The 144179-nt window shown below is 38.3% G+C and overlaps 1 protein-coding gene across 1 annotated transcript; it reads right to left on the bottom strand.

Annotated features, from left to right (window-relative positions):
* Window positions 1-61026: 61026 nt before the first annotated feature.
* On the bottom strand, window positions 61027-128740 carry LOC149191497 (RNA-binding KH domain-containing protein RCF3-like). Its single transcript, XM_089406665.1, has 4 exons — window positions 128522-128740; window positions 106717-106937; window positions 69827-70359; window positions 61027-61580 (listed from the first exon to the last, which is right to left on the bottom strand). Exons 1-4 carry the CDS (start codon window positions 128738-128740, stop codon window positions 61054-61056), a joined length of 1500 nt encoding a protein of 499 aa, XP_089262791.1. The 3' UTR covers window positions 61027-61053.
* Window positions 128741-144179: the final 15439 nt, after the last annotated feature.

Here is a 144179-nt window from a genome sequence, read left to right as displayed (position 1 = left end):
AGCATAACTCCTTGATGATTGGAACATGTGCCAAGTTGGTACCACGATATTGCGGGCCTTTCGAGATACTTGAGAGGATTGGATCAATGTGCTACATAAGTGTATTGCCTCTAATAGTGAAAATCCATGATATTTTCCATGTTTCAATGCTTAAAAGATATGTAACAAATGTTCATCATGTTATTGATATGTCTATATTTCAGGTGGAGCCAGAAGGTGAATTCTAGCTAAAACCTCAGTGCATATTGCAATGGAAACAACTCATGCTCTGGAGCCAACTGATTGAGCAAGTTAAATTGCAGTTGAAGCACTTTGGGCCCGATGAAGCTACATGGGATGATGGGTGATGTATCCTTCATTATTTTCTTGTGGAGGAAAATGCATTTTTGGTATTTTTATTTATTTATTTATGGTTGCTATTGTAAATACCATAATGAGCTACGCTATAAAGCTCCAATAAGTGATATGGTTGTCAGGTTTTTTATGTTTGTCATGATGGTTTTGTTTTTTAGTAGGTTGTTCATTGTAAATACTACAATGAGTTGGGTTATAAAGCTCCATGGGAAGTATGTTTTGGTTTTCAGTAATTTTCTGATTGTAGGTGTCATAAAACATCGAGGACATTGTTCCCCTAAGGGGGAGGGGTCTATATCAATCTTGAGTTAAAATTTCATGTAATAAATTTAATAAAGGAAAAATAAGACCAAGGTCATGGGACACGTATTCTAAGATGAATGTTTGGAAAAACATCCTATTGAGAATCACTTGTGTATTGTGGATAAGGGGAAATTGGAAAAGGCAATGGCAAAGGCTCTGAATAGGAAAAAAGTCATTATTGGTATTTTATTTATGAAATAAAGGAAAATAGGAGAAAATAGAGATGAAATGTCACAGAATGCATGTGAGGAGAAAATTGAAGGAAAATGAAGAAATTAGAGGCATCAATAATAAAAAGGAATTAAAGGATTAATTCATAGCTTTTATCAGCCTTTTGTCAGTTTTTTTTTGGAATTAGTCTCATAGAGGAGAAGAGCACCAAGAGGAGAAGGAAAGTAAACAAGCAAAGGAAGGACAACGAAAGAACAAGGAAAGCATAGATCAAGCAAGGAAAGGTTGTATCAAGAAGCTTCAATGGGAATACGTGTAGGTTTGTTGGGTTTGGACAGTGATTTTAGCATTGCCTTTCCATTTTTTCATAACCATGGCGTGATGAAATTCTTTCTTGGTTGAGATTTCAATTGCCAAAAGGATTTGGATTCGGTAAGGTGGTCTTAGGAAGTCCCAAGGGTTGGAGTTGGAGATGGTTTTATCCAAGAATCCCTCAAAAGGTTGGTCGACATAGGAAAATTCCTTAAGGGATGGTGAAGGAATTCTGAGGCATCCAAGCTCGATTTGGTTTTGTGATCTCGGGACTAGTTTAGGTGAGATCATGGTATGGTGAGGGTGGAGGTGGTTTAACCTCTAGATTCCCTTGGTTGTTTATGGATTGGTTTATCCCATGAGATACCACATTCATGCTTGGAATATGGCACAGGGTATATTGGATAAAATAAAGATTTGGTTCAACCAATCTATGGTCAGATGGTACATGGAAGTCCCTGACTTGGTTGGATTTTGCATATGGTTAATAAGAGCTAATTTTGTTTTGTTTTTTTATGAGTAAATGTACTTCTTATTATGTGGATTTAATGGTTCTTCTATAATTGTTATCTATATGGTTATATGATGGTTATAAGCATGGTTATATGACAAATTTAAGTATGGCTCTTATCACTTTTTAATTAATGAATGTATGTTTAATGAATGCATGACATAATTGTTCTTATGACAACTATTGTAAGAAGGAATTGGTCCTTCTTGTTAAATCTTAGATAAGTTTAAAATTCCTATGTTCAAATTCATGACCTATAGGTTGAATTTTTACCATGTGTTTGGCAAAATTCCTATCCTGGTTGGGAGGGATTAGGTCAAGTCCTTACTCAAGTTCTTGGTTTAGAATATTTGTTTCTATGTTATTCATCCTTTTTGGAAGCTTCATTGTGTTCTAGGCAGAGGCTTAAGTCCCAACCCTTAAAGTGGCTCACAATTCATGGTTGTTGGCATAGAACTAACTCAAAAATACCATAGTCGTTGGGAAACAATCCTATGGGAGCGACTGGAGGAGTAAAATATCTTGGAGTCCTTGTTAAGGGAGATTTTGAGAATCCAGATCATTGAGAAAGAGAGTTATCTTAGGGGTTGGACACCTAAAGGGGTTGGGTAGCTCCTGGAGGTCCTAAAACATATGAGGGAAGTAAGTAATGTATTAAGTTTTCGAATCCATTTGCTTAAGGTCATGTAGGGGGTTGAGTCTTATCATAGTGACCCTCAACTCATGTTTATCCCATAAAAACTGATGAAAGTAGGTAAATGTCAGAGGAGGCCGTTACAAAGCTGCAGAACCATGGCTACTTGGGATGAAGAAGTTCTTCAAGCTACATGATTATTCAGAGAATATGAAGACCATGATTCTATTTTTTAGTCTTAATGGGAAATCAAACATTTGGTGGGAAGATCTAAAGCCTGTGAAAGGAATCAAGATAGAGGAGTTTAGTTGGCATGGATTCAAAATACTCTTCAGGAAGATGTACTCATCAAAGAGATACTATGACAGTAAGGCTAAGGATTTATATGAGATGAACATGGGATCTATGCCAGATGAAGAGTATATGACTAAGTTCTTGGAGTTGTTGAGGTATGTAACTTATCTTAAGGATGAGAATATGAAGGTTCAAATATTTGTTAGTGGATTTCCATTAGATTTTAAGGATAAGATTGAGTATGATGAGCCTCAAACATTGGAGGAAATAATTGGGAAGTTGAAACATTGTTATGAGTAGTCTAAGCATAATTCAGAGTCTAAGAAAGGTTGGAAAGGTAATGACAAGATGAAAGAGAAGTGGGAGAAGAAGCGAGGAAAATATCAAGATGTAGGTAATAAGGAGAATGCAATGCCATGTTAGAAATTCAATGTAGTTGATAGAGGGTAGGGATTTTCATCTAAGGAGAAGAACAAGGATGATGGTAGGAATCCTTTTTAGTGTTGGAATTGTGGCCAGGATCATTGCATGAGATATTTCCCACAAAATCAAGGTGGCATACCTCATACATACAGTCCCTAGGAGGTGCAAACAATTGGAAATTTTGGATAGAGCATTCCTTTGATTTATGCAACACATGATAACAGGCAGGCAAAGCATCAAACATCCAATATTGAGATGGAAGGTAAGATCTATGGTTGAATTGTTTCCATTTTGATTGATACTGGAACTAATTATAGTTATGTTAGTACTAACTTGGTGGATAAGTGTGGCTCGAATAAATAAGTGCATGTAAAATCTTAGTTGGTGCAATTGGATACATGTACTAAGAAGAAAGTTCATCATTGAGAGAGATCTTGTGCATTTGAGCTAAACAGTTGTCTACATAAACACATCTAAATGTACTTAAATTGAGATCATACAATATTTTTTGGGTATGGATTGGTTGTACATTCACATGACTAAAGTGGATTGCTATGATAAGGCTATGGAGTTCTTGGATAATGGTGGAGAGAGGAGAATCTTAAAAGGAAAGAATAAGCCTACATAAATGAAAATGGTTACATCTATGCAAGCAAAGAGTAGGTGTAGAAAAGGATGTTTATTATTTGCAATTCATATTTCTAGTGACAAAGGAAAGGATGTTGAGGATGATGAAGTTCCGAAGAGGTATCCAACCTTTTAAGGACGTGTTTCCTCCAGAGATTTTAGAGCTTCCCCTCACATAGGGAAGTGGACTTTTCTATTGAGTTGATGATAGGAGCAGCACCAACATCAAAGGAACCATACAAGATGAGTATTATAGTGTTGGTGGAATTGAAGTTGCAGCCAAAGAAAATTCTTGATAAGGGATACATAAGGCCAAGTGTGTCACCTTAGGGTGCACCAATATTTTTTGTAAAGGAGGACATTACTCTAAAGTTTTTCACTATTTACAGGAAGCTAAACAAGGTGATGATCAATAAGAGGTATGCATTTCATTAGATTAATGATTTGTTTGATTAGTTGAAGGGAGCAACAATTTTCTAAACTATTGATTTGATATTAGGATATCACTAGGTGCGCATCAAACTTATAAAGATATTTACAAGTCTGCATTCTGTTTTAGGTGTGGGCATTATGAGTTTGTAGTGATTCCTTTTGGTATTACTAATGCTCTAACTGCTTTCATGTGTTTCATGAAGTGTGTTGCATCCTTATTTAGAAAAGTTTGTGAGAATGTTTATTGATGATATATTGATATATTCAAAGAATGAGGAAGATCATGCAGAGCACCTAGTGATAGTATTAATATTTCTGAGAGAAAATTACTTGTATTCCAAGCTTAGAAAGTTTAGTTTCTTTTAGACTAAAATTCATTACTTGGGACATGTTATTTCTAACATTGGACCCACAAAAGATCAGAGTTATCATGGAATGGGCATCTCCTATGAATCTAGATGAGATCAAACGATTCATGGGACTAGCAACTTACTATAGGAGGTTTATCAGGAACTATTCATGGATTTCCTATCCTATTACATCTTTGCATGGAAAAGGGAAGAAGTTCGAATGGACTAAAGAGTGTGCAACTAGTTTCGAGTAGTTGAAGCATTTTCTTACAAATTCTCTAGCCTTGAGGATTACAAATCTAGACAAATATTTTAAGGTATATACAAATGCTTGCAAGAGAGGACTTGGTGGAGTTCTGATGCAGGAAGGATAGGTAGTATGCTATGAGTCAAGGAAGCTGAAAGAGCACCAGGAGGACTATGTGAATCACAATCTTGAGTTGGAAGCTATCATTCATGCATTGAATATGTGGAGACACTATCTTATTAACAGGAGATTTATTCTGATGAGTGACCATAGTGGGTTGAGGTACTTGTTTTATCAACCTAATATGAATGCTACACAACCAAGATGGTTAGATACTCTTGGTGAGCTTGATTTCCATATCAGGTACATCAAGGGAAAGGATAACATGGATGCAAATTCTCTTAAAAGAAGAGAGTAGGTGAATCACATCATAGAAGTGAGTTCCTATAGGACAAATTTCTAAGAGCAGATCTTGTAAGAAGGACAACATGATGACAAGTATCAACAATTGAGGTACAAGTTATAATAGTAGGGTGAAGTTGATAGGGATGAGGAATATAGTATCACAGTAGATGGCTTGGTCAGATTCAAGAACAAGATTTGTGTACCAGATGACAGTGAGATCAAGAAGCTTATCTTGAGGGTGTTTCATGTCAAGTCATATTCAAGTCACCTGGGATATCAGAGGACATTGATAACAGTTAAGAAATTCTATCATTGGTCAAACTTGAAGAAATATGTGAGGTATTTTGTTACGATATTTTTGGTTTGTTAGAAGTTAAAATATAAGTGTAAGCATCCGGGTGGTTTATTATAGCCGATTCTAATTCCAGAGTGGAATTGGGAGGTCATTTCCATGGATTTCATTACAGGTATGCTGAGGACATTGAGACAATGCGATTCCATCATGGTTCTGGTCGACAAGTTAAGTAAGGTAACTCACTTCATTGCAGTTAAGTCTACGAATTCAGCTAGCGAGGTAGATCAGATTTTCATTAGGGAGATAGTGAGGTTGCATGGTGTTCCTAATAAGATCATATCAGATAGAGATGCCAAGGTCACTTCATGGCTTTGGAAGGAGTTGTTTGTAGGTTTGGGGACAAATTGGGCTTTCACTATTATTTATCATCCATAGAAATATGGACAAACATAGAGCGTTAACATGATTCTTGAGGACACATTGAGGATGTCTATCATGCATCAGTAGCGAAAGTGGGAAGAGTATATTCCACTAGTATATTTTTCATATAATAACAGGTACTAGGAGTCCTTGAGGATGATCCATTTTAGGCACTCTATGGGTAGAGTTGTAATACTCTTATCAGCTAGAGTGATCCAGTGAAGATAGTGATGATTGGACTAGACATGTTGGCTGAGATGGAACATGAAACTCATGTTATCAAAAGGAATTCAAAGGTAACACATGATGGGAACAAGAGTTATGTAGATCAACACAAAGAATTCAAGGAGTTTTAGGTTGGGGAAAATATGTACTTGCATATCAAGCCCAAGAAGATCTCCTTGAGGTTTGGGTCATGTGCCAAGATTACACCTCAATATTGTGGGCCTTTTGAGATCCTTGAGAGGAATTTACTAGTGGCCTACTAACTTGCATTGCTGCCAAAAGTGAAAGTCCATAATGTTTTCCATGTTTCATTGCTTAACAGATATGTGTAGGATGTTGATCATGTGATTGATTGGTCTATATTGCAGGTCGAACTAGAGGGAGAATTCCAACTAAAACCATAATGCATATTGCAACAGAAAAAATCATTCTCCATAACAGAGAAATTGAGTAGGTTAAAGTGTAGTGGAATCACTTTGACCCTGATGAATCTACATGGGAGATGGCTGATCAAATGCAGGATTTATAACCATCATTATTTGTTGGTTCAAGCAATGATTTTTTAGTATATGTATATGGATGGTATTGTAGATGACTTAATTAGCTATGTTATAAAGGTCCAATAAGAGGTATCATTGTCATGTTTGTCTTGTTAGTCATGGTTTGCAGTAGTAGTCATTGTTAATACTGCATCGAGCTATGTTGTAAAGCTCCACGGGCAATATGTTTTGTTTTTAGCAATTTGCTGGTTATAGGTGTCACTGAACACTGAGGATGATGTTCCCCCAAGCGGGAGGGGTTTGTAACATCCCCTGGTTGATTTTCTATGTAAATAAAATAAGACCAAGGTAATGGGACACATATTCCAAGATGAATGTTGGAAAAAACATAATGATGGGTATCACTTGGGATTTATAAATGGCTATGGAAATTGGCAAAGGAAAAGTGGCAATAATTAGCATTTTATTTATGAAATAAAACAATCAAAGAAAAGGAAGGTGAAGAGGCACATACTTTTATGAGAGGTAAATTGAAGGAAAAATTAAGGAAAATGAAGAAAATATAGTCCTCAATGATAAAAATGTTTTTGAGGATCAGTTGTTATCCTTTTGATAGTTTTGGGTTGATCTCTCTTCCATTCTCTCATACTCTTGCGCACTTAGAGCATTCTTAAATCATTCTTGGAGCACTCTAGTATTCACTTGGATTTGGAGATAGAAGGTAAAGAAAAGTAGGAAAGTGCAAGGGAACATTTAGCTCAACAACTACAATTGGATTGATTTGTAGGTATTAGGTTGCATGTGTGATTTCCTTGCTGATTTATGGATGCATGGTATATGCATGTGATTTGTTGGTTATGTGTTTTCATTGGCATGTATATATTATTAGTTTGACTATAGTTTAAGCCTTACCTTGCCATTTCCTGGATAGTTATGGTGTTGTGGGTTTTCCAATTGATTAGTTTTATGATTGTTGCTCATGTTCCTTATGGTTGTGGGTTGGAAAAGAAACTCTAGATTCCCTCAAATAACTTGAGTTGGGTTATTAGTCCTAGAGCCTAGGTTGGGACAAAAACTATAGAGCCCTTGGGGGCTTGAGTTACTAGTCCCTTAAGCCAGGTTGGAAAAATTCTCTAGAGCCCTAGCAGGATGTGTGTTGAGTTATTAGTTATTGGAGCCTTGGACAACTTGGGTAGAGACTGATCTAGTTGATGTTAGGGATGTCTGGCTATAGAGGTGGAATAACGAAGGTTGAGGGTTGAGGTGGTTTGGGCTTTGGAAGCACTTGTTTGTTTTTTCTTGGTTTATTCCATGAGATCCCACATTCATGTTTGGAATATGGTGTGAGGGTGATTGGCTTAAAGAGATATTTGGTTCAACCCAAACTATGGTTAGGTTGTACATGGAAGTCCTTAACTTGGTTGGTATTTTAATATATTAATTATAGATATTCATATACTATGATTAATGTATACTAGTAGTAATTATATTGGGGATATTATGGCTGAGTTTCCATGGCTGGTTATATGATGTGTACCATCCATGGCTCTTGTCATGAATTATTTAGTTATTGATTGGTTAAAGACTGTATAGACTAATAAGTGTTGTTGCAACTATGTGGAGAGGGCATAAAGACTTCTTGAGTATTATTTAGTGAGGTTATTGAATTAATGAACATATACATATTTATAACCTACAGGTACTATGTACACAAAACGTTTGTATAAATGAGTAATTTGGACCTCCAACTTTCCAGGATCGTAACTTTGGCATACGATCTCCATTTGACTATTATAATACCTCAATTCAAAGATCTACATGAGGAGGATGAGCATGAAACTTTTGAAACACAGTTTTGAAATTTTTCAGTCTCTCCATTTTCCCTGAAAATTTTGTTTAGGCCCTCAAAATGACATCGAAAGTTTAGAACCCGATAAACTGCCAAAAATAGAAAGTTGTGTTAAATTTAAGGAACGAAACTGAAAAGAAATAATATTGGGTCAAGCTAGGATGATAATAGTGTGATCATGTGTTCCTGTGTGTTTGCATTTAGTTTTGGACATGTAGACCCCCATTTTCCATATGTGCATCTTGGAAAAGTCTTGCATAGTAACTCTTAGCTCATTTTTACCCTGGTAAGTACGTTAAAGTAGGTAAATGTGGAGTGGGGTGTTATAGAGTGGTGTCAAAACTTCCAGGTTTAGACACTTGGATTGGATGGGCTAGGTGTGATTGCTATGAATGCATGTTAGTTATCGATGTGTTTGTTATGCATGCATTGTGATGGGAACTGTTGTGGTCTTGTGTCGTCATGAAGTTGATGCTGAGATGTTTGATATGTTGAATTCATTATATATACATATGTTGTGCTAATCTATATTGATTGTGCATACAAGATAACCTCCGATGAACTTCACTAAGGTATGTGTGATCATGTTTATATTTCTTTATCTGACATGGTATGCTTGCAGGAAGAAGATCACATATGACAAGAAGAATGGTGGGCTACAATTCACATGACTCTCCTTATATATCAGATGAGAAACACAAATATGAGTACTCTCCTAATGTAGTAGACACCTTGAGAATTTAAAGGCATAGATCATAGTTTTTAAGGTAGATAATGAAAGGGTAATATAGTCACAGGAAAGACTTGCGAGAGCTCAAGAAGAGCAAGCAATGGTCAATATAGTGATCCTTTGGAGTTTATTAGATTTGCAGAGACAAGGACAGCCATGGATCAATTATGGACAGGAGGAAAGGACAGATGGGGCATATGGTAGTAGGTGTCATGGAGGGCACATGCTAGATGGGATGACACAGTCAAAGGTGGGAGATGGATGGATACACCTGATAGTAGAGGTAGTGGTTATGAATTCTATTCTAGTTAGGGATTAGAGAGACAACATGGTCATCACCATTATCATCCTTACAGGAGGAGTGAGAAGTAGTAATTTCTAAATGAGTTCAAGAAAGCCAAACCTCCCACCTTTGATGGAGAGCTAAAGAAATCAGCTAATGTAGAAGAATTCCTACTTGGGATGAAGAAGTTCTTTGAGCTGCGTGATTATTCAGAGAATACGAACGAAAAGATAGCTATTTTTAGTCTCAAGGGGAAAGCAAAAATTTATTGGGAAGGTGTGAAGCATGTTAGAGGCATCAATATAGAGGAGTTTAGTTGGCATGAATTCAAAAGACTCTTCAAGAAGAAGTACTTTTTAGAAAGATACTATGGCAACAAGGCTAAGGATTTCTATGAGTTTAAGATGGGATCTATGATAGATGAAGAGTATATGAATAAGTTCTTGGATTTGTTGAGGTATGTGCATTATCTCAAGGATGAGAATATGAAGGTTCAAAGATTTGTTAGTTGATTTACATTAGCTTTTAAGGATCAGATTAAGTATGATGAGCCTTAGACATTGGAGGAAGTAATTGGGAAGTTGAAACATTGTTCCGAGATATCTAAGAATAAGTCAGAGCCTATGCAGGCTTGGAAAGGTAATGAAAAGACTAAAGGGAAGTGAGATAAGAAGCGAGGAATACCTCAGTATGCAGGTAATAAGGAGAATGAAACACCATACAAGAAATTCAATGTAATTGATAGAGCATAGGTATTTCAGTTTGAGTAGATCGAAGACGATGTTAGGAAGCCTTTGTAGTGTTGGGCTTGTGGAAAGGATCATTGCAGGAGATATTATCCACAACATTAGGGTGGAAAATATTAGACCTATAGTGCTCAAGAGGTGCAGATAGTTGGAGATGTTGGACAAAGCATTCATAGGATTTATGTAGCACTTGATAACATGCAGGCAGACCATCATACAACCATTATTGAGATGGAAGGTAAGCTTTATGATCGATTTTTTTCCATTCTATTTGATTCTTGACCTAATTATAGTCATGTTAATCCTGAACTAGTGGATATGTGTGGCTTGAATAAAAAATTTCATGCAAAATCTTGGTTGGTGTAGTTGGCTACATGTACTAAGAAAAGAGTTCATCATTGGGTGAGATCTTGTGCATTTGAGCTAAATGGTATGCCTACATCAACACATCAAAATGTACATCTATTGGGATAATATAGTATGTTGTTAAGTAGGATTGATTGTACATTCACAGGACTAAAGTGGAATGATATGACAAGGCTATTGAGTGCTTAGATGATGACAGAGAGAGGAGAATCTTATAGAGAAAGAAGAAGCCTATATTAGTGAGAATGGTTGCAGCACTTTTAGGATGTGTTTCCTACAGAGATTTTAGGGTTTCCTCCACATAGTGAAGTGAAATTCTCTATTGAAGTGATGATGGGAGAAACACCAATGTTAAATTCACCGTACAAGATAAGAACCTGAGAGTTGATGGAATTGAAGTTGCAACTAAAAGAAATGATTAATATGGGATACATAAGCCCGAGTGTGCTACCTTGGGTGCACCAATATTGTTTGTAAATAAGAAGGATGATACTCTCAGGTTTTTCATTGACTATGGGCCGCTAGACAAGGTGACTATCAAGAAAAGGTATCAATTTCCTCAGATTGATGATTTGTTTGATCAGTTGAAGGGAGCAAAAATGTTATCAAAGATTGATTTGAGATTAGGATATGATCAAGTGTGTATCAAAGAATAAGTTACTTACAAGACCGCATTCCATACCAGGTATGCGTATTATGAGTTTATAGAGGTTCCTTTTGGTCCTACAATGCTCCAACTACTTTCATGTGTTTGGTGAATAACATGTTGTGTCCTTATCTTGACAAGTTTGTGATAGTGTTTATTGATGATATATTCATATATTATAAGAATAAGGAAGAGCATGAAAAGCACTTGACTACAATATTAAGATTTTTGAGAGAGCATTAGTTCTATGACAAGCTTAACAAGTACAGTTTCTTTCATACCAAAGTTCATTACTTGAGACATGTTGTTTCCAAGGAAGGTATAACAGTAGACTTGAAAAATATAAGAGTTATCATGGAGTGGGAAGCTCCTAGGAATGTGGATAAGGTCAGATCATTCATGGGACTAGAAGATTACTACATGCGGTTCGTCAGGAACTTCTCATGGATTTTCTATCATATCAAATATTCGCAGTGAAAAGGGAAGAATATGTAATGGGTTGAAGAGTGTGTAGCTAGTTTCGAGTAGTTGAAGCATTTTCTTACAAATGCTCCGGTCTTGAAGATTGAAGATCCATACAAATAGTTTGCGTTATGTACAAATGCCTCTAAGAGAGGACTTGGTGGAGTGTTGATGTAAGAAGGACATGTAGTATGTTATGAGTCAAGGAAGTTGAATGAGAATGAGTAGAACTATGTGACTCAATATCTTGAGTTGGCATCTATAATTCATGCATTGAAGATGTGGAGACACTATCTTCTTGGCAGGAGATTTATTCTGATGAGTGATCATAAAGGGCCAAGGTACTTGTTTGAACAACCTAATTTGAATACCAGACAAGCTAGATGATTAGCTATTCTTAGTGAGTTTGATTTTAAGATCATGTACATCAAGGGAAAGGAGAAAATGGTTTCATACGCTCTTAGTAGAAGAGTCAAGGTGGATTACAATGCAACAATGAAATTTTATGGGGTATATACTCCTATGAGTGGAGCATTCAGACATGAAAACATGATAACATGCATCAATAGTTGAGAAATAGGTTATAACAGCTGGGTGAAGGTGATAGGTGATGAGCCCCAGAAATGGGTAACTATATGGGCTCATTTTACCTCTTATTTCGATTTAATCCACCATTCTTAGTATTTTATTGCATTTTTTTGAATATATTTATGTCAATTGAGTGAATTGGGTTAGTCACTTTGCCATGTAGTCTAATAAGTGTTTATTGCAGATTTTTTGGACAATTTTGGACAAGGACAAGGAATTTATGACAAAATGGCAGCCAAAATCAAGGAAGCAGGGAAGAGGACTTGTCGGAGGGGTGTCTCCTTCATTAATGACCCATTCCTTGAATCTTGCATTAGCAGCTTGGAGTACAAAGGCCCACATTGATGATTCCAAGGGGCAGCCGAGCAAGTCAAGTAGGACTGTTGTTATCTTCAGTTCTAGGAAACCAAGTTCCTTAATTTTAGGAGGACTCTTGGGAGTCCAAATTTGTATAAATAAGAAGGCTTCGAGCCTCAGTAGGTTAGCCAATTCTTAGTATATTTTCATACTTTTGTGCAGCCTTGTACTCAACGCATTTTCGAGCTCTTTTTGAAGACAATTTATGTGATGTAACTGCAATTTTTTGATAAATGAAGATGAAACAGTTTTTGAGCCAACACTAAAATTTTCCAAAGGGTTGAAGCTCTTGGGTTAGGGCCCAGCCCAAGTTTCCCCTCACCTCCTTTTTGTATTTATATGTTTTTGCTTCCACTCATGAGATAATTTCTGTTGTTTAGGTTCATCTTGCTTTGTTAAATTAGGTTGCTTTTGATGGTTAGAATAGTTGTTTTTGTTTCAAGTTGTTTAAGTAAGTTGCTATAGTGACATAAAAAGATCCAAAAAGGCCAACAATAGGTCTTGATCTCCTTTCTCCCTTCTTGGGACCATGGTTTGAGGTCAGTGCACTACCGCTGCCACCAAAGACATAGTTGTTGCTCTTCCATGCAACTGCTAGTGTGATCCTTTGATTTGGAAAAGTTGATATTGGTCTAGATTTAATTGCTTAGATCATTCCATGTCATTTTACCATAATTTTCTTTCATGTTTTTCTGTTCATAAGGTATTGTTCAACATTTCTGGTTTTAGGTCAGAAATTAGGTTAAGATAGACAAAAATCTGTGTTTTAGTTCTTTCTTTGGTCAATTTTGGGAAGTAAATGTGCAGATCTCTTGTAGGAAATCCCAGCTCATCATTCCTCCATAAAATATCCAGCACCAGCTCACTCCTCCATGATTTCCCAACTCATTTGCAACATTTCGCCAATCTGCCCTAATTTCTACATTTTTCCATAAAGCTGCTTTCTTGCCCCTTGAACAAATAAAACCATCTCCTTCGTCCCTGATCTTCCTTAAAAAGTTATAGAGTCCCAAATACCTTCATCCAGCCATCATTTCCTCTCTCCCATCATTTTTCCACCTTCAAACCTCCAAAAACCACTTTCGGCATCCTCTTGTAGAACCTCCTGTAGATCCCCTCTAGTCTCCTGTAGAATTTCCTGTGAGTGATTTTTTGAAGTCTGATTGCAATGGAAGTCTTCATAAGGGTACTAGGGGCTTCTTAGGACCCCTCCACACCTTCCTAACCTTCTGCAAAAGCCCACTCCATCTTCCTTCGCCACCAAACCTCTGCACAAGTATAATAATTCCACATAAAAATGCTCAAAAGTACAAGAAGATTATTTCTTCTCATTTCTCTTCAGAAGTAGCTTGAATAAATAAAATTTACCTTTCTAGTAGTTGATGGCACCCATTTTAGTAGTTTCCATATCTTTTCTTTCAATAGTATGGTTAGTGAGTAAACTAGGGTTTACTAGGGTTTGTTAGGGTTTGCATTTCATTCCAGTTTTCCTTCTCTTTCTGCAAGTAGAATAGCCCCTATAGAGTTAGCTTTCTTTCATCATAGTAAAAGATTCTTCTGAGAACCCATAGAAGTTGGCTTGAGCTCCTAGCGAACTTGCACCAGCTAATCAAGTGACAGCCTGCAGTAAGAGTTAGTACTTGTGCATATAACACCATCGCTTTCAAGCTTGTTACGAACTACCTGGTTGATAAAAGTAAAGAAGGAAGCCCCAGGAGTTGTAGCATTATTGGTACAATATTGTAGCTCACCACTCTTTTTTACATTGTTGCCAGGGAAGCATCAAAGTATTTTGTGATTACTTCTTTTCTTCTATTTTCTACTGCAACATTCTGCTAAGTAGTTTATTTCAGCAAAAGTAGAGTAGTTGTTTTATTTCAATTCTGCAATTTCAATTCTACAAAAGTAGATTTGGCAATTCCTGCTTTCATTTCCATTCTGCAATTTCATTTTAGCAAGCGTAGATTGGGCATTTCCTATGTTCATTTCAATTCTGCAATTTCCATTCCAGCAAAGTAGATTAGTCATTTCTTGCTTTCATTTCAATTCTGCAATTTCCATTTCAGCAAGATTCATTTTAGTTAGTTGCAATTTGTTGTTCAATCCATTTCAGTTTTGTAGGTACAAGAAGAAAAAAAAGAAAAAAAAAATTCACCCAAAAAGAGATTTCCTTTCATGCCTCGTAGGAAAAGAGACAATTCAGGAAAATTCCTACCTAACACCCTCACCACATCATTAAGTCACCCTTCTCTCTTCTTTGGTGGCAGTGATCCAAAAGAACCTATAGGTGAACCTCTAGAGATATAAAATATCCTATAACAGAAGAAGAGCAAGAAACCATTCCTCCTGAGACCATGGCTGAAAACAAAAACGTTAGAGGAAATGGGGAAATAATAGAAAGTGCCTTTCCTATCCAAGAGACTAATGGGGACACAAAAATGAAAAACATAAGTCCTTTAGCCTTACCTCACTTCCATGGATTGACTATCAAAGACTCTAATACCTTCTTGTTTGAGTTTGTTGTTCTTTGTCAAACCTATGACTATGCAGAAGATGAGGAGAAGTTGAAACTGTTTCCCTCTACCCTCAAGGATGCAACATTGCACTGGTTCATGGGGTTACCTAGAAACAGTATCACAACTATGGCCCAGATGCAACGAGCCTTTAACAACAAATACCAGGACTACTGTAGGTCAAAGGATACCAAGGAAGAAATCTTCCGAATGACCATGGGAAATGATGAAGCTGTTAGCCTCTTATTGCAATAGGTTTTCATATTTCATGATTGACTTTTTACATGCCAAATATGTCATTCTTTCCATGCTGCAAAGGTTCCATATTTCCTAGAAAACTTAGGAAATTTAAAAAATGTAAAGAGGGTATGCCCTAAAAGAATAATCAAATGGTAAAAAGAATCAATTGGCCAAAGAGAAAAATAAATGAAATGAACCCCAAACAAAAGGCGAGGAAAGTGTGCTAGCTAAAATGCCACTACTATATTCCATTTTTGAAGAACTATTCCATTTATGAAGATTTTCACAATTAATGGAAGGCCAAACAGCTTAATCTTGGCTTCCCTAGGTTTAAATTTCTTATTGTAGAGATAGAGAATAAATATCTGTCCAAACTGTTTAATCTTGGCAGATCATTAGATAGGTAGAGAAACAAGGGTGCTCAACAGCTTAATCTGAGCCCTTGGAAGTAATAAGGGTAGATTTAGATAGGAGGATAGCCAAAAGAAAAGTTTAAAAGTTGGGTTTGCTAGTCTAAGTGTACCCAAACAAAAAGAAGAATAAATGTTAGGCTAAGTAGGCCGGGTAGGTAGTTTTGATGTGGCAGAATGATGAATTGTGATCCATTTCAAGTTTTCAAGTGTTGAATCTATTCTGATGACAAGTCTAAGGCAAAATCCATTCGGAGCAGCTCAAGCGAGGCATGTCTAATTTCCCCTTCATCCTTTACCCCAAATCATTCACTAACTTCCCCTAAAGAGGTCAAGATCTGCTTGACATTTCTTAATTTCATCATATTCCATAAATATTGCCTAAGTAAAGGTCTACTTTGCTTAAGAATGCTTATATTTCTTCTACAAGTCATATTTCCCCTTTAAAGCCTAAAGACTTCTATCCTTAGCGCTTTCCGATTGAAATTCATATTAATTTCTAACTTATTTATGTAAATCCCTATATATTTCCCCTTCCCCTACTAAAATATGATAAAAATTCCTCTATATACATATCCCCTCCCTCTGGTTGAAATATAACCATAAATATTGCTTGGGAATTACTAAGTTTGCTTGAAACTTAGTAGAATCCTCGTTTTCCTCTTTAACCATCTCCCTATGCATTCGGACCCCTTCCGATGCATTAACAACCCCTTCAAAAGCATCAAAGTCCACCTCGGATCTCATATTTTCCCTTGCGACTCCATATAAACCCTCTTTTTTGTTATCGGAACCCTTCCGATCATGCAAAAACCCCTCTGATGCCATTATTTCCTTCCTCTGATCGGAGAGGCCTTACTTCGATCGCAAGTGGACCGTTGCTGACTCATAAGGCATCCCTCCGATTGCATTCCGCCCCCTTCTGACGCGATATCACTGTCGGAGCTGGCAGTCACAAGTATTGGCCCATTTATATATTCCTCCGATCCATTTTCCTCGATGCGATATGCTGAGTGCACGCCAGCCGTCCGATCACCCCGCCCATCCAACGGCCCAGATCTTATCGCATTGCTCCCATTTCGGCGATCGCATATCCATAAAGCCCCGCCCCATGTCCCCACCGATAGTGAAATGCCGATTTAATCACAGTCACCCATTCAGGCTCTCAGATCAACGGTCCTCATTAAGTCGTGGCCCCATATATAGCTCCGACTGGCTGGAGCCGAAAAGTTATAAACAATAGTTTGAAGAGATTTCGGGTCCGTGAACCCATTTCATTGTAAATCTGCCTATCGCCGATCACTGATTGAGCACCAACCGTTGGATTTGCCTTTGCGCGATCCAACGGCCCAGATTAATTCTCCACTACAGTAATCGCTCCCGCCCTGTTTTTCAACAAATTTCACGTTTAAAGTGGTTTTTCGCTTTATATAGGGAAAAAGGCATTTCTTCATGGTTTTGTTTGGTGCTTGCGCGCGCTTCAGCTCCAAGGGAAGCTTGATCATTCTGCATCAATTTCGGATCGCTCCATCACAGATTGGCTCTAAACAATAGGGTCTTTGCCTCAGCAGGCTATCAATGTCCATTCCTCCACTTTTTTGAAATATTTGTTCAGTTTTGATAATGTTTTGATCGGCCAAGCGCTGAAATAGTTCTAAAGGCCACAGAAGGCACAACAGCAATCAAATCTTGCCATAAAGTGGCAGGCAAGGGCGATTTTGTAGCGGCAAAGTGTATCAGTGGAAAATATCAGTGGAAATCATAAAGCCACATCAAAGGAACATTAAAGAGCCCCAGCAAAGTCAAAGAGTATCAGTGATGGAATTTAAAGCCATTAAGGCTCACCAGATCAAAGTTAATGCGCTTAAGGCCACCTAAGGGTAGCGCAGCAAAAACCAAAGCACAGTTATGGCCAAATGAACAAAACAGAGCTCAAAGGACATCATATTAACTCATTGTTGAGGCAGCTGCCCCAGCGCAATAGTTAGATAGATCTTTTATGCATTTATTTCAGGATAAGTTAGATTAAAGGCACTTATTTCCTCAGATCTGTTTAAGATCTGCTGATTGTAGATATTTTGTGAATATTTTCTCTATATAAACCACCCTGTTCATTGTTTAAAGGGTTGGTTGGTTGATAACTCCTCTCCAGACTTGTGCTGTATTCTTTGAGAGCCTCTATAATCAAAGATCACTGGAATGCTTGGATGATGAATTGTCTGTTGTGTTTTAATGGCTGAAGAGTGAGCTACAGAATTCTAATGCTTCTACATGGCTCAATAGGTCGTTCTTGCCTCTGTTTTCATTTTATATGTGCTTATGCCACCATTGTGCCACCATCTAAATAGCAGGAAAGAAGAATAGCTTACACTTTACTTAACAGCACTCTATGATAAATTTCTGCTATTTCTACATGTTTTTCCTCAGAAACAGTTATGAATATGCATACTTAAATAATCATGTTTACGTTGTTTCTCTCATTTATGAACGATTGCTTAGGAACCCTTGACTGCTCCTAGATAAAGTTCATTTTCCCTCCTTCTGTTAGCTGATGAAAGATTCTTAGTTGCCTTTCATCTCTGACCTTCATTCCATCTTTATTCCAGCTTGATATTGTTCTATGTTTAGCTATCCTGCTCTGTATTCCTCTTGTGACCAAGAAAACGCACTAGCAACCCTTATCCTTGACTCCATGCCCAATGGTTTGAACTTCTCACACTTTACAGTCCAATTCCGTTTGAAGAGCATCATCCTTCCCACCAAAACTTAAACAAAACCCATGTACACCATAACTAGCCTAAAATCATATCAAAACAAAGCTAAGTTATAAAAGAGAGAGCCCTCTCTAATTGCAGGTAGGCTAGGACCTGCAATCCAAAGATTGGTTTGTGGTTACCTCGACCGTATCCCTTAAGGAGCCAAGGGACAACCTGAGTGATAACATCATTGGCGACTCCACTGGGGAATTATTCAGAAAATTCCAAAAAACAAGTTAGAAGCTGGCTCCCAAGAAGAAATCATGCTATACAAGGTCAAATCCAGACCCAAATCCCCCAACTATTTTTGAAAATCCCAATTTAATCCCAAAGTTTCTAAGGAAACAAGAGGGAAAACAGGATATTGCTGATTCGAGTCCTGAAGCAATTCCCCAAGGCTATGTTCTAACCCCTGTCAAAGTTTTATTTCGTTCAGCCCCCACCTCTCCTAGTTCATCATCCACCTCTCAAAGCACCTTTCCCACTCCTCCATTCTCTGCACATACTCCTCTTATCACCACTGTTGTTACTACTGTTCCAGTCATTCCATTTCTTCCTACTGTTCCACTTATACCTGTAAATATGGCTAATAGATGTGCACCTTTACAATTACCTGCAAATCCTGGGGCTATGCCTCAGGATTATCAAACCAAAATAACATATTTTGATGGTACTGGTTCTAACACTACCCTACAACATACCAAGAAAATGCAAGACTATTTTGAGAGTTACGAAATAGATGATGATCATGTAAGAATGAAGAATTTTGTCCAAAGTTTAACAGGTGATGTAAGGCCCTGGTTTAGAGCTCTCGCTGCAAATTCCATAGCTGATCCAGAGGCCCTTTACCAAACATTTCTCAACAGATGGGAGAAGAAGAGAGATCCACTGCACATTCTATCTGAGTACGACACTATCAAAAGAGGCCCTCAAGAAGCTGTCTTAGACTATTGTGTTAGGTTCAACAATGTTTACAATGCTATTCCACAAAACCTTAGACCTCCACCTGATCTAGCTTTATACAAATTCCCTGACAGATTTGATTCTGACATGGCATATCAATTGAGGGAAAGAGCCCCTCAAAGCTTAGCAGACATGCAGAATGTAGCTGTTAGTGTGGAGGCAAACCTAATTGCCAAGAGAAACAAAGCAAGAGCTAAGAGAAGAACTACTTTTAAATAAGAACCTTTAGCATTTGAGCAAAAGTTGGATGTAATCAACAATACCGTGCAGAGTATTGGAGATAGAATGGAAACTATTGAAAGAAAGACATCATGGGATGGACAACAAGCTAATACTATCAGAAACCCAAATCTTAGAAAAAACCAAAATCCAAACGTTGGAAGGGCTAGCCCTGACCACGATATAAGACCTCCTTTTCAAGATAACTATGCTGAGGCATCCACATCTGATGAACTAGCCGAGGATTCTCATATAAACTTGAAGGGTTTGAAAGATGAAAAACATGTTTTCCTAACCCAAGACGACCAAGATGACCATGATATAAATCAATTTCATACCAACTCTGGAGAGTCATTTGACTTCAAAGAAGGCTACGATTCAGCTGTCTACGAAGTCCATAAACAATACAAATTGAGAACAAGAATCATTGATGTGTCCTATCCCATCAAGCCAAAGGATGCCAAGCAGCCTAAGAAAGTAAAAGAGAAGGCCGCTATCACAGAACCTGCTGATAAAACAGTCTCTAATCCAAAAGAAGTAACTGTAGAGGATGTAACAGATGTACAGGTCTTTAAAAGCCAGCCTTTTGTATCCACATCCACAAAAGAAAATGCAAACAGCACTCCTCAAAGCCTTTCCAAAACAGAAATACTTCAAGATAACACTCAAGATCAAGACAAAATCACTGAAACTCCAATTGAAAAGGGAAAATCTGCCAGTCACAATACTAAAACCCAATCAGAAAAACCATTTGATTTAGAGGCAGAAATTGGTAAACTAAAGATATCTATTCCTCTATCTGAGCTTGCTAAACATGATGTATACAGACAGCAAATCAAGAGATCGCTGCAAATGCCAGGGAACAGGGATGATGTTAATGTCCTAGATGATCAACCTGAGCTACTTTTCGGTCCAGGAGTCGATGGAAAATCAGCAAATGGAGCTGTTTTACCCTTTTATGTCAGTTTTCACATACATGATAAAGTCTTGCACAATGCAATGTTTGATTCAGGTGCTTCACACAACCCCAAAGCTGTAATGGAGAAGCTAAACCTTGATGTTACTAGACCATACAAAGACCTGTTCTCATTTGATTCTAGCCAAGTCAAGTGTTTAGGCTTAATCAAAGATTTATGTGTGTCTTTAGTCCAATACCCAAACAAAACAATCCTAATGGACGTGGTGGTTGCTGACATTCCACCAAAGTATGGCATGCTCTTATCAAGGTCTTGGGGAGCAAAACTCCAAGGGTCTCTCCAATTAGACCTCTCTTATGCCACTATATCAATCTTTGGGCAACCAAAGAGACTATATCGGGAAACACTTATGAAATATGTGGTAAGTAGTGAGGAAAAGCCCCAAAACTTTCCAATTTACTCAATCCATTCTAATATGGATTCATTTATCTTGTTTAATGATGATATGTCTTCCCCCACTGATGATAAGCCTTTGGCTTTAGAACAAGAAATATGAATAAATGAGGGATCGGTTGCCCATACCCATGAAACTATTATAACCATTGATGCAACCAACACACAAGAAGAACTCCATGAAACAAAAAATTCAAAACTTCCCACTCCTAAAATGGTTGAAACTCTCAATACTAGTCAGGACTAGGAAATCCTATGGTATTTGGAGTTTGATGGTTCAGTAAATAAGCTAGGAGAAGGGGCAGGAGTGTGGATCCATAATACACAAAACAACCATGCAGAGGGTCATGCTTATAGATTAAATTTCAGATGTACCAACAATATGGCAGAGTATGAAGCCCTCCTTTTAGGCCTCAAGCTAATCAAATCTCTAGGAGCTGCAAAAGTTTCCATTCTAGGTGACTCCGATTTGATCATTCAACAGATGAAAGGCAACTTTATTACAAATGACAATAGGCTAAGAGCTTATAGGAAGGCAGCCACTGAAATACTCAATACCTTCACAGAATCCCAACTTGCCAAAATTCCAAGAAGCCATAATCTCCATGCGCATAGTCTAGCTACTTTTGCTAGCACTTGTAAGCTGCCTTTTGAGCCCAATCACCACTTTACAGCTGAGATAAAGCACAGGCCTGCTGTCCCTAACAATGTCAAAGACTGGCAAGTCTTTGAAAATGATGCACAGATCAATAATTTCCTCACTTTACAACAAGAATTTTCAAGCCTAAAGATTGATACAGATGCCATGGATGACCCACAACAGCAAATGAGCCAAAATGAGCAGACTATAATAGCTGAAGTAGCAAATCAAATGCTGAGCCCAACCATTTTTTATGACAAGAACATAGAAGAGCTGAAACAAATGAATTTGGATGAAATAGCTGAGGTAGAGACTTAAATTATTCAATTGAAAGACAATTTCCTACCCACAGGCTTGACTCCCTTAGAAGACATATTCGATTCAAATGACATTCCCAAAAAGCCAAAGATGCAACCCTTAAACGTTGCTATTGAATATTGCAATATTGGGACAGCTAAAAAGCCCAAAATGATAAAACTATCCAAGTCTTTGCCCCCTAATCAAAAGCCAAAGTATGTTGACTTGTTTAAAGAGTTCCAAGATGTATTTGCATGGATTTATGTGGACTTCAAGTCCTATGACACCTCTGTCATTCAACATAACATCCCTTTGAAACCAAATCAAAAGCCTTTCAAACAGAAATTAAGGAGAATCAATCTTTTGCTTCTTCCCTTGATTGAGAAAGAAGTGAAAAGAATGTTTGAAGCAGGTATCATTGCACCAATCAGATTTTCAGAATGGGTATCCAACTTAGTGCCCACAAGGAAGAAAACAAGTGAGATTAGATTGTGTGTTGACTTAAGAAATTTGAACCAAGCCTCTCTAAAAGACCACTACCCATTGCCAAAGATGGACCATATTTTACAAAGGGTTGTGGGGTCTTCAAGAATTTCTTTGCTTGATGGATTTTCAGGATTCAATCAAATATTAGTTCACCCGGATGATCAGGACAAGACAGCCTTTACAACACCATGGGGAACTTTTAAATATGTGAAAATGCCTTTCAGACTTAAGAATGCAGGTGCTACTTTTCAAAGAGCAATGGACATTGCCTTTGCCAAAGAGATCCATGATTTCTTAGTGGTCTACCTTGATGATCTTACCCCATTCTCCAAATCTGATCAAGAACATTTGAAACATCTGAGACAAGTATTCCTTACTTGTAGGAAGTATGGCATATCTTTAAACCCCAAGAAGTCTCTCTTCGGCCTAGAAGAAGGCAAATTGCTAGGCCATATCATTTCAAAAGATGGCATTAGAATCGATCCAGAAAGGATTCAAGCCATTCTCCAAGTCCCTTATCCAAGAAGCATCAAATAATTACAAGCCTTCCTAGGAAAAATCAATTTCCTAAGGAGATTTATCCCAAACTTGGCTGAGCTGATAAGACTGTTAAATAACATGCTAAAGAAAGATTCTAAATTTAAATGGTCTTTAGAAGCCAAGCAAGCCTTTGAGGGCATAAAAACAACATTAACCCAAGCACCAATCCTCACAAGCCCCAATTTTGACAAAGATTTCATTATTTTTTCCTTTGCTTCTCAACACACCATTGCTGTTGTCCTATTATAGAAAGATGACCAAGGAAATGAAAAGCCCATTGATTTCTTTAGCTGAGCCCTTAGATATGCCCCATTGAAATATCAAATCATCGAGAAACAAGCATATGCCCTTGTAAAAGCCATCAAATATTTCAGAGTTTACATTTTATATTCACATGTGATTGCTTATGTGCCAAATGTTGTTGTAAAAGACATATTAACTCAAGAAGGGATTGAAGGAAAAAGAGGTAAATGGATTGCCAATATCCTTAAATATGACATTGAGATAAAGCCCACTAAACTGATAAAGGGACAAGGTTTAGCCAAACTGATGTCCGAAACAAATTTCCAAGCCCTAGACATAAATGAACTGGACAACAACAGGAGCTGGCGACTCTACAGATCAGTCATGCTTTCTTGCAATCACCTTGGTATGCTGATATTTGTTTTATATTGTTAAACCTGTTTGCTCCCCCAGGGTTGTACAGAACCAAAAAGAGATTTTTAAAAAAGAAAGCTTCAAAGTTTTGTGTCTTAGATAGTGCCCTATTTTGGAAAAATCACGAAGGAATTTTGCTGAACTGTCTAACTTTAAACGAAGTTGACAATGTTATGAAATAATTTCATGCAGGGGACTGTGGAGGGCACTTATATTGGAAATCTACTGCTGATAAGATACTGAGGGCTGGTTACTATTGGCCCTCTTTGTTTGCCGATGTCAAGAAATTTGTTGTTTCAGGCCATAAGTGCCATAACTTGTCCTGATGATGAACCACACTTGTTGGTTCAAAACGCGTCGACAAATGAATTTCCATGTGATTTTCGCCGAAGAATCTCTCTCTAAAGCAAAAGAAAGCTGTTGCCCTTACCCCTTAAGCCCATTTCAACCGAGAAATCATTCCAGCAATGGGGTTTAGACTTCATTGGTGAGATCCACCCATCCTCTTCCAGCCAGCACAAGTGGATTTTAACTACTGCAGATTACTTTACCAAGTGGATTGAGGCCATCCCTTGTAGGCAATCCAATGACTCAACCATCATCCAGTTCCTTGAAACCAATATTTTGTCCAGATTTGGCTGTCCAGATAAGATCATTACAGACAACACTGCTGCCTTTAAATCCAAGAAAATGAGCAGTTTTTGCCACAAATACCACATTTCCTTAGGTCACTCCACAGCCTATTACCCTCAAGGTAATGGCCTAGCCGAGTGATCCAATAAAATCCTCATCAATATCATCAAGAAAGTCTTGGAGGAGAATAAAAAGAATTGGCACAAGAAGTTCACAAATGCATTATGGGCTGATAGATTGACAACTAAGAGATCCATTGGAGTAAGCCCATATGAGTTAGTTTATGGAATGGAGGCAAGATTCCCTTCATCTTTGGGAATCCCTGTTAACAAATTACTACAAGAGATTCAGGCCGAGCCCAATGATATCCAAAGAAGAATCAATCAAACCATCCATCTACAGCAGACAAGAGAGAAAGTGTATGACGGAGCTCAGATTTTACAAGAGAAGCTGAAGAAGATGTTTGATAAAAGAGCAAAGGCTAAAGATTTCTACATAGGCAACAAATTGCTAAGGTGGGATTCAAGGAGAGAGGACAAAGGAAAGCATGGCAAATTCGATTTCCTAGGGAAAGGGCCATATGTTATTCAAGTTGTGCAAGGCAAAAACACATATTTTCTCAAGATTTTGGATGGCACAAAAGCTGAAGAAGGCCCTGTCAATGGCCGAATGCTAAAGCACTATCATGACCCCTTTTGATGTACATAATGCATCTGTATATTATATTTGTACATAATTATTTGTATTTTCAGCATTTTCATTTACAGCAGTCCGACAAGGGAATAACGCATCAAATTTTGAAGGAATGATCAAAGCAAATGCACCATTTGATCTCTGTTTTGAATTAATTTCAAAAAGAAGCGCTCAGGCAGATTTGAATATGTTTACAAGCACCCAAAAGGCAAGAAGCAGAGCTGTAATTTTTCTGCAAATCAGCTCAAAAAGGATACTGTATATTAGCTTACAAGAATTTAGTCAAAAGCATCAAAGAAGAAGGAAGTTTTCAGATTACAGCAACAATTGAAGACCAAGGCATTCTGACCTGCTGTTCTTGGCTTTTCATTTGGAAAATCCATCCCCAAGTGGAGCCACTGTTAGCCTCCTATTGTAATAGGTTTTCATATTTCATGATTGACTATTTACATGCCAAATATGTCATTCTTTCCATGTTGCAAAGGTTCCATATTTCCTAGAAAACTCAGAAAATTTAAAAAATGTAAAGAGGGTATGCCCTACAAGAATAATCAAAGGGTAAAAAGAATCAATTGGCCAAAGAGAAAAATAAATGAAATGAACCCCAAAAAAAAGGCCAGGAAAGTGTGCCAGCTCAAATGCCACTACTATATTCCATTTTTGAAGAACTATTCCATTTATGAAGAGTTTCACAATTAATGGAAGGCCAAACAACTTAATCTTGGCTTCCTTAGGTTTAAATTGCTTGTTGTAGAGATAGAGAATAAATATCTGTCCAAACTGTTTAATCTTGGCAGATCATTAGATAGGTAGAGAAACAAGGGTGGTAAACAGCTTAATCTGAGCCCCTGGAAGTAATAAGGGTAGATTTAGATAGGAGGATAGCCAAAAGAAAAGTTGAAAAGCTGGGTTTTCTAGTCTAAGTGTACCCGAACAAAAAGAAGAAAAAATGTTAGGCTAAGTAGGCCGGCTAGGTAGTTCTGATGTGGTAGAATGATGAATTGTGATCCATTTCAAGTTTTCAAGTGTTAAATCTATTTTGATCACAAGTATAAGGCAAAATCCATTCGGAGCAGCTCAAGCAAGGCATGTATAATTTCCCCTTAATCCTTTACCCCAAATCGTTCACTAACTTCCCTAAAGAGGTCAAGATCTACTTGACATTTCTTAATTTCATCATATTCCATAAATATTTCCTAAGTAAAGGTCTACTTTACTTAAGAATGCTTATATTTCTTCTACAAGTCATATTTCCCCTTTAAAGCCTAAAGACTTCTATCCTTAGCGCTTTCCGATCGAAATTCATATTAATTTCTAACTTATTTATGTAAATCCCTATATATTTCCCCTTCCCCTACTAAAATATGATAAGAATTCCTCTATATATATATCCCTCCCTCTGGTTGAGATATAACCATAAATATTGCTTGCGAATTACGAATTTTGCCTGAAACTTAGTAAGAATCCTCATTTGCCTCTTTAACCATCTCCCTATGCATTCGGACCCCTTCCGATGCATTAACAACCCCTTCAAAAGCATCAAAGTCCACCTCTGATCTCATATTTTCCCTTCCGACTCCATATAAACCCTCTCTCTTGTTACCAGAACCCTTCCGATCATGCAAAAACCCCTCTGATGCCATTATTTCCTTCCTCTGATCGGAGAGGCCTTCCTCCGATCGCAAGTGGCCCGTTGTCGACTCATAAGGCATCCCTCCAATTGCATTCCCCCCCTTCCGACGCGATATCACTGTCGGAGGTGGCAGTCACAAGTATTGGCCCCTTTATATATTCCTCCGATCCATTTTCCCTGATGCGATATGCCGACTGCACGCCAGCCATCCGATCACCCCGCCCATCCAACGGCCCAGATCTTATCGCATCGCTCCCATTTCGGCGATTGCATATCCATAAAGCCCCGCCCCATGTCCCCACCGATAGCGAAATTCCAATTTAATCAAAGTTGCCCATTCAGGCCCTCAGATCAACAGTCCTCATTAAGTCGCGGTGCCATATATAGCTCCGACTAGCCGGAGCCGAAAAGTTATAAACAATAGTTTGAAGGGATTTCGGGTCCGCAAACCCATTTCATTGTAAATCCGCTGATCGATGATTGTCGATTGAGCACCAACCGTTGGATCTGCCTTTGTGCGATCCAACGGCCCAGATTAATTCTCCGCTACAGTAATCGCTCCCGCCCTGTTTTTCAACAAATTTCACGTTTAAAGTGGTTTTTCGCTTTATATAGGGAAAAAGGCATTTCTTCATGGTTTTGTTCGGCGCCCGCGTGCGCTTCAGCTCCAAGGGAAGCTTGATCATTCTGCATCAATTTTGGATCGCTCCATCACAGATTGGCTCTAAACAACAGGTTCTTTGCCTCAGCAGGCTATCAGCGTCCATTCCTCCTCTTTTTTGCAATATTTATTCAGTTTTGATAAAGTTTTCATCGTCCAAGCGCTGAAATAGTTATAAAGGCCACGGAAAGCACAACAATAGTCAAAGATTTCCATAAAGTGGCAGGCAAGGGCGATTTTGTAGCGGCAAAGTGTATCCGTGGAAAATATTAGTGGAAATCATAAAGCCACATCAAAGGAACATTAAAGAGCCCCAGAAAAGTCAAAGAGTATCAGTGATGGAATTTAAAGCCATTAAGGCTCACCAGATCAAAGTTAATGCACATAAGGCCACCTAAGGGCAGCGCTGTAGAAACCAAAGCACAGTTATGGCCAAATGAACATCACAGAGTTCAAAGGACATCATATTAACTCATTTTTGAGGCAACTGCCCCAGCGCAGCAGTTAGATAGATCTTTTATGCATTTATTTTAGGATAAGTTAGATTAAAGGCACTTATTTCCTTAGATCTATTTAAGATATGCTGATTGTAGATATTTTGTGAATATTTTCTCTATATAAACCACCCTGTTCATTGTTTAAAGGGTTGGTTGGTTGATAACTCCTCTCCAAACTTGCATTGTATTCTTTGAGAGCCTCTATAATCAAAGATCAATGGAATGCTTGGATGATGAACTGTTTGTTGTGTTTTAATGGCTGAAGAGTAAACTACAGAATTCTAATGCTTTTACATGGCTCAATAAGTCTTTCTTGCCTCTGTTTTCATTTTATATGTGCTTATGCCACCATTGTGCCACCATCTAAATAGCAGGAAAGAAGAATAGCTTAGACTTTTCTTAGCAGCACTCCATGCTCAATTTCTGTTATTTCTACATGTTTTTCCTCAGAAACAATTATGAATATGCATACTTAAATAATCATGTTTACGCTATTTCTCTCATTTATGAACGATTGTTTAGGAACCCTTGACTGCTCCTAGATAAAGTTCATTTTCCCTCCTTCTGTTAGCTGATGAAAGATTCTTAGTTGCCTTTCATCTCTGACCTTCATTCCATCTTTATTCCAGCTTGATATTGTTCTATGTATAGCTATCCTGCTCTGTATTCCTCTTGTGACGAAGAAAATGCACCAGCAACCCTTATCCTTGACTCCATGCTTAATGGTTTGAACTTCTCACACTTTACAGTCCAACTCCATTTGAAGAGCATCATCCTTCCCAGAAAAACTTAAAAAAAACCCATGTACACCATAACTAGCCTAAAATCATATCAAAACAAAGCTAAATTATAAAAGAGAGAGCCCTCTCCGATTGCAGGTAGGCTAGGACCTGCAATCCAAAGATTGGTTTGTGGTTACCTCGGCCGTATCCCTTAAGGAGCCAAGGGACAACCTGAGTGATAACAGAAGCTTTAGAAGACTATGAAGAGAGGTTTCAACTCAGTTACAAAAGGGCAACGTGCACAATTATCCCTAAATCTCTGAAGTTGGTTCTGCTCAGAGGAGTCCCTAAAGACCTTCTAATTACCCTCCATTTGCTGGCTAGCGGAGACATCTACCAATTGCCTTATGATGACATAATGAATGTGTTTAGGAACCATTCTAGGTCAACTAGAAAGAGAGGTAGGGGAAGTCAACCTTTAGCCAGTACATCCTCATCTAGTTCATCCCTTAGAAACGAACTTGAGAATCGGTTAGAATATTTCAAGAGTGAGATGAGGTAGACTCTTGCCATGCAAATAGATACCTTTCATATCAAAAGGAAACAAGAGGAAGCTGAGAGGGCTTCGGCACTAGAAAGAATCCTAGGAACGAATGTCCATTGCACTCTATAGAAGTGTGTTTAGTCTGTGAAGAAGCCCATCCTATGAATCAGTGCGCTTCCTTGCCCAGAATTAACGCTGCATATCATGGAGCTGAAGGAGCCACTGAACCACTCTATTTCATGACCCAAAGGAGGCCTCATGGACCCAGAACTTACCAGCAGGGAATTCAAGGGACATCCCAGCCTTATTACAACCCCAATCAATCCACTTCCATGCCTTCTTGGGCCCCCCCTACTCATCCTTCCTGGTCCACACCCCCTCCTTGGTCGTATCCTCCTCAGTACTAGGCTTCGCCAGTCACTCATTCATTTCACTCTTATGCTCAGCCACAGCCTCAGTGGAATGCACCTCATCAGGGGTGGAGGCCTCAGCAAAACTCTCCTCCCACTCTTTTGCCTCCACCACCTACTCAACCATAACCATTACCTCCTGCTCCACCAAGACAACCCCAAATACCTGCTCAACCGAACCCGAACCCCAATAACAAATAGGACCAATAGGTATATACTGGAGAAACATCATGCCCGACCTATGTTGTGGAGACTCAGGAGATTAACCTACGAATTGGGAAGGTTATCCCAGATAGCCAACCTCCTCCTAAGGAGGATGATGAAGAGAAACAGGGAAGTGAACCAAAAGCCATTCCACCCTTTCTAGAGAGAGTAATGAGAACCGCACAACCGATCCCAGAAGAAACTGAACTTCTGGGAGAATTGAAATAGTTATGTGTAAAGATACCACTTCTCCAAGCCATAAAAGATGTGCATATATACAACAAGATGATCAAGGAGAAGTGCTTCAGGCATCCAGGCAGGCGCAGGAGAGATGCTCCAACTATCAATGCCATAGGACAACTGTCCGACCTGATGTTGGGGTAGGTAATCTGTCCGAAATATCTAGACCCTGGGAGTCCTATAGTCGATTTCCATATCAATGGCACCGTGATCCCCCATACCCTGATTGATCTAGGGGCTGCCATTAATGTGATGACCAAGGACACTATGCTCAACCTCAACCTTGAGGGTTGCCTGAGAAAGACCACAACAGTACTGCAGCTAGCAGATGGCTCCACCGTGACCCTTGAGGGGATTGTGGAATATGTAATGGTCTCTATTGATTCCTGGGAGTACCCTATTGATTTCCTGGTTCTCCAACCAAAGGCAAAACTCACTGGGTATCCTCTCATCCTGGGAAGACCTTGGTTGGCTACTGCAGATGCCTACATCAGTTGTCGAGTTGGGAACATGACAATCAAGAACAAACATATGTCCAAATAGCTAGTCCTATATCCTCCTACCCAACCTCTGTTAGAACATGATTTACCTCTTTGGTTGGAGGAGGAAGATGAGGATGAAGTCTATTCCGCACCATTGTGCATAATGGAAGCTACCATGGGGGGTCCACAAACCGAGGATGATCTTATTGAAAACTTGATTCAGAATCCACCCCCTAATGTGTTGCCATTAGAAGAGCTGGTGGAAGAAACCCAAGCCACTCCTTTAGTTGACATCTGTGTGGCTGATCCGACCTCTCTCCGAGTTAAGAATGTGGAATGCAGCCCAGAAAGAACCTTGAAGATCAAATCATCCCTATCCACCTCTCAGGAGAAAGAACTGTGTAGCTTATTGAAAATTCACTTGGATGCTTTTGCTTGGAGCTATAAGGAGATGAAGGGAGTCCACCCTTTAGTTTGTACTCATCACATTTAAGAAGATTGTAAACTAGTCAGGCAACCTGAAAGGTGGATGAATCCAGCCCTTAGGGACATTGTCAAATAAGATCTATTAATGTTGTTGGATGCAGGATTCATCTACCCTATTTCTGGTAGCGAATGGGTTTATCCTTTGGTGCTAGTGCCAAAGAAAAATAGGAAGTGGAGAATCTATGTAGATTATTAGGAACTAAACAAGGCCACCAAAAAGGATCATTTCCCTTTGCCTTTCATCGATCAAGTGTTAGATGGCTTGGGAGGGAAGAAGTTCTTCTCCTTCCTAGATGGGTTTAGTGGGTACAATCGGATCCAAATCAGCTCGAAAGACAAAGATAAGACCACTTTCACTTGTCCTTGGGGTACTTTTGCATAGCAAGTCCTTCCTTTTGGGTTGTGCAATGCTCCTGCCACTTCCAGAGAGTAGTACTAAGCATATTTGCTGAACTGGTTCATGACTTAGTGGAAATCTATATGGATGACTTTACACCTTATGGTTCTAACTTCCAAGAAGCTTTGAATAAATTGGGAAAAGTTTTAGCCAAGTGTATTGAATTGAACCTGTCCCTCAGTTCTGAAAAATGCAAATTCTTGATGACTAAAGGGACTGTGCTAGGTCATACAATTTCTTAGCAAGGATTACAAGTGGATCCCAATAAAATTGCAATCATCAAAAGGGTCCCACCTCCTTAAAAGGTAAGAGATGTTTGGAGTTTCCTACGCTTAGCAGGGTATTATAGAAGATTAATCAAGGATTTTAGTAAGCTAGCCTCTCCATTTTTTGGTCTTTTAGGAAAATATGTTGAGTTCATATGGACTGACAACTGTCAAGAGGCTCTGGATGTCTTAAAAGGTAAACTGGTAACTGCCCCAATTTTGAGAGGTCCAAATTGGGCCCTACCTTTCCACATTCACACAGATGCCTCGAACAAAGCAATAGGAGCAACCTTAGGGAAAGTTGATGAGAAGCTACCTTATGCCATACATTTTGTCAGTAAAAACTTGTCCAAGGAAGAATTAAACTACACTATAACCGAAAAGGATCTCCTAGCTACAATCCATTCCCTAATAAGTTCAGACACTACATCACCTGCTATCAAACATTCATACACACTGATCATGCTGCAATTAGGTATTTGATGAATAAACCGGATGTAAATGCTCATATTATTAGATGGTTACTTTTATTGCAACAATTTGATTTGACCATTGTTGATAAACTGGGTAAGGAAAATGTTGTTGCTGATTTTCTGTCTAGACTAGATCTACTTGTAGGTGAAGAAGGAATGGTGGATGATCAAATGCCAAAAGAACACCTATTTTCTATTTCAGTACTCTCTCCATGGTTTGCTGATATAGTGTTATAGAAATATTTGGGCACTACAACCCCAATCACATATGTCAATAAACCAAGGGCTCTGAAACCCTTAAAAGTGTTGTCTCATACCCTAAAGGATCAATGTCAACTGATTACATCATTTCCCAGAAGTTCTCCTTGAAAAACTGCTCAAAACTGCTCAGAATGGAACCATATATACTGCTCCATGTTGAGGGTGTGATGCATCTCACCTACTACACACAAAGGGTGCAATGCATACTGAAAGGCCCTTTTGTAGGGCGCGATGAGTGAGAGAAGACAAATGGCAAAGGCAGTTTGCTAGGTGGAAACTCAAAGAATCTTCTAGTAACTGCTTATGTGACACTTTCTTCTCTGAATTCACCAGGGATGAGTAAGAGATCATGAAATCTCCAAGTGGAACCAAGAACTATTAGTGAAATGACACTAATCAAAATCCTAGAAGCTGACTCACTCCCCTACAAACATCTATATATGGATCCCTCATCCTAGAGATCTAGCGGCTGGAATTTTGTAATTTGTAAGGAAGTGTTGTTGGTTTCTCTTTGAGACATTTTATTGTTGGGTGATCTTGCTTTTTATGAGGTGAAGAAGGCTTTCATGCTAGGAGGATGATGCTGGATCAGATAGCTAGGTTGTAATCCTCTCTTCTACTACTTCTATCAATAAAGCTATTTGAGTTGTCCTCCACATACTTGTATATTTCTAAATCTTGTATTTGTATATGCATTTGTATGGTTAATGTACATCTGATTCTACATTGTTTATGGTTATAGCTCTCTATGCTTTGATGGTATTTTGCTGCTTTGATTCTACAGGTGTTCTTTCAAGCGGGACAAGTGAGAAAGCAGTGGCGAAGCTCTATCAAAGGAGAGAGGAAACAAGTAAGGAGCCAAGCGAAAGACTAAGGTTGGTACTCTCTACTTCTCTCTCATATATATCTCATAAAGGAAAACACAAGTTACTTTAAATTGTTTGTTTCTAATATAGCTACCCATCTTAGTGGGTAGCTATCTTAGAAACGAAACCATTTCGGGCCAAACGATCTAGTTTAACTGGGTTAAAGTCTCCTGGTTTATTTGAAACTTGTGTTTCAACATCCTCAGAGACTCCAGTTACTACAACTATTTTTGGTATCCCTACCTCTACAGAAAAAGTTCCACAGTTACAACAGGACATTAGAACTAATCCTGATGTAACGGTAAACACTTCTATTCCTGAACCAACTCCATATAGGGCTAATTCGGAAGGTGTCACCCCTCCAATATCTATCACTGCGGAGTCTATACCTTCTTCGGCACCGGAAATATTTTACGGACCTGACGGTCTACCTCTTCCACCTAGACTGATTGCTATAGAAGAAAGTGTAGAGGATCTTCCATCCAGTATCCCATTACATTTTAGAACTGGGATCCACTTACATCCTTATATTATAGAATTTATTCCTTTCTCATCGCAAGTTCTTGTCGAATCGCTTGGAAATATTTTTGATAGACTTAACATGTCTGAAAAACCATCAACATCTGGGACTGTGTCAACTGACATAGCTATGGCAGAGCTTCCTGCTACTATTCCTACAATGATTGTTGGTATACCATCTGTCCTGGCTAGTTATCAACAACAAACCAGAGTCCAATCAGGGATTGCTTCAATGACATGGTCTATTCCTATTTCTTCATCGGGAATCTCATCTGTTATTTATTATGTTGAAACTCAACAAGTTGATCCATTGTGTTTTCAAAGGCCAATCTACCCTTTAAGTACTGTATTGCCACCATATCGCGGGCAGTATGCCTTTTCATTGTTCCATCCTGGAGAACAACCGTATGAAAGTTTGCAACAAAATTTAGGTCAAATTGGAATTGCATCCAACGGTTGGGTACCAATACTACCTCAACAACCAAGGGTTGTATATTCAATGCAATGAGTCCATCCTGTGTCAAATATTCCCACTACATCGGCTATTGTGACTGTATCGCAAGTAAAAGCGTTGCCTATTGTATGTCAACCTCAAGTTTCTCAGGTTGCGATACAACAGCCTCTCGTATCAACGATTCAATCACAACCTTAGGTTAGTACCTCCTTATTTGGAGCGACTTAGGCTTAAATGGGTACTATGACTCCTCATCTTGGTCAATCATCTAGTATTGGAAAACAACAAATGGTCCAACAACCATGGCTGGTTCAATATCAACAACCACAATTCTAGCAATCATACCAAGGACCTGAGCAACAAGTCTTTGTAAGTAATGGGAAACTGCATTTCCAAAGTGGTTATCAACAACCATACTATAATGGTTATGCCCATCAGCCTTATCAAAGTTACCAACATGAAATACATTATGTTGGTATACAAATACCTACTGCTCAGGTGATTCCATCTTATCCTAGATATGCTTCACCTAACCTGAAATAATAGTTGCCCTTTGTAGAGACTCTAGAATTACTAGATCTAAACCGTTTGATGAATGATCCAATTGCTTATGCCCCTTGGTGGCCTATGATTCCTCATAAACTTCCCTCTAATATTCCTAAATTCAATGGAAATCCAGTTGAAGATCCATTGAATTATATAATGACATTCCATTTGTGGTGTTCATCCAACACCCTAAATGATGATTCGATTAAGCTTTGGCTTTTTCAGCGAACATTAACTAGTCTGGTAGCTAAATGATATATAGAATTGCCTAGAGCTTCATTTGATAACTTCAACACCCTTTCCACTACCTTTTTAACCCATTTTCAACTACCCATAAGGTATGAAATAGGGACAAAACTCCTTACCAACTTTAAACAGACGACAACCACTCACATATCTGATCATATTCATGAGTGGCAGCATCATCGAAGAATGGTGAAGACATATGTTCCTAATAAACTTTTAGCTGAATGGTTTATAAAGTCATTGTTACCCTTGATCATGAAGGATGTGGCTAAAGGAGGAGTTGTTACAGAAGAGCAATTCATTACTCATGCACAATATTTAGACTTGATCTATACTCAGTCTGGCATGCTCTATGACAAAATCCTTGATGAACCTAGACCAGAATTTTTTGTTCCTCCTCGTCCTAAATCAAATAAAGACTCTCATGCCAGCAATGGTGTGATAGGTACGACAAGCACAAAAACCAAAAAGGCTACATCTATGAAAGCCCATACAGTTTCTAGTCAAAAAGTAGATGAAGAACCTCTTGCCTCGAAGGTCAATGCCGTGTCAACCGATAAGGGCAAAAATTCGAAGCAACCAAGGGGAAAGAAGAAAGGGACAAACAAAAAGAAGAAATAGGAAGATTCACCTTTTGAAAAATCTTCTAACCCTACTGGGCAAAAGAAACCTTGTTATCCTTGTTACATATGCGACGACGAGCATTTCACGAAAGATTGTCCACATAAAGCTAAGTTTGTGAAATTTTTAAAAACTTCAAATACCCCAGTGATGTTGATTAATTTGTTTCTGAGCCCAGAAACTAACCTGGTTGTTAGTGATCATGCTTACCCATCCCAAGTTCTTATGCGATCGATCTCAAAACAGGGAAATGATGCTTTGATATCTACAAGGAATAAGGATTATGGAAATCCACAATTGTCGAATGGCAAGGCTACAAATCAACCAAGCGGTTTGAAAACAACTTCTTCGGAATTTGTTCCACCAATCATTCCTAAATTAACAATAAAACTACCTAAGGGAGTAGTACATAAATCAACATTTAATCCTTGTGCTCGAGCAGCATAGAATTATAATGTAGTGGAGGATCCGGCCCAATCGCCATCCACCATGTCGACACTTGAAGTACTACAGAATTGCCCATATCAAAAAAAGGCGTCGTTATCAACGATAGGTGGGATTGATCTAGCGGATTCCAATGTAGTGGCCTTTAATCATAAAGGACACGAACCTTAGTTACCAGCACAGCTCGCTTTCCTCATACAGGTAAAAGCCCTCAACAAAACTATTCATCAAACAATAATTGATGAGGGTGTATATACCTGTATTATGTCCATGAGATGCTGGAAAACTTTAGGCTCTCCACCCTTGTCACGATCATCAATGAAATTGAAAGAATTTGATGGAAGAACATACACGCCATACGGGATATTAAGTAACTTGCAAATCAAACTGGGGGGCAAGATAGTAGAAGTGGAAGTCGAGGTCATTGATGGAAACCTCGACTACATCATCCTACTGGCTAGGCCCTAGATTTACGCTATCGCTACTGTTGTGTCAACATATTTTAGAAATATTGCATTCCCCTTTCAAGGTGGAATCAAAATCGTTGACCAAATCACCTTCCTCCCCAACAATTCACAAGCTACTGGAAGCATTCCATTGATACATGGAAGTTATCAATCACTTCAACATGTCAGAGTAGGTTTCCTAAAAGACTCATCCTTATTGGGTACTTTTGCCCTCCCGCCTCTAAGAAATCTGGCAGAAGTGGCCACAGTGGAAACCTATCATATGATATCTTCTAAATCATAAAAGACTAAGAAGAACTATGACCATTTTGATAGTGTGGATCATCGCGAGGTATTACCCCCAAGCCCTACCATACCTACATCATGTGATGGTCAATTCAATGATTTTCTACATTATGTACTCGGGGCATTGGAACCAAATCTTTCCTTCATGACCCCTTATGAGTTGTGATCAAAGGTCGCCAGAGGATAGTTCGTTGACTGGTGTCAACCTCGTTAAAAAATGAAACTAAGGATCTAAGCATAATTCCTTGTCTTGTGTCAAGCTCGTTAAAAAATGAAACAAGGCTGAGCAAAATTCCAAGTCAAGTCTTTAACTTGATATCGTAAAGGAACCTTCATTCCATCCACCTAATTACCGCGAGTAGTCTGGTGAATGTAACGAAGTTTAGGGGGCATGCACCCTTGTCTATTTTGCAGACAAACCCAGTTGTAGAGATAAGTTTCATTGTAATTTATGTGATCAGTCCGGGTGACCTTTCACCTTTGTCTATTTCGATGGACAGAGCCAAGGGAGTGCTTTTGTCTGCTACGCGGATAGAACAATCGTGCCTTAATGCAAGAACTTCCATATGGTAACCTAGAAACTCTACTCCTCTTTATACCTGGGGGCATGCAAACCGTCTTTATGCAAGTGAAAAGTGACCAATGTAACTCTAACCCCGTAGTTTGTACTAACTTCAACTGCTTAAGTTAGGTGATTGGTCTAATCTGCCATTCGCCTTTGCTGGGACCAACAGAAATGGCAAAGTAAAAGAGATGTTTCCCACCGAGAAACTATCCTACCTAACCTTAGTAGTTCTTTAACCCTTAGGACAGTAGTTGGTTGTTTCTAGCTTGCATACAAAAGGCTCGGAGAAAAGTTGCACATGGGGCAAGCTCCCTAAAAGATGAACCTACTAATGAGAGACATCCTTATTATATGACTGGCACAAGCAGGTTTACGCGAAGTTCAAGCTCGTTAAAAAATAAACCTAGCAATGAGCATATGTTCCTCCAGAGTTCAAGCTCATTAAAAAATGAACCCACCTTTGGTAAATAACCTTTGTGATTGCATAGCTATCAGCTTTTGAGCCTTGGTCGTGTTCTTACCATAACCTCCACTCTTTTTTAGCCGATCATACTACTCCACTTGATTGTTTACCCTTTTGAGGAACAACTGCAACGAGTGATTAGCCACCTTCTTTACATTGCCATGATTGAAAAGTTCTATACCTTACCTGGAACCAGTTTCTATCCAAAAATACTATTCGTTCCTCAAAAAACAAGTCTCCTTTAAGCTCTTTTTAGACTCGTAAAATATGAAAATATTGCCGAGCAATTGGTCTCTCCAGCTCGTTAAAGTGATTTGAAGTTCCATCCCTCCTCTATATTTTTAATATTTTTGGACCTGAGGGATCATTACACAAAACGATCGAGTGCTTGTCTTGTTCAGCTCATTAAAACTATCGAAAATTCATCCCTTTTGTATTATTTTATACTTTTTTGGACTTAAGGGATTATACTACGAAAAAGGACTATTAGAGTTTCCTTTCTGTCTCTTTTCAAACTCTCTAAAATTGAAAAGGACCAAGTTATCTTTTTCTTTAAACTCGTTAAAACAATAGCGAAAAACTTGTCCATGCAGACAAGAGCGAGTTTCGCTGTCGCTAGGCTCGCTAAAACATATCGACGGGTTTTCCCGAAGGGCAAATTATAGAACAATCATATGTTATCCTCCTTAAGTTTGAAAAAAATAAAGAGGTACTGGTCAAAAATGACTGGGGAAATGTGAAGAAAACTTGAAGAACTTCATTGGTAGCAGGTTTCTCTTAAACATGACACTTTCTGTCCATCACCATGATTGAGTCAGGTTGGGTTATTCTATTCACCAGTCATATCACCATTGGTCCTCCGCACCATCCATTTTGGGGTTAATGATACCAATCCATTCCAATGTCACCGATATGTTCAAGAGAAGTCACTCAAAGAATTCACCAACCTAGCTAAAGCCTCATCCACTGCAATACCTTAACGCTCCATTCTTTCATGACCGCCACCTTGAACCTTGTATCATCAAATCGTTTTCACCTCCACAAAATCAGTTGCTCCATTCCATGTCGTAGATGTGGGATTCATTAAGGCCCTCCTACAGTGGGTCACTTCTTATCAACATCAACTCATTACCCAAGAAGTTGAGTTAAGAACAACCCTTTCAGTACTTTGAAGCTTGCATGCCTCAATGGAAAATTTCTCACTTTCGGCAACAGGTTTACATCAATAGCCTTCGACCCAAAGATTTTGCGTAGTGTTCAACATCAACTCATGTATTCACACCACGTGAACTATACTGCAGTACCTTGAGGGTCATCATCGTTAATGGTGATTCCTCTCACGCCTGTTAATAGCTTACATCATTGGCTGGTAATCAAGTGATGTCTTTCCATGTTCGACATCATAATATCTTTTCAAATGGATCAAATTTTACTGCGGGCGAATATTGAACGAGTTTGAAGACCCCCGATCTAGTTTCATACATCCAGGCTGCAATATATTCAAGAAAATAAAGACATCAAATGTACATCATAGCTGTATAGATAATCATCCAAGCTAAGGGATGATGGCTCTATCAGAATCATTAGTCTACGGCACAGACGATTGTCTGTCCTATGTACATGAAAATGAATTTATAAAGCTGAGCATGGGAATGCGCGCCTCAACTAGATCATGAAAATATTATGAAGATAATGGATTGTATTGTATCTTATTACAGTTCACCTTCCAGTTCGGAAAACCTCAGATCTCATGATAAAGCATTTTACTCGACATCAGAAGATTTATGACCTCATGCTTTAGGGGGCAACTGTTATAGACATATTTGGGCACTACAACCCCAATCAAATATGTCAATAAACCAAGGGCTCTCAAACCCCTGAAAGTGTTGTTTCATACCCTAAAGGATCAAGGTCAACTGATTACATCATTTCCCAGAAGTTCTCCCTGAAAAACTACTCAGAACTAGTCAAAACTAGACCATACAGACTACTCCATGCTGAGGGTGCGATGCATCTCACCTATTACACAAAAAGGGTGTGATGCATACTAAAAATCCCTTTTGTAGGGTGGGATGAGCGAGAGCAGACAAATGGTAGAGGCGATTTTCTAGGTGGAAACTCAAAGAATCTTCTAGAAACTGCTCATCTGACACTTGCTTCTCTGAATTTGCCTAGTGATGAGTAAGAGATCATGAAATCTCCAAGTGGAACCAAGAACTATTAGTGAAATGACACTAATCAAAATCCCAGAAGCTGACTCACTCATCTGCAAACATCTATATATGGATCCCTCGTCCTAGAGATCCAGAGGCTGGAATTTTGTAATTTGTAAGGAAGTGCTATTGGTTTCTCTTTGAGACATTGTATTGTTGGGCGATCTTGCTTTTTATGAGGTGAAGAGGGCTTTCATGCTGGGAGGATGATGCTGGATTAGACAGCTAGGTTGTAATCCTCTCTTCTACTACTTCTATCAATAAAGCTATTTGAGTTTTCCTCCATATACTTGTATATTTCTAAATCTTGTGTTTGTGTATGCATTTGTATGGTTAATGTACATTTGATTCTACATTGTTTATGGTTATAGATCTCTATGCTTTGATGGTATTTTTCTGCTTTGATTCTCTAGGTGTTCTTTGAAGCAAGAAAAGTGAGAAAGGAGTGGCAAAGCTCTATCAAAGGAGAGAGGAAACAAGTAAGGAGCCAAGTGAAATACTGAGGTTGGTACTCTCTACTTCTCTCTCGTCTATCTCTCATAAAGGAAAACACAAGTTACTTTAAATTTTTTGTTTCTAAGATAGCTACCCATCTTAGTGGGACTAGCAGCTCTGAATAGACACTAGTTTTTCCCATAACATATAGCAAATTACTTGGTTTTAGCACAATTTCCGCCACACCTGTCCTTAAGAGAGAAGAGCAAGATCATGAGGAAAAGTGCCCCATTCACCTGGATTGGGGGCAATCCTTTTAAACTTGGCCCAGATCAGATTTTGAGGCGATGTGCCAGGGAGGAGGAAGTTTTTGACATCCTCCTAACCTGTCAAGATGGGCCTTGTGGGGGCCATTTTGTAGCAAAGAGGACTGTCTTCAAAATTCTGCAAGCAGGTTACTATTGGCCCACTCTTCATCAAGATGTCAGGAGATATATCAACCAATGTGACTGATGTCAAAGGATGGGGAAACCTACTCCAAGGGATGAGATGCCCCTGCAAACTCAAGTGACTTTTGAGCCATTTGAGAAGTGGGGCATGGAATTTGTGGGTCCTATCAACCCTCTTTCAAAACAAAAATATTATGTCATTATGCGTACTGATTATCTGAAAAAATGGTTAGAAATAAAGGCGATCAAGGTAGCAACAGAAGAAAAAGTAGCTGAGTTTTTGAGGGAAAATATCTTCTACAAGTTTGGTTATCCAAGAGAATTAGTCACAGATCAAGGGAGTTAGTTTACCTCCAATCTAATTGAAGACCTGCTCACACATCACAAGATTAAGCACATAACTTCCACCCCTTATCATCTGCAAGAAAATGGACAGGTGGAAGTCACTAACAGAGCTTTGGAAGGGATTTTGACTAAGGTAGTGAGTAGCAGCAAAAAAGATTGGGGAGATCGATTGGTTGAGGCCACCTAGGCCTATAACACCACCTAGAAAACCACCACAGGGTTCACACCCTATGAGTTAGTATATGGGAAGAAGGCTCTACTATTAATAGAATTTGAATAGAACACATTAAGGATGGCAGCTCAGCTAGACCTAGATCTTAGCCATGTATAAAAGGAAAGGTTACTTTAGCTAAATGGATTGGATGAGCAGAGATTGCAGGCCCTTCTCCACTTAGAGGTAGTCCAACTTCAAAGAAAAATATGGCATGATAGACACCTCAAAGAAAAAAAATTCCAGGAAGGAGATTGGGCACTGTTGTATGATTCAAGATATAAATATTTCAAGGGCAAACTGAGGACAAGATCCGGACCATCGATGAAGAAGCCATCCTCATGCTCATCAATGGGCATAGATTGAAGATCTATAAGAAGCTCATTTCCAAGCAGAAATTCATTGAGAATATGAGTAAAATAGTGTTGGTAGTGGAGCAAGTCTCTTCCTCCACTCCACCCACACCCTAAAAAAAAAGGGAGAGAAAAGAAAAAATAAAAAAAAAGAGAGAAAAAGAGAAAAAAAAGAAAAAAAAAAACAAAAGAAAGGAATAAAAGATCCCTGGGTGAAAACCTCTTGGAGGCGCCCCAGCTATCTCATATATATATATATATATATATATATATATATATATATCTATATATATATATATATATATATATATATATATATATATATATATATATATATATATATATATATATATTGAAAAAAGAAAAAAACAGAAAAAACTAACTTCTTTTGAATGCATTGCAAATTGCAGGAGGGTCACAGAGGGAAAAACGGACATGGCATCACCATTATCTTTTCCCAGGCCTTGGTCTCACTTGTTCTGAAAATTTTGCATCCTACAGGAAACTCTGTGCATTCTATAGGAGGCTCCTGTAGAAATTACAAAGAGCTCAAACTCAAGTTTAGAGAAGAATCTGAGGGCTAGAAATTTGTCCAGAAGGCCTGTGGACCTCCCTGCCACCATTCATCCTCCTAATTCTCCATTCCATCCCTGCACACCCACATTTCCACTTTATTTTCCTTCCCTGCACAAAAAACACATAAATTCTATTTCTTTCATTTTTAAAGAAGAAAAATGATGATGAATAAAACAACATTCTTCACTTGTTGCTTACCTCATGTATTCCAGCTATTACTCCTTTCATCCAGAACCTTCTTCAGCTGTCTCTTCAGTCCCTGCTCAAGCATCAGCCAGAAATTTTAGAGGGAGAAGCAGTTATAGGAAATCCTGCGAGATTCCTGTAACAACTGATCCCTTTAAAAAAACAAGCTCCAGAGGCATGTTCAGTGCAGCCAAGATGTATGCAACCTGCAAGGAGCGGTGCCTGATCAAAAAGCACCAGTATAAGCCACAAGTTTAGAGGCCATGAACACTAGCAATAGCAACAATAAAAAAGATGAAGTGCTAAAGTCCGAGCATGTAGAGCATGGTAGCGACTAATAGGTAAGTGGCTAAACCCGTTCCTTTGCTGCATGAATATTATTTAGGAACTGTATGAACCATTGAGATGGTCACGATTAAACAAAATTGGTGGGCAGCTAACTAGCCACCCTTTTTCAGTTCAAACCACCCTCTTTGAGTTCAAACGAGCCTTGTCCAATTCAAACAGCAGTTCAGAAGATGCAGTCAACACGTGTGGTCCGTCAACCCGGGAAGGAAAAACTCAAAACTGGTAGTGGTGGCGGCGTATACTGGGAATGATGGAAGTGATGGCGGGTAGGTGACATGAAATACCATAATGACACTAGAGTAGGAGCAATGGTCCAGATGGGGATAACGCACCCATCCTGCTACCTCACCTCGTCACCACAGATCACACCATCAAATTAAGTACACTAGGGTCAAAGCCTCTGCCACCTTTTGTTTCCATTTGCATCAATGGGTTCTCGACTGCAGCAACTCACCTACCACCTTCAGAACATTGAACCAGTCGTTCTCTGCTAGTTTTGCAAAACCATCCCGCTTATCAGGCTCTACAGGAGCACTATCACATTCTATAGGAGCGGGAACACCGTCTACATGAGCCTTTCTACAGGAAGGCCAAATAGCAACTCTGTAGAGGAAAAATTCAGAATTTTTTCCGAATTCAAGCTTGAAAAGAGGTAGGCTCAGAAACCCACTCTACATGTGATATATCTATACAAGGTGGTGGGAGTAGAAACAAAGTATTGGGTTGAAAAAGGAAAGGAAAGTGAGCACAAAAGTCTGCTTGTGTTTTTCTAAATTCTATAAAGTCTCTCCATTTTCTTCTCTGCACTAAAAATATGTTTTTTTTCTTCCTAGTATTCTCCTGTAAAAAAAAAAGGGATGCAACCATAGAAAATCAAGCCTATGAAAAACGAATTTGCAAGTTTGTTTATTCTGTGAGAAAGAAAAACACTATTTTATATACCCTTTGTTTTGCCAAAATATTGATTTCCTCCAAAATCCTGAGAAGTAAATTCAGGTTGAAAATAGGGTTTGAAGGGAGGGAAAAATTGCAAATTCATGTTGTGAAAAAGAAGAACACGAAAAATTCCTGATTCCAAAAAGACAAACCTTAGCTATTCCTCCGTTTTTGGTTTTGAAAGTTTTTTGCCTTCCTCCTCACCTGAACATTTCCAATAGTCACTACACACCATGACAGAAGATTTTATGAGAAAGGAGCCTTTGAACTCCAACAAATTGCATGGACACCTAGAAGTGGTAGCCCTTTTTACCAGGGCAAACTGGATGCCTTTCTTTGAGAGAATTCATGGATATGATGAGGAGGTGACAGATGAATTTTTAATGTCTTTAAGACCCCATTTAAAAACCCATGCTACAGTTAGTTTCAGGGGTTTGACCATAGAGCTTACACCAGAATTCATCAGCAGAGTCACAGATATTCCACTTGGGCTCCAATGGAACAAGGAAGAAAAATCATTACGAAAACTTGCTAAAAGGACATTTTTTCAGCCTAATGAACATCCTGTAGAGGACAAGAATGGGGTCAGAAGGACAAGTATACCTCATCCATGGGGTGAGGTCAGCTACTAGATCATGAAATATATCTCCTGCAAATGGAGATAAAATATAGTCTATGGTTATCACTTCATATTATTACCTGAATTGAGATATGGAATGGAACTACCTGCATCTAGAAAACACAGTCTCCCATATTTCCTGCTCCAATCTTTGATAGAGTGTGGCACCAAGTTGAATGCAGGGGTTCCAGACCAACTGGCCCACCATGGTCTCATCAAATTGCTGGTAGAGGATGCCCTCCACACATGCACCATCCCTATAGCCTGGGAAATGTTCAAGAACATGCATAGAGAAGATGACATCAAAACTCTTACTGATGACCTTAGCCCATCTGACAAGGAACAGGAGGAGAAAAAAGATGAACTTGAGAAGGAAATCCATGAGGAAGCACAAAATATTCAAGTAGAAGAAGAAAAAGAGGAAAAATGGAGAGAAGAAGAGAAGCATGGAAAAACCACAGCTGAACCTAAGGCAGAAAAGAAAAAAACATCAAAAGCAGAGAAGAGGGAGAGAAAAAAGGCTGAGAAGAAGAAGCCCAAGAAAGCTCAGAAAAAGACTGCCACTTGGAAGGCAGAAAATTAGAAAGAAAAGGAGAAAACACCACCAGAGACAGTGGAAACAAAAACAGAAACAACAGACACAGGAAAAACTGCAGAGGATGAAGAAGAAGAAGAACAAGAAGAAGTGTCCCTTGAGACACTAGCAAGGGAAGTAGCAGTTGTTCTTGTTGCACTTAGCACTCCAGCTAAGCAAAAGGGGAAAATAAAAAGATAGAAATCTATGTATTTCAAAGCCCTAAGGAGCACCAGAATTAAGGTGGGCAGGCCCCAGCCACCTTCAAAAGAACCCATTATCATTGAGGATGCACCTACTGTAACAAGGGAGGAATCTCCCTCCAAAATCTCTATCACTTACGAGAGAGGGAGTCCTAAGACCTGCACCTAGAAGGAAAGGATCAAATTGATGGACTCTAAAGCAGCCCTACAAGAGGCACAAACATCTCTACAAGAGACACTGGCCAAGCTTAAAGAAACTAAAAATCTGGAAAAGAAGGCAAAAGAACAGTCCCAAAAGGAAGGTAAGGCAAAAGAGATACCTGAGGTTGGACCTCAGCCTAACTTAGGCTCCTACTATAACCTTCTGGAAGGTGGGAAGATCATCCCACAAAAATTTGCAGTGCCTCTTTTCTTTGAACTAGAAAAGGAAAGAGTTAAGACCCACACCTGGATGGCAAAATCAAAAGGGGTCGAAGATATAGGGCACATGGAAAATAAGTTGAGAGAGATGAGCAGAAAATTGAGCATGGTAAGGCACATAGAGAGCATCAGAGGAGCTCAACTATAGGAAGAAAATGAACTGTTGAAAAAATAGCTACAAGAAAGGGAACCTCAAGGAGGCAATAAGCTGTCAATCATGGAAGGAAAACAACAAAAAGAGGGACCCCAGGCAGATAGTGAGAAGGGAGAGAAAAAACGACAAGAAGAAGAACCACAGACAGATAGTGAGACACTGATGGAACAACAGCAAGAAAGAAAATCTCAGGTAGCAACTAAAGTGCTGATTTTGAAAATGTAGCTGCAGGAAAAGGAAGCCCAGTTAGCCTACATGGCTAGCTTGGCAATGGAGGCCTTGCAGTGCAGACATCTAGCTAGATCATATACACTATATCTCAAAGATCAGTGGCTCCAATCCCAGATTAACACACGGCCCGGAGGGGCATAATACCATTTCAAGATTATGGCCAATTTATGCATGTATGTGATAATAGTTCAGCCGAGGATAAAGCAAAGCTAGCAGAATTTTACCTACACAACATGGCACTTCCTGACATGAATTTATGGGATTCAAATGCTACATTGGGAAACTTACAGCTTATGCCTATGGCTTCTTGTTTGAGCCATGAAGAAAAGAGAGAAATGGAAATTCAGAAAATAATGGCAAAGGAGCTAAGTGAGCCCCTAATGATAAGGGTAGAACTAGCAGAACCCTAGGCTCTCATCTATGCCCACCAACACCTTGCAACCAATCCTCAAGTTCTTCCTGACTATGTTGATAGGCAAGCATAGGCTATTGCTCATTTAAAATATATGGAGAGATTGTTTGGCGATGACTGCCTTCATGCCTACATGAGAAGGTGGAATACATTGCCAAATAGCCTAAGGATTAGGGAGTATCACTCCCCAACTAGAATGAGGGAAGCCATGAGGAGAGTGCCCCTATAAAAGCAATTAATGCAAAACTTGAAAGCCAACTGGATTGGTCTTAAATTCAATCCTTCACTGCTGCTAGGACTGTTGGAAGGAGTTAAGGAGGAGGAAGAATAGAAGCAATGGGAGGAAGTGGATAGGGAAATAAGTTTCCATGATAGAGAGGAAGACATCACATCAGAGGCTTGGGATGTCAGGGAATCTATGAGAGCCATTAAAGATGAAGAGTTAGATTAGTTTCTCAGAGGATGAGCAACCCATTCAGAAGGGGGGTGATGATGAGCCCCAGAAATGGGTAACTATATGGGCTCATTATGCCTCTTATTTCGATTTAATCCACCATTCTCATTGGTTTTGTTCATGTTTTTGAATACATTTATGTCAATAGAGTGAATTGGGTTAGTCACTTTGCCATGTAGTCTAATAATTTATTGCAGATTTTTTGGACAATTTTGGACAAGGACCGGGAATTTATGAGCAAAATGGCAGCCAAACTTGAGGAAACAGGGAAGAGGACTTGTAGGAGGGGTGTCTCCTTCATTGATCACCCCTTTCCTTGAATCCTCCATCAGCAGCTCGGAGTACAAAGGCCCACATTGATGATTCCAAGGGGCAGCCGAGCAAGTCAAGTAGGACTGCTGTTATATTTAGTTCTCGGAAGTCGAGTTCCTTAATTTTAGGAGGACTGTTGGGAGTCCCCATTTTTATAAATAAGAAGGCTTTGAGCCTCATTATGTTAGCCAATTCTTTGTATGTTTTCGCACTTTTTTGGAGCCTTGTACTCAGCTCATTTTCGAGCTCTTTTTGAAGACAGTTTATGTGATGTAACTGCTATTTTTTGATAAATGAAGATGAAACTATTTTTGAGCCAGCACTGATCTTTTCCAGAGGGTTGGATCTCTTGGTTTAGGGCCCAACCCAAGCTACCAAACACCTCCTTTGTGTATTTATATGTTTTTTCTTTCGTTCATTAGATAATTTCTGTTGTTTAGGTTCATCTTTCTTCGTTAAATTAGGTTGCTTTTGATGGTTAGAATAGTTGTTTTTGTTTCAAGTTGTTTAAGTAAGTTGCTGCAGTGACAGATAAAGATCTAAAAAGGCCAACATCATGTCTTGATCTCCTTCCTTCCTTCTTGGGACCGTGGTTTGAGGTCAAGGCACTACTGCCGCCACCAAAAACACAGTTTTTGGTCTTCCATGCAATTGCTAATGTGATCCTTTGATTTGAAAAAGTTGATATTGGTCCATATTTAATTGCTTAGATCATTCCATGTCCTTTTACCATAGTTATCTCACATTCTTTTCTGTTCATAAGGTATTGTTCAACATTTTCTGGTTTTAGGTGAGAAATTAGGTTAAGATAAACAAAACTCTGTTTTTTAGTTCTTGCTTTGGTCAATTTTGAGAAGTAAATGTGCAGATATCTTGCAAGACATCCCAACTCATCATTCCTCCATAAAACAGCTAGCACCATCTCACTCCTCCTCGCTTTCCCAACTCATTTGTGACATTTCGCCAATCTTCCCTAATTTCGGCATTTTTTCATAAAGCTGCTTTCTTGCCCCTTGAATAAATCCAACCATCTCCTTCATCCCTGATCTTCCTTGAAAGTTATATACCCCCCAACACCTTCATCCAGTCTTCATTTCCCCTCTCCCATCATTTTTCCACCTTCAAACCTCCAAAAACCACTTTCGGCCTCCTCCTGTAGATCCTCCTGTAAAATGTCCTGTAGATCCCCTGCAGCCTCCTGTAGAATTTCCTGTGAGTGACTTTTCAAAGTCTGATCGCAATGGAAGTCTTCAAAAGGGTACTAGGGGATTTTTAGGACCCCTCCACACCTTCCTCAACTTCTGTGAAAGCCACAAACAGTCAAAACACAAGCATAATAATTCCACATAAAAATGCTCAAAGGTACAAAAGGATGATTTCTTCTAATTTCTCTTCAGAAGTAGCTTCAATAAATGCAATTTACCTTTTCAGTAGTCAATTGCACCAATTTTAGTAGTTTCCATCTCTTTTCTTGCAAAATTAGGGTTAGTGGGTAAACTAAGGTTTGATAGGGTTTGCATTTCATTCCAGTTTTCCTTCTCTTTCTGCAAGTAGAATAGCCCCTATAGAGTTAGCTTTCTTCCATCACAGTAAAAGCTTCTTCTGAGAACTCATAGAAGTTGGCTTGAGCTCCTAGCGAACTTGCGCCAATTGATCAAGTGACAACCTACAGTAAGAGTTAGTACTTGTGCATATAGCACCATCGCTTCCAAGTTTGTTACGAACTACCGGGTTCATAAAAGTAAAGAAGGAAGCCCCAGGAGTTGTAGCATTATTGTTGCAATACTGGAGCTCACCAATAGGGATGGGGAATATCACCTCATGACAAATGGCTTAGTTAGATTCAGAAACAATATTTATGTATAAGATGATAGTGAGCCCAAGAAACTTATCTCGAGGGAGCTTCATGTCAAATCATATTCAGGTCAATCGAGCTATCATAAGACATTGACAACAATTAAGAAATTATATCATTGGCTAAACTTGAAGAAAGACGTGGCTAAGTTTGTTGTGAGATGTTGGGGTTGTCAGCAGGTAAAAGCAAAGTGTAAGCACCTAGGTGGTTTATTGAAGTTGAATTTGTTCCATAGTGGAAATGGAAGGTAATTTCTATGGATTTCATTACAAGTTTTCCGAGGACAACGTGCAACATGATTCAATCATGGTTGTGGTCAACAAGTTAAGTAAGGTAGCTCACTTCATTGCAGTTAAGTCCAAATTAATCCAGTGAGGTAGCTCATATTTTCATCAGGGAGATAGTGAGGTTGCATGGTGTTCCTAAGAAGTTCATATCATACAAATATGCCAACTTCACTTCTAGGTTTTGGAAGGAGTTGTTTGCAGGTTTGGGGACAAAGTTGTCTTTTATTACAACTTATCATCTGTAAACAGATGGATAGATAGAGAGGGTTAATAGGATTCTTTAGGACATGTTAAGAATATATGTCATGCATCAACAATGGAAGTGGGAAGAGTACCTTCCATTGGTAGGGTTTTCATATAATAATGGGTCCCAGGATTCATTGATGATGAGTCCATTTGAGGCACTCTATGGGTGGAATTGTAATACTCCTATCAGTTGGAGTGATCCACTGAACAATGTGTTGATTGGACTGGAAATGTTGGCTAAGATGGAATAGGAAATGCAGGTTATTAAAAGGAATTCAAAGGTAGAACATGATAGGTAAAAGAGTTATGCAGATCAACACATAGAATTCAAGGAGTTTCAGGTTGGGGAACATGTGTACTTTTTTTTTTAACATGGTTGGTTGTATTATATTAGTTCCAAAAAGAAAAGGCAAAAGCCATGGTACATAAAATTTTAACATAGAGAAGATATCAAAGCTAATCTCCATAAGTAATTCTTCCATATTTTTACATACAACCAGTAGTTTCCTAACTTTCCTACTACATTAGTCTTATAATCTCTAATAAACTACTGTAGAAGAAACAAACATCTCCTATTCATAGATAATAACTAAAAGATTGATTCTGAAAGTCAGACTTGCTTAAGAGAGGTTCATGTTGTTGGAGGGCTGTTTCTTGTGGTAGAGGAGTGATCTAGTCATTTTTTTCTTGATTAAATGACCTCTCCTCCATTGGTTGAATCATGCTACTTCAGTCATTAGAATTTTCTCCATCACTGATATTTTTCTCAAACATATTGCGCATAGAAACAAGGGCTTTCTCAATATGGTCACAATGTTTGTTGAGTTGATCCAACTATTGTTTTGTTTGTGCCCACTAGTAGTAGATGAACCCATGTTTAGAGGAGCACCTCTCCTTCCATTGATTTTGCAGTGACTTCACTTGCTTGATTTTTTCTTTGATGAATGTGCAATGAGGACATCCTTGACTGTTCATATATTCAATATTGCTGAGGAGGATATTTGTAGAGAGCTCAGAGGAAAGAAGGTAAAAATGATGGTCAATTTTTGAAGAGGAACAATGAAAGCAGATGGAGGATGCTTGAGAGATAGAGGATGGAAGAAATGGAAACAAACAAATATCAGGCCAAGAAGAAGAGGGGTTGGTAGGGTAGCAACGAGAGGGGGGCACAATAGAAGACCACACATGGATATCAAGGAGGGAGGAGGGGCTATGGGAGTGAGCGTAGCGCCTCAAGAGATCAGAAGGGAGGATGCAAGTGAAGGAAAATGTGAGAAGGAGGATGAAAGTAGGTTGCTGAGGGAGTGGGGGGGAGAAAATAAGAAGAGGATAAGACACCTGAAGTTTACATGCTTCTTGTGAGGCCAAAGATTATCGATTATGATGTGATCAAGAGTCATAAAGGGAGGGTTCAAAGTGATATGCATATCACCTTGAAAATTGAGGATTTTTTAGTTGTATGATGTGTAGATTGGGAGGAGGAGAATATTCAAGAGAGTCATGGGATATGCCTACCTATTATTTGATTATTGACTCTTGATTCCCGTTAATGTCCAAGACAATAATTATTTTCTGTCTTTCATACTCTACCATTGTTCTACCTAAGAACATGATAATATGAAATCTCTCCCATAATCCTAGTTTTTTATTGGATGCAAGAAATAATCTAACCAACACCCGCGTTGGTGGGAACCACATTTTTGATCATTTGCTAATTAAAAATTGTAGATTCACCAATTATTATTGGACTTACGAGATTTAATTCCCTGAAAATTTTGAGTTTTGAGAAAGAGGCCATAAGCCTCACCTCTGTTGTTTGAGGTTTTGTCCAAACCCCACCCATGTGAAGAGATTTATAGGCCACTATCATCAATGATGATTCCCTCAACTCGAAGATTGCTAGGATTAGATGTTGATGCCCCATAAAAAAACAACATGGTCTATTTTGAGAGTTGAGCCAATCTATGAAGTCTTGATTTTTGAGGCGCATCTTCCACTTAATTTGATTGATATTTTTTTTGGAGGGGAGGGGGGAGAGGGATTCTGGTTATGTCAAATCCTAGCCACTATATCTCTTTAGATTGTAGAATTTTGAGATCCATTTTTTTGTTTCCTTTTGAGAGAATGGATTCCGTCAGCAAGCTCAAAGTTTTAGCCATGATCTTCCTACTGCCTAGATTTTTATTTTCGAAGCTGAATTTATTCCTTTCCAACCAAAGGCCAGCATAAAAATGCTGGGAGGTTGGTCCAGAAACACCTCAAAAGGCATTTGTTTTTTAAATCATTAGGATAGATGGATTTCCAATTGGAAATGAACTTTGAAGTGTTAAGGTTGGAGATGATTTTAACATGAAGAGGGTTGGTTATCTTGCATAGACAACTTCCTTAGAAAGTGCAAGATGTGAGGAGATGTTATATTGTTTCCTCTTCCATAAAGTAAAAAGGGAAAATAGAAGGCCCCTGAATGCTGCTTATGTTAAGATTGCACATAGTTAATACCTTACCTTTTAAAATTGTCCACATGAAATATTTAATTTTGGGAAGGCTTTCAGTCTTCCAAAACCTCTTCCAAAGGGCCAAGTGGGGAATTTCTCATTATCTTCTTGCATCTTTATACATCATTTTTTAACTATGTATTCAATTTCTCATGGGTTCCATTTGAAGTTATCTTTTTGCTCAAAGATGATGGGGGACGCTCCCTTAAGACAACTTAGTAGAAGATTTTTTTTGATGATGGTGCTTGGAGGGGACAATAGGGATGTTCTAACCTTCCCAAGTATTTTCATGATGTTTCCAATAGGATATTTGATCTAGAGTTGTAATACCCAAATTTTGTAGCCAAAGTTGAATGTTTTTTATTTCTGGAAAGGAGGAAAGAGTGGGATTTCCCATTATACTATCAGTCCAAATATTTATGTATTTTCCTCCTACATGGATTCTAGATGTGTTATCTCTTATTAGGGAAAGAGATTTTTTGCAGAGCTTCAAAATTTGAGAGCAAGGTCTATTGGGGATTTCAGCAAAAAGGAGATGATGATGAGATACATTGATGTATTTTAGTTCAAGGACTTGCTTCCACCAACAGGACTCTCCAGTAAAGAATCTCTAGATGGTTTTGGCTCCTAAAGCAATGCTCATTAGACTAGGATGTCATATAACTTTTTCTTCTTTATCATAGGCAATTGTAACTTGTTTCCCATTTATGAGGCTGATTTTTTTTTCATTTTCCCCTCCCTACCAAAGAAAATTCCTTGTGATTAACTCAATTTGTTTTTGAACCCCAATTGGGGCTTGGAGTAGAGTGAATTGATATAAGGGAAATGCAGAGAGGATAAAGTTTATTAGAGTGGTCCTCCTGACTAGATTGAGCCATTGCGTATCCCCATTGCTTTATTTTCTGCTTCATTTTGTCTAATGTTTCTTCCCATACCTAAGATTTCAAGGGAAAATTTGAGATTGGAATTCCCAAGTATTTGAGGTGAGTCCAATTCAGTTTGAAAGGTATACCAAAAATATGGGAAATACATTGGAGGGTCACGAGGGGGGCATTCCATCCATAAATGAAACTCTTGAGCTTATTGATGGATTATCCTGACAACTCCATAAATTGATCTAATATTGTTTGGACTCTTCTAGCTACAATGCAAAAGGTTCATCCCGTGAGTAGATTATCGTCAACAGATTGTGAATGGTTCATATTTTTTGTTCCTCTACTGAAATGAATCCCTATAATGAGACCCTTTTCTGTATTGTTTTCCATATTTATGCTAAATGACTTAGCCATCAGAATGAGGAGAAAATGAGAGAATGGGGAGTCTTACCTTAGTGATATAGATCTTTGAAAAAATTTACCTGGTCTCCCATTAATTCGTGGAGAAATCCATGGCCTGTGGATACATGATTTTATGAGGTTAATGAATTCATTTGCAAATCTAAATTTATGGAGGAATGTTAGAAGGAAGGAATTAATGACCTTGTCAAAGGCATTAGCCATGTCTAATTTCAAAATGAATCCTTTCTCTTTCCTAGTTTCGCTAGAATGGATGGCTGCTTGAACTAAAAAAAATACTGTCAAAAATTTGTCGATTGGGAACAAAGCCACCTTGATTTTCAGAGATCAACAGGGGAAGAAGGAATTTGAAATGGTGGGCCATTATTTTGGTGATTGTTTTGTAAGAATATTTGCACATATATATGGGTCTGAAGCAGTCAAAGGAGGTATGCCTTGATTCTTTATGAATAAGAGCTAGGTAGGTTGAGTTGGTGTTTCCCCCCATTTTTCCCCCCATTTTTTTCCTCAACTAATTTTGTGAGGCCTACATTTGCCTTATGAGACTCTAATTTTGGGATATGTCTTAGGAAATCCTCATAGCTATTGGGACCTTCCTTGGCTGAGAGAAGTATTTTGAAGTGATGACAAACCTCTTCCTTTATTCCTTCTTGATATTTAATCTCTGTGTTTCCATCCCCTTTTATCGCATCAATACGATTCCTTGTTCTTGTTGCTTTTGTTTGGTTGTGGAAGAAATTTGTGTTCTTATCACTTGCATGTATCCACAAAATTATTGACTTTATCCTCCAACTTTCCTCTTATCTTGTATTTGACTAGTATATTTCCTAGTAGATCTCATTTTCCTTAGTTTTAATTTATCTTGTGTCATCTCCATTGTATAATTTTGTTTGAATATTATCCAACTCGATTTCCATTTCCATTTTCTTTTGAATAGGGTATATGTAGTGGCTTCTGGCCCATTTTTTGAGTGTCGTTCTAGTAATTTTTAATTTGGATTCCCAGACATACAAGGCTAATCCACTGATGCATGTTTTCCATGTTGTTTCCACAAGCCTCTTGGCATCTTCGAAAGCAATCAAGAGGGGGTTGTAATGGAAAGTAAGAGAGCCAAAATTCAATGTCAACCCAAATGAAATGGAGATGGGGTTATGGCCTGAAGGAACTAAGGAAGTTTTCTTTAAGATACTAGGACAATTTCTGAGATGAGGCTGAGATTTATTATAAATCTATCTAATCTTTCCTTGATGTTGCCCAACCCGATTCTTCAATTGATCCATGTAAATTTTATGTTCTTAGGGACTCAATCCATTAAGTTCTGATTTTCTATTATATTTTTGAATATTTCTCTACCCGAGTTGGGCAGGAAGGAGCACCCTCATTTTTTCATTGCATTCAGGATCAAGTTGAGAGCCCTTGCAACTATTATTTTTTGATTTTCTTCTACTTCAAGGTGATCTTTAGGAGTCTTACAACATGTATCCTTGTCTCTGTAATGAGAGGAGGCATAGATGTTGAATATTACTATGGTTTCCTTAGAGATTTTGTTTCCCATTTTTGTTTTGATCTAGTGCTGCTCCTTATTAGAGTTGCCTAGATCCCAAAGATTTTGATTCCACATGGTACTTATTCCACCTGATGAGCTTATAGAGCTTATTACTATTCCTTCTAAGTTTTTTATGTTGTGAATAATTAAGTACATTTCTTCTTGAAATAGTTTGGTTTCCTTAAGTAGTAAAATATCATGACATTTACACATAATTAAATCCCTTACTGCATTGATTTTGGAGAAGTGCCAAATACCTCTACAACTCCAAAAGGCCAACTTCATTATTTACTTTGTGATGGTCTGGATGACCCCTTACCTTTCATTTCTTGGTATTGGTTGTATTTGGTTCTTGTTCCACTGTCTATATACATTTACACTTGTTTTTGTCTTCCCAATGCCATATCATTTTGGGTAGCTTCATCTCAGATTTCCTTGTTTTATTTTCTTCCTAATTCTTTTGGGTTATGTTGGGTAGCAGGTGTTTCTTTTGCCTTACTTCTAGTAAGAATTCTAACAAAGGACATAGATTTGGGGATCAAAGGGGGATAGGGGGAAAAAGGGGGAGAGAGAGGGGGAATTTGGAGAGGGGGGTTAGGCAGGGGGGGAGAGGAGGAGGGAGAACCAGGAAACTCCCCATCCTCACTAGGAGATAAAGTAGAGAAGGGATTAGAGTAGGGAAGAGAGGGATCATAGGAGAGAGGGGGGAGGGGCTTTATGAGAGGAGGGACCAGGGATGGATGTTGTGGTGTATGTAAATTCTCAATGCAGACAAAGACAATTCCTCTAGCCCAAAAGAGCGGGTCTATCCACAAACAAACAATCTAGTGAAAACTTACTTAGGCTACAATAAAATAAGAGGGCCTACCTCTTAGAATGTTATTCCGCTTGATGGTGATCCTGCTTCCTTAATCTAGTTACCTTTCGTTTCCTTCCTTTGAATACCTGAAACAAGCAAACAAACAACAACAACAAACGTGATAGATTACAAATTGCATTCAACCTACTTAAAAGGTCAAGGACTCTTAAGCCATCAAATGTAAGATAACACTTAATGTAGGAAATTAACCAATAGTTATATTCATATAAGTTCTGAAAGAGATTAAAACCAAAGCCTTGACATTGCATGTCTCCTTTGATGTATTTGGATTCCCACACCTCTGTTAGCATCTCATGGATAGCCCCAACAATGGAAGTTTTAAGGCTTCTTCCCTTTGGTTCCAAACCAAACCAAACACACTATTCTCCCTCCACAAACATAAACTAGAAGGCTACAAGCTATAGATATCTTGCTGATTATTCAAGCTCCAAAAAAACTAGTTCAACCTAGAAAAGGAGGAGTTTATATAGATTTTAAGGAGGGGAGATGGTTCCTCTTATGATGGGAGAGGGCTTATCTCTTTTTCTTTCCATATTAATAGGGGAAGGAGCCCAAACTAACTTCCTTGGCTCCATCCATCCGAACCATTTACCAGACTTCCGTTATGAAGCTTCTAGACTTGGAAGCTTCGACTCCATATTAAAAAAAAAAAATCAAAAGAGGATCAGTGTGACTGAGGAAAGGCTCATTAGCACTGTACGATGCTAGGATTAGTTTTAAGCCCGGAAAATCAGCGTGAGGAGGGAATGGGTCATTAGCACTGGTCTTGTCAACTAGCATAAAAGGAAGATTATTAGGAAATGATGCAAAAGGGAAATGTTTTTCTCATGAAGAGGGACATAATGGGATTTTTTTTCATGATGTGAAAGCATGTAGGGTTCACTGTAGAGGTCCTCTGGGATCAAGGAATGGGGAGTATAGGGACAATGACAAAATGTTGTGTAACAAATGCCCCCTAAAGCATGAAGGTTGAACTAGAGTGAGGGGTGAAATGATTTACGAATAGGTGCGGGGAACCAGAGTCCATCATCAGAAAACCTACAAGGAAGTATAGATACATATACATTACTAAAACTTTGACAAATGATACATGAATTGTGGTATGGACACACCCATCCAAAGAGAGATCATGTAAATGGATCCAAGGCATGGGGGCATCCATCCAGTGAAGAGGATCATATACAACAACTTATGGTATGGTCACAACCATCCATCTAAGAGAGACATGTATATCATCATGATCATGTCACATCACCTTGCAACCTAGACTTTTGTAATCTGAGTCTATGGTCTTGTGCTCCAACACGACCCAATCAAAGTACAAATTTTAACATGTGAATAGATGTGTTGAAGTCAAACATGCTAGAAAGTCACTTGATTACCGGTCAATGATGTGGACCATTAACAAGTGCGAGAGAAATCACCAATAATGACAATGCCTCTCAAGGTAACAATAGCATAATCCACAGAATGTGAATAAAGGAACTAGAGTCGAACACCCATGAAATCATCTGATCGAAATCCAATGATGTGAACTTGTCATCAAGTGTGAAGAACTTGCCATTAGGGCATGCAAGCTCTAAGGTACTAGAAGGGAGTATCTCGGCCAACTTCCCAGATAATGAGCTAAAGTCGATAGGAAGTGACCATTTCGAAGGAGGGAAGTGATGTATCCCACATCATCGACATGAGAAAAATGGATATAATGATTATGGAGATACAAAGGATCAGGAATGAGTGTAACTGCAGAAGGACAACTCTTGAACATACTGGCGACACGACTTTGGTGTTTGACAGCTTTTAGATCCATAGGATTGGAGGTCATGATGATGTGGTAGAGATCAAATGGAAGGAAATAATGAACAACCCAACCCAGGAAAGTCAAAGAGCGAGGATATCCCAACTTGATATGAAGCATAAAGTGTCATGTTCAAGAGTGAGCTACCGATATAACTGATAGAATTTCCCATTTTCCCCCACCATTTCTGGTAGGTACCCCAATTATTTTTAATCACAAGCTTGAAGGGGATAACATGTGCTTGCATTGTCAGTCCATCCTTTGGATGAATCGAACCTAGTAAGATTAATGAGCCCTAGGAAGGAGAAGCTCCTATCTGTCATGGTGATGAATCTCATGTCGTTTATGTTTAACGAGTCCAAAAAAGACATAATTCAGTATCTTTCTCATGTTTAGAGATTTTGAAAAAGACACGAAAAATAAAACTCCAAAAGTTCCCTTTTTGTACATTTATGTCTCTTGAGCCTGAAAAGGTAGAAAACAGTACTTGAGAGAATTGCTTGACCATGTCAGCCAAGGAGTACCTTTTTCATAAATAGTTTATCCTAGCCCGAAAAATGGGTAAACATATACTGGGTAAACTATGTTTCGAAACCATTTACAAGTTAAAAATGACAAGAAATTGACAATACTTTCGTGTTTTGAGAGTCAGAAAAGGGATTAAAGCAGACTCCCCATTTTTATTTTCTTTAACGAGTCAAAAAGGGAAAAAACTTGGGAATATTTTCAATTTTTTACGAGCCAAAAAATAGTTTAAAGGCGATTCGTCATGGAGGAATGAGTGGTATAAATGGTAAAAATTGGTTCTGGTTATGGGGGAACTTCTTAAAACACTAAAAATTCAAGAGGCTAGCTAGTAAAACCACTCATTGTTGCAGTTCCTCAGGAAAGGTAAAACAACCAAGTGAAAGCATATGATCGACTAAAGAGATGGTGGCGATGGAACAAAACAACCAAGGCTCATCTAGTAGAAATTAGCTGATAAAAATGGCAATCATGAGATATAAATTGGGCATGAGTTCATTTTTACACAAGCTTGAACCATGGGGGACTTTGCTTGAATTCGGTTTCATGTTTACACAAGATTGAAATGAAAAACTATGCTTGAGATAATTTTTCATGCCCCCAACATAATGACTCAATTCGAGGTACATGCCTCCCAAGCTTCATTTCATTCACCTTAGTGGATGGAATGAAGGTTCACTTTCGAGATCTAGGAAGAATCGTTTGGGATTGTACGAGATCTAAATTAAAGACTCGATTTGGAAAAGGGGGTTGTTTCATTTTTTAATGAGGTTGACATAGTAAAAGAACTATCCTCGGACATTTGTTTCATTTTTTAATGAGGTTGACACAGTAAAAGAACTATCCTCGGACATCTGTTTCATTTTTTTAATGAGGTAGATAGAGGAAGAAATTATCCTCAAACTCCTTGATTCATATTCAAGGAGCTTGATATAAGAAAAGGAACTATGCTCGCATCCCTTGTTTCATTTTTTAAGGACCTTGACACAAGACAAGGAACTCTACTCCACACATTGTTTCATTTTTTTTAACAAGGTTGACACAGAAAAGATCTATCCTCGGAATATGATCATGGGCGATATGAGAACATGGCTCCCAAGAGGTCCTCACAAGACAGGAGAACTAAGCTTTGGGATGAACACATGTCAATTGGTACAAATGATAGATCAGGTTCCAATGCCCCCAGTACATAATGTACTATACCATCTGTCTGATTATCAGTAGATGTCGAGACGGAATGGGTAGCCACATAATTGAATCGTGGTGGGGAGGTTACTGCTTACAAACAAGAACAAATAGGGGATGATGGTTGCATAGGAGTCACCTGGTGACCAATGAATGACAATTAATCTATGGTCACTATTCTCCCTTCATGTGGAAAACAAGCCACATGGAAAAGCGAAGAAACAAGAGCTCCCATGACATAAACATAGTTGCATCCAAGGAGAAGATTCAAATCTAGGGGACCTTGGATTACCATCACATCTATATAGATGGTCTTTCCTCCCAAAGTAATAGGGAACTTTAGAAGGATCCTTAAGGGCTAACTAGTTCCTCTATTGAAAGCCAACAGATTCTTTGTGACTGGCACAAGCTATGGGGTGTTAGAGCCTAGGTTTGTCTCAGGCTAAAAAGACAAGGTTCTAGATCCACATCAAACCATGCTCAGCCTCGTAGCTAGCCCTACGAGGACAGGAGAGGGCTCTCTTCGAGTCACCTCAGTAAAAATAAACAAGAAGGTCTGAGATGACTCAAAATGCACACTGATTTTAGGCTAGTAAATGGATATGAAAGAGACAGTTTAATGGATGACAGAATTTTCAGGGATGTATGGGACAAAGGACAGCCTGAGCGGAGAAATTAACTCAAAGACACAGGGTGTTTCATGAGGCAAGATAGGCAGGAGATTTAGCAATCAAATTTGAATAATATGGAGTGGAAAGATAGTTGAGAGGCTGAAAAGGGCATATGTGATGAATCCTTTTTAGACAGAAGAAGCCACACAGAACATGAACGCTTTCCCAAGGCAGAGTAGTAAACTGAATTCTACCTTTCTCACTTAAAAGCATTCAGCTTGGAAATGATTATGAATGAAATGTAAACATAACAGGATACATATGAAACAGAGAAAAAACACATTTCTAAACTCATACCACAGGGATCTCCTGAATCAGAGTTGCATCATTTTATTAATTTCCTAGCCAAAACTTGTACAATGACAGCGCTGGGTTTTTCCTCCACACTGCTCCCAGAAATTTCAACCTTTTACAAATGATTTTTCATACAATAAATAAACTCAATCTGTGGGAAAACAAATCGATGAAAAATAGGGAGCTGGAAAACAAATCGATGATGATAGGAAAAGAGCTATCCATCTGTTCTGGAGACAGAACAGTGTTACATTATTCCATTTGAAAATCTCTGATGACCAATGGAAAGGCGTAAATTGTAACTGTAGACCCTTTGAATCATAACTAAAGTCCAAAATAGGAAATCGAATCCTATTTCTATGCTAAATTTTGAGCCTAGAATCATGTAGGCGCTGATTTTAGGCCTGAAAACTCTACTTCTTGAATGCCACTTTGCGCATTCCTACACAACCGCCCTCAAATTTCTGGAGATGTATTTGCCACTTTACAAAAATCAGGAAAAGGTCTCCAATATTTTAATGCTAAAATATGGGTAAATCCGCCACATGTTATTTAAATCTGAAGATTAATCGAATGCCCAGGTAGGCAAAGTAGCAACTGTAGCACGAGCATGATACATAAAGCATTCTATTGCAGGACCCATGTTTCTTAATGCTTGAGTGTCCCGAGCAAAAATTTTGTAAGATAAGGACTGGCCTTCAAGCTATTGCAAAAGCTGATTGACTGTATCAACATTGAAGTTATGGGACTTGACCAATGCCTGATGTTTTCCAATAGCACTAAAGTTCACGGACTCCATATTTATAACATCCGTGCGCTTCATCATAAAATCTGTTCATTGGCATATTAACGAAATAAAGGTTTGTTGTTGACAATGGATGCTTGAATCAAGCATTGGGCTGCATTTGTTTGCTCTGGAGTGCCTGAAATTTCAACCACTCCTTCAGATGTTCTTGGTCTAACTTCAAGAAGATTAACTTTGGCACCAGAAATCTGCTGAATTTTAACAATACCATTCCCAGACTTTCCTAGAATGGCTGCAACTGCGCGTTCTGGTATTACAACTTCAACTGTAGTTTTTGTGATAAGCCCACCAGCAGCTCTTCCAAATCCAGCAGAACCCCCTTGATGAAGAATTGGCTCCTCAAACTCAGAGGAATTGCCAACACTGCCTATATCCCGATTTGACTTTGATGACCGTGGGGCTGGTGAAGACTGCATAGTTGGATAGCTTGATGATGAATGACCACCACCTTGAAATGCCATGCTAGAAGAGAAGGATTTACTAGGAGAGCCCTGCTCAAACCTTTCTCTGCTACTTAATGGTGCCAAAGATGAAGAAACCATAGCACCAGTACTGGACCTTTCATGGTTGTTACACAGTAATTTGTCACCATCCCTGTTACTCCTCTTGTCGTACCTTGGAGGACTCATCCCGGGAGTTATAAGAAGTGACAAAGTCTAAAAACACTTGCATTATGTTCCCCTGAGTATGTACTCCATGTTCCCTGAAGACACCTTCTGCAAATTATCCCTGAAAAGTGCTCTTTTTCCATTGGCGCAAGTCCACAGTATCTTACCCGCGCCAATCTTGGAGATCCTCAAAAGAGGGCGCGACCATTGGCGCTCTGCCTTAGAACAACAGTCGCGCCAACCAAATTTAGTCGTGCTTTTTGCCTTAACGCACGTCCAACTGTTTTTTCCTTCATTACATGGAGCTTTTCTGAGGATAAAAAATCAGTCTTTTGTCGAGCTTTATCCATCTTTATGGCTTTTGCTAATCCGCGAAAGGTGTCCCGGTTCGTCGTATCCTCCTCCCTTCTTCATCTATATAAGCTTGTCATTATGCATTGGACAAGCTAGTGTTAGAGTGTTAGAGAGTGTTAGTGCTAGTGATTTAGTGATTGAGTGATAGTAGTGATGATTATTGGTCATGGAGTGTTAGATGTTGAGTTCTTGAGTTCTTGGAGGAGTGCTAGAGAGGTTATGTTGCCGGAGAGGAGATGCATGGCAAGACACATATAGTTACTTGCCCAGCCAGGAGAAGGGTCAACGTCAGAACAATGGTTGTAACTTTTCCTGTTTATTATTAATTAATGAGCGACTGCTATTATAGTTCCAATCTCATTGTCTATTATGGTGATGTGTTGATTTATTTCCTTTCTGACTGAAATATAGTTGTGCCTTGGTAGTTTTTATGTTGGTATCTGTCCTTCCTTTGCATGTGCAGGTGTTCGTTTGTGATCTGTTGGAGCAAGGGAGCGAGGATATCAACTCTGCTTCAATCATAGCGTTGGACTCCAGGTTAGTCTTCTTGATTCACCTTTGATGCATAACTAGGAACTTGCGTAGCAGCGTGGTTTGTTTGTGGCTAGTTCTGTTATAGGCTAGTGGGATTGCCTCTGTTAGCAAAGGGGATTTACCTGACCAACAAATTGGCGACTCCACTGGGGAGGAACTATTTGATTTCTATCTTGCATGTTAATTTTCTTCTGCTTGCTTGAGTGAATGAGCTTCCTGAGTCAGTTTTGAGATTATTCTTTACTGTTTGACCCATCTGAGCACTGTCAACCCGACCTAAGGTTGTATCATTTATTTTTCTAGTTGGCAAGCTTAATTGCCGCGGTTATTTCTTTGACAGTCGCGCCAGTTGGCGCATGTTTCTCAAAAGCAGCTCGCGCCAATCCTGTGCTAGCGCAAGTTGCAGGCTGACAGTAACGCCAGCTCTGTAAATTTTGCCTGTGTGTGGGTGGAAAGCTCATTCAGTCTCTTTATATATCTCTTTCAGCCTCTGAAACTGTGTTGAACCTCTGCTTGACTGGTCTTAGCCTGTATCCCTCAGCTGTTTGCTCATTTCTATTGATTTTCGTCTCAGCCCTAGGATATCTAGTGGCTTTGCATGTCTAGCTTTCTGTGGGAAGTTTCGATCTCTTGATTATCCAGTCAACTTGTTGGTTGTGTTCTGCACCTATCCAGTGCTTTGTTAAAGCTTGATCTTCTATACTCTGAATACTTCACTTCTAGCCTCTTTGAAGTTCACTAGTCTTTGTGTTTTTCCTTGCTTGCATGGTTCATTTTAGTGTTTCAGAATTGGTTCTATTTCATTAACTGAACTTGGATTGTGCATATCTCTTAGAATTTGTTTACATGCATCATGCCATCTTAAAGGAAAGAAAAATAAAAAATCTCTTGCATCATAGTAGTTAGCATTTATTGTTATTTGTTGCTATTAAAAAGAAAAAGACAAAATTTCGTTTCTTGTTATTAGCTGCATTAGGGTCTTTGTTGTTTGTTGAAGTGATCGTTTCGTTTGTGAAAAAGATCTCAACCCTCCTGTAGATAGAATTCATCGAATCAAATGATTTAATTTTGGCATATAGTTTGCATGTAAAAAGTTTTTGAGATATCACATACGGTAGGACCAAAAAATTGAAACATAATCAAAGATAAACTTTAAAATGAACTCAATGAACATAACAACGCATTGGAACATAACGCAAACACTCTAGAGGTCTAGGTTAGAGACGTGTTCCGGCGTCTTTAAACCTGGTAGTTTATCGTCGAGTGGTTGGGTGATTCCTCCACGGTGAAACGATAGGTGCCAATACGGACTGTGCTCCCACGTACCGTCGAGTATATATTGGGAGACCCCTATAGGAATAAAGCCTTTATCCATAGGAAGCCGTGTCAGCCGCCCTACGATTCGCAATGCAGTGAACACAACATTCACGAAGATTGACCACCCGTACCCTAAAAAGTATTCTGTGGTTTTGCGAAAAGTTTGGCATACCCTCTACCTAGAATTCCAGAGCAGTCACTTTTGATCCTTTTCGGACTCCCTAAACGAAAAGGTGCCTGTGAGCGTCTTGTCACTTCGTGCTCATTAAATATTCGAAGGAGACTAGAGTCATCTTTTATCCTTTTCTCGACTCTTAAAAAATGAAAAGGTTAAGTTCAGTGTCTTAAAATTTATTGGCCACGATAATATTACCCAATTAGATTTTTGTTTGCCTTAGCTTGAGTAGGGTTATTTCTCGTTCGATGGCAGCCTTCCCGGTGCCCACCGGCCAAGGTATTCCTCTTGATGGGAACCCTCGTCCATTTCCTCCTGTTGGAAATGTCGGTGTTCAGTATATCGCAACTTTGTCTTTGCCTGGGTTAACCATCGGTTTGCCCGTATGGTTGTTTTCAAACTCGGTGGTCTCGAGTGTGATAACTTCTGCTCCAAATGAACCCACCTCCCAGGTAATACCCACTTCGAATGTTACTTTCGAGGTCAATGCCGTCCAAACCACCACGGCAAACAAAGCCTCGAAAGCAAAGAAGAAAGGGAAACCGAAGAATAAGCCAGATCAACCCAAGCAGGAAGCCCCTAACCCTCCGCCCGAGGATGGTGCCAAACGCAAACCCAAGTATCCTTGTCTTATCTGTGATGAGGATCACTATACAAAGGACTGCCCCAGGCGGTCCGAAGTTAGTCGTTTGTTGAAAGGCACTCCCGGGACTCCTGCGGTGCTTAAAGAACCCTTTCCCTCACAGCAAACTCAAAAAACTCAAATGGTGGCTGACCCATCTCAGCCTCCCTCTTCCTTTGGTTCTCAAGTGTTTATGGCTGGAACGATACCCATCAATATTAGTACTCGAACAAAAGATTACCCGCCATATACCGGGAAGGAGCCTGAGATACCCTCTAGTGCTCCTCCGTTCAGTTCGGGTCCACCACCACCTCCTCCACCCGAACAACGTCTTGCTGATTCCAAGGTGGACCCTTCCCCTTCTTCGCCTACTGTTGCGTCCTCATCTTCTACTTCGCCTGGTGAAACTCTGGATTCAAGTAACCAGGTGGCTAAGAAGAAAAAGAAGAAGAAGACCAAGAAGAAGAAGACTCCTAAACCAGAGGTTAAAGGTATAACCCAAGTCGAGCCACCTTGTGCTCCTCCGCGGAAGGTCAAATTTCCTTGTAAGTTGTGCAAGGAAGACCACCTTCTCCGCGATTGTCCTGGCATTCCCATGGTTTTAGAAGTATGGTCTCATGATCCGGACCGCCCTGCATCGTCCTCGGTAGATCATGGCGATGTTACCTTATCACCTGGAAACAGTAAGGGAAAAGAGAAGATTCGAATCCCTTGTAAATTTTGTGAAGGAAATCATCCCCTTCACCTTTTTCCATTCATGGATAGAGCCTCTATTGTATTGGAAAGTCTTACAGCTCCCTCAACCCAACTTCCTACTAGTTATCAACATCTTTATGCAATTGCAGAACGTTCCCCTACTGACAAAGAAATCAACCAAGATTCCTCTCTTGTCCAGCCTCCTCTTCCTGAATCTGGCTCTGCCAAGCCTGTTCCAAACCAACCATTGGTCGGAAAGAGCGTCGACTCGAGTTCACCACCCGCCGACCACTCTATTTTGGAAGAGCATCAAACTCATGTTCTTCTCGTCTCCTCAGATTCTCCTACATCTGGAAATACCCCTACATCTGAGAGTCCTACTGCGCTCTCCCCCGAGCAGGGGGGCAATCATACGATTCCCCCACCAAGTAGTTCAGTCGCTTCCTTCGACTGGAGACGTTTGACTACCTTCCGCCTCCTGTCTCATGTGCCTTTTTGGGTCATGGTACACGCCTATGACAAGGCAATATCTGGCACTGTTTTGGATGAGGGTGCATCTGTTAGTCTTATGTCTGCTACTACTTGGCAAGCTTTGGGTTCCCCACAGCTTGTGCCCGTAGCATCGAATCTGACTGCTTTTGATGGAGGAACTAGCCAACCATTAGGGATCCTTCGAAAGTTCCCTATTACTTTGGGAGGCAAGACCGTCTATATAAACGTATCGGTTACCCAAGGTGCTTTAGATTTCAATCTTCTCCTTGGTCATGACTATGTTTATGCCATGGGGGCCCTTATTTCTTCACTTTTCCGTGTGGTTTGCTTTCCACACAATGGACGAATTGTGACTATCGATCAATTATCGTTCGTTAGTCCACGGGTCCCCCCTGCGCAGTTGTCATCCCCTCCTGGTGTTCATCCACCAGTTGCATCTGCCTCACCGCAGGTCAACTACGTGGCCACCTATCCCGTGCCTGTATCCAGCGACGCCACCGTCATGCATAGTGTCCTGGGGGCATTGGGTCTTGACTTCTGAGATGTTGTCCTTCCACCGGGAGTGGCACTCTTGGAAGCCCCGACTTCCTGTTCATTATGATGAAGTTCGGGCGGAGCATAGTTCGTTTTCCTATGTCAAGCTCCTTAAAAAATGAAACTAGGTCTAGCTGAGCATAGTTCCTGATCTTGTGTCAAGCTCATTAAAAAATGAAATAAGGGTTATGAGGATAGTTCTTTTACTGTGTCAACCTTATTAAAAAAATGAAACATCTCCTCCTTTCCAAATCGAGTCTTTTGATTAAGATCTCGTAAAATACAAGTCGAGTCTTTCACAGATCTCGAGAGTGAACCTTCATTCCATCCACTCCATGAATGCCATGAAGCTTGGGGGGCATGTACCTCGATTTGCATTATCATGCTGGGGGCATGCAAATTTATAGCAAGCATAGTTTTTCATTTCAAGCATAGTTTTTCGTTTCAAGCTTGTGTAAACATGAAACCGAACCCAAGCAAAGTTCTCCATGGTTCAAGCTTGTGTAAAAATGAACCCATACCTGATTCACATCCCGTGATTGCCTTTTTTCTGCTAAATTTTGCTAGATGAGCCTTGGTTGTTTCATTCCATCGCCACCATCTCTTTGGCCGATCATATGCTTTCACTTGGTTATTTTCCTTTTCCTGAGGATCCACAGCGATGAGTGGTTTTATTAGCCAGCCTCTTGACCATTACATGTTTTGAGCAGTTCCACCATTACCGGAACCAGTTACTATCCCTTATACCACTCGTTCCTTCAGGACGAGTCGCCTTTACGCTCTTTTCTGACTCGTAAACTATGAAAAGATTGCCGAGTATTTTTCCCTTTTTGACTCGTTAAAGAAAATAAAAATGGAGGTCCGCTTTCAGCTCTTTTCTAACCATTTAAAGAGGAAAAGATTGCCGAGTCACTCCTCTTGACTCGTTAAATGGTAATAAGGGGCGGTTGTTTTAAGTTCTTTTTGACGACCGTTAAAACATAAAAAGATTATCGGGTTTTTGTCGTTTCAAACTCGTTAGTGGTTACGAAACGACGTGGTTTTGACCGCTTTTTTACTTTTTCAGGTCAAAATCACTAATTATGAAAAGTACTCCTCGATCGTAATGATCGGGCAGTTCTTTCGGGTATTATTTTATACTTTTTCGGGCCCGAGAGACACAACTTTACGAAAAAGGACATCCCTGGAGTTTCCTTTTCTACTGTCTTTTCAAACTCTCTAAACATGAAAAGACGCCGAGTTCTTCCTTTGTCAGACTCGTTAAAACTTAATGACATCGGATTTTGTCACAACACAAGCATATGCTATCCCCATCAAGATTGTTAAAAATAACTGGGGTACTCGCCAGAAATGGCGGGGGAAAAGAAAATTTTTGAACCATAATTATTACCGTAACGGCAGTATGTCGCTCTTGAACATGGCACTTTTTGCTTTCGTGTCCGGGGTGGGGATATTTCATCTCATATCTTTCACTTGCTTCCATGGACTTGGGTACCCTATTTGACCTCTCATTCACTCATTGCCTCGTCATCATGACCTTTGATACATTGATGTCAAATACTGCCAATTCCGTTAATGTGCCGCCGATATGTTCAAGAGAAGTTGACCTCTGCAAAACAACCTCCCTCTGATAGTTCGCACAATCTTGATTCACAACTTCATCTCTCTGTCTCGTGTCGATGATGTGGGAAACATTATGGCCCACCTTCGATCAAGGTCACTCCCTGTCGACTTCAACTCATTATCTAGGGAATTGATCGAGAGACTCCTTTCCGGTGCCTTGGAGCCTGCATGCCTCAATGGCAGGTTCTTCGTGTTCGATGTGAGGTTTTCATCATTGGCCTCCGATCGAATGATTCCACGGGTGTTTGAATTCAGACCATTGATTCACACGCCGTAGATTGTACCTATAGTACCTTGAGGGCCATTGTCATTATTGGTGGTACCTCTCGCGTCTGTTAACAGTTTCCATTATTGACTAGTAATCAAATGATGTTCATGCATGTTCGACTTCAGCTCATATATTCACATGCTTGGACTTGTACTCTTGTTCGGGTCGAGATGGAGCGCAAGACCCTGGATTGTGTCTGTTGTAATCCAGGCGTGATTCTTGATACTTGACTCATTTACTGGATGGCTGCGACCATACCTGAGTCAGTTCGTTGATCCTAACCAGATGGCTGCGTCCATACTATGGATCCAGATTATTTATGTACTCTCTTATGGATGGCTGCGACCATACCACGTACATCATGTAATTGAACTATCAGTCATGTCTCTCAATACAGCTCCTCGGCGGCAGTAACTATATGTGCTCTTATGTGCTCTTATGTGTTCTTATGTGTGTTCTTGTAAAGCATTTCACCCCTCTCCACCTCTTGGACTTCATGCTTTAGGGGGCATCTGTTACACAGTAATTTGTCACCATCCCTGTTACTCCTCTTGTCGTACCTTGGAGGACTCATCCCGGGAGTTATAAGAAGTGACAAAGTCTAAAAACACTTGCATTATGTTCCCCTGAGTATGTACTTCATGTTCCCTGAAGACACCTTCTGCAGATTATCCCTGAAAAGTGCTCTTTTTCCATTGGCGCAAGTCCACAGTATCTTACCCGCGCCAATCTTGGAGATCCTCAAAAGAGGGCGCGACCATTGGCGCTCTGCCTTAGAACAACAGTCGCGCCAACCAAATTTAGTCGTGCTTTTTGCCTTAACACACGTCCGACTGTTTTTTCCTTCATTACATGGAGCTTTTCTGAGGATAAAAAATCAGTCTTTTATCGAGCTTTATCCATCTTTATGGCTTTTGCTAATCCGCGAAAGGTGTCCCGGTTCGTCGTATCCTCCTCCCTTCTTCATCTATATAAGCTTGTCATTATGCATTGGACAAGCTAGTGTTAGAGTGTTAGAGAGTGTTAGTGCTAGTGATTTAGTGATTGAGTGATAGTAGTGATGATTATTGGTCATGGAGTGTTAGATGTTGAGTTCTTGAGTTCTTGGAGGAGTGCTAGTGAGTGCTAGAGAGGTTATGCTGCCGGAGAGGAGATGCATGGCAAGACACATATAGTTACTCGCCCAGCCAGGAGAAGGGTCAACGTCAGAACAATGGTTGTAACTTTTCCTGTTTATTATTAATTAATGAGCGACTGCTATTATAGTTCCAATCTCATTGTCTATTATGGTGATGTGTTGATTTATTTCCTTTCTGACTGAAATATAGTTGTGCCTTGGTAGTTTTTATGTTGGTATCTGTCTCTTCCTTTGCATGTGCAGGTGTTCGTTTGTGATCTGTTGGAGCAAGGGAGCGAGGATATCAACTCTGCTTCAATCATAGCATTGGACTCCAGGTTAGTCTTCTTGATTCACCTTTGATGCATAACTAGGAACTTGCGTAGCAGCGTGGTTTGTTTGTGGCTAGTTCTGTTATAGGCTAGTGGGATCGCCTCTGTCAGCAGAGGGGATTTACCTGACCAACAATGGTTTAAAAATGTTCCCGTAGTCTTGAAGTTATCTGAACTAAAGCTTCTCGTGCAACCCTTATATCACCTACAATCTGAACAAACTCATCAGTTTCCAAAGTAGACCGAGGAAGGTCTTCTCTTGATAATATTCTAATATTCGCACTTGTTGTCCGCCTCATTTTAGAAATCACTGTACCACCCCTACCAATTAGAAAACCAACTTGACTGGCTGGGATGAGAAGCCTTGTGGTGATAACACTATCCTTGTCTGGCCCCAGGTCCACAATTTGATTTTGAATGTGCAGTAAATCTTCCCGGGAAGGAGACAGATTGTCATTGGGAGCCTGATTTGACGATATTATAATAATGCGATCATCAGACCCTGGAACAGAATCGGTAGTTCTGATGTTCACACCAATGTCTTCACGCATGCATTTAATAATACCACCACCCTTCCAAATTACACTGCCAATTTTCTTATTTGGACATAAAACACGAAAAACTAGGTCTTCCATAGATGAAGAGGGCCCACGATTAGTCAGACGAGACCCTCCACTTTCAAAAACATATGTCTAGAAGTTGGAGGCCCTTTTGGAGGAGAAATATATGTCCAGAACTTGCAGGACCTGAACCCCTGCTAAATTCATTAGATGATCTCATCCTTGGAATAGGCTCATCCAACTTTGCATGACGAGGTATTATATTTTGATATGGCAAGTAAACATCTGCAGGTGTAGAATGATTATTTGGAGAGTAAATAGCAGAATGTGTAGGTGGATGAGTGATTTGGAGCAAAGATTAGCAGTTTCGGGCCTTTTTGCTGTGTGCACTGTGCCGGAGGCCCAATGCACCGCGACTCCTAGATGCTCGGCGCCAGTGTAAATTTGCACTGGATGGTCGTGCCCAGTGCACTGTGCGGTCCATGTGCGCCGCGCCACCTACTCTATGTGCCGCGACTCCTTCCAGCTCACATTTTTGTCATTCAAATATGAAATTCCTTCTTCCACTTTTAAACTTGACTTTGTGATGGTCTTTGTCATGCAGATTCGTTGTAAAAACAACAGAATTACCATATATAATTGAGAAATTGATTTCTGCTTTGTACAAATGCATTTTGTAATGTTTTGGCTTCAGCTCTTTTCACATTTGAAAAAAAACTTTTTTCCTTTGTTTCCTCTGATTATCTGACTTGAATGATGCATCTTTTAACTATTTTTGTAGGGATGGTGGCATATTTTGGCAGAGGATGATCAGGGCTGCGCCTGAAACATTGCACATTTGGAAGCTTTAAAAAATACATATTTACTACCAAAAACAAATTTAACGATTTCTTCTTGAAAACTCTGTTTTGAAGAAGAATCATTCTCGAGCCTTATTGATAATGGACATTCTGAAATGAAGACTTATTATAGCCATCCTCATGGCCTGTGGGTGTTATTTGACATTTTTGAAGACCAATTCAACTAACCCTAGACCTACTGACTGAAATGACTCTTGCTGACCACGAGACCAAACAAGACTGTACATGACTTTTAAAATTGACTATGATGAACAGACCAGAGCCAGCAGGGCAAGGCATGAGGGACAAGACCCTTCAGTTGGACTATGGCATGCCCCTAGCAGAATGCAGGTGATCGAGCAGAATGGGACACCTAAAAATGAAATGCAGAAAGAGTTTTGATCTCTAATGGAGGGATGACCATTACCAAGAAGTACGATGATCTCTATTCGTTTGATTCCAGCAGGGTAAGATGTATTGGGCTTATTAAAGACTTGGTGGTCAGTTTGGATCATATTCCGGCAAAGAGCATTTTGATGGATGTGGTGGTGGTGGATATACCTCCTAGATTTGGAATGCTTCTTTCCAGATGTTGGGGAGCAAAGATCAAAGGAACTATGCATCTTGATTTCTCCTATACAACGATTCCTGTGTTTGGCCAAATGAGAAAACTTTATCGAGAGTAGAAAATGAAATACATGATTACCAGCAAGGAGAAACCAATTAATCATCCGATCAATTATGTACATACAGATTTAGAGTCTTTTGTTTTGTATTCAAATAGTTTCAATGAGATTGATAGTCAATTAGTTGCAGCAGATGATATTCCAGAAATAGCAGAGAATTTCAGAGAAGTTTTGAAGAAAGAAAGTCAAGAATAGGGCAATACCATTCAGTGATCAGAACAAGATAATAGAAAGCAAGCAAAAAAAAAACAACAAATAGAATTTCAGCACCTAGAAGAAGAGGAAGATGGCCTATGGACTATGGATTTCGATGGCACAGTGGGAAATGATGGTGCTGGAATTAGAATTTGGGTACGCAATCCTTTTTCTGCTCCAAACAAAGTGCCTAGTAATGTGCGGGTATGTTCTTATAAACTTGCTTTTGATTGCTCAAACAATGAAGCTGAGTATGAGGCTTTGATTGCTGGCCTAAAGATCCTAAGAAAGCTGAATTCTAAGAGGATTGATGTATATGGTGACTCTGAATTAGTGATTAAGCAAGTTAAAGGCGAATATCAAGCAAATCATCCTCGGATGCAGGCATACCGGAATGTTGTTCTAGACATTTTGAAGCTATTTTCAGATTACACTTTGACGTGTGTGCCTCATATTCAAAATAGTATTGCTGATGAACTTGCTAAGGCAGCGAGTAATTTGAAGATTCCTATGAATTCAAGTAATAAATTTGAAATTCATGTGAAACATCGTCTGACTATCCCAGATAATCAGAGATATTGGCAAGTTTTTCAAGATGATGAGGAGATTGATGATTTTCTGCAAAATAAAGGTACGTTCAAAGATACCTCAATTGATGTACAACTTGATGAAGGAAAAGATTATTTGCAGATCAATCAAATGGAAGTGTTGCAGTTCAAGAATAATGTGATTCCTAAAGGCTTGATACCTTTAGAAGAACTCTTTGATCATGATGACGTAGCCCACAAAACAACATTGCAACCAACAGAGAAGGGAGTCGAAGATGTGAATATTGGAACAACCGAGCATCCGAAGATGGTAAAGATGTCCAAAACATTGCCACCGAAGGTAAAGGCCAAATATATCAGTTTGTTGTCATATTTTGCCGATGTGTTTGCTTGGGACTATTCTGATTTGAAAACATATGACACCAATATAATTCAGCACACAATTCCTATTAAGCCTAATCAAAAACCTTTCAGATAGAAGTTAATAAGGCTTAATCCAAAATTGTTTCCATCAATTGAGAAGGAGATAAATAGGTTGTACAAATCAGGAATCATTGTTCCTATCCATTTTTCTCATTGGATATCTAATTTGGTACCCGTATGAAAGAAGACAGGTGAGATTCGTTTGTGCATTGATTTTCGAAATCTCAACAAAGTTTCATTGAAGGATAATTATCCGCTGCCAAAAATGGATCACATACATTCTAAACTTGTCATACAAAAGCTTAGAATTCTCAAAGGCACTAGGGCGATTTACAAGTCAAGTATCACGATTACAACCTGAGACAAATCTAGGCCCTAACATAGTGGCGACCGTACTAGGGAAGAAAATGGTTTGCTTGTTGATTTCATTTGTTTTATAAGCTACAGACGGAGCCTAAAGTTATGCCAGGTATCCTTCAAAACGCTTTTGCTTTGCATTAGCTCAAGTAGATAAACGCTGCTTCAGTCAATCTCTGGTCTAGCTTGTAAACGTGACATCTAACTTGTCTTGCCCCAGTACATGTATCAAGTGCAGATCTGATGGTTGATGGTGGACAACGATCAGACATAAGAAGGTTGAAATCATTCACCTGGCGACTCCATTCGCTGAAAAATCTAGAAATCAATGCTTCATGGTGACTCCACTGCAGGAAAATTAGTAGCTTTAATATTTTTAAGATGGATCGGGTTGCAAGACGATATGCTCCCATGAGCCGAGATCACATCCCAGGTTTTCCAAATAAAATGCCCAAGGTAGATTGGTCAAAGAATTTGCCTATGTTCAGAAATGTGGAAGGTAATGACGCTGCTCTTCATCTAGTGAAATTTCACATTCATGTGCACAAATTAAAGATCACTTTTCCTGAAGACTGTTTGATGAAACTGTTTATGGCTACTCTGGAAGACGAAGCCCGATCTTGGTATGAAAGTTTGCCACCGGCGTCTATATGTGGTTTAAAAGATTTTCATGCAATATCCTTTGAAAGGTATAAAGAATCATATCCATCCTTGGCTTTAATTCATGACTGTTGTAGCCATGTTCATAGTTTTATTGAAAATCTTGAGAAGGTTTATGAAGATGATAATTTCATGGATGATGAGATCATGGAAGCCCTGTATGAAAATCCATTTCAGCAGCATAAAGATGATCACGGAAATTTGTAGCACGATCAAGATCTTAGTACGGTGGAAGATGAAGGAATTTTGCATCTTGACAGCCAACAGGAATTACATGAAATGGATCAAATGTATGAGGAAAATTTGTATACACCTTCACTTGAAATCAATGAAGACAATCACTGTTTGAGCAAAAGAAAACAAAAAGTATTATCTCCTTTTTTTGAAGATAGATCAACTCTTGAACAGTCATGTTCCAGCTCAAATTAACACAGATCTGCAGTGTGCACATGGTCAAGAAGGTGATGGAGGAACTTCCTCCTCTTCTGAAAAGGATGACAGTCCTGTAAGCAGCTTTATAGATCAGCATGTTGAAGATGTCCATATGGCTAAAAGTGACGAAAGAAAAAGTTTCGTTTCAGATCTTTCCATAGAAGATGACAACATGCAGGGAAGTCAAGTTTCAATTTCAGAATGTGATAATGTCAAGACAACGATTTCGGATCCAAATGTTCTCATGTCATCAGAACAAAGCCTTCATAAAGCGGTATTCCGGTCAGGTCAAGTAAGTGAACAACAAGATGAGATCTTTGTTCAAGTAAGTGAAAACGTTTCCTTGGATGAATCATTGGTAGATGATAGAAATGTTAGTGTTGGGTTTCACGAATCATCTGAAATTTATTTTCTCATGATTGATGAATGTAATGAGAATCTGACTGTCATATCATATGAAGATGATCAAAATAATATTCAGATTACAGTAGATCAAAACATTTGGGATTCCCTTTATTCTTCCTATGTTTCATGCTTTGAAATGTTCTTTGAAGAGGAAATATACTCATCTACTTGTTCAGAATTATTTGAGGACCAGGAACACATTTTTACTGAAGTACATTATGAAAGAAGATCAGAATCAAAGGAGAAAGACACCTCGCTCTTTCAGTAGGAGGAAAGACTCCATGTTTTTCAGGATCCAATGGAAGATTTGTTGCAGTAAGCAATGAAGGTGATTATCACAGTGGTTAGTGATGAAGGAGATCATGGTCAATCATGTTTTTGGATGCCTAGCTACCAGTATCTGTTGTTGACTAGGAGATCTGATCAGGAGACTCAATCAAGAAGGCATCTGCTTGATTGGTTACATTGGCATTTCGATATAGTTTGATTGTATATTTCCTTGTAAGAAACATAGGTGGTCATGTACTACCACCAAGCTTTAAGTTTTAAGTTCAGGTCTTAGTATTTTGAGTTAGTTTGTCAAGTCAGTTTTTCAGTCATTTCAGTTTCAAAATTTAGTCATATTTTCAGTCAATAAATCAGTTAATAATCTTGTGTCAATTTTTCAAAATAATGGAGTCCATGTCCCAATGGAGGTAGGCATAGTCTGCTCTCCCAAAGCTCTGCAATTCTTGGCACCTCCAAGGAGCTACCATCCCCATTGGAGCCAATGTTAGAGTCGGTCTAGTCATCCCTCCGTCAGAGATCAAAACTATTTTTGCATTTCATTTTTTGGTGTCTTGCTCATTTTGATCAGTTGCATTCTGTTAGGAGCATGCCATAAATCTGTCAGAATGGATTTTGTCATTCATCCCCCTCATGCTTTACACTGCTGGCTCAGGCCTGTTAATCAAGTTTTCATGTCTTTTGATTAGCAAGAGTTATTTTCAGTCACTAGGTCTAGGGTTTCACAAATTATGTCTTCACAATGTCCAATAAAGCCAGTAGGATAGAGGGAGGTTCTTAATAAGTTTCCATTTCAAATATTTTCATCGTCATATGGATGGATTATGACTTTTCTTCAAAACTCTGTTTTGAAGACAAGTCGACATTTCATTTTTTTTGTAATAATTTTCAAAAATTTTCAGTTCTTGAATTCTTCAGGTGCAGCCCTGGTCTCCTTTGCCAAATCCCATGTCAGCTATTCCTACAAAAAATTTCCAAGAATTTCATCATTTCAACCCAAAAATCAAGGAGGAAACAAAAATACAGAGTTGTATTAATTGTGAAAAAGTGCCAATTTCAAAACATTACAAAAATGGGTTTTGAAGAACCAAAAATAAAAAAAAAATGTCATTTTGCATGCCAAGGTGAAAGAGAAGCTTTTCAAAGTGAATTGGGTGAGAAAGTGCATGTTTTGGGGTGAAATTGCTTGCAACTAGTTGGCGCAGCACATAGAATAGGTGGCGCGGCGCACTGGAAGCGTGCGGCGCAGTGGGAGAAATTGTCCAGTGTTATCTTGAACGGGCGCGGTGCACTGGGAGAAATTGTCCAGTGTTATTCTGAACGGGCACGGCGCACTGGGAGCACGTGACGCACTGGGTTCTGGGCGCGGCGCATACAGTCCACAGCCCGAATTTTCTTGAAATTTCTCCAAGTTGCTCATTCCTTGCATGGATTTTCCAGGTAGAGCCTTCTTGTTAGAGAAAGATTTCGGCGAAAATCACATGGAAAATCATTTGTCGACGCGTTTCGAACCAACTAGTGTGGTTCATCGTCAGGACAAGTTGGTTCGAAACGCGTCGACAAATGATTTTCCATGTGATTTTCGCCGAAATCTTTCTCTAACATAATATGGATCACAGAAGCCTAAACTCCATTAGAGCCTTCTTCTTGATGTTGCATCAAATTTTGTGATAAGTGATGGTGGTTTATGGGTGATAATGGTTGAAACAAAAATCCAAACCCTACATCTACAGTGCCTTCAAAGGAAGATTGCTGTGGGTTCTTAAATCTTTGATTTGTCACCAAGGACTCTCCTCCTTCTCCATTTCTCCCTTGTTTCATCATTTCCTACCCCCCCCCCCCCCACTAAGCTCATCAATCCTACATTTTCTTTCCTACATTCAAATCCGAAAACCCCTAAACCCTAGCCCTTATAAAAATCTCCTAACCCTATACATAAAACCTCTCAAACCCCCCTCCTTTCCCTTATAAAATTTATTCTAATATTCCCTAATCCCTTACTGTTTTCCCCTTCATAACAGTCCCTTGTTGCATTTTTTCCCCCTTGGTGGTAGAATCCAACTATATTGCATTACAACACAGTAGTTTTGTACATCATTAAAGAGCAGTCAAGCACAATTCATATACAACGACATCTTCATCTTCAAGGTAGTTTGAAAAGCAGCAGTCATGTCATCTAAGCATTCATCGGACTATGAAGTAGAAATCCAAAGTGACTCACCCTTGGAAGAACAGGCACCCCGAAGGCCTCATAAAAGTGGAGACATGTTAGGGAAGTACCGACCACCCTTACAGAATTGCAGGCCTGTCCTCTTGCCATGTTTTGTTTCAGCATTAGTCATGCTATGAGTTTTGTCAAAAGGTGGCTAGTGTTCAATTTCATCATGAGCTGTCTCATCCTTTTGTGCTGCACTTACATGGAGATCAAGCTATCTTAGCCGGTGTCACCTTCACACTTACACCAGAATCTGTCTCGTTAGCAACCGGCATACCGAACATTGGAGAACCATCGCACAAGAAACAGAAGATTGACTGGCAGCATTATGAGCCATACATTAAAACCAGTTTCTCGAGGTAGCTCAAGAGAGTGTTCCCATTCCAATATCTGAAAGATGGATATGCTCCACTAATGAAGTTGATCATGAAATATTTCAGCTGTGAGGGACGGTTCTCTCGTTTCTATGCTTATCACATCAGGTTGCCCATGCATTTCACCAGGGTACAGATGATGAACATTCCGTATTTCTTTTGCCAGAACATAGAGAGGATGACCACAGTAGTGCAGCATAAACCCCTCAGCAGAAACTTAACAATTTCTATCATTTTGCTCTTATTAAGATTTTTGTGGTTCATGAGCTTGGCATACAAGGCATCACTTGGGATGATTTCATCTCTCGTGACTTATTCAGAGCTTCATGGGGATTATCAAAGGTTAAGCATGAAGGTGGCCCTTCTCATCAGTATGAGCGCCATGAGACCGCTAGTGTGCCGGTATTCATCACATAGCAGAGAGGCACCAGACATTTGTTTGCAGTGGCAAAACGAGTGTTATCTCCACTCGGGGTGGAAGGGGCCTCATTTCCTCCATAAACATCACAGGTACAGGACAAAGGCAAGAGGCCAATGCAGGATGAGGGGCCGTTAGGTGAAAGAGAGACTGACTTCATTCTCATTCATGATGATGATACAGATACGGGCCCACAAAGTGCCAAGCTTAGGGAGATCGTCCAGGAGTAGCAAACATAGATCCAAGCCTTATCCCTTGACTTGGAGAGAGATAAGTGGACCATGAAGTACTTGGAGAAGAGGAACAAACAGCTTGAGGATCAGCAAGCAATCATGGAGCTAAAAAACATTTGTGAGCATCGCCAAGCTGCACAAAGGAGAAGAATAGAGTTCACGCCATTGGAGCAAGAGATTAATGAGGATCGGGAGGCCAATCTCGAGGGAGTTAACATGCACTTAGAGAGGTTATTGGACAAGGCTGATAAAGACCATGCATTGCTGAGACACATGGCTTTCCACTACATGGCACGAAACAAGGTCTGCAAGGCCCGAATCAGGAATTTAAATGCAAAATTGAGAAAGGCAATAAAGAAGCAAAAGAGGCAATGGGAGCTCGATCGTCTTCAGATATTGGCTGAAGCCTCTTTAACCTAGCATAACACTTAATGAAGAAGCTCCAACCCAAATTTCAACAAATTTGGGGCATTTTTGGTATTTTTGCAAATTTTTGTACAAAAAACAGGGTTTTTCTCCCTGTGCGCCGCGCCACGTGGCACGGGCTTATGATTGGAGGCTCCAAATGCAACATTTTTTATATTTTTGGATTTTTCATGAAAAATCATGACTGATGGTCCATGGCCAAGAATTTTTGGCAAGTTTTGAGTCCTCAGGAGGTCAAAAAAACCCTAAAAATGACCTCTTTGCCCCTAATTTCACACACAGGAAGCAGTCTTGGGAGATTGAGGTTTTGGAGGGGCAAATGGGCACGAAATTCAGAAATTCCACTTGGGTTGGAAGGTAGACAGGTAGGGATTTCGAAAAAGCACACTTGGGCTCAATGTGGACTTCAGGAAGTGCCTAAAATTCAATCTCAAAGTGGCACGACGCACAGAGAAATTGGCGCGGCGCACAGAGGTTTTTTGCCCAATTTTTCATCTTCTAGCTCAGAAATTCAGCCAATTTGACTAGTTTTTCTTTGTAATGTTATTTTTGATCTATATTGATGTAATTGGATAAACATGATGTAATTTTGACACTTATTTACTTGTTCTAGAGGATTCATTCGCCAAAAAGTGAAAATTTAATGAATGAATCAGTTTCCTACCTTATAGAGGCAAGTTGTTTTGATTGCCTAGATTTTAGTGCTTTGTTTAGAATTGGTTGAAACAGCTCCTAGAATGATGAGCTCGACCACTAGAGGTAAGGGGATTTGTTGGGCTAGTCTATATCATGTAATTTCTAAGTCATTTTCAGGGTTGGACACTTGGGATTGCTTTGGCATATCATTGTACATTCTATCTCTGCATTTTTGGCTAAGGAAAGACCAGAGTTTTGCAGCACTGTTTGGGATCCATGTGGCTTTATGTTTTGATGATGTTATTCTCTAAGTAATTGTAAGTTAATTAGTGTTATGTGTATCATTTTCATGTCTCTTCTTCTGAATTTGAACAAATGAGTGATTACGGTAGAATCCATTAACTGCTATGCTCTGCCTTTGAATTTGTTTAAATTTCCATGTTTTCATCTGTTTAAGGAGAATTCTTGAGACTCTCTTGCTCTCCTTATCTCCTCACCAGTCTGATCTATCCATCTCACTCACTTTAAAGCATCAAAATGATTGCCTTCCTTGCCCCAATCAAAACTCTGCAGAAACTGTGCCTCATCCCCGAGCCTAATTTGCCTTTCCCTGTTTCCAACACAAAACTCTCAAAAAATCAAATCAAATCCTTTGCACTTAATACCTAGCCTAAAATTAGTTGCTAAATTAGTCGTCTCGAGCCCCATCGCTTGTCTTTTGCCGAGATTGACCCAGAGAGAGCCCTCTCCTGTCCTCGTAGGGCTAGCTACAAGGCTGAGCGTGGTTTGATGTGGACCTAGAACCTTATCTTTTCAGCCTAAGGAAAATCTAGGCTCTAACATGGGGAACCCAAAGCTTTCCAAGTAGTAGAATACATGATGCTAATAGACACACCTTCATCTAATATAGTGCCATGTACTACCATATTATAGGCTTGTACTATGATCTGGAAAGCCACATAAGATGCAAGGTGGAAAAAAATCAATTTACTCCAATCAAAATAAACGAAAATACTACTTGATGGGGGTATCATATGATTTCCCCCATGCCCTATAGGAATAGGAGAAGGATTGACCTGAACAACTGGGATAGAGGGCCACTCTTCGACTCATGAGAATCTGAGGAAACAAGAAGAACATGAGAAGTGTGATCACTACTCTCTTTGGGAATAGAGTGAACAACTAAATTCGAAGCCAATTCGACCCTCTTTTCAACCAATGGTTGGTCAGGACTAGGCAGGAGAGAGTCATACTTAGGAAGAGCAGGATGGGTAGGAGATGAATCCAAGTCAATCTCTTTACCAACTAGGAGAGGGTTAGAAGAAAGCCTCTGATAACCAACAAGAAGTTGGGGTTGAGGAGCAGTAAGGTTTTCCAAAACTTTGGAAGCTTTATCCACAAGAGTAAAAAGGTGAAGAAGATGCTTCCATTCACATAACCTACAGGGGAATATAATATTTCCCTTCTTCTTACCATCATTAGTTGAAGGCATAGCATCAACATGATCTCCAAAGGTTAACGGGGATAGTCAATTCAGGTCTTGAGACCATACCTCTAAGACTTTGGGAATACTAGGAAAATATCGAAGGAGATGGTCACCCTTACATATCTTGCAAGGGAATTTGACCTTCCATGGAGGATCGAAAGATTTGTCTACAGGAGGTGCATTTGGAGTAACAACTTCGTCTTATTCTTCTTAGCCTCCTGGTTACTGGATTTCAAACTTTCACTAGGTGAAGTAAAAGAGGAGGGTGAAGAAATAGCGAAAGAAGGTGAGAGGTCAACCTTATAATCAATGTGATGTGGTTCAAATGAAGGATATGACTGGATAGGAGAGGGGAAACTCAAGACCACCAAGGTCAAAAATAACCAAATAGGTAAACCAATGGTTAGCCTAGGAAGGGACAACGTTTCCATATAAGGAGCACCAACATTTCCAAAAGATAGAAAAGGATTAGGATTCCCATTTGAGGGGAATCCTTGACTGGTATAATCTGGAAATGTTTCCATTGGAATTGACCCTAAACAATCACTAAGGAAGATAAATTTAACCATGAATATTTTGTGGGTGGTTAATTTTAAGATACTGAAACAAAACTTTGCCTGTTCATACTTTAAGAGTCGAGAAAAGGGTGAAAGGTGACTCTAGTCACTTTCAGAGTTAACAAGATCAAAAAGACAAGTGCTTGATGATCTTTTAAATTTAAAGAGTCAAAAGGACCAAAATTACTACTCAGGATAATCTAGGCGAAAGGGATTACCAAGTAACCGTGAACTGCAGAATACCTCCCGATGAATCGAGAAGTATGGGCAGGCAATCTCCCCAAATGTTGTGTTTGGTGTATCATGTTTAAAAGGTGACAAACTCGGCTTCCTATAGGTAAAGGATTGCAAACCTAGTGGGGTATCCATTTATATACGTGATAGTACAGGGAGCACAAGTTCATACTAGTGCTGTCTAGTGTCAAAGCAAACGAAATTTGCTAGGTTTAAAGACGCTGGAACAAGTCTCTAGCCTCAACCACTAAATGTGAGTGTCAAGTTTCAATGCTTCCTTAGGTTAATTCAAAAAATTTTAATGGTTTATCTTGAATTAGTTTTCAATTCCAAGTCCCTACCATTGTCATGTGAAAGCTCCTATATGCAGCTATATGAGAAAATAAATCTTTCTTCAATGAGAGTTAACGCTAATTGAGGGATAGAGAGCACACAATCAATGCAACAATCAAAGAATGAAACATTTCCCTAATACATGTACTAAATGCAATTAATCTTTCCTTAACAACAAAATAAGTGTCATTTCATTTCCGATGCTTATGATGATGCAATTCTAGCTTCTCAATGACGCCACTAATGCAATATTTTTGCTTAAGTAAACTAGAACGATGTTCTTCTTTTCAGCAAAATGAATCTTTCACATAAAGCACTTTAATGAAAATTTCACAATTATGAACAAACAAGAATCAATCAAAGCCAAAGCATGATAAATGAAACTAAAAGGAACCTCTTCCCTGAATCAAATAAACCAAACACATAAATGCTTCAATCGACAAACCAAGCAATGTAATCTATGCTCGGAAAGAGAAAAGAGACACTCAAAATAAGAGAAAAATGACTCTTACACTCATTCATTTGAAACAAAGCATTCTAGTCACTTTTTTGCAGAAGAAGAAAGTTTGAGGGTCAAGACACACTAGGACTGGAATCAGAGAAATTCTTATTTTTTCTTAACTATGAGACTGACATGATTTTTGGGTTGAAACTAGTGCTGATCGGCATGCCCGGCATGACCTGTCAATTTACAACTAGCATTGATAGGCTTGATCGGTGATACTACTTGGCCAAAAAGAGTGTTGATCGAGGGATTCAAAGAAAAAATAAAATGAACTTCACATAGGGCTAGACTTAACACATCAAAGGGTGGGCTAACCAATAACTTGACTTGATGAGCAAACAAAGAGCTGAAGGGATGATGACCTAGATGCCCTAGGGACACAAACCATCAAAAATATAAAAAAAATTCAAGTAAGGCAAACTCAAACCAATTAAGCAACCAAATCAAGCTAATGAAGCTTTCTGGCCAGGTAGAATATAGGCAAACAGGCTAAGAGGCAGAAATTATGAGGGCAAGACACATTGGTTATGATTGAGGAGAAACCCTGATCTTCACGTACATGAATCGACGTGATTTCCTAACTAAAAGAAAGTGCCACAAGGGGGTATGGCATGATTTTTTTAGAGCAATTCATGCTGGTCAATGCGACTGTAAGAAAATAAAACACGCTGATTGAGAATTTCAAGGAAAAAAAAAATTAAATCTCAAAACCGGACTTCAATCTAAATTTCAGAACCATAGGAGTAAACTAGGCAAAGGGGAGAAAACAAAAGGGAAAGAGTGATACAACAAAAGTTCACATAAACCATGAAATGAAAAAAAATCAAAAGAGAGGGATGACTCCCCAGTGGAGTCAACAATTTCAGGTGTAGGTAATTTCTCGATGCAGACAAAGACAATTCTTCTAGCTCAAGAGAGCGGATATAGCCACAAATGAACAATCTAGTGAAAACTTCCTTAGGCTAGAATAAAATAAGAGCACCTACCTCTTAGAATGCCATTTTGCTTGGTGGTGATCCTGCTTCCTTACTCTAGCTACCTTTCGTTTCCTTTCCTCGAATACCTGGAACAAGTAAACAAACAACAACAACAAATGTGATAGCATACAAATTTCATGCAAACTACTTAAAAGGTCAAGGAATCTTAAGCCATCAAATGTAAGATAACACTTAATGTAGGAAATCAATCAATAGTTGTATTCAGATAAGTTCAAAAAGAGATTACAACCAAAGCCTTGACATTGCAGGTCTCTTCCGACATATTCCCACACCTCTTTTAGCATCTCATGGATAGCCCCAACAATGGAAGTTTTAAGGATTCTTCCCTTTGGTTCCAAACCAAACCAAACACACTATTCTCCCTCCACAAACATAAACTAGAAGGCTACAAGCTATAGATATCTTGCTGGTTTCAAGCTCCAAAAATACTAGATCAACTTGGAAAATGAGGAGTTTATATATATATATTTTATGGAGGAGAGATGGTTCCTCTTATGATGGGAGAGGGCTTATCTCTTTGGTTTGTTCCATCTTAATAGGGGAAAGGAACCCAAACTGACTTCCTCGGCTCCATTCAGCCCAACCATTTACCAAAATTCTGTTGCAAAGCTTCTAGACCTGGAAGCTTCATCTCCATATTTAAAAAACTTGCCAAAAGAGGATCATCATGACTGTGAAAAGGCTCATTTGTGCCATATGGCATTAGGCCAGGTTTTAAACCCTACAAATCAGTGTGAGGAGGGAACAAGTCATTAGCGCCAGTCTTTTAAACTGGGGTAAAAGGAAGATTCTTGGGAAATGATGCAAAAGGGAAATGTTATCCTCATGAAGAGGGCCATAATGGGAGTTTCCTCACAATGGGAAAGCATGTAGGGTTCACTCTAGAGGTCCTCTAGGATCGAGGAATAGGGAGTACAGGGACAGTGACAAAATTCTATGTAACAGATGCAGATATAGGCTTCAATGATTTATTTCCTATTTTTTTGTGTTTGGCTATTTTGCATTGTGGTTCTTAAGTTTTTGCTAGTTCTTCCACCAATTTTTTGAGCATATATTTGAAAAATGACCATATTCATGACATACCTTACATTTGAATGTGAGTTGTTCATAGTCCAACTATTTTATATGAGTCAAGTTTTCGCCTTTTATCTTCACTTTTTTTGGTAATCCATTTCATAGATTGATTTCTATAGATATTTGAGCACAAGCGTGTAGGTTTTCCTTTGGCTCACTTCTATCTATGTATTTCCCAAAATCATTGCCAATTTCCTTAACTAATTCATCTACCTAGCAATGGAGAGGGAGACGAGGAAGGAAAATGGGGAAGGCATACCCATATTGAAACTACACTGTGGACATCGAGTTGAAGGTAGAAATTAGGAGTCCATCTATTCAAATAAATCACCCTTTCTGAAGCTCAGGTATCGATCTTCTTTGGATTCAAAGTAAAATGTGAAGAATCCCTTACCATAGAAACAAATGGAGATTTTCCCTTGGGTTTTATCCACCCAGTTTCTTTGAATCCATTTTTGGACTGTCTCTAGAGAGGGATAGAGGCTAGTAAACTGACCAACCAGGCCATGCTCATTTAGAGATAGAGTAACCTTCCGAAGAATGGTTGGAGGCAGCTCTATTTCAGGTATTTCATTAAGATTTTTAACAAACTTATAGGGATGGTAGGAGACCCCAACAAAGCGACAAGGGAAGAGAATGATATAGCATAATCATCATAAGGAGGATCCATTGGGAGAGAATGAACCCCCTTTGGATCATACTCCAAAGGGACCATCAGGAGATGCGAAGAATAGAAGGAGGTAGTGCAGGTGAAGTCCAATTGGGGAACATGTGTACTTATGCATCAAGCCCAAGAAGGTTTCCTTAAGGATTGGATCATGTTCCAACCTCACACATTGCTATTGTGGGCCTTTCAAGATTCTTGAGAGGATTGTACCAGTGGCCTATCAACTTGCACTACTACCAACAATGAAAGTCCATAATATTTTCCATGTTTTATTGCTTAAGAGATATGTGCAAGATGTTTATCATGTGATTGATTGGCCTGTATTGCAGGTGGAACTAGTAGGAGAATTCCATCGAAAACCACAATGCATATTGTAGTAGAAACAAGTCATGCTTCGGAGCAGAGAAATTGAGTAGGTTAAAGTGTAGTGGAAGAACTTTGGGCCCGATGAAGCTACATGGGAGATGGATAATCAGATGCAGGATTTATATCCCTCATTATTTATTCATTGAATCAAATGATTTTTCAGTATATGCATATGTATGTATGGATGTTATTTTAGATGCCAAAATGAGTTGTGTTATAAGGTTCTAATAAGCGATATGATTGTCATGTTTATCATGTTGGTCATGGTTTGCAGTAGTTATCATTGGAATTTTGCATTGAGTTATGTTATAAATCTCCATGGGTAGTATGTTTTGTTTTCAGTGGTTTGTTGGTTATAAGTGTCATTGAACACCAAGGATGGTAATCCCCAAAGGGGGAGGGGTTTGTAACAACCCCTGGTTGATTTTCTATGTAAATAAAATAATACCAAGGTCATGGGACACATATTCCAAGTTGAATGTTGGGAAAAACATAGTGATGGGCATCACTTGTGATTTATAAAATGCCTATCGAAATTGGCAAAGGAAAAGTGGTAATAAGTGTCATTTTATTTATGAAATAAAGGAAATTAGGGGAAAAGGAAGGTGAAGAGACACAAATTTGCATGAGAGGGAAATTGAAGGGAAAATGAAGGAAAATGAAGAAAAGATAGGTCTCAATGATACAAATTCTTTTGAGGATCAGTTGCTAGCCTTTTGACAATTTTGGGTTGAGCTCTCTTCCATTCTATCATTCTCTCATGCTCTTCCACACTTAGAGCATTATTGGATCATGCTTGGAGCAATCTAGTATTCACTTGGATTTGGAGAAAGAAGGCAAATAAAAGAACATGGGAATAATTGGATAAACAACTATAGTTGGATTTCTTTGCAGGTATTAGGTTGCATGTGTGATTTAATTGCTGATTTCTAGATGCATGGTATATGCATGTGATTTTCTAGTTATGTGTTGTCATTGGCATGGAGACTTTCCTGGATTAACAATAATTTTAGCCTTGCCTTGCCATTTCCTAGATAGCCATGGTGTTGTGGGTTTTCCAATTGATTCATTTTCTTGATTGGTGCTCATGTTCGTTATGGCTATGGGTTGGAACAAATGCTCTAGAAGCCTTGGAAAAACTTGGGTTGGGTTGCTAGTCCTAGAACCTATGTTGGGACAAATTATCTATGTAACAACCCTGGGTTAAAAATTCTTGTAATAAAATATTATAATGGTAAAATAATACCACAAGAAAGGGACAATTATTCCAAGTTAAATGTTGGGAATCCTAGTGGGCATATTTTGATGTGTTTATGGCTAACAGGAATTGGCAAAGAAAATGGCTAAGGATTTTGAAAGACAAAAAGGTATTTTTGGCGCATTATTTATGAAAATAATGAAAATTAGGAGAAAATAATGGAAATTAGGAGAAAATTAAGTTGAAAGGTCACAAGTTGCATGTGAGGAGGAAAATGAAGGGAAATAAGGGAGAATTGAAGAAAATAGAGGCCTCATTAATAAAAAGGCTTATGAGCATCAATTGGTAGCCTTTTGTTAGTTCATTTTTGGAATTAGCTTCAGAGAGGAGAAGAGCACCAAGAGGAGAAGGAAAGTAAGCAAGCAAGGAAAGGAAAGGAAAAGCAAGGAAAAGAAAGGAAAAGAAAGTAAGGAAAAGGAAAGGAAAGGAAGGCAAGGTTTAAGTAGCTCTAGGGGGAATACTTGCAGGTAACATATTGCGTGTATGATTTCCTAGATGGTTATGACATGCATGGTATGTGCATGTTGGTATATGGTTCTTTTGATGCCAATGGAATGATTTTTTCCAGGATTGAAAGTGGATTTTATCCTAGACTTTCCATTTTGAGATAGCCATGGTGTGATGGGATTGTTCTCAATTTAAGATTTGGATCACAGTAAGGAGAGGGTGGAGGCGGTTTAACATCTGGATTCCCTTGGTTGTATTTGGATTGGTTATCCAATGAGATCCCACAATCATGCTTGCAATATGGCACATGCGTGATTGGCTGAAAGAAAGATATGGTTCATCCAATCTATGGTCAAGTGGAACGTGGAAGTCCCTAACCTTGTCTTTATTTTCCTATCTTTAATAAAAGCTAAGTTCTCCTAGATTTTGGTAAGAAATGTATTGGTTATTATATGGATTTAATGGATGTTAATTTATCTAGTTGTATGCTGGTTATAAGCATGGTTATATGACAATTGTCAGTCATGGATCTATTCATGTTTTTACTTGTAACTAAATAAATAATGAATGGAAGACCCAATTGATGATAGGCCAACTAATGTGAGAAGGTAGAGAACCTTAATGTTAAACCTTAGTTGAGTTTTCAGTCCCTTATGTTCAGACTTACATTCATGACCTGTATCTTTCATATATACCAAGTGCTTGAAAAAATGTTAGTCTCAGTTGGGGATGGTCAAGTCAAGTCCTAGTTGAAGTTTTGGTTTGTAAGAATTTTCTTCATGTCTTTTATGAGTTCTGGAAGTTTCATGGATTTTTAGGTAGAGACTTAGCCCAAAACCTAGAAAGTAGCCTTAATTTATGTAGTTGTTACCACAACACTAACAAAAAAATGCCACAATTGCACTGATGAATGTATATGGGAGCCATTGGGAACCCATAATTACATGGAGGCCTTGGGAAGGGATTGACTCGAGCTGAAGGTTGGGGAAAAAGTGAGTTTTCTGAGGGGTTGGACACTTGGAGGGGTTGGGTTACTCCTCGAGGTCCTATGGTGCCTGAAGGAAGTCAATAAGGTGTTTAGTTGTCGACTCCATTTCCTTAAGGTCACATAGGAGGTTGAGTCATATCATAGTGATACTCAGCTCATGTTTACCCTGGGCAAGCTAGTGAAAGTGGATAAATGTGGGAGGAGACGTTACAGGGTGGTATCAGAGAGGGTTGCACTATATTTGGGTCATATATGATACCACAGGGTTGTATCATAGCGTGGTTTCTCTCCCTTTGGTTAAGTCTAATGTTGTTGTGATGTTATGTTATTACACTGATATGTTTATGATTATACACTGATCTTGCAAATGAGATAAGCCTCCCCTGCACATCACCAAGGTATGTATTTGATTTTGGTATATATTTCGTTTATCTGACATAGTATCCTTACAGGAAGAAAATAATTCAAGATGACAAGAAAAATGGTACACTACATTTCCTGTGACTCCCCCTACAGATTAGTTGGGCAACAAGGAGAAGAGTATTGTCCTGGTATAACAGATACATTAAGGAGCTTGGGGAAGACATAAGAAGTTGCAAAGAAGAGAATGACAGGTTGGTTGAGGTTGAGGAAGGAGTTTCAATGGCTCAAGAGAAGCATGTAGATGTTAATGTAGCAATCCTTTAGAGCTTCTCAGAGTTACAAAGACAGGGATAGGTGAGAATCAACCAAGAGTAGGAAGATAAAACTAATGGAGCCTATGGTAGCAGATATCTATTCGAATAGAGGTTGGATAGAGGGGACATGGTTAGAGGTGGCCAATCACTGGATATACCTAATAGGAGGATTAGTATGTATGGGAATCATTCTAGTTCCTCATCTAGGAGACATCATTACAGTCATCACTGTCATCATCCTTATAGGAAGGGTGAGTATTTTACTGAGGATTTCGAGAAGGTGAAGCCTCATGTATTTGATGGAGAGATGAAGAAGCCAGAAGATGCAGAGTCATGGTTTCTTTGAATGAAGAAGTTCTTAAGATTGCATAGCTACTCATAGAACATGAAAGCTAAGATAGCCACATTCAGTCTTAAAGGGAAGGAAAATATTTGGTGGGAGGATGTGAATAATGTCAAAGGTATTTGGGAAGAAGACTTGACTTGGGATGAGTTTGAAAAACTCTTCAGTACGAAGTACTTATCATATATGTACTATGATGATAGAGCTAAGGAGTTTTATGAGCTATATAAGATGGGTTCTATGACAAACGATGAGTACACTAGCAGATTCTTGGAGTTGTTGAGGCATGTGCCATATCTCAAGGAGAAGAAGGCTAAAATTGAAATATTCATCAGTGGATTTCCAACAACATATAGAGACCTAATTGAGTTTTATGAGCCTAGATCATTAGAGTAAGACATTTGTAAATTGAAGCATTGTTATGAGTAGTCAAAGAGAAAATATTAGCCTAAACATGACTTGATTGGAAATGAGAAAGTCAAAGGAAAATGGACACAAAAGTGAGGAATATGTCAAGATGCAGGTGAGAAAGAAAATGTTGCACATTACAAGAATTTCACTATAGTTGAGAAGGGAAATGTGTCACAGCTTGGAGAGAAGCAGACTAGAGGTGATAGTAGAGCATAGTAGTAGTGTTGGATATGTGGCAAATATCATTGTAGGAAGTATTGTCCATTGTACTAGGGAGGTATGACTCAACTCTATAGTTCTTAGTAGGTGCAGACAGTTGGCGATGTTGGTCATATTATTCCTCAGATTTATGTAGTTTTTTACAACAGGAAGGCAAAACACTAGGCATCTATCATTGAGATGGACAGTAAGCTTTGTGATCAAGTTATTTTTCTTTTGATCCATCCTGGATCTAATTATAGTTACGTTAAAACTAACCTAGTGGATAAGTGTGGCTTGAGAAAAGAAGTACATGCAGAGTCTTGGTTAGTGTAGTTGGCTACATCTAGAAGAGCATTCATCATTGGGTAAGATCTTGTGCATTTGAGTTGAATGGTATACCTACAACAACATATTTGAATGTACTACCATTGGCATGGTATCGTATTCTTTTGAGTATGTATTAGTTGTATCTCCATAGGACCAAAGTAGATTGCTATGACAAGGCAACTGAGTTCCTAGATGATAATGGAGAGAAGAGAATCTTGTAGGGGAAGAATAAGCCTACATCAGTGAGCATGGTCACAACTATGCAAGATAAGGGTAGCTACAGGAAAGGGTGTGTGATGTTTGTAGTTCATATTGCTAGTGACAAGGGTAAGGATGTTGATGATGCCAAAATATTCAAGAGGTACCCTATATTGTAGCAGTTTCAAGATGTGATTCCAACAGATATTCCAGAGTATCCTCTGCAGAGGGAAGTGGATTTTTCTATTGAGTTGGTACTAAGGGTGGCACCAACATCAACGTCACCTTATAGGATGAGCACTCCATAGTTAGTAGAGTTGAAGTTGTAGTTGAAGGAAATTCTTGATAAGGGATACATTAGACCAAGTGTATCCCCTTAGGGTGCATCAATTTTGTTTGTGAAGAAGAAGGATGATACTCTTAAATTGTGCATTGATTACAGGAAGCTGAACAAAGTGACGATCAAGAACATGTATCCAATGCCGAGGATTGATGCTTGTTTGATCAGTTGAAGGGAGCATCAATGTTCTCAGAGATAGATCTGTGATTAATATATCATCAGGTACGCATTAAAGAATAGGACATCTACAAGACATCCTTTAGGACTAGGTATGGACATTATGATTTTATTGTAGTTCCATTTGGTTTAACTAATTTTGTAGCTACTTTTATGTGCTTGATGAATAGTGTGTTGTGTACTTATCTGGACAAGTTTTCAATTGTATTAATTGATGAAATCTTGATATTTTCTAAGAATGAGGAAGAGCATGTCGAGCATTTAGAAGTAGTGTTGATATTGCTAAGAGAGCATCAACTGTATGCTAAGCTTAGCAAGTGTAGTGTTATGAAACCAGCTCAAGAAAAGATAGAAGAGATAGATCAACGCCTTAGAATTCAGCCTCTTCGAGGGGGCAACCTCCTTTACATTACATAAATGAACAATTCTTGGATGATTCAAATGACAAAACTTGCTTTCTATATATAGGAGTCTAAGGAGTTACAATATAATCCAATCGACCTAACAATAATAATATAAAGCCACAAAAATAACAATAGAGGGATTCTATGGGGCACAGTAATAACAATATGGGGGCAATAGGGGCACAACAATATTAATAAGGGGTATAACTATAATAGTAATGGGGTAATCACTATTATTATGGGGACCCAACATGCCCCTCTCCTTAAAAAAAGTATTGTCCTCAACGCTTGAGTAGTTCTGGATACCTCTGCCTAAAATTCTCATCCTCCCATGTGGAATCTTTACCGGATAAGTTCTTCCACTTGATAAGATACTCTGAAATTGATCGATTTCGTAGCTGTCAAGTTCTTGTTTCTGTGACTGCTTCCGGTTCCAATATAATTTTTCCTTCCTCGTCAAGTTTTGGCAATATTGTTTGAACTGGGAGCTTGTCGCCTATAACCTTCTTTAAACATGAAAAATGGAAAACTGGGTGCAATCGAGAAGCTACAGGAAGCTCCAATTTGTATGCCATAGTACCAATCTTTTGCAACACCTTGTACGGACCATAATACTTTGGTGATAATTTATTATCATTCTTAGCTTGCTTGAGGGACATTTGCTTATATGGTTGTAGTCATAGGAATACCCAATCACCTACATAAAAACTTCTTTCACTGCGATGTTGATCTGCCTGTTGTTTCCATCTATTCTGTGCCAACACGAGGTTATCCTTTAAGAGTTGGAGGACTTGTTGTTGATGTTCAATGTGATGTTCCATTTCCTGAACCTTAGAATTTTCTCTTAAATATGATGCGATGGATGGTGGTTGATACCCATAAAGTGCCATAAATGGGGTCATTTTTGTTGTTGTATGGAAGGAAGTGTTATACCACCATTCAGCCAGAGGCAACCATTTGACCCATTGTGTCTGTTTATCAGATACAAAGCAACGAAGATATCCTTCCAAACATTTGTTTACTATCTAAGTTTGCCCATCAGATTGAGGATGATAAGATGAGCTATGAGCTAACTAAGTACCAAGACAAGAAAATAATTCTGTCCAAAAATTTCCAGTGAAAATGGGATCTCTGTCACTTACAATAATCTTTGGGTTTCCATGTAGCTTTTGAATTGTTTCCATAAATGTAGTAGAAACTGTATTGGCTTTAAATGGATGTGATAATGCAAAAAAGTGTGCATACTTGGTAAGTTTGTCAACTACCACCATGATGACACTCTTTCCCTCAGACTTGCGTAAAACTGTGATAAAATCCATTGGAACCTCCTCCCAACGTTGGCTTGGAATGGATAAAGGTTGTAATAGACCCGGTGTCTTAATTGTTTCAACTCTATTTTGTTGGAAAACCAAACATTCCGCCACAAACTTTTGAATATCTGATTTAAGGCCATCCCAAAAAAATTCCTTCTTGGTAAGTTTTTAAAAATCTTGAGTGCCCTCCTAAGGGAGAAGTGTTCAATTCCATAAAAATCTTTTGTTTTAGCTGGGAATTCTTACAGAGGTATAAGCGATCTTTGTACCATAACGAATCATTTTTCTAGCTAAATGTATTAGACGTACTGGAATCTTGTTGTAACTTTCGAATAAGTTCCCACACTTCTTCATCATTCTTCCATTCCTCCCTTGCTTCATTTATCCAATCTGGTTGGAAATAGAAATGGCGCACAACAATGCTTCCACATCCTCATCCTTTCTTGAGAGTGCATCTGCCACCACATTTTGCTTCCCTTTTTTGTAGATGATTTCAAAGTCATAACCCAACATCTTTGTGACCCACTTTTGTTGCTCTTCAGAGGATAATCTTTGTTTTAAAAAGTATTTAAGGCTATCATGATCCGTTTTTACCTTGAAGTGTCTTCCCATTAGGTAGGGTCGCCATTTCTTAAGTGCATGGAGTATTGCCAACATTTCCTTCTCATAAATAACTTTGCTTAAAAACTTTCCCTTGATTGGACGACTTTCAAAACCAATGGGTCTTTCACCTTGCATTAGAACGGCACCCATTCCATTTCCTGAAGCATCACATTCCACAATAAATGTTTTTCTGAAGTCCGGTGTAGCTAAGACCGGTGCTTGGCACATTGCCTCTTTAAGATGTTCAAAGGCCTTTGTTGCTTTCGGAGTCCATGAAAATGCATCTTTCTTCAATAATGTTGTTAGAGGTGCTGCTATTCTCCCCTAATTCTTAACAAACTTGCGATAATACCCTATCAACCCGAGAAATCCTCGCAGATGCTTTATGGATGTGGGGATTTTCCATTCTTTAATGGCTTTAATTTTGCTAGGGTCTACCTTAACTCCTTCATGAGATACAATATGACCCAGATATTCCACCTCCTGGACTCCAAAGAAACATTTGGATCTTTTCGCATATAATTGTTTCTCCTCCAATAGTTGTAGCACCCTATCAACATGTTCAACATGATCCTTCCAAGACTTGCTGTAGATTAGTATATCATCAAAAAATACTAACACAAATTTTCTAAGGAATGGTTTGAAAATTGAATTCATCAAACCTTGAAATGTTGAAGGTGCATTGGTAAGGCCAAAAGGCATGACCAAAAATTCATAATGACCCTCATGAGTTCTAAATGTTGTTTTCGGAATGTCTTTAGTCTTCATTCTGATTTGATGATATCTTGAATGAAGATCCAACTTGGTGAAGTAAATTGATCCATGCAATTCATCTAGTAATTCATCAATGATAGGAATGGGGAGCTTATCTTTAATAGTGAGCTTGTTGATCTCCATATAATCCGGACACATGCACCATGATCCATCCTTATTTTGCACCAATACTACTGGAGCAGAGAAAGAACTTTGACTTGGTTGAATTATACCAACCTCTAGCATTTCTGCAACCATACGTTCAATTTCACTCTTTTGGACATAGGGATATCTATACGTCCTGATGTTTGGAGGAACACTTCCTGGAATTAGATGAATAGCATGATCATGATCACGCATAGGTGGGAGACCTTTGGAAGTCTCAAATACCTTGGAATGATTATCCAGGACTTTTTGGAGATCTGGAGAAATAGATGATTCCGATGTGGAAACATCTAGCGTAATTGTGCAATTACACCTCTTTGCTCTTCTTTTAGAAGCTTTGTCATACCATTAGAGCTGATTATCTTTCCTGGTTTCCCTGCAATACCCCTTAATTCAAATTCCTTTCCTTCCATAGAAAATTTGATGAGAAGTTCTTGAAAAAAAGCTATTGTACCCAAGGATTGTAGCCATTGGACTCCTAGTACAACATCAGCACCTCCCATTGGAATGGAAAGCATTGGGCTAGTTAATACATATTCTCCCATGGATAGCTTGATATTATGCCACTTTCTAGAGAAATTTATGGTTCCTCCATTTGCAATCATCACTTGACACTCTGGTGCTAGATATAGGAAGCAATTCAATTCTTTTGCTACCTTACAATGAATAAAATTGTGGGTGCTTCCTGAATCAATCGACACTATTACCTTTTTCTTCTTGATTTGTCCTTCTATCTTGATGGTTTGAGGAGTGGTAATTCCCGCCAATGCATTACAAGATATGTTTGGATTTATTTTTTCTTCATCTAGGCTTTATTCCTGGAGTAAATCCTCTTCTTTTGACCTTTCTTGCTCCTTTTCTTCTTCCTCTTCACAATCTATGTAGAATAATTTCTTTTCAGCACACTTATGACCTTTGGTGTATTTGCTATCACAACTGTAACAAAGCCCTTTTTCTCTTTTCTCTTCCAATTGTTGTGGTGTCAACGTTATAGGTTGTGGAAGACTAGGGGCAACAACACTTCCGTCTTTATAGTTGTGAGTGGTACGCTTCCTCGTTGCCATAATTTTGCTTTCCATTTTTCTTGCTAACCTGAATGCCTTCTCTAATGAATCAGGTTCCCAAAGGCGAACATCATGTTGGATATTATCCTTTAAAGACCCTATGAACACATCAATCCTATGCTCCTCTGGAATATCTTTTACCCTTATGTTCAATTTTTGGAACTCCTCAATGTGCTCCATTATTGAACCCTTTTGTTTGAGACTTATCAATTGGCTAAAAAAAGTGTTGCTTTTTGTATCCTCATAATGTGCTATCATTTCTTCCGTAAAAATTGCCCAAGTGATAAATTTTTTATGGGAGCAAAGCCATTGATACCATACAAATTGATTTGGTTCCAAATATAAAGTTTCCATACGTAGCTTTTGTGTGTTTTGCACATTATTGAGATCAAAGAATTGCTCCATTTGTAATATCCATGTTGCGGGATCCTTGCCATCAAACTTCCTCATATCGATTTTTGGAATATAGTGGGTCTTCGATCCAACATTAGAGTCTATGGAATCATGATTAACATTTCTTTTGTTCTCATCATGAGTTTCCTTTACTACCCTTTCACCATTAGTGACCCTTTCTTGTAGCAACTTCTTCAATTCTTCCATGTCTGTCTTCAAATCTATCTTCAAATCATCCATCTTAGCTTCTACGCCTTTCTTTAAACCATCCATCTTAGCTTCTACATCTTTCTTTAAACCATCCATCTTAGATTCTGTTCCTTTTTGTGCAAGTGACACTTGTTGCACTTGGTCTCGTAATTTTGCTATATCATGTTGCATTTCTTCCTCTTGTTCATAAGTCATGCTAGAGCTTTCAGGTTGCTTACTAGGTGTTTGAATTTTCTTTCCTCGGAGCATAAATTACTGATAATAATGCTTTACTATGCCCTTTGAATTCCTTCAAACCAAGCTTATGCAAAAATTTGAAAAAAAACTACACACCTTTTTTCACTTTGTAAAAGCCTGATATTGAATCTGATGTATCTCTATAATTTCGAATCATCCAGTTCTGAAATTATGACCTGTAGTAGCCTTCTGTGTCCTCTTTCCAATGCCACTAGTCTGATCCAAATTGGATTCTCCAAGAAAGAGTTATGCACAATCTCCCGCAGTTACCTAATTGTAGACTAGTTTACTAGAGCGAACTTTTATGAAGTGCCACGTGTCACTGTTAGGACCTATGACTCTAAAAAATGTATATAAGAAAACTAATGTCTGTCTTATTTCTGTAGCTTCTTACGAAATTTCAATCTGATGCTCAGGAAGAAAGTTATGACGATTTTACCTAGGTCACCTGTTTGGAATGTAATTTAGGAGTCTGCAAAAAGACGAACTTCCTCATATCATATCTCCGCAAATATAGCACGAAACGCTCTAAAATTTGGACCCAAGGTTCAGCGTGCTTTCTCCTCAAATGGTTTTTTTTTTTGCAACTTCTGAAACATCACAGAAAAAAAGTTATAGCGAAAATTCCATGATGACTTGTTTGGAGCAGTGAAACCCTATAATCCAAAGCTCTGATACCAAATGTTATGAAACAAGCTCAAGAAAAGATAGAAGAGATAGATCAACGCCTTAGAATTTAGCCTCTTCGAGGGGGAAACCTCCTTTACATTACATAAATGAACAGTTCTTGGATGATTCAAATGACAAAACCTCCTTTCTATATATAGGAGTCTAAGGAGTCACAATATAATCCACCCGACCTAACAATAATAATATAAAGCCACAAAATAACAATAGAGGGATTCTATGGGGCACAGTAATAACAATATGGAGGCAATAGGGGCACAACAATATTAATAAGGGGTATAACTACAATAGTAATGGGGTAATCACTAGTATTATAGGGACCCAACATGTAGTTTCTTTCAGACATAAGTACACTACCTAGGAAATGTTGTTTCCAAGATTGACATAGTTGTAGACCTAGAAAAGATAAAAACTATCATGGAGTGGGAAGCTCCTAGAAATTTGGAGGAACTTATATCATTCATGGGCTTAGCAGGTTACTATAGGAGGTTCATCAAGAAAGTCTCATGAATTTCATATCCTATTATATCATTGAAGAGAAAAGGTATGAATTTTGAATGGACAAAGGCGTTCGTTGCCAATTTTGAGTAGTTGAAGCAGTTGTTGACAAATTCTTTAGTGTTAAAGATTATAGATCTAGACAAATGTTTTGTAGCATGTACAAATTCTTGCAAGATAGGACTTGGTGGAGTCTTATTGTTGGAGGGACAAGTGATATACTATGAGTCTAGGAAATTGCATGAGCATGAGCAGAACTACGTCACTCATGATCTTGAGTTGGCAACTATTATTGATGTCTTGAATATATGGAGACATTATCTTCTTGGTAAAAGGTTTGTGTTGATCATAAATCATAATGAGTTGAGATATTTATTTGGCAGCCGAATCTGAATGCTAGGAAAGCTAGATGGTTGGCTACTCTTAGTGAGTTTGACTTTGAGATCGGGTAAATTAAGGGAAATGAGAAAATCATTGCAGATGACCATGTTGCAGTAGTGAGCACATATGGGACATATTTACCAGATAAGATCTTATAGAGAGGACAACAAGATGACATGTACAGGGAACTGATGCATAAGTCACAACATGGTACGGGTGATCAAGATGTGGATTATCATCAAAAAGAGATGGCTTGGTGAGATTTAGGGATAGAATATATGTGTCAGAGAACAATGAACTCAAGAAGATTATCTTGAGAGAGTTTTATGTAAAACCATATTTAGGTCACCTAGGATACAAGAAGACACTAATAATAGTTAAGAAGTTCTACTACTAGTCGAATATGAAGAAGGAAGTGACAGAGTTCGTGGCGAGATGTTTGGATTGCCAAAAGCTCAAATCAAAGTGTAAGCATCCAGGTGGATTTCTTCATCCTGTTTCGATTACTGAGTGGAAATGGGAGGTCATTTATAGGTCTTCCAAGGACATTGATACAACATGATTCTATCATGGTTGTGATAGAAAAGTTGAGCAAGGTAGCTCACTTCATTCCAGTAAAGAGTACTTATTCAACTATTGAGGTAGCACATATCTTCATCAGGGAGATTGTGTGATTTCATGGTGTTCCAAAGAATATTGTGCCAGACAGGGATGCCAAGTTCACTTCCAAGTGTTGGAAGGAGTTGTTTGTAGGATTGGGGACAGAGTTGGCCTTCAACACAACTTATAATCCATAGATAGATGGACAGATAGAGAGGGTCAACATGATACTGGAGGATATGTTGAGGATGTATTCCATGCATCAACAAAGGAGATGGGAGGAGTAGCTTCCATTGGTTGAGTTTGCATACAAAAACGATTATTAGGAGTCACTGAGGATGATTCCATTTGAGGCACTGTATGGGTGGAGTTGTAACACTCCCATGAACTAGAGTGATCTAGTGAACAAGATACTTATTGGATTGGACATGTTGGAAGAAATAGAATAGGAAATACAGGTTATAAAGAAGAATCTAAAATCAACACAAGACTTGTAGAAAAGTTATGCAGACCATCACAGGGCAATTAAGGAGTTTCAGGTTTGGGAGCATGTGTATTTGTGCATCAATCCCAAGAAGATCTCTTTTAGGATTGGATCATGTGCCAAGTTGGAATCATGGTATTGTGGGCCTTTTGAGATCCTTGAGAGAATTGGACCAATGGCCTACAAACTTTCACTGCTTCTGATAGTGAAAGTCCACAATGTTTTTCATGTTTCATTTCTTAAAAGATATGTAAAGGATGTTGATCATGTTATAGGTTGGTCTACATTGAAGGTGGAACAAGAAGGATAATTCTAGCTGGAACCCCAAAACATATTGCAGCAGAAACATCTTGTGCTCTAGAATAGAGCACTCGAACAAGATAAAGTGTAGTGGAAGCACTTTAGGCCTAATGAAGCTACATCGTACATGGTTGATTAGATGCAGGCTATGTATCCTTCATTACTTACCATTGAAGGAATATGAGTCTTAGCATTTGAAAATATTTATATATGGTTTCTATTATAAATAACATAATGGGCTAAGCTATAAAGCTCCAATAAGTGATATGGTTGTTATATTTTCATGTTGTCATGATTGTTTTTCTTTTGAGCAGGATGTTATTGTAAATATTGAAATGAGCTGGGTTATAAAGATGCATAGCCAATATGTTTTTGATATTGAATGGATTTTTTGGGTACAAGTGTGGTTTAGCACCGAGGATGATGTTTTGCTAAGGGGGAGGGGTCTGTATCAGCCCCGTGTTAAAATTTCATGCAATAAAATATAATAAAGGTAACCTAAGACCAGGGGAAAGGGAAACTTATTCCAAGTTGAATGTTGGGCAAAATATCCTAGTGGACATCACTTGATGTGTTTATGGCTAAGGGATATTGGAAAAGGAAATGGATAAGGCTTTGGAAAGGAGAAAAGGTATTTTTGGCACATTATTTATGAAAATGATCGAAATTAGGAAAATGGGAAGGTGAAAGGTCACAGGTTGCATGTGAGGAGGAAAATGAAGGAAAATAAGGGAAAATTGAAGAAAATAGAGGCCTCATTAATAAAAGGGCTTCTAAGCATCATTTGGTATCCTTTCGTAAACCTTTTGTTAGTTCAATTTTGGAATTAGCTTCAGAGAAGAGAAGAGCAGCAAGAGGAGAAGTAAAGGAATCAAGCAAAGAAAGGAAAGGAAAAGCAAGGAAAATAAAAGAAAAGAAGAAATGGACAAGGAAAACAAAGGAAGGCAAGGATGAAGTGCTTCAACATGAATACCTATAAGTAATAGGTTTCATGTGTGATTTCCTAGCTTGTTTTGACATGCATTGAATTTGCATGTTGGTATATGGTTCTTCTGATGTCATTGGCATGGATTTGGCCAAGATTGACAGTGGATTTTAGCCTATCCTTTCCATCTCTGGATAGCCATGGTGTGATGGGATTATTCTCAATTTGAGATTTGGATTTCCGGATGGTTTTGGAATCTACGGTGAGGTGGTCTCAGGAAAATTCCCAAAGGCCTAGGAATCCCCTGACCGGTAATGGAAGGATGCACAATAAATCCTGAGGGTGGAGACAGGAAAATCCTCAAATATGGTGAATAAATTATAAGACATCTAAAATTGGTTTGATTTTGTGATCTCAAGACTTGTTTAGGTGTGATCATGGTATGGAGAGAGTGGAGGCGGTTTAACCTCTAGATCCCCTTGGTTGTATTTGGATTGGTTATCCCATTAGATCCCATATTCATGCTTGAAATATGACATGGGGGTGATTGGATGAGAGAAATATATGGTTCAACCTATCTATAGTCGGGCGGAATGTGGAAGTCTCAAACCTGATCGATATTTTCATATGTTTAATAAAAGATAAGTTCTCTTGCTTTTGGTAAGAAATGTACTGGTTATTATATAGCTTTAATGGTTGTTCTCTTATGGTTATTTATCTAGTTGTATACTTCTTATAAGCATGGTTATATGATAGTTCTTAGTAATGGCTCTATTCATGTTTTTACTTATAACCAAATAAGTAATGAATGCAAGACCTAATTGATGATATGAAAGCTAATGTGAGAACGTTGAGACCCTTCTTGTTAAACCTCAGTTAAGTTTTTAGTCCCTTATGTTCAAACTTGCATTCATGACCTATAGGTTTCATATCTACCAATTGCTTTACAAAATGTGAATCCCAGTTGGGGATGGTCAGGTCAAGTCCTGGTTCAAGCTTTTGTTTGTAACCATTTTCTTCATGTATTTTATGAGTTTTGAAAGTTTCATGGATTTCTGGGCAAAAGCTTAGCCCCAACCCTGGAAAGTAGCCTTAATTTCTGTAGTTGCTTACACAACATTGGAATAAAAATGCCACAGTCACACTAATGCAAGCCTATGGAATAGACCGGGAACACATAGTCATGTGGAGGCCTTGGCAAGGGAGCAACTGGGGCTCAAGGTGAGGGAAAAATTGAGTTGTCTTAGGGGTTGGACACATGGAGGGGTTGGGTTACTCCTAGAGGTCCCGTGGCACCTGAGGGAAGTCAGTAAGGTCTTGATTTGTCGACTCTATTTCCTTAAGGTCACATAGGAGGTTGTTCATATCATAGTGACCCTTAGATCATGTTTACCTCGAGAAAGCTAGTGAAAGTGGGAGGAGGCATTACAAGGTGGTATCAGAGTGGGTTGTGCTCTCTTTGGGTCATACGGATACTACAGGGTGGTATTAGAGTATGGTTTCGCTCCCTCTATTGTTGTGATGTTATGTTATTACACGAATATGTTTATGATTATACATGTACATGCTAATGTGGATTGATCTTGCAGATGAGATAAGCCTCCCCTGAACATCTCTAAGGTAAGGATTTGATTTTGCTATCTATTTTGGTTTATCTAATATGGTATCCTTGTAGGAAGAAGAGAATTCAAGATGACAAGCAAAATGGTAGACTACAGTTCTGGTGAGTCCTCCTATAGATCAGTTGGGTAGCAAGGAGAAGAGTATTCTCCTGGTATAAAAAATACATTGAGGAGCTTGAGGGCAGATATCAAAAGTTGCGAAGCCGACAATGATAGGTTCATTGAGGCTCGTGAAAGACTTGCAATGGCTAAGGAGAAGTAGGTAGACGTTAATGCAACAATCCTTCATAGCTTGTCAAAGTTAGAGAGACAGGAATATATCAAAATTAGTCAAGAGCATGAAGAGAAAATTAGTGGATCCTATGATAGTAGATCTCGGTATGGATAGAGGTTGGATAGAGGAAACACGGTTAGAGGTGGTAGATCACATGATACACCTTATAGGAGGAACATTATGTATGGGAATCATTCTATTTCCTCATTTAGGATACATCATTACATTCATCACAATCATCATCCTTATAGGAGGGGTGAGTATTTGTCTGAGGATTTCAAGAAGGTGAAGCCTTTGGCATTTGATGGAGAGATGAAGAAGCCAGAAGATGCAGAGGCATGATTTCTTGGAATGAATAAGTTCTTCATATTGCATAGCTACTTAGGGAACATGAAAGCTAAGATAGCCACTTATAGTTTGAAAGGGAGGGAAGATATATAGTGGGAGGATGTGAATAATGTTAAAGGTATTCGGGAATAAGACTTGAGTTTGGATGGGTTCAAGAAAATATTCAATAAGAAGTACTCAAAGAGGTACTATGATGATAGAGCTAAGGAGTTATATGAGCTAAAGATGGGTTCTATAATAGATGATGAGTACAATAGGATAATCCTCGAGTTGTTGAGACATGTGCCATATCTCAAGGAGGATAAGGCTAAGATTCAAAGATTCATAATTGGATTTCCGAGAACATATAAAGACCAGATTGAGTTTGATGAGCCTAGATCGTTAGAGGAATCCATTCGTAAATTGAATAATTGTTATGAGTAGTCAAAGTGAAATTCTGAGCCTAAACATGACTTCAAAGGAAATGGGAAAGTCAAAGGAAAATGGCCATCAAATCTAGGAAGACCTCAAGATCCATCTCAATGATATATATCTATACAAATGAGTTATAAATCTATTAGATATGAGGAGTATGAGTCCAACTCTGCTCCCAGATCTATAGATATAAGGCTCTTCCTAGCTAGATCTATCAATTTTGCACAACTTATAAAAGATATTTAAAATTTTTAATGAGGTACTAGCCCAGAAACACCCTACAAAAAAATAGTTTGTTAGATAAATCTCGAGGCTTTGATCAAGTAAGCTCTTAATAAATTATGCATTGAGAGTCGGTTGGTCCAATTAAGCACTATCCCCAAACACTCAATTAAAATTTGAATGACCTTCTGGAAATAGTAGATCCAACTGTCAAATCAAGTAGATAAATAAAATGGCAATATATTTTTCAAGAACTAGAGATACCTACTAATTCAATCCAATTAAAATTGTTACCCTAGATCCAATAAACTAAATAAGATACATGTGCACATATTATTCAACGAGAGCTATTAATTTACAATTTTCAAATAATATTCACCAGAAAATTTTAAAAGAATATTACCATAAATTCGAGAAGAGGAACATCGCTATCAATCGAAACCCAAAAGAATTTTGTATTATATTCCAAAAATATTACAAGAGAGCTTCAAGGGCTTAGTACACAATTGCAATATCAGATGGAATAGACTATCACCGACCTCTAATTTATAGATAATTTCTCCAACGACTAGTTGGCTTGATCCCTATCAAATTAATCTCGATCTTTCATAAATATTTAATTAACCTTTAATTCATCATCGTTGAACTTATTTAATTTTTGAGGAAAAATTGAAATTTTCATTTATTTGATTTTTAATTAACTCAAAATTAATTATTTTGAGTTAATTTCCTAAAAAAATTCACTTTGACTTAACTACCAAGGTCCAAGGGTCCAAAATTTCTTGATTTATTCAATATTCCCTTGGCTGGGGACCTCCAAAAATTAATTCTTCCAGAACCCACGAATTTTACCTTTCAAGAATTTAATTTTACCCAGGACAAAAAAATAATTAAATTTATGGCTTATGATTTTAATTTAATTTTGCGAGAAAATTTAATTAATTCACTGATGAGAGGACTAATGATTTTTCCAACCCTCTAATATCTAGCCATGGCGTCTAATTATGAGGGACCATGCACTAAATATTTTTTACATGAAGTTATTGCAATTTAATACATGAAAGGGGGAACACCCATTTGCTATAGACCCTCAAATATCTACCCAATTATGTGACTCAAAATATGATCTTGTAGACCAAGCAATTTGTAATAAAATAATGAGCCAATTAGCTAGGATTATTCCAAATGACTTTTACAAGGACTCGATAAAAACACTCGAACTCACTTAATGTCTTGATGCCAAAATCCACCCTAGCTTTGGGGTGAGGTTGGAGGGAAAAACTCTATCGATCATTTGTGTCTAAAGACACAGATGAATCAATGAGACAAAAAAACTCATAGGACAAAAGTCATCACCAAAATCCTATGCTTACCTAGGTTGCTACATACATGATAGCCTTACTAAGTTTGTTTACATTATAACCATGCAGAATGGGTTTACATATTTAAGAAATTACGGACTGGTGATGAAATATGAATGAAGCGAATATTTGAACATGAAAAATCCATTTTGCGAAAAAAGGCATAATGCTATGGGTTCATTGACATAGAGTGGTCAACTTTTGGCTCTACTTGGGCACGCTTGGATCTGCACCCAAGCAACATACAAAATTACATAAGTAGATTCCATCCAAATATCATCATATAACATTAAGCACATGAAATACAAGATCCTGTAACCATAAGAAATTCTAATAACACGAAAAGTAAATCTAATCCCAAAACAAAAATGAAATGCTGAAATGACAAGGTGCAGGTTTACAAATACAATACAAAGGATTCCCCATGGCATCAGATGTCATATTTGAATAACAACTTGAGGATTTTTCCATTTGGAGGTAAGTCAAGTGACTCACCATCCAATCTTCTCAAGTGGAATGAATTTGGCCCAACGATGTCTTGGATAATGTATGGTCCCAACCACAAATTGTCAAACTTCTTATGTTTTCTTGGTTTTTCATTCTTGTGATCCCAAAGAAGTACCATATCTCCATCTTGCAAATATCTAGATCAAGAAGATTTATAAACTATTTTCTTAATGTTAGATTGATTTTTACACATATTATCAAAAGCTTTCCTATGAGTTTCATCCAACTCCACAATCTAATAAATTTTGTTTTGGACAACATCTTTATCTATAGAAAAACGTTGAAGGAGTTGATAAGTTGGTAATTTAAAGTGCACAGGTAAAGTTACATCCAAACCATAAACTAATTCAAAAGGACTTTTACTAGTATCTTTCTTTTTCATAGTCTTATCTGCCCATAAATCATACTTGATTTTACCATCCTAAGATCACTTATTATCTCCTACTATCTTCTTGATAATGGTTATAACATTTTTCTTACTTGATTTAGCAAGGCAATGATAGTAATTAGATGAATGAGATAAGACAATTCCATACTTGAAACAAAAAGATGAAAACTCTAAAGAACTAAAAGCCTTGGCATTATCAATATTGATCTTAGCCGGGGCACCAAATCTTGTAATGATATGATTTTCAATGAAGTCCATAATGACCTTTTTAGTAGCATTCTTAGTAGGAATTGCTTCTACCCATTTAGTGAAATAATTGGTAGTAGTCAAAATCCATGAGTAGCCATTTCTAGAATTTTCAAGAAACTTCCCAATGAAGTCCAAACCCTAATGTTGAAAAGGTGCCTCCACAACCATGGGTTGTAAGGGCAGGGCAACAAGCTTTTGTCTCCCAATGAGCACTTGACAGGATTGAAAACTACCAACAAACTTATGCACATCAGAAAAAATCAAAGGCTAATAATAACCAAATCTCAAAATTTTGTGGGCAGTAGTTCTAGCAGCATAATGAAGAGCACAAAATCCTAAGTGAAACTCAAAAATCAACTTCTTGGAGTCAATTTCATCAACACATATAAGTATAATACCCTCAAGATTTCTCCATCCAAGGTCATCCTTCATGAGACGATATTTAGTTTCTTTTAATCTAAGAGCCCTTATTCTATGACCGACTAAATGGTTAGGACATGTAAGATTTAACAAGTAATAAATAATATCCTTGTACCACCCATTCTCTCCTAATCCTTGCAGCTCAGGAAAAGATGAATCATTAAGACAAATCAAACGAAGATCTTTCTCATTTCCTTTAGTCAACATTTCAACCAAGCCTTGACCTTTGACTAACTTGGTGGGTCTAATCTCTAAGTCATATTCTTGGATTTTATTAACCCACTTAGCATGAGTCCCTAAGAAACTAGTTTGACTTAATATATATTTAACCGTAGAATGTGGGACGAAAGAAATGATTTTGGAATAACCCACATGAATCCTAATATGCTTAAGAGACTTAACCAAGGCATAGGCTTGATTTTCCATGGTAGTGTAATTTAATTCAGAATTTTTGAAGTGCTCTACTCATGAAAGCAATAGTACGTTTGTGACCTTTCTTATTTTTCTGTAATAAGACACCAACAATGGTATCTTCAAAAGCGAAAGAGAAAATCATGAAATCCTTTGAATAATCAGGATTAACTAAAACAAGAGCTTTAGCAATAGCACCTTTGATTTCCTAAAACTCCTTTTTGCCATCTTCTTTCCATAAAACAAAATCATCTATCTTTAGAAGACTTTGAATAGGCTTAGCTACGTTTTCGTAATTCAAAATAAATCTTCTAAGACAATTTGTTTTTCCAGGAAAAGACTAAAGGGATTTAAGATTATGAGAGAGAGGAATATTTTGGATTTCCTCAAATCTTTTAGGATCAACCTTGATCCCATCTTTGGAAATGATGTGACCAAGTAATTTCCCTTTAGTTACTCAAAAAACAGAGTTATTCGGATTTAAGGAAATCCCAAACTCTCTACATCTATCAAAACTTACCTAATATAACCTATATGACTAATACCATCCTTAGAAAAAATTGTAAGATCATCATGATAAATTTCAATAATTTTCCCGATTAAACCTTTAAATTCATAATCCATAGCCCTTTTAAAAGTAGCCCCATCATTGGTTAATCCAAATGAAATTCTAATATACTTGAAATTAACCCATGGTGCAATGAATGTAGTTTTGTGATAATCCTCTTTCTTAACCCATACCTGATTATATCCAGAAAAACGATCTAGCAATGACATAATTCCTGAACCAGTTACTCTTTGCCACATGTTCTCCATGTTTGGAAAAGCGTAATTATGTTTTTTACATGCTAGATTAAAGTTTCTAAAACTAACACAAAGTCTAATTGTACCACTGTTTTTCGTAACAATCACCAGGTTGGAACACCATGTTGAATGCCTAGTTCAAGCAATGATTTCTACTACAAGCATCTTTGAAATCTCATTTTAAACTAAAGGAGATAACTTATGATTTATTTGCCTAAGCTTTTGATGAAAGGGTTTAGCATTTTCATCTTTCAAAGAGATAGTGTGCTCCATGATATCTTCCATATAACCTTTTAATTCATCATATGAAAATTCTAAATAATCTTGATATTCACAAAGTAAATTGGTTAAATTTTTCCTTTCAAAGTCATTAGTACCCTTACCAATTTTAACAATTTCTGGATCACTAGAGGTACCAATGTTTACTTCGATTAATTCACTTGGATCCATTTTATTTTCCTCTTTCATCCTTGTGGAATCATGGCAATTAAAGTGATTCTCTAAAGAAATAAAATTCTTGGGAGTAGGATTCATAGTATCTTCATGATCATCAGATCCGCTTCCCTAGAATTTATTAGAAAATTCTCAAACTCATGCAAATTATCAAGAAAACTGACCAATTATTTTTTGTCATCAAAAACTTGCCAATGCTCTAAATTATTTGGAATAGAAGGTCTAAAAATAAATTCCATTTTTATCTTATCCTTGATCAACTCATCAGATAACTTCAAAGTAGAAGTAGCTATGGAAATCTCATCCCCCAAACTATTTTGCTCTCTCGAGATAGATTCAAGATCAAGGGCATCAAAGTATTCCATAGTATCCCATACATCATTTCGATAATCCATTAACCTTTGATTTTTACATGTGAATTTATTTTTAATTTGCATGATAACTAAGTCAGAATCTCCCTTAATATTAAGCAACTTAACTCTTAAAGCCTTTGCCAACTCAAGATCCAACAATGAAGCTTCGTATTTGGCAACATTGCTGGTCGCTTCGAATGCCAATCTATATGCAAATTTGAAAATATGACCAAGGGTAGACTTTAATACTATACTAGTACCTTTACCATGCCTAGATGATGCATCATCAAAATCCATGTACCATACTTTACCCTTTAGATCCCCAAGCTTTTCATCACCCTTATCGTTGAAAAGAACTATGGAGTTAGACATAATAACACAATTCCCACTGTTATATTGTTCTTTAATTATCTCATTATGGGATCTCTTAGGATCTTGAACATGGAATCTTCTTTCGGGCTCTCTGTTAAGTCTTACAAACCTATCACCTCTAGGGGAAGGAACCGTAGCATATGACCAATTCATCTAAATACTTACTCCAAGATCAAAGGCCCATTTTCTAGATAAAAGCATATCCCAAGCATCATACACATCAACAACAACAATGTCCATAACATTCATAATGTTAGGGTAAACTAATAAATGACTTGTAAATCCTTAATTAACCAATGAACTTCAATATTTTTAGAATCCATCGCACATATATTGTAGTAAGGCCTAGAAAATCTTAAATTGAGTTGTTCCATGACCCTCCTGGTCATGACATAGGTTGAGACAACAAAATCCAACATACAATTATTCAATTTATATCCATTAACCATCAAAGTAATAAAGAATGGTTGATGATCCTTTTCATTTGAATCCAAACTTTGCAGATATATAGGGGAATCTTGATAGACAGTCTCAAGTGCCTTCTGCTAATAACATTCACATGAGGAGCTTCAATAGCTTTTAATAACTTAGTTTTTTTGGAAGGAATCTTTAATATCTCAGTGAAAAGAACCCAAAATTTTTCATTTTTAAACCAATTTCCCAAATCAACATCTAATGCAGAGTTTGAACTAGGGTTAAAACTTTGAGGGGGGATTTGATTTCCACTTTGATCCTTATCCCTTCTTTGATAAGTCAAACCCTTATCTTTCACAATTTTCAAGACTTGCTCTAGAGAATGCTTTTCACCAAATAATTCAACCATCACATCTTCTTCATGATAAAAATTATTTATACTAAAGGAAAATGTGGAAGGCCTAACATATTGACTGTTTTCCTTAACCTCCATCCAATCTTACAGAGAAAAAAAAAATTTATTTAGCAACAACATTTATTTGATTACTAGCCCCAAGCATTCCACTATCCATAATTATTTCAATGGTGGGGCAAGTAGCCTCCTCATGAAGAGCATCACAATCCCTAAAATAAGGTGGAGCTTCATTGACCAGACTAGTAGATTCAAGCGGATTAGGTAGCCTCTACTCACTACATTGGCCTTTTTTCACCAAGTATTATTAATTTGATTATTATTATGATTCCTAGGTTGGAAATTTTGTGCTTGAACCCTTTCCATTTGAACCAACCTAGACTGCAAAGTACTTATTTCCTTAGCATGGTTAGAGATTAATTTTTCTTGGTTAAGCTCCATGATTTCAAGTTTTTGCAGTAATGTTTGCATAGGTTCATCATCAAATTCTTTAACCTATTTTTCTTTAGGTTCTTTCAATTTGGTCAAAGCCCTGTCAAAACCTAGGATTTCTGACTTCCCAGATGCCTTCTTATCTTTTTCAAGCTCTTCAAGTAAAGTCTGGGAAACATTATAATCATGATTCTTAGCTCGTCTCAATTAATAATAAGTATGAGGATAAAAATCATCAATGAAAAAATTCAAAAGAGATTTATTAGGAAGCTTATAATCTTGAGGCAATTCCTTAATAATACCATTAAATCTCTTATTAAACTCTTCTACAGATTCATTTTCCGTCTTCTTTATGACACTGATAGCTTTAACAAGATGTCTCTCTGCTCTCTTATCTCCATAATTTTCCTTAAAGGCATTAAAGATTGATTGGAAAGATTGAAACAAATTATCAGGTTTTTCTTGTAAACCAATCCAAAGCATATTCCTTTAAGGTAAGAACAAAGAGGCTCATTTTTACATCTTCATGATTATAATTAGTAGCTCTCACATGCTTACCAAACCAAGAACCGAAGATTTCAGATGAGCATCAACGCTAATTGCTTTATTTCCCTGAAAATAATGCAATTTATCAATCCCCTTCTCTGGAAGATCATTAGGATAACCTTTAATGTTATCAAAGTTACAAGGGGCAAACACGTACATGATGGCGTGTTCATCTGAGTTAGGAAAACACAAATGGATATCAGAGAGAACTTCTTATCCAAGATTAACAAGAAGAGTACGAGAAGAGAGATTGTGTGATCATACTCTGATATCCCTTTTAGGATGAGGAGAAAGATTAAACAAGCTACTTGGATGTCTTCTAGTACACACTCTTGTAGAATATGAAGGAAGTGGAATTGCCACTCATAAATAAATGTAACTTCAGATAACCAAAATGCAAGGAAGAAAGTGAGTAAAGGGAACCAAGGACAAGGAACTTATTCTGGTGAGAGATGAAAAGATGAGAAAAATGAATGATATGAATGTCATAAAGCCAAAGTCCAATAAATTGGTCCCCGACAATGATGCCAAAAAATGTTGTCACACAGAAAGTCTAGGCACCGCGACAACGGCACAGATTGGGGGCTGTCACCCTCTTCCCAAATTTCTTTGTCTAAGTTCTCTCCTAATACTAGATTAAGAGGTGTATACCCTATGGAAATGGAAAGAAGGAGAACTAGTTTTTAACCAGCCAGTTCGGGAGACACAATTAAGAAACCAAGTACTTGATTTAGATTTAGCAAGACTTATAGGATTCGATTAGATTTAGATGATTGATACTAGTGTCTTATGGAGTCAACTATCTTGCTAGGAAATTTAGGACCAAGTAATTGATGAGAAACATCTGCTTGGATGAACCATTATCTTATCTGAAATACAAATACTAAAACTAATGTGAGATGCAAGAATCTTGGTTGATTCTAGTTAAATGCTTGTCTAAGTTTTAACCCTTCGATCCTTTCTATATCAAGCTTGATTTAATAGTAAGTGGTAGAGAGAAGATAAGGTGAATCACACTAAGATGTGATTAACAATACCTCTCTTTAAAATATAACACACCTGGTGCCTCCGGTGCTGCAAAGATTTGTGGCTCTGACGACTACAAGGTCACTGTTTTAAGTACTATTAAAACTAGGCTTCTCATGCAAATATGGATGGGTACCTATCTTTCTATCGACCAAGCTTATGCTTGGAAGTAAAATTTAATTATTCAAGGCTAACTTAATATGAAAGTGCACGAGATGATTAGATGATGGAATAAGATTGACACAGGAGGTTGACGAAATAAGGTGATACTCTAAAATAGACTAATGGTTACTTTATAACCAATCAGTTGCATTAAACGGATTCTATATGTGGTTTACCTTTCCCTAATTTCTAACTAGCATGTTGATTTTCCACTGTCGATTTACTCCGTCTGATCCAATGATTGTTGCACCATCTCGTGCAAACTCTAGCACGGTCATTATCACTTCGGAGGCACACGAGAAAAGTTATTTTCTCTCTCCTCTGTCTACTACATGTCGAGCTCTAAAGTTAATCACGCAGACTCAGAATATTACCACTTACCACTTGAAAGGCATGCAAGATACCACTTATGGTTTTCCCTTTTATAGAAATTTTTGTGCCTTAGAGATATAAGCATGAAATGTCCATAAACCAAGGGATCCTAAGTCCCTAAAGATGTTGTTCCGGCTCCTAAAGAAACAAGGTCAACCAATGACAGCTTCTCCCAGAAGTTCTCCACCAAAAACTGCTCAAAACTAGTCAAATCAGGATCAATTCAGATGCTCCACTAGCTGCCTGCGTTGCAAAGCACCCAAATACACTGTCTAGGTGCATTGCAACGCATTTGAATGCACTACCCAGGTGCGTTGAGCGGGAAATGACAAGTGGCAGAGTCATTCAACGAGGTGGAGAGAAAATGGAAGCTTCCAGAATCTTCTCCAATGACACTTGCCTCACTGAATTCGACCAGTGATGAGTAAGAGGCTCTCAGTCTCCAAGTGGAAGCAAGAACTGACAGAGAGAAGCCACAAGTCAAAACATAAGCTGACTCATCCTCTCTGCTTACATCTATATATGGATCCCTCATCCCAGAGATCCAAAAGGCTGGAATTTTGTACTTTGCAGAGAATTGTTGTTGGTTTGAGATTGAGATTAGTGCATTGGGTGATTTATGCTTTGTTGGAGGTGAGGAAAGGATTCCTTTGCTGGGAGGTAGATGCTGGATTGGGACTCACTTGGTTGTATCTCCTCCTGGATCTTCTTATTGCATTAATAAAACTATTTGAGTTTCTTCTACATGCTTGTGTATCAGTGATGTTTTTGTTATATTTGCATGTTTAGCTTAATCTGATCCTAAGCTTTTTATGAATGTAAATCTATATCTTCGTGTAGTTTCTCTTTTCTATGATCTTGCAGGAATTTGGTGAAGCTGGGTCGGTAAGGGAGCAGGGAGCTGGAAGCTATTGAAGAGGGGAGCAATTGGATCAACAAACTAGCGCAAGACACAGGTTAGTTTATCCTTCCTCTTCGTTTACATTTCATAAAGAAGAATACACAAGTAGTTTTCCTTGTTTGTTGCTAAGGCACTGTCACACCTTAGAGTGGGATAGGGGCGTTCTGAATAGATACTTTTCCCAACAACAAAATGGCGACTCCGCTGGGGAACGTGTCTAGTTAGTTTGTTTGTGTTTCTTTTGTTGTTTGCTTCATAAACACAGAAGTAGCAATCGAACTGCATTTGCCATTATCAAATGCAAAGTAGCTGCTACTTCAATCCACTCACTGGATTTGTTTATGATTTGAACAGCTGATCCAAAAATGCTCTAATTGCCCTTTGTGATAGTTCTTAGTCCTCCTTTAAATCATCCCTCTAATTGTACCTTACTGATAGCTTTTACTCGGCCAAAATCCATAGATTAAACTGCAAACCGTGACCCAGAACCCAGATAGAAGTCTCGTTTCTGCCCCAGCGCAGGCTCTGTGAAGAGGTTCTGCATTTCAACGCAGGTCCCGAGAGGGCTACCTGCGCTGCAATTCAGTTTCTCTGTGCAACAGGTGCGCTGATCAGCCCTTGCCCTGTGCAGCTGAGGTTCTTTGCATCCTTGTGTTCAGTTTTATCTCTGATTTTTGCAGCCTGTTATCAGTGTGTGTACCTATCTGAAAACCCCTTTTCTCTGCCTTAATTCTACCTCCTTTGTACAAAAAGATTATAGGTGTTCTTTGTGTATTTGTTACATCATTTACAGTTTTCCATTGAAAAGTGAAATAGTCATACTGTCGTCCTTAGATTTAGATCTGTCGTAAGTGTCGATTTTGATCTTAGGAGAAAGTTTCTTCGCTGTGGACAGTTGATTATACATGTTTACTTTTGCTTTGATTTGAATTTGTCTCTTTCTAGTGTCGAAACGAGTGTTTATTTCAAAATCATAAAGTGTCGTAATCATCTCTACCTTTTTGATTTCGAAAAAGAAGCTTGTTTGTGTTTTTCACTTTAAAGCGAATTCAAATTTGTACATCAACTTTCTTTTTAGGCATCAATATTAAGAAAGTGAAAAAAAATACATGCATTTGTGCATTTGCATATTGATAGTTTGTATGGTTTGATTTAGGAAAAAGTCCATTTACAGTGTGCTCTTTGCTCTTTGAGAAAAGATTGTGTCTTTCTTTTCCCCTTGTAGCTAGGATTTTCATTGTTGAAAAGAGATAAATGCTTGCTTATCATCTTTAGATTGCATTTAGGAATTACATATACATCTTGTGGTGATCCAAAAAGGAAAACTTCTAAGAAATATCAACTTAAAATAAATTGAATGAATCTAACAACGCATTGGAACTTAACGCACAACATAGAGGTCTAGGCTAGAGACGTGTTCCGGCGTCGTAAAGCCTGGTAACTGTTGTCCTCACTGATGGTTGGGTGATTCCTCCACTGTGAGACGATAAGTGCCAGTACGGATTGTTCTCCCACGTACCTTCCAGTATATATTGGGAGACCCCTATAGGCTTAAAACCTTTTATCCATAGGAAGCCGTGTTGGCCGCCCTACTAATCGCAATGCACCGAACACAGCATTCGGGAAGATTGACTGTCATACCGTAAAACGTATTCTGCAGTTTTGTGATTGGTTTGGCACACCCTCTACCTAGATCTCTAGAGTAGTCCCTTTCGTTCCTTTTCAGACTCCTTAACGAAAAAGGTCCATCTGAGCACTTGTCACTTCAGGCTCATTAAAAATCGAAGGAGACTAGAGTCATCTTTTGTTTTTCCTCGACTCTTTAAAACTGAAAAAACAAGTTGTGTCCAAGCGTCGTAAAATTTATTTTAAACGGAACATTCACACCCTTTTCCTACGTTGATCTTAGGTTGAGAAAATGGAGTCTACCAACCAAGGAATTCCCCTTGGAAGAAATCCTAGTCCCTTCTCCTCTTGGGGAGATGTTGGTGCACCCCATATGGCCACATTGTCGCTTCCAGGACTGACAATTGGCTTGCCAGTCTGGCTCTTCTCAACCAATGTCATTCAGAACACCACTATTCCTGAACAATCGAATCAGCAGTTAGACCAGTCCAGAGTTACCCACCAACCTTCTACTTCCTCTAATTCTTCCTCTCCTCCTTCCTCTTCGCTTGATGGGGCTGGCAAAGCCAAAAGTCAAGTTCCTAAGGAGAAGAAGGAAAAGAAGAAGAAAGAGAAGAAGAAGAAGGAGCCAAAAGCGACTGGGGGCAAACGAGTGTCGTTTAACGAAAATCCACACACTGCACTGACCAGGCCTAAATCGCCATGTTTCATTTGCAAGGGAGACCACTTTCACAGAGATTGTCCCTGCATCCCTTGGATACTAAGGGACTAGTCTCCCCGTTTGCATAATCCGGTGGCGTCAACCTCTGATAGCCATGTTGAAAGCACACCATCAACTAGCGGATGTGAAGTCCCAGGACAAAAAGGGAGAGCTAGATCTCCCTGTAAACTGTGCGAAGGAGATCATGCCATCCATCATTGTCCCTTATTAGACAAAGCTAAAAGAGTTTTGGATGATCGTCCGGTTTCACTGTTACGACTTCCTCCTGGATATAAAAAACTCTTGCCGAGTCCTTCGTTAGTTGAAAATCCAGCTAGCCCACTCAAGTGGTCAGCTGAAGCACCTGTCATTGAAGATGAACCGGCTGAATCCATACCCGACGAAAGTCAAAGGGTCGAGGCGGCAGTTGACCCGGTCTTGCCTTCAGAGGTTGTATCTCCGAATGACACAGTCACTGGAGAGAACAAGGATCACACCGTCCAAATTCTCTTCATCAACACAGACTCCGACGAACACGGGGGCAACCCACCCATTCCTTTATCGCAGGAAGGAAGTTCGTCAGATCCGTACCCAGCCGTCTACTCAGTCCCACCACCAAGCAACCTAGTTGTCTCCTTCGACTGGAATCAACTAGGCAGACCCCGTTTACTAGCAAACATACCATTCAGAATTATTGTCCAAATATATAGAATGGTCATGGCTGGTACCATCATAGATGAAGGGGCTTCTGTGAGTATCCTTTCCTCTACTGCTTGGAAAGTGCTTGGTTTGCCATCGCTTTTGCCTGAGATGAGAAATCTGACAGGCTTTGATAAAGGAACCAGTTGACCTTTAGGGATCCTCCCCAATGTGCTCATAACATTGAAAGGGAAGACTGTTCAAATGAACGTGATGGTCGTTCAAGGACCCTTGGATTATAACCTACTCCTTGGACGAGACTATATTTATTGCATGGGAGCCATCGTCTCCTCACTCTTTAGAGTAATGTGTTTTCCGCACGAAGGAAGAGTGGTCAAGCTCATGGACCAGCTTTCATTTCCCGGATCACGCATCACAAATAGTCATATACCATCCCTAAATGGTCTCTTCACGCAAGAAATGTCTCAACCCATGGTCCATCCTCCCGATGAGCCCGAGTAATTCGGAGGGATATGACTGGAACCCAGGGGGCATGCATCCTAGTCTGCTTCGGCAAGAAAACTTCGGGTATAGAGTAGGTTTCCGCGGGAGAATATGACTAGTCCGTACCCCATCCGTGATTGGAAGAGGGGTTGTTCTAGAATAAGATTCTCTTGTCAAAGTTATGTGAGTTGGCAGAACTGAGTCAATCACCTTTGTTTATCTTGGTAGACATCGCCGAAGAAGTGTTTTGTTTGAAAGATTAATAGAACAATCTTTGGGTGACCTGAAAGAGGTAGGCCTTTCCTGATAGAACAAATGTTTTGTCTGCAAATTGAGGGGTAACCTTGAAATCATATTTTATACCTGGGGGCATGCAAACCTTTTGGAGTGCAAGCAAGGGGTGGCTATTTATTTTTTAAATTTTTAGGTCCTCCCTTTAAACCTGTAGGCTAACCCTTTAAACTCATAGGATTAGTCGTTTCCGAACTTGCATAACAAAAGGATGCGGGGCAAAGCTTTGTAAGGTGCAAGCTCCATAAAAAATGGCATCTTATATGAGACATTCTTATCATATGACTGGATTAATCGAGCAGTTTTAGCACATAGTTCATGCTCGTTAAAAAATAAACATAAGATCGAGCAAGTGTTTCAAATCCGCGTTTAAGCTCGTTAAAAAATGAACTATCTTCCGGTAAATAACCACCGTGAATGTAACATTATCAGCCATTAAAGCCTTGGTCATTTTCGCACCGTCACCTCCACTTTTCCATTGGCTGACCATTCACCTCCATTTGATTGTTTACCCATTTTGAGGAACAGCTGCGAAGAGTGATTTCACTAGCCATCCTTGTGACACTACCGTGCTTGGAAAATTCCAACCCTTACCTGGAATCAGCTGCTACCCATTTTATCACTCGTTCCTCAAAAGACGAGTCTTCTTTAAGCTCTTTTCATCTGACTCGTAAAATATGAAAAGATTGCCGAGTTTTGGCCTTCCAGCTCGTTAAAGTGACATGAAGAGCTATCCCTCCTCTAGATTTTAATCTTTTTGGACCTGAGGGATTATTGCACAAAAAGATCGAGCGCTTGTTTTGTTCGGCTCGTTAAAACTATCGAAAATTCATCCCTTCTGTATTATTTTATACTTTTTCGGACTTAAGGGATTAGATGACGAAAAATGAATTTCGGATTTAACTTTACGTACCTTTTCAGACTCTCTAAAAATGAAAAGGACCGAGTTATCTTTGTTGTTAGACTCGTTAAAAACATTAATAGCGACAAACTTGTCTTTAGACGAGAACGAGTTTCACTATCGCCAGGCTCGTTAAAACATAGCGATGGGTTTGCCCGAAGGGCAAATTATAGAACAAGCATATGTTATCCTCCTCAAGCTTGACAAAAATAAAGAGGTACTGGTCAGCAATGACTGGGGAAAAATTGGGAAGAAACTCAAAGAATCTTTGTTGGTAGCAAGTCGCTCTTGAACATGACACTTCCACTCCGTGCCTGAGTCGGGTTGGGTTGTTTCATTCACCGGTCACATCACCATGGTCTCGCCATACCATCCAAATTTGGGGTAAATGCTACCGATCCATCACATAAGTGTCACCGACATGTTCGAGAGAAGTCATCCAGAGAAGTCAGTCGTGTCCCATCCATTGCCATACATTATACTTCATTCTTTCATGACCGCCACCCTGAACCATATATCATCAGATTGTTTTCACCTCCATCAAAATCATTTGCTCCGTTCCATGTCATTGATGTGGGATTCATCAAGGCCCTCCTTTGACGGATCGCTTCTTGTCGACATCAACTCATTATCCAAGAAGTTGATCTAGGAACACCCCATTCAGTACTTTGAAGCTTGCATGCCTCAATGGCAAGTTTCTCACTTCCGGCGATAGGTATACATCAATGACCTTCGACCGAAAGATTTTGCGTGGTGTTCGATGCCAAGTCCTTTATTCACACCACGTGAATTGTACTGCAATACCTTGAGGGTCATCATCCTTATCAGTGATTCCTCTCGCGCTTGTTAACAGTTTACATCATTGACTGGTAATCAAGCGATGTCTTTCCATGTTCGACTTCAAAACATTTCTCACATGGATCGACTTGTACTTCGAGTGAAGATCGGACGAGATTGAAGACCCCAGATCTAGTTTCATCAATCCGGGCTGCGATATATATTCAGGAAAAATAAAGACATTGACATGTACAACATTGCAGCACAGATAATCATCCTACCAAAAGGATGATGACTTCATCAAAATCATCAGTCTACCATCAGACGATTATCTGTCTTGTGTACATAAAAGATGAATTTATAAAGCTGAGCATGGGAATGCCCGCCCTAGCGAGATCATGAAAACAGTATGAAAATAATGTATTGTATTGTATCTTATTACAGGTCTCCTCCCAACATTGAAAGAACTTCGGATCCTCCTAATAAAGCATTTCACCCGATAAACGGCCTCATACTTTAGGGGGCAACTGTTATAGACATTTTTGTGCCTTACAGCTATAAGCATGAAATGTCCATAAACCAAGGGATCCTAAGTCCCTAAAGATGTTGTTCCGGCTCCTAAAGAAACAAGGTCAACCAATGACAGCTTCTCCCAGAAGTTCTCCACCAAAAACTGCTCAAAACTAGTCAAATCAGGATCAATTCAGATGCTCCACTAGTTGCCTGCGTTACAAAGCACCCAAATACACTGTCTAGGTGCGTTGCAACGCATTTGAATGAACTACCCAGGTGCGTTGAGCGGGAAATGACAAGTGGCAGAGTCATTCAACGAGGTGGAGAGACAATGGAAGCTTACAGAATCTTCTCCAATGACACTTGCCTCACTGAATTCGACCAGTGATGAGTAAGAGGCTCTTAGTCTCCAAGTGGAAGCAAGAACTGACAGAGAGAAGCCACAAGTCAAAACATAAGCTGACTCATCCTCTCTGCTTACATCTATATATGGATCCCTCATCCTAGAGATCCAAAAGGCTGGAATTTTGTACTTTGCAGAGAATTGCTGTTGGTTTGAGATTGAGATTAGTGCATTGGGTGATTTATGCTTTGTTGGAGGTGAGGAAGGGATTCCTTTGCTGGGAGGTAGATGCTAGATCGGGACTCACTTGGTTGTATCTCCTCCTGGATCTTCTTATTGCATTAATAAAACTATTTGAGTTTCTTCTACATGCTTGTGTATCAATGATGTTTTTGTTATATTTGCTTGTTTAGCTTAATCTAATCCTAAGCTTTTTATGAATGTAAATCTATATCTTCGTGTAGTTTCTCTTTTCTGTGATCTTGCAGGAATTTGGTGAAGCTGGTTCGGTAAGGGAGCAGGGAGCTGGAAGCTATTGAAGAGGGGAGCGATTGGATCAACAAACTAGCGCAAGACACAGGTTAGTTTATCATTCCTCTTCATTTACATTTCATAAAGAAGAATACACAAGTAGTTTTCTTTGTTTGTTGCTAAGGCACTGTCACACCTTAGAGTGGGATAGGGGCGTTCTGAATAGATACTTTTCCCAACAACATTCCCGAATACTACCACGTGCATAAATCAAAACCTTAATAAAGCGCTTAAACAGATGTTTAACATTTAATATCGATATTCACTTTAAACAAGAATTGGAAACAATTTACGATAAAACACATAAAGGTTGTGGTTTATAAATAAAACGTTAAAATAAAGGAAATACCCATTGAGGGTTCAGAAGGTCGATACCCAGATAGAAATGAACTTTTGCACCAGAATTAACATGCAACACCACACTCATTCAATTGTTCAACAAAATAAGAATTACATGTCTTGGCCCTCTCGACTCAATTACAACAGTTTTATTTGATCTCTATCTCAACCTCAAAACCCTATCTATCGCTCAAACTCTCTCTTAATCACTCTAATCTCTATCATCTCAGCTAATCCTTCTCCATTACATTCTTTTCTCTTTTATGAGTCAAATCCTATTCTAACTACATTAACAACTTGATCTCTATTTTAATCAATCTAACAATTAAATCTCTATTCTTAACCTTTGTTACACACCTATACTAACAACTTATCCCTTAGTTTAAAAATAATACAATTCTATAATTATTACAATGATGAAGTAAAGATCATTTTCAAGAGATCCAACCCTCTCTACTACAACTAACTTCTGACCACTCAAGTCAATGAAATTCAACTCATTTAGCACAAAATGTGAACAAACAATCACATTTTTTGCTATGTCCAGATGCTCCTGCATTAGAATCCCAAGGAAGAAAAGAATCATCCCTTAGAATTTCAGGGTTTACTCTGTACTTCTGCAACTCTGATGCTATCAACCAAACTAGCATCCTCCACTAGTTGTCCTCTCCATTTGACTAGATACTGAAAATAAACTTGTCCTCTATTCTTTTGGGTACTCTTTTCTCCAAAACAACTTCCACCTCTTTCTTGATTGTCTTTGGCATTTGTTCTTCCCAGTTCAAAGTTTGAACTTCATCTTCTGTAGCTTCCTTCTATAGCTCTATCTCTATCTCTTTGTATGGATACAAATCTGCAACATTGAAGATAGGTGATATTCCAATCCCTTCTGGCAATTCAATTTCATAAGCATTAGTTGAAAACTTCCTCACAATTTTGCATGGTCCTATCTTTTTCATCTTTATTTTATTATAAGTCTTAGCAGGAAATCTTTCTTTTCTCAAGTATACCATCACTAAATCCCCCACTTGGAATTCTTTCTCTCTTTGCTTCATATCAGCGTTCTGTTTTTATTTTCCATTGCTTTCCTACAATTTTCCTTTGACATCTTCTTGTAGTCTATGCATCTGCTCTGTAAACTCTTTAGCTTTTTCACTTCTTGTCTCTTGTTTACCAAAATTTCTGAGCTCATACAAACCTCTTGGATTCATTCCAAAAACAATCTGAATTGGACTCATTCCAGTACTTCAGTTTGAAGTGTCATTATAAGCAAACTCTGCCTGAGTAAGTGCTAAATCCCAATGCTTGGGATTTTGATACACTAAACTTCTCAATATTTTCCCCAAGTTTCTATTTACCACTTCGCTCTATACATCTATTTGAGGATGGCATGCTGAACTAAAACTAAGGTTAGCACCTAGTTTCTTCCAAAGAGTTCTCCAGAGATGCCCAACAAACTTTGTATCCCTATCAGACATAATACTTACAGGCAATCCATGTAACCTTACAACTTCTGAAAAAAACAGATTAGCAATATGTATTGCATCACTAGTCTTTGTAAAAGCAATGAAATGTGCCATATTGGAAAATATATCTACCAGAACATAAATGGAATCATTCCCCCTTTGAGTTCCAGGTAACCCCAAAACAAAATCCATACTAACTGCATCCCATGGTCGGTCTGGTATTGGCAATGGCTGGTACAATCATGTATTTTGGCTTCTTCCTTTAGCACACTGACATATACTGCACCTCTCAACAAATCTCTTAACATTAGTTTGCATCTTTGGCCAATAGTAAAAATCATTTACTTGAGCAAAGGTTTTGTGTTGTCCAAAGTGGCTAGATAGTCCTCCACTGTGTTTCTCCTTAATTATGTTTTCCCTCATAGAACATTTGGGAATACAAAATTTGTTACGTTTAAATAGTAAACCTCCTTGGATAAGATAATCCAAACACTGGCTTCTATTATGAACTATTAGATTTTGTACAACTGCATAAATATATTTGAAATCTGCATCATCTTTATACATATCAACCATTTCTTCAAATCCTACAATGCCAACTCTTAATTCTTGCACAATGAAATTTACCCCACTGAAAGCATCAAGGACCTTGTTCAACTTACCACTGGTATGTTTGATCACAAAAGTAAAGCTTCATAGAAACTCTACCCACTTGGCATGTTTATGGTTCAATATTGGCTAGTTGTTTATGAACTGTAATGCATGATTGTCAGAATACAATATAAACTCCTTTGGTAGAAAATAATGTCTCCATTTTTTTAAAGCTTTTACAATAGCATAAAATTATTTATCATAAGAAGAATACTTCTTCTTAGCTTCATTTAGTTTCTCACTAAACTATGCTATTGGTATCTGTTCCTGACTCAAAACTGCTCCAATTGCAACTCCACTAGCATCTGTTTCAACTTGAAATACTTTTTCAAAATTAGGTAAAGCTAAAACTAGCTTATCTGTGATTTTCTTCTTTAGCAACTCAAAATTTCTATCTACTGCTTCTGTCCACTTGAATGGCTGATTAGTATCCTTTCCTGTTTGAAGAATTGGTGCACAAATCTCACTAAAACCTCTGATAAATTTCCTATAAAAACTTGTAAGACCATGAAAGCTTCTTACCTCAAATATATTCCTTGGAATAGGCGAGTTCCAAATTGCTTGGAATTTCTCTAGATTCATTTTCAAACCTTATTTAGAAACTACAAATCCCAAGTAAATTAATTCTTCTTTCATGAAACTACATTCCTTCAAATTTATGAGTAGTTTCTCTTTCTGCAGAGTTCTTAAAACCAACTTAAGATTCTCCAGATGTTCTTCTTTGCTTCTACTAAAAACTAGAATATCATCAAGATAAACAATAATAAACTTGCTTGCATATTCATTCAAGACTTCATTCATCAATCTCATGAATGTGCTAGGTGCATTAGTGAGTCCAAAAGGCATCACTAACCACTCATACAAACCATTGTTTGTTTTAAATGCAGTCTTCCATTCATCTCCTTCTCTAATTATTATTTGATGATATCCACTCTTCAGATCTATTTTAGTAAAATAATTTGACCCACTCAAACAATCCATGAAATCATCCATGCATGGTAAAGGAAATCTATACTTGATAGTGATCTTGTTTATGGCACTATAATCAGTACACATATGCCATTCACCTCCTTTCTTTGGATTGAGAACTATTGGTACTACACATGGACTAAGACTTTCTCTAATTAGTCCCTTAGCCATCAGTTCTTGAACTTGTATTCCAACTTCTGCATTCTCTTAAGGAGTTAATTTGTATTTTTCTTTGTTTGTAAAACTTTCTCTTGGTATTAGGTCAATATGATGACTGTTGAAAATAGCAACAAGAAATGATAAAAATAGAATCCAGAAATTCCAATTTTAATTTGTCCTTGAATTAAAATTGTGAATTAAAATCGAATTTAGACTCACCAGCTACTTGGAATTAATTAATTCATTCATTATGGATTAATCAGTTGGAGAAATTCAAGTTAGAAATCTTTCTGCAGTCATGCAACAATTATCCCTTAAATTAAGGATATTATCCCTTAATTAAGGAGATAACATTGAGTTATATTTGAGTTGTAATTAGTTAGATTAGTTTACTGAGTTAAGTCCAATTAAATTAGTTCCAAACTGTTTGAGGAACTAATTGTGAGTTATCAAAAGTTGATGCATGCATGCACTCAACTAGTGTACTCCAGATAATTGAAGATTCCCTCATCAGAAACTCATGCATGTCTATTCTGAGAAAGACCCAGTTGAGCTAAATGTTAAGGACAGTGTACTATCAGTTGCATGTTTTCTCCTATAAAGGAAACTCATGCATGTAGAAGGATTAATGCACAAGAGGATTGCGCAATTTTGACAGGGTGTAGGATAATTGTGAGTGATCAGTCTTCCACTTGGTAACAGGACGATCACCCAAGAGAAACTGCACAAGGAAATAGGAGCTTGGAGGGTAGAGGAGAAGGCTTGTGAGAAGCCAAGTTTGCCTGTGAGCATCCAGGAGGATTGTAGTGAGAGCTGACTAATTGTGAGAGCTAAGGATTTGTATAATATTGATGTATTTCCACCTTGTATGACAATACAGATAGTGGAATTTTTTAGTTGAGGCTTTCCCCTAAGTATTTTCTCTATTTCATCTGCATTGATTCTTCTTTTCGTTATATGTGTTCAGCTCGATCCTGCTCAATTTTAATCTTCCATAAATTGATAGTAGAAGTAGATTATAGTATTTTTCTTTGGTATATTACATTATCGGGTTAATCTATAGTCAGATTTTCTACATGGTCTTAGAGATAGATTTGTAGAGAATTTGTAGAATTTTGACATGGTATCAGAGCTAAGTTTATTGAAGTTGTGAACAGTATACAGAGAAGAGAATTCAAAGTTTGAAGTTCGGGGTTGCAGGTGCAAATCAAAATCTTATCGTACTTCAAGGTTGGCCAATGGAATTCTTTGGCTTGAGACTCAAGTATGCCTTGGAAGGCAGCTTGAATTACATAGCATGGAAAGATCGCATGGAGGCTTTATTAGAAGACAACAACTTGAAGGATTTCATTGATCAATAAATCCCAAAGCCAAGTTCAACTAATGCATAAGAGTTGGCTAAGTGGAAGAAGTGTGTGGCGAGGGCGAGGCAGATCATCCTTGAGGGAGTTCGAGACCATATTGTCTCGAGTCTCCATGGGAAGGATACTCCATATTCAATGTGGAAGACATTTAAGGACCTTTACCAAAACAGTAGTGACTAAAGGAAATTAGCACTCAAGGATAAGCTTCAAAGAATCAAGATGGAGAACGACTATACTATTTCCACATATCTGAACCAGATCACCACCTGCAGAGATGAACTTGGAAGTGTGGGAATAACTACTGCCGATGATGATATGGTGAGCCTTGCTCTCCTTGGTATTCCAAAGAGTTGGAATAGCTAACAAGACTCTATGAATGGAAGGGAGAAACTATCGGATTGGGAATGACTATGATTGAATCTCATGCAGGAGGAGATTAGGAGGAGACTTGAGATGGCTCTTCATCCAGGGATGATGATGAAGAAAATCTGACCTCAGTAAGTAAGGGGCAAGGAAACAGAAGGGGAAGGATTCCCATTACAAATAGAATTCTTCTCATGGAGGGAAGAAGGTTGACAAGTCTAAAGTGAGATGCTTTAATTTTCACGAGATGGGTCATTATGTGACTAATTTCCCATAGAAGAAGTCCAAGAAGGGATCCTCGGATGGATCGGAAGGTGAAGCATTAGCCTCTCAGTTCGAAATGGACTTTACCCTCATCGCATGCATGGTGTCATCGATGATGGGTTGTGGTTGGTATCATGATAGTGGAGCCTCATTCCACATGACTGGTGATAAAAGCTTATTTAGTACCTTGGAGGAGAAAGACCTCAAGATGCACATAGAGATGGGTGACGATGGAAGGTATAGTGTTTTAGGAGTGGGCATAGTTGCTTTTGAGAGGGAGCATGGAGATTTTATCACCTTGATAGATGTGAAGTGTGTGCCTAGACTGGAGAAGAACTTGGTATCGATCACGATGTTGGAGGACAAAGGATACGATGTTGTCTTCAATAAGGAAAAGGTTTTCCTTAGACACATCACCATGAAACAGGTGAAACAGATTGGTTCATGAGTCAAGAACCTGTATGCTATTGAGGTTCAAGATGCATGCAAAGACTTGAGGAGCAAGGAAAATTTTAGAGACTTGGTGGTTGAGAGGGAGAGTAAATTAAATCTCAACATGCAGTCCCAGAGGAAGTCTCAGACAATTGTGGAGGAGCCACAATTGGAGAAGGAGAGAGGAGACCGATTGAAGAGATCCACTCACACAAATACCTCCATTAGGGGGTAATTTTGATCCAAGTGGGAAGAGGGATCACATGTAGCCATACCTCCAGGTGTGAGGTGGGGCGATGTGAAGTGATAGTCCCATGAAGGCTGAAATTGGGCAGGGTCCATTGAGAGGTTTTATCTCATGGATCGTACGTTGCTATGGGAGCCCAAAGTACATAGTAGCAGGAGGAATCATTGGGATTGATGCAGTCAGAGATCAAAGTGACAGAGGCTATAGCAGCCAAATACTAAATAGCATAAAGAAGGATTGACAATAGTGCAGAAAAGCAGAGTCATCACAAGTGCAAAGTTTTCAGTTGGCAGAGGCAATAGCAGTCAGAGACTTTGATGACAGATGCGTCATACTAATTCAGTTTGGATTTTTTTGTTTCTAGAGTTTGTTGGAGCAACAACACTAGAGAGTAGTGTTGCATACAGAACATTCCAAAGGTTCAGGATTGGGATCGAGTTGGATTCCTTTCTTGTTGAGAGGGAGTGTTGAAAATAGCAACAATAAATGATAAAAATAGAATCCAGAAATTCTAATTTTAATTTGTCCTTGAATTAAAATTTTCAATTAAAATCAAATTTAGTCTCACTAGCTGCTTGGAATTAATTAATTAATTCATTATGGATTAATTAGTTGGAGAAATTCAAGTTAGAAGTCTTTATGCAATCATGCAACAATTATCCCTTAAATTAAGGAGATTATCCCTTAATTAACGAGATAAGATTGAGTTATATTTGAGTTGTAATTAGTTAGGTCAGTTTACTGAGTTAAGTCCAGTTAAATTAGTTCTAAACTGTTTGAGGAACTAATTGTGAGTTATCAGTCAGTTGATGCATGCATGCACTCAACCATTGTACTCTAGGTAACTGAAGATTCCCTCATTAGAAACTCATGGATGTCTATTATGAGAAAGACCCAGTTGAGCTAAATGTCAAGGACAATGTACTATTAGTTACATGTTTTCTCCTATAAAGTAAACTCATGCATGCAAAAGGATTAATGCACAGGAGGATTGCATAGTTCTAACAAGGTGTAGGATCAGTGTGTGTGATCAGTCTTCCACTTGGTAACAGGAGGATCACCCAGGAGAAACTCCGTAAGGAAATAGGAGCTTGGAGGACAGAGGATAAGGTTTGTGAGAAGCTAAGTTTTCCTATGAGCATCCAAGAGGATTGTACTGAGCTGGCTAGTTGTGAGAGCTAAGGCTTTGTATAATCTTGACGTATTTCTATCTTGTATGATAATACATATAATGGAATTTTTTAGCTGAGGCTTTCCCCTGAGTATTTTCTGTGTTTCATGTGCATTGATTCTTCTTCTTTTGGTTATATGTGTTTAGGTTGATATTTCTCAATTTTAAGCTTCCACAAATTGATAGTAGAAGTAATTTATAGTATTTTGCTTTGGTATATTGCATTATCGGGTTAATATACAGTCAAATTTTCTACATGGTCTTAGAGATATATTTGTAAAGAGTTTACAAAATTTCTATAATCACTAATACTCCTGATTGGTGGCAATGCATTTGGCAACTCATCCACAATAATATGAGAAAAATCATTCAACAAAGTTTTGATTTCTTCAGGTAAATCATCTAAGTTTGTGGAAGTCAAAATTACCTTAGGTCTCCCTATGACAACAAAATACATTTCTTCATCTTTTCCACCCTCTTGCAACAGCTCCTTTCCACTCATTAGCATAACACTATTTCCAGTTGTTCCTTTGTGAGCTTCATCCTTCAATGGCAGCAATGTATGTTTATTTTCATCTTTCTCTAGAGTGTAAGTATTTCCTCTCCCATCATGAATAGCTTTCCTATCAAACTGCCAAGGTATTCCCAACAATACATGGCATACATCCATTGGCATTACATCACACGATATCACATCTTTATAAGTACCAATCTATATCTCTACCTTGCATTATTCTGCCACAATAATATGATGTCCTTTTTGCAACCATGACACTTTGTAAGCAGTAGGGTGTACTATCTTCACTAATCCCAGCGTGTTTACCATTTCTTTTGAAACAAGGTTATCAGTGTTTCCACTGTCAATTATCACTTTACAACATTTTCCTTTGGATTTGCCTGTAGTTTTGAATAAACTCTTTCTCTGAGCTAGTTCTCCAGTCTCCTTCTCTGCCTTAAGGAATACCCTTTTCAACAACAAGGATTCTCCTACTTCAAGGGATTCTTCCTTGTCTACAATTTGAGGTTTTTCTTCCTTTGCCTTAGCCACATTCACATTCCTCTAACTTGTTTCTTTATTACGAGGACAGTCCCATGATCCATGTTCCCATTGTCCACATGTATAACACCAAATATCTCTTCCTCAACCTCCTCCTCTTCCTCTGGGTGCAAATCTCCCTCTATTAAAGTCTCCTCTCTGTGGTGGTCTACCACTTGAAATTCCAGCTTCACTTTGATGTTGTTGAAACCTTGGTCTGGAAGTTCCTCTACCTCTTACTTAACTTTTCCCTCCATTCCTCTAATTTTGTTTCCTCAACATCTTCTCTTCTACCTTCAAACCTACTTGATAGGCATCTTCAATTGTCTTCAGACTCAGCAAGATGATCTCATCCTATATGTCATATCTCAATCCATTGATGTATTTGGCTACCTTCTCCATGTCATCCTCTACATGTCTTGCTCTAATACTCAACCTATAAAACTCAAATGTATATTCCTTGGCAAACATTCCTTTTTGCCTTAAATTTTGTAACTATTTGAAAAGATTTAACTGATAATCTTTTGGCATTACTTTAGCTTTCATTATACTCACCATTTTATCCCATTGCTTGATCTTGGACTTTCTTTTCCTTGTTTTGGATGTTTGTAGTTCATCCCAAAAAATAGATTCATGACCCTTCAATCTGGTAACTGCAAATTTCACCTTATTTTTATCATCAAACTCCTCATAGTCAAAATATTTGTCCAATGCACTGATCCAATTCATCAAATCTTTTGCATTGAGACTCCCTTCATACATAGGAATTTCTACCCTTGGTTTTCCACCTACTTTAGCCAACATCTTTATAACTTTGGTAGTCTCATTTTCCTCCTGTTCTTCTTCCTCAGAAGATGCTTCTCTAGCACTGACAACTCCTTCATCAGGTGCTCTCCTCTGAGTAGCCTCCATTTTGTCCATTCTTGTACACAGATTCTGGATCTCCTCCAACAAATCTGCATTTTCTTTAGGTCTTCCTTGACCTATGCCAGCTCCTCTCCTCGGTGGCATGTTTACTGTAGTCAACTCAATCTCTATGCTCTGATACCAAAATGATGCAGAAGGTTGATGAAATAAGGTGATAGTCTAAAAATAGACTAATGGTTACTTTATAACCAATCAATTACATTAAACAGATTCTATACGTGGTTTACTTTTCCCTGATTACTAACTAGCCCGTTGATTTTCCACCGTTGATTTACTCTGTCTGATCCAACGATTATCGCACCATCTCGCGCAGACTCTAGCACGGTTGCTATCACTTCAGAGGCATGTGAGAAAAGTCATTTTCTCTCTCCTCTGTCTGCTACGTGTCGATCTCTAAAGTTAATCGTGTAGACTCGAAATATAACCACTTACCACTTGAAAGGCACACAAGATACCACTTATGGTTTTCCCAAATACTACCACGTGCATAAATCAAAACTTTAATAAAGCACTTAAACAAAGGTTTAGTGTTTAATCTCAATATTCACTTTAAACACGAACTGGAAGCAATTTACGATAAAACACATAAAGTCTGCAGTTTATAAATAAAACGTTAAAATAGAGGAAATACTTGTTGAGGGTCCAGAACGCCGATACACAGACACAAATGAACTTCTGCACTAGAATTAACACACAACACCACACGTTTAATTATTCAATAAAATAGGAATTACAAGTCTTAGCCCTCTCAGCTCAATTACAGTAGTTTTATTTGACCTATGTCTCAACCTCCAAACCCATCTATCGCTCAAAACCTCGCTTACTCACTCCATTCTCTATCATCTCAACTAATCCTTCTCCATGACATTATTTTCTCTTTTATGAGCCAAATCCTATTCTAACCGCATTAACAACTTGATCTCTATTTTAATCAATCTAACAATCAAATTTCTATTCTTAAGCTTTGTTACATACCTATGCTAACAACTTATCCCTTAGTCTAAAAATAATACAATTCGCTAATTAGTACAATGATGAAGTAAAGATCATTTTCGAGAGATCCAACCCTCTCTACTACAACTGACTTTTGACCACTTAGGTCAATGAAATTCAACTCATTTAGCCACAACATGTGAACAAACAACCACATTGTTGGCTAAGTCCGGATGCTCATGCATCAAAGATGAAGCTAGATTTAGGGATTGAAAGCACTTATATCACGATTTATCTCTGATATATTTGCCAAAGCCCTTAATAAAAATGCACTTCACTAGATAAATTTCTTAGCAATATTCTTAAAATATCACAATATAATGCCCAATTAAATCACAAGATTATCACTTAAATTTATCTAAATTATTTTGAATGCAATTTAAGCTCAAAGAGAACAAAAACTTCCTCACAATTCTTCAATATCACCCTCATGATAATGCCAATTATATAGATGCTAAAAAATACTCAATTTAGGAAACAAAAGATATGAAATTTACCACAATTCTATGAAAGAGTATTTAGCAATAACTTGAAAAATTCTCAAAATTTAATATGCAATAAATATCCAATAATTCAAATAAATAAACCCACACTTAGAGAGATTAAATATAGTTAAAATCTAATGTCAATGATCATGAAATTTAGCATGCAAAGGACTTAAGCACATAAATTTCAAAAATTAATTACCATGAAAAACCATGAAATTCAAATGCTAAACACTTCAAGCAATTCTGGAATTAAAATGATTTTTTTTAGGTAACCCAAACCCAAAAAATTTCCTCCTATAGTCAAACCTTAGCGATATTAGAAAAAAGGTTAAATGTGCCTTGACTATAAAAGAAATTTAATTTTTTACCACAATCTTTTTTAAAGATTTAAAGTCCCAAACCCTTAACACAAAAAACCCAAAAAAGGAACCTTAGATTAAAAATTTATATTACTCTTTCGCAAATTTAATGTGATAAAGTTTCTAGAGGAAACTAAAATTCTTTAAAAAGGAAAATGTGAAAAATAAAAAAGGATTACTTTATTAAATTTTAATGGGCCAAAGGCCACATAAATTTTTTAATTTGAAATTTTAAAGCATTAACCTAAAAATTATGATTTTTTTTAGATTTAATTCTTTTTAAACGTCAAAACCACACTAAAAAAGATTTATTTGGTATCGAAAATCATAAAGGTTTGGATGAGTGATTAAGAAAAAGTCGAGAGAGGAAAGAAGAAAGGTGCTAGGGTTAAGAGCTCACGCTGAGGAAGCAACGCAGGTTGACAGAGCAACTAGGAAGAGGAGCCACGACAAGGGACGAACGGATGGGCAAACGCGACGGGGAGACGACAGCGGAGGAGATGAGGGAGATAGGGAAGTAAGGAAGAACTACAGGGATTGAAGGGATATATAAATGCAGAGAGGGAGATTTTAATTTTGTAGAGGGCAACAAGGGAAAGGGACGCGTATACAGAGAGGAAATGGACGCGCAGAGGGAGAGAAGCTCTGGAATCTAGGAGAAAGGTCGAGCTAGGACCATGCCAGGGAAAGGAGCTGAGATGTAGGGAGGAAGAGGATGTAGATAGAGAGAGAAAATAAATGAGATAGGGCCACATGAGGAAGAGGGGAAGCAGAGAAAGGAGGGAAGAAACACATCTGGAAGAGGGTTGTGATTTGGAAAAGAGATGAGAAAAAAATGCAACAGAGAAAAAGAAAGGAAAAATAAAAAGGGCTTAACAGTGAGATTTGAAGGGTTTCAAGGCAGCAAATGCTAGCCTAAAAACCTTAAAAAAATTCCCAGAAAATTTATATGTTAAACTGTTATACTTCTTCTTCAAATTTGTTCTCAAAAAAACTTATGAAATCCTTAGATTTAAATTTGAAACCCTTAAAAAGAATTTCTATGAATAATCTTCGTTTCTAATTTTTGTTGAGGCTAGTCTTACCCTCCAGGGTCTAGAGCTGGCTCCAAATTAAAATTTTCCTTCAGATCCACACCCACAAAATAGAAAACAAAAATAACCAGATCCCAATATATACAAAAAAATAAATAAAACCCTAAGACCCAAATAAAAAAAATCTCAGATCTATACAAGATAATTACAAATCTATACAAATGAATTATAGATCTATCAGATCTAAGGAGTATGAGTCCAACTCTGCTTCTAGATATATAGATCTAAGGCTCTTCCTAGCCATATCTATTAATTTTTCACAAGTTATAAAATATATTTAAAATTTTTAATGAGGTACTAGCCCAGAAACACCTTGCAGAAAAATAGATTGTTAGATAAATCCCGAGGCTTTGATCAAGTAGGCTCTTCAGAAATTATTCTTTGAGAGTCGATTGGTCCAACCGAGGACTATCCCCAAACGATCAACTAAATTTGAATGACCTTCTGCAAACACTAGATCCAACTATCAGATCAATTAGAGAAATAAAATAACAATATAATTTTCAAGAACTAGAGATACCTGCTAATTCAATCCAATTAGAAATGTTACCCTAGATCCAATAAACTAAACAAGGAACCTATGCACAAATTATTCAACAAGAGCTATTTGACAAATTTCAAATAATAATCAGCATAAAAAACTAAAACCATATTACCATAAATTCGAGAAGAGGAACACCATTATAAATCGAAACCCAAATACATTTGCATTATATTCCATAAATATTACAAGAGAGCTTTGATATTTTAGTACACGATTCCAAGATCTGATGGAATAGACTGACACCAAACTCTAATTTATAGATAAATTCTGCAACGACTAGTTGGCTTGATCCCTGTCAAATTAATCTTGATCATTCATAAAGATTTAATTAACCTTTAATCATCATCGTTGAAATTATTTATTTTTTGAGGAAAAATCAAAATTTTTATTTAATTGGTTTTTAATTAACTCAAAATTAATTATTTTGAGTTAATTCTCTAAAAAAAATGAATTTGACTTAATCACCAAGGCCCAACGGTCCAAATTTTCTTGATTCATTCAATATTCCCTTGGTCGGGGACCTCTAAAAAATTAATTCTTCCAAAACCCACGAATTTTACCTTTTGAGAATTTAGTTTTACCTAGGACACAAAATTAATTAAATTTCTGGCTTAAGATTTTAATTTAATTTTGCCAGAAAATTTAATTAATTGACTGATGAGGGGATTAATAAATTTTCCAACGCTCTAATATTTAATCATGGTGTCTAATTATGAGGGACCATGCACTAAATAATTTTTACATGAAGGTATTACAATTTAATACATGAAGGGGGAACAAGGATTCATTATAGACCTTCAAATATGTACCCACTTCTGCGACTCAAAATACGATGTAGTAGACCAAGTAATATGTAATAAAATAATCTAGCCAACTAGCTAGGACGATTCCCAAATTAATTTTACAAGGACTCAATAAAAAACATTAGGAATCACTTAATATATTGACAAAAAAATCCACCCTAGCTTTGGGGTGAGGTTGGAGGGAGCAACTTTATCGATCATTTGTGTCTAAAGACACAGATGAATCAGTGAGACAACCATTATAACCATGCATAATCGATTTACATATTTAACAAATTTCTCGTTGATGATGAAATCAGAATGATGTGAACACTTGAATAGACAGATCCCTTTTGTGACAAAAAGGGTGTACTACTATGGGGTCGTTCACATAAAGTGGTCAACAGAGAGCATCAATTGTATGCAAGGCTTAGCAAGTGCAGTTTATTTTAGATATAAGTACACTAGTTGGGACATGTTGTTTCCAAGAATGGCATAGTAGTAGACCTGGAAAAGATAAAAGCTATCATGGAGTCAGAAACTCCAAGAAATGTGGAGGAAGTCAAATCATTCATGGGCTTAGCATATTACTATAAGAGGGTCATTAGGAACTTTTCATGCATTACATATCCTATTACATTATTGTAGAGGAAAGGTAAGGGGTTTGAATGGACAAGGGCGTATGCAACTAGTTTTTAGTAGTTGAAGCAGTTGTTGACAAATGCTTTCAAGAGAGGACTTGGTAGAGACTTGATGTGGGAGGGACAAGTGATATGCTATCAGTCTAGGAAACTGCATGAGCACGAGGAGAACTACGTGACTCATGACCTTTAGTTGGAAATTATTATTCATGCCTTGAAGATGTGGAGACATTATCTTCTTGGAAGGAGGCTTGTGTTGATGAGAAATCACAGTGGGTGGAGTGGGTGGAGATATTTTTTTGACAAGCTGAATCTAACAGTAGGCAAGCCAGATGATTGGCTACTCTTAGTTATTTTGACTTTTAGATTAGGTAAATTACGGGAAAGGAGAACATGGCTGCATATGCTCTCAGCAGGAAAGTGCAGTTGAACCGTGTTGCAGCAGTGAGCTCATATGGGATAGATTTACAGGATCATATCTTATAGGGAGGACAACAAGATGACAGGTACAAGGAGCTTATGCACAATTTACAGCATGGTACTGGTAATCAAGATGTGGATTATCATCTTACAATAGATGGCTTGGTGAGATTTAGGGACATGATCTATGTGCTAGTTGACAATGAAATTAAGAAGTTTATCTTGAGGGAGTTTTATGTAAAACCATATTTAGATCACCCAAGATATTATAATTTGTTCACAACAATTAATAAGTTCTACTATTGGCCGAATATGAAGAAGGAAGTGGTAGAGATTGTGGTGAGATGTTTGGATTGTCATAAGGTCAAAGGAGAGTGTAAGAATCCAGGTGGATTGCTTCAACATATTTCGATTCCATAGTGGAAATGGGATATCATTTCCATGGATTTCATTACAGGTCTTTTGAGGACATCGAGGAAACATGATTCTATCATGGTTATGGTAGATAGGCTGAAAAGTATAGCTCATTTCATTCCAATAAAGACTACTTATTCAGCTAGTGAGGTAGAAAAAGTCTTCATTAGGGAGATTGTGATATTGCATTATGTTCCAAAGAACATTGTGTTGGACAGGGATGCCAAGTTCACTTCCAACTTTTGGAAGGCGTTGTTTGCAGCATTGGGGAAAAATTTGGCCTTTAGCACAACTTATCATCCATAGACAGATGAAAAAAAAGAGAGGGTGAATAGGATACTCGAGGATATGTTGAGGATGTATGTCATGCATCAGTAGATGAGATGGAAGGAGTACATTCCATTGGTTGAGTATGGTTACAACAACAATTATCATGAGTCATTTAGGATGAGTCTATTTGAGGCACTGTATGGGAAGAGTTGTAACACTCCCATGAACTGGAGTGATCCACTGAACATGGTACTTATTGGACCAAACAAGTTGGTAGACATGGAACAAAAAATTCAGGTTATAAAGAAGAGTCTAAAAGCAAGACAGGACATGAAGAAAATTTATGTAGACAAACACATGGTATTATGGAGATTCAGGTTGGGGAGCATGTGTATTTTCACATCAAGCTCAAGAAGAGCTCCTTGAGGATTGGATCATGTGCCAAGTTGGCACCACTATATTGTGAGCCTTTTGAGATCCTTGAGAGGATTGGACCAGTGACCTGCAAACTTGCACTACCTTTGGCAATGAAAGTCCATGACGTTTGTCATGTTTCATTACTTAAAATATTTGTAAAGGATGTTGATCATGTTTTTGGTTGGTTTGTGTTGCAGGTGGAGTAAGAGGGAGAATTCCAACTATAACCCCAATACATATTGCAACGGAAACATCTTGTTCTTCGAAACAGAGCACTCAAGAAGGTTAAATTGTAGTGGAAGCACTTTAGGCTCAATGAAGCTACATGGGAGATAGTTCATCAGATGTGTTATCACTCATATTTTCTTTTGAAGTTATTGGAAGAAGGAAAGAATCCAAGGTAACCAAAAACCAGTCTTTTAAGTACAGAATCTAGCCAATCTGTACTCAGAGAGGGTTCTCTCTTTATGATTTAGCTTTGTTTGAGAGATTTTAGGCTAGTTATAAATGTTTGAGGAGGTTGTTTTGTTTGAGAATGGTGGAGTTTTGAAACAAATGGGAAAACTAGGCTTTTAGGCCATGGGCTAGGGAGTCAAACAGGGATAGTTCACTGGAATAAGTCAAATTGCTGAGGTAGGATTTCAACAAGCAGGATAGAAGAGTAAACAAAAAACATTGGTGCTTGAATGGATTAATTTTCTACTCAAACCAAAAGGGCGATCAAGAATCGTCAAGTTAGGATTAGAAAGAGGAAAGGAAGATAGGTCAACCAGTATACGGCAATTAAGAATCCTATACCGAGGACTTATTAGAGAAAACTACAGGGATAGAGGAGCAGTTAAGAATTCCTTTAACGAAATAGTTTAGAAGAAAACATATAAATGGTATATTGTTGATAGCAGAGAGCAATAATGCTAATTCTGATATACTTTGACTATTTTACCATTTAGATTTCAGATTCATGAAACATTGAAACATATAGAAAAAACATAAAATCACAAGGATAGAATACTTATTTGCAATTAGACTGCACGAAAATTTGATGAAATGTCCTCAACTTTCATTCCCTTTCGAACAAAAATCCAGATTTGATTACAACAACTTTATTAACTTTACAGCATATACTTACAGAGATGTTATAGAATCCACCCTCAATACTTTCAATGGAGATGTATTTATACAAAAATTATGTCAAAATATCTCATAACTACATGAGATTTATTTTAGGGAATACAAAATATCTTTTACAAAATTATAGAGAGAGATGTAAAATTGATTGTTGCTGTCCCTTTATTCATGGAAGAGCTGGAGGTTGAATCTCGAATTTGCCTCTTGCTATTGCTTTGGTAATTGTGTGTTGGATTCCTGTTTACTTTTCCCTACTGATACTCTTTACCTGTTTACCAGACTTTACCTTAGTGAATATTTTCATTTACCTTAGAGTTACCACAGTAAGTTACAGGACTACGATCATATCAACCCACCAGTATTCATTGGGTATCTTCATCCTGATCAATTTTCTATATATTTCATCAGCCTGAGTGTGCTTTGCAATATTGGGTTGAGTTGTGAACAAGTGTTTCACTTCATGCTCAATATAGAAAAGTTTTTCTAAGCCATCATATACCACTTTTCCTGTGGGTACTATTTTCACTGTTGAAGAACTAGCTTGATTTCTGGCCTGTTTGTGCAGTATGTCAATGTAGTCTTCATGCTTCATCTTCTTGTCGTTTATGACCAATAAATTTGGAAGTCCTTTCTCTCTCAGAATGTTATATTTTATCATAAGCTCGTAAATGTCTTCTTGGATACTTTGACATCTTCTTTCCAGGTTAAGCATCAAGTTCTTTTTGGTTAGAACTCTCTTTATTTCAAGGATGGTACCAGTTCGGTCTTCTATATCCTTTTGCTCTAGTTTTTACCTGCTTTGGCTATTCAAGAAATTGATTAGTTGGATGGCCTCTTTAGGTTTCTCCCCCAATTATTCTCTGGTCTTTTATATAGCTTCTGCAACTAGTTTCATTAAATCAATTTGTTCAAATATAATCTGAATAGAAGACCAAATGTCATTAATGGAATTAATGATATTGGTCCATAAAATCTCTCTAATATATTTTAAGGGCTTTTCAAATGTTAAGTCCTTATTTAAAGTTTTTATTATATCAGCCTATTGGGTCCCTATAATACTAGTGATTACCCCATTACTATTGTAGTTATACCCCTTATTTATATTTTTGTGCCCCCATTGCCCCCATATAATCCCTCTATTGTTATTTTTGTGGCTTTATATTATTATTGTTAGGTCGACTGGATTATATTGTGACTCCTTAGACTCCTATATATAGAAAGGAGGTTTTGTCATTTGTATCATCCAAGAATTGTTCATTTATGTAATGTAAAGGAGGTTTCCCCCTCGAAGAGGTTGAATTCTAAGGCGTTGATCTATCTTTTCTATCTTTTCTTGAGCTGGTTTCATAACATTTGGTATCAGAGCTTTGGATTCTAGGGTTTCGCTGCTCCAAACAGGTCATCGTGGATTTTTCGCTATAACTTTGTTTCTGTGACGTTTCAGAAGTCAAAAAAAAAACTCATTTGAGAAGAAATCGCGTTGAACCTTGGGTCAAAATTTTAAAGCTTTTTGCACAATATTTTCGGAGATATGATCTGAGGAAGTTGGTCTTTTTGCAGACTCCTGAATTACACTCAAAACAAGCGACCTAGGGAAAAACGTCATAACTTTCTTTCTGAGCATCGGATTGAAATTTCGTAAGAAGGTACAGAAACAGGACGGATTGTAGTTTTCTTTTATATATTTTTCAGTGTCAAAGGTTGAAACAGTGACATGTGGAACTTCATACAAGTTCGCTCTACTGAACTAGTCTATAATCAGGTCACTGCGGGAGATTGTGTATAACTCTTTCTTGGAGAATCCAATTTGGATCAGACTAGTGGCATTGGAAAGAGGACATAGAAGGCTACTACAGGTCACAATTTCAGAACTAGATGATTTGAAATTACATAGGTACATCAGATTCAATATCAGGCTTCTACAAAGTAGAAAAAGGTGTGTAGTTTTTTTTTTTAATTTTTGCATAAGCTTGGTTTGAAGGAATTCAAAGGGCATAGTAAAGCATTATTATCGGTAACTGATGCCCCGAGGAAAGAAAATGCAAACACCTAGTAAGGAACCTGAAAGCTCTAGCATGACTCATGAAGAAGAGGAAGAAATGCTACATGATATATCAAAATTACAAGAACAAGTGCAACAAATGTCACGCTCACAAAAGCTAACAGATGCTAAGATAAATGGCATGGAATCTAAGATAAAGGGCATGGAAGCTAAGATGGATGATCTGAAGACATATTTGAGGACAAATTTGAAGACAGACATGGCAGATTTGAAGACAGATTTGACAAACTTTCTACAAGAAATACTTACTAATGGTGAAAAGGTTGTAAAGGAAACTCATGATGTGAACAAAAGAAATGTTAATCATGATTCCATAGAATCTAATGTTGGATCGAAGACCCACCATATTCCAAAAATCGATATGAGGAAGTTTGATGGCAAGGATCCCGCCACATGGATATTACAGATGGAGCAGTTCTTCGATCTCAATAATGTGCAAAACACACAAAAGGTACGTATGGCAACTTTATATTTGGAACCAAATCAGTTTGTATGGTATCAATGGCTTTGCTCTAGTAAACAATTTATCACTTGGGCAATTTTTACGGAAGAATTGATAGCACATTATGAGGATACAAAAAGCAACACTTTTTTTAGCCAATGGATAAGTCTCAAGCAAAAGGGTTCAATAATGGAGCACATTGAGGAGTTCCAAAAATTGAACATAAGGGTAAAAGATATTCCAGAGCAACATAGGATTGATGTGTTCATAGGGTCTTTAAAAGATAATATCCAACATTATGTTCGACTTTGGGAACCTGATTCATTAGAGAAGGCATTCAGGTTAGCAAGAAAAATGGAAAGCAAAATTATGGCAACCAGGAAGCATACCACTCACAACTATAAAGACGGAAGTGTAGTTGCCCCTAGTCTTCCACAACCTATAAGGTTGACACCACAACAATTGGAAGAAAAAAGAGAAAAAGGGCTTTGTTATAGTTGTGATAGCAAATACACTAAAGGTCATAAGTGTGCTGAGAAGAAATTATTCTACATAGATTGTGAAGAGGAAGAAGAAAAGGAGCAAGAAAGGTCAAAAGAACAGGATATGCTCCAGGAACAAAGCCTAGATGAAGAACAAATAAATCCAACCATATCTTGTAATGCATTGGTAGGAATTACCACTCCTCAAACCATCAAGATAGAAGGACAAATCAAGAAGAAAAAGGTGATAGTGTTGATTGATTCAGGAAGCACCCACAATTTTGTTCATTGTAGGGTAGCAAAAGAATTGAATTGCTTCCTATATCCAACACCAGAGTGTCAAGTGATGATTTCAAATGGAGGAACAATAAATTGCTCTGGAAAGTGCCATAATATCAAGCTATCCATGGGAGAATATGTATTGACTAGCCTAATGCTTTCCATTCCAATGGGAGGTGCTGATGTTGTACTAGGAGTCCAATGGCTACAATCCTTGGGTACAATAGCTTTTAATTTTCAAGAAATTTTCATCAAATTTTCTATGGAAGGAAAGGAAGTTGAATTAAGGGGTATTGCAGGGAAACCAGGAAAGATAATCAGCTCTAATGGTATGACAAAGCTTCTAAAAAAGGAGCAAAGGGGTGTAATTGCACAATTATGTTCGCTAGATGTTTCCACATTAGAATCATCTATTTCTCCAGATCTCCAAAAAGTCTTGGACAATCATTCTAAGTTATTTGAGACTCCCAAAGGTCTCCCACCTATGCGTGATCATGATCATGATATTCATCTAATTCCAGGAAGTGTTCCTCCAAACATCAGGCCGTACAGATATCCCTATGTCCAAAAAAGTGAAATTGAACGTATGGTTGCAGAAATGCTAGAGGCTGGTATAATTCAACCGAGTCAAAGTTCTTTCTCTGCTCCAGTAGTATTGGTGCACAAGAAATATGGATCATGGCGCATGTGTCCGGATTATAGGGAGCTTAACAAGCTCACTATTAAAGATAAGTTCCCCATTCCTATCATTGATGAATTACTGGATGAATTGCATGGATCAATTTACTTCACCAAGTTGGATCTTCGTTCAGGATATCATCAAATCAGAATCAAGATTGAAGACATTCCGAAAACGGAATTTATAACTCATGAGGGTCATTATGAATTTTTGGTCATGCCTTTTGGCCTTACCAATGCACCTTCAACATTTCAAGGTTTGATGAATTCAATTTTCAAACCATTCCTTAGAAAATTTGTGTTAGTATTTTTTGATGATATACTTATCTACAACAAGTCTTGGAAGGATCATGTTGAACATGTTGACAAGGTGCCACAACTATTGGAGGAGAAACAATTATATGCCAAAAGATCCAAATGTTTCTTTGGAGTCCAGGAGGTGGAGTATTTGGGTCATATTGTATCTCATGAAGGAGTTAAGGTAGACCCTACCAAAATTAAAGCCATTAAGGAATGGAAAATCCCCACATCCATAAAGCATTTGCGCGGATTTCTTGGGTTGACAGGGTATTATCGCAAGTTTGTTAAGAATTATGGGAGAATAGCAGCACCTCTAATGACATTATTGAAGAAAGATGCATTTTCATGGACTCCGGAAGCAACAAAGGCCTTTGAACATCTTAAAGAGGCAATGTGCCAAGCACCGGTCTTAGCTACACCGGACTTCACAAAAACCTTTATTGTGGAATGTGATGCTTCAGGAAATGGAATTGGTGCTGTTCTAATGCAAGATGAAAGACCCATTGCTTTTGAAAGTCGTCCAATCAAGGGAAAGTTTCTAAGAAAAGCTATTTATGAGAAGGAAATGTTGGCAATACTCCATGCACTTAAGAAATGGCGACCCTACCTAATGGGAAGACACTTCAAGGTAAAAACGGATCATGATAGCCTTAAATACTTTTTAGAACAAAGATTATCCTCTGAAGAGCAACAAAAGTGGGTCACAAAGATGTTGGGTTATGACTTTGAAATCATCTACAAAAAAGGGAAGCAAAATGTGGTGGCAGATGCACTCTCAAGGAAGGATGAGGATGTGGAAGCATTATTGTGCGCTATTTCTATCATCCAACCAGATTGGATAAATGAAGCAAGGGAGGAATGGAAGAATGATGAAGAAGTATGGGCACTTATTCGAAAGCTACAACAAGATTCCAGTACGTCTGATACATTTAGCTGGAAAAATGATTCATTATGGTACAAAGATCGCTTATACCTCTGTAAGAATTCCCAGCTAAAACAAAAGATTCTTATGGAATTGCACACTTCTCCCTTAGGAGAGCACTCAGGATTTTTAAAAACTTACCACAGGGTTAAGAAGGAATTTTTTTGGGATGGCCTTAAATCAGATATTCAAAAGTTTGTGGCAGAATGTTTGGTTTGCCAAAAAAATAAAGTTGAAACAATTAAGACACCAGGTCTATTACAACCTTTATCGATTCCAAGCCAACGTTGGGAGTGTTAGCGCTTGAATTTGGCCTCAGGCTGAAAAAGAAAAAATCCAAGGCAACATCAAACCACTTAGTCTCGTAGCTAGCCCTACGGGGACAGGAGAGGGCTCTCTCCGGGTCTATCTCGGCAAAAAGGTTTTCAAAGGGCTGAGATGACCAATAAAGAACGCTAATTTTAGGCTAGTAAACTGAGAGGGAAAGTTTGATTTTAAATTTTTAGAGTTTTGTTGGAAAACTGAGCACAACAATTTTGGGTGCGGGGATGAGACATAATTTTTTGCAGAGGTCTTTTTGGGGCAAGGTAGGAGATTGTCTTGATGCCTTTGAAATAAGTGAATGGATAGGAATGGCCGGTGAGAAGCTAAAGAGAGTAAGAAACCTTTGAGAGTTCCCCTTAGACAGATGAAAACATAGATATTAAGCAAACTTAAAGGCAGAGCATAGAAACCATGAATTCTACCTTAACAATTCATTTACTTAATTTGCAGAAAGAGGAGTAGGAAAATGATACACATAACAAACTTACAAGTACATGAGAGAAACACACCATCAACACAAATCACCACAGGAATCCCAAATAGTGCTGCAAAACTCTGGTCTTTCCTTTGCCAAAATTGCAGAGATACAAAAAGTAATACAGTCTAAGCTTATCCCTCAAGAGTCCAACCATGAAAATGACTAAGAAAGTACATAATATAGGAAAGCTAACACATTTCCTTGCCTCTAGGGGTCGAGCTCATCATCCTAGGAGCTGTTTCAACCATTTCTAAACTGAGCACTACAATCTAGGCAATCAAAACAACTTGCCTCTATAAGCTAGGAAACCAATTCATTCATTATTTTTTTGCCATTTTATGAATGAATCTTCTAGAATAGGTAAAATAGTGTCACGTCAACATGAAATTACATCAATTACATCAAAGAGGATGAAAAATCCCACCAAAAAGTCAAAACTAGTCAATGCTGCGTTTTCCTGAGCTGAAGGTGCAAAACTGGCAAATTTTCCCAACGCGTAGCGTGCCATTTCGCAACGCGTAGCACGCCTTTCAGGCCACTTTTGAGGCACTTCCCGGCATCCAAATGAGGTACAAGTGGGCTTGTTGGAACGTTCTAGATGTCTAATCTCTAGACTAAGTAGAATTTCTCAATTTGGTGGCCATTTGCCCATCCAAAATTGCAATCTCCGAAGACTTTTTCCTGTGTGTCCAAAAAGTGGCAGAAGGTCATTTTTTGCTTGTTTTTTGACCTTTTGGGGGCTCAAATCTCCATGAAACTTCTTGGCAGTGGCTGAGAAAGTGTATTTTGTCATGAAAAATCCAAAAATGCTGAGTTTTTGTGAAATGTACCTCCCCAACTTAAGGGTAGCGCGCGGCGCGCTACGCGTTGAGCCAAAACCCTGATGCGTAGTGCGCCTGAGCCCTACGCGTATTGCGACTTTCAGATGCTTTTTGGAGGCCTTCCTGGTGTCCAAATTGGGCACAGGATAGCTCGTTAGAAAGGTCTTTGAGTCTGATTTTCTAGAAAACTAGAATTTTTCAATTTGGAGTTTATTCTCCCTGTCAAAAATCAAATCTCCCAAGACTGGTCAAAATGTGCCAAATGAGGCTGCCTCAAGGCAGAGTGCTGTTGCAGTCAACGTTTGAATGCCTTACTCAACTCCAAATTGAGCTCATGATAGCTTAGTTGAAATATCCTTCTGTCTATTTATCATTTAACTCATCAAGAAAGTCATTTGGCCAACCAAGCTAGGAGAAAACTTGATTTTCCCAAGGTCACTCCAGAGGTGCATTCGATTCTCCTGAGGCAACGATAGTTTTGACATTTCTCTAAAACCATGACACCTGTGTAAAATGTGAAGGAGGTTTTTCTTCTTTGGCATGTTGTGAACAAAACCCTCTCTAATTTTTTCCAAATTCATCGTTTATTGCTCTGAAACATCTTTTGAGTGAAACTTATCCCGATGTGTGAAACAAGGAATTTTGTGGAAATGAAACGAAATGAAGGGGATAAGGGGATTCTAAATTCTTGGGGAAATTTTTGGAAGTAGGGAGGGATGTCAGGAAGTAGGGGAAAGTGGAATCTCAGAGATTGAGTGAGGGGAAGGGGTCCAAAAGGGCAAAACACAGGCCAAACCTAGAAAATTGCCAGGTTGTAGCAAGAAACTAGGGTTTGTGCAAAAATTAGGAATTTGGGGGATCTCAGTGATGGGAAGTGTTTGATAAGGTACTTTAATGATAGGGGAAGGTGTATGAACATCTGGATACAAGTTTTGTTAATGATTTGACCATCCAAGAGAATTTACCTCCAAAACCCTAGGAGAGGGAAATGAACCTTGCCTAGGCGCAACTGAAGCATGAACAAGGTGTAAAATGACCCAATGGAACCTGACATGATGAGGACAACCATATGAATGATGATAGACTCAGCTGAATGATGACATGGACTGACATTTGGACAACTTTAGAAGGAGTGAAAGAAAACCCTAGACCTAATGCCTAGTGACCAAATTTTGCTTGAAAACT

The sequence above is a fragment of the Pinus tabuliformis genome, chromosome 2_2, assembly GCF_031772625.1.
Source record: "Pinus tabuliformis cultivar Carrire ecotype Pingquan chromosome 2_2, CPIR1, whole genome shotgun sequence".
NCBI classification, from domain to species: Eukaryota; Viridiplantae; Streptophyta; class Pinopsida; order Pinales; family Pinaceae; genus Pinus; species Pinus tabuliformis.
Note: the sequence above shows the minus strand (reverse complement) of the source record. Positions and strands in the feature narration are given on the sequence as shown.

Coding starts and splice junctions, on each gene's coding strand:
- LOC149191497 (XM_089406665.1), bottom strand. CDS start 128,740: ATGCCACCGAGGAGAGGAGCTGGCATAGGTCAAGGAAGACCTAAAGAA. Junction 106,938..128,521: donor TTATAAAGATGTTGGCTAAA/GTAGGTGGAAAA, acceptor GGATATAATCAG/GTATGGGTTAAGAAAGAGGA. Junction 70,360..106,716: donor AGTCATATAGGTTATATTAG/GTAAGTTTTGAT, acceptor TGTTTTTGAAAG/TGGAGGGTCTCGTCTGACTA.